Here is a 144,179-nt window from a genome sequence, read left to right as displayed (position 1 = left end):
TCACTGTGCTGGATTGGCCAGCAAACTTGCCTGAGCTAAACCCCTAAGAGAATCTATTAACAGGAAGATGAGAGACACTTGACTCAACAATGCAGATGAGGCTGAAGGCCACTATACAAGCAACCTGGGCTTCCATAACACCTTAACAGTGCCACAGGCTGATCGCTTCCATGTGACGCCACATTGAGGCAGTAATTCATGCAAAAGGACCCCGACCAAGTATTGAGTGCATACTGTGAGTGAAACATTTCTGTATTAACCACTTTACGACCGCCCGCCGCAGTTATACTGCGGCAGGAAACCGCTCCTGGGCAAACCGACGTAGGTATACGTCAGTCACATGCAGGCAGCTAGGGGGCGAGCGTGCGCTGCCAGCGGCACGCTCCCACCCCCACTTGTCAGCAGGGGAGACAATTCACAGGGAAGGTGGCTCCGGTTGCCACCTGACACCCACGATCGTTCCCCGCTTAGAGAGAAGGACAGGCAGCTGTTGTAAACACAGCTGACCGTTCTTCTCCCTGGAATGATCACAGAGCCCCTGTGATCCTTCTATATAAGAACACAGGTCTCTGTGATCATTTCACAAGCCACGCCCCCCACACAGTTAGAAACATGCCCCTAGGTACACATTTAACCCCTTGATCACCCACAGTGTTAACACCTTCCCTGCCAGTGTCATTAGTACAGTAAAAGTGCATATTTTTAGCACTGATTACTGTAGTAATGTCACTGGTCCCCCCAAAAGTGTCAAACATGTCAGTCAGGGGTCCAATCTGTCCGCCGCAATGTTGCAGTCCCGCAAAAAATCGCAGATCACCGCCATTACTAGTAAAAAAGAAAAAAACAACAATAAAAATGGCATAAATCTTTCACGTAGTTAGAAGACACAATAACTTTCACGCAAACCAATCAAAATATGCTTATTGCGATTTTTTTTACCAAAAATATGAAGCAGAATACAAATTGACCTAAAATGTTAAAAAATTTTGATTTTTAAATTTTTTTTCAACAATACATTTTTATTGATTTAGCATACACAAACAAAATCAAAAACGATTCCATTACAGTGCAACGGGCACTAATTAAACAGAAATATACAGGATAGAATTATCAAATACAATACAGTATCTCCATACAGCCCGTATATATGTCAGAGTCAAGTGTAAGTATGGGAAACTTATTAATATCACCTTATAGATAGAAAATAGACCATTAAAAGGGCAGGCGGTACCCTGGTCGATCCTCCGCCGTCCCATCCCCCCCCCGCACCCCCAGTGGGTACTAACTGTACAAGAGGGGAGGGAGCAGCGGTCTCCCATCCAAGTCTCACCATAATAAGATACGCTCTAAAGGATAGTGAACTGAGCAATCAGTTATTTTACTCTCTAAAATTTATCCACATCTTCCACCTGTCATCAAAGGCTGTGCATGAGCCCTGAATAATTGCTAGCAATCGTTCAAACAGGTGATTGCGGTTAACCGCTAATTTGACATCAGATAAATTAAGTGAGTTTTGAGTACCCCAATTGACTAGTATATTGTGGCGTGCCGCTAGCAAGATGTGACATACAACTTGTCGCATAGATAATGGAAACTTATCAATCCCAAGATTGAGTAGAGCCAGACCCATGGAGGGTTTTTGTATAATCCCTGTTAAAGAGGAAATCATTTGAAAGATTAGCATCCAGTATCCCGTTAAACATGGGCAATCCCACATAATATGAGTTAGATTGCCCACCTGTCCGCACTGTCTCCAAACTGGTCAGAATGGTGGGGAGAGAATTTGGAGAGTTTGTATGGCGTGTAGTGCCATCTGTGATGCAATTTAAGCATTGTCTCCCAGTGCCCCACACATTTAGAAAAATGATAGTTAGATTGAATAGCCCGCTGTCAGTCTGTCAGTGAGTGTGACGCATCCAGGTCTCTATTCCACTTCTGAATAGCTACAGATAGTTGGAATTCTGATTTATATTGGAGAGCACTATAAATGAGTGAAATTCCACCTTTCCTGTGTGTTGGAGCTGTGAGGAAAGCCCAGACAGAAGGAAAGACATAAAGAAGGTAAGGGGTGTTTTGAGAGATATTGAGAAACGTGAAAGCAAAGAAAGTATAATTTGGGAGGAAGGGAAAAGTGGCGTTGCATGTCCGACCACTTTCGGGGAAAACCGTCAAAATAAAAATCTTGAACATATTTAATCTCGTGACTGAGTAAAGGTTTGGTGTATAGAAAAGGTATTCTGGATTCCAAGGTTTGTATTGGTATGGGTGGAATATCGATAGGGGGTTCCCCATTGGCATTGGTCATGAGATGGTGCCATGCCAATATAGATGCTTCCATGGGTGGAGAGAGATGAAGTATTTCTAGGGATCAGGCGATCCATATATAGGACGGATACCAGATCTGGAGCATCGCACAATGATACCTCCATATCCACCCATCGAGATCTATCGAATATTTGAAACCAATAACCCAATTTATCTAAGATAGCTGCTAACCTATAGTCATTAAGATCTGGAAGTCCCATGCCTCCTACCTTTTTGTGGGCAATAAGGTTTTTCCTCACACACCTTGGTTTTTTGTGTAGTCAAATGAATTGGGTCAGTGATTTTGTAAGAGTTGTAATATATTTTTTTGGAATAGGAAGAGGAAGAACTCTAAAGAAGTACAGAATCTGTGGAAGGATAGACATCTTGCATGCCGCTATTCTACCTACCCATGAGATGGTAGAACGTGCCATGTTGTTCAATTGTGAATGAATATTGTTTATCAGGGGTTCATAGTTTGCACGGGCCATTAGGCGTAAATTTGGGGGTCAAGGTGATCCCTACATAGGGTATACCGTCCTTTGCCCACGTGAATGGGTAAGAAGACTGAAACTTTAATTTTACTCGAGGAGCTATTCCCAAGTCAAGAATGAGAGAGTTATAATAATTATAAAAATAATCACTCCACTGCCAAAAAACACCAAATGTCTCTGTATCCAAAGTCCTGTGGGATGAGTATATGTTTGTCTAATATTGATTGAAAAAAGGCTTGAAATTGTTTGAAAGAAGGCAATAATGCCAATAAAACGAACAATGTAATTGAAAATTGAATACACATTAAGTGCATCAGAATTCAAACAACTTATATGGCAATTGGCAAAAAGATACAGAGGCAAACAGCAAGGAAGCCAATTGGATGACAGTGACATTCCACAGGAATTTGGAGAGATTATGTGTTGAATTGAGAAAAAGAAAAGGGGGATTTGATGCCAATCTAATATCCCATAAAGATAGATAAAGAGGCAAAAAGAGATTGTTGTATTACCTTCGAACTTGTAGGGGATCAGAGATCTGCATGGACAACCTTCTCCCAGCGGTGGATCGCACAAATGACCCACGCTGGGAGCCGGTTAAAATAGTGTCCATGCAGCTGATCCCCGTTTAGTAATCAGCTGCAGAGCCCCGCCGCCAGCTGAGGGCTCCCTGGGCGGTGTCTGCCTGGTCATGACCACTGCGCCCGGCGCATCCGGATGTGCGTCGTGGCGCCGGATGTGGGCGTGATCGGCAGGACACCGCCCACCGACACGGAAGTGATGTCAGCGCGTCGCACAGGATGTGCGATCGCTGACATACCAGGGATATAGCTGATACTGAGATAGTGTCAGCAGAGTGTGAACATATATACCCGGATAGGGGGGCATGTCAAAAGTGACAACCCTGCTTTCCGTGCCGGGTTGCTCTGGACAGGAGAAAAAGGGGCCACTATGTAGGTTTGAAAAATCATTAAGCCCTCATGATATGGTATACAGGCTCAAACAAGGAGCAAACCACTCAAAATAATGTGGGCATGTTCGAAGAGTAGAATTAGTAATATAAAAAGATAATTAGATGAAACTAATAAGTAATAAACACACGGCTGTGGGGGACGCAGCTATCAACCTGTTTTTTTACATAGGGCATTGCCCAGCTGCATGGACACTATTTTAACCGGCTCCCAGCGTGGGTCATTTGTGCGATCCACCGCTGGGAGAAGGTTGTCCATGCAGATCTCTGATCCCCTACAAGTTCGAAGGTAATACAACAATCTCTTTTTGCCTCTTTATCTATCTTTATGGGATATTAGATTGGGATCAAATCCCCCTTTTCTTTTTCTCAATTCAATTAATCTCTCCAAATTCCTGTGGAATGTCACTGTCATCCAATTGGCTTCCTTGCTGTTTGCCTCTGTATCTTTTTGCCAATTGCCATATAAGTTGTTGAATTCTGATGCACTTAATGTGTATTCAATTTTCAATTACATTGTTCGTTTTATTGGCATTATTGCCTTCTTTCAAACAATTTCAAGCCTTTTTTCAATCAATATTAGACAAACATATACTCATCCCACAGGACTTTGGATACAGAGACATTTGGTGTTTTTTGGCAGTGGAGTGATTATTTTTATTTTTATTTTTATTTTTTCATTGCCATAAACATATATTTCTCAAATATATTTCCCATGTATCCTATGGAATCTATATCTCTCTTTTTTGGTCTTCTGCAGTGTGGACAGGCTTCATGCTTGATCCATCCCGCCAAGCTAAGCTATAACTGGACTCCAGCTGCCCTGAACTAGGAGATATTTTGGTCACCAGTCTTTTTTCTCCATCTCATGGATGCTTTACATAGCTAAAGAAAAACCCTACCATTAAATACACGGCAGTGTCTGGATCGTAGCTCTCTTCCTGTTTTTAATCTGCAAGCTCTATGTTCATGTGTAAACCAACCATGTAAGTGTAAAATTATCAGCAAATATTTAATATATGATACTGTATAAACAAATGTCTTTTGTCAGAATGTTATACATTATGTCTTCTTTAACACTTACAGATAGGACACCAGTATCACCCCTGACGAAGGGGTCATAAGAACCTCGAAACACGTCGGATCATCTGGTCCTTTGGTTGAGGTTTCTGGTTCATACCGCACACACACCTGCGCTTGCACTTGCTTGTTTTTAACGCATACATTAATACCGTTGTATTTTTTCCTTTTTGTATTTTTTCTTTTTTGATGTATTTATTAATTAAAATTTATGCAATTATTCATGATTTGTAATTCTCTATAAATTGGTGCCTAAAAAGTCCCCCCCCCCCCCCCAGGGGAATTCTCTATTTTTCTTAGGATATGGAGCTGAAGCTATTCAATAAACTGGTCACTGCAGGTAGGGACTTTTCTGGTTCGGTCAGGAGGAGGATCACATCATCAGCAAAAAGGCTGATCACATGATTCTCATCCCCGACCTGGAATCCAGATATCAAATGATGTTGGCGAATGGACTCGGCAAGTGGCTCAATCATGAAATTGAAAATACTAGGCAAAAGAGGACATCCTTGGCAGGTACCATTGGAAATTTGAAAGGATTTAGAGAGAAGACCAGATGTGTACACTCTGGCAGATGGGCAAGAGTACAAGGCCATTATAGCGGATTTAATCCCTCCACAAAACCCAAAGCGGGATAGCACCATGTTCATGTATTGCCATTCCACTCTATCGAACGCCTTCTCTGCGTCAAGGGATAACAACAGAGAAGTCGTTCAGCAGGTTTCTGCACAATGTATCACATTCAGGATTCTTCTTGTTGCATCCGAGGGCTGCCTCCCCTTTACAAAAACCTGTTGGTCATTTTTAATCAGAAGTGGGATAATGTCTGATAATCTGAGGGTGAGAATTTTTGCATAGATTTTAACGTCTGAGTTTAAAAAGGATATGGGTCTGAAATTAGCTGGTGTGGTTGGTTCTTTCCCTGGTTTGGGAATAGTTATCACATAGGCTTGTAACATTTCTTTGGGTAAAGCAGAAGAGGCAGCCGCCCGGGCGAACACCTAAGACATATAGGGGGCAAGGAGCTTAGAAAAAGATTTATAGTACTCATTGGGTAGTCCATCAGAACCCGGGGATTTACCCTGTAGGAGAGACGCTATAACTCTACAAATTTCCTGCTCACAAATAGGGTCATTCAATACTTGTAAATGATGCGGAGTCAAGGAAGGAAGATTAAGATTAGCCAGAAAATCAGAAATTTGAAATTGAATAGGATGAGACATGCTAATATTGTCTCTTAAGTTATATAGGGCACTATAATAGTCAGCAAAATGGTCTGCGATGTCTTGGGGATTATGAATTTTTTGTTTGGATAAGGGGTGTGTGAGGTATGCGATTTTGTTTTTTATCCTGGAGGATTTCAAGTGATTAGCCAAATACTTGCCAGCTCTATTGGCATTAGCATATGTTGTGAGTTTCTTTTTTTTCAAATTCTTTATTGAAATATTCAAAAATAGCAATAACAAGTGTCATACATGGTAACAGTAGAAAGTGCAGTATAACAGAAACATAACTGACTGCAGGTCAGTGAGAAAAGCATTATCGAACAAAGGACGTAGACAATCAGCATTTCAGAAGGAGAAACAGTAAAAGGAAAACTTGTGTAATAACATAAGCGTGTATTCCATCATAGTGCGGTTACAATTCACATCATCACAGAAACAGAGTTGTGGGTCAGAAGATCCACATAATGATGAGCATCGAGATAAGTATGCCTCGGTATCCAGTGCGTGAGGTAAATACACAGAGAAATCTTTTCTCACCGGTAAAACAAAAGGATGAGTAAAAGTCACACAGGGGTAGTGTGAAGTTATGTAATGTATGTTAAAGAGAGAGAGGGGGGACAAAGGTGGGGGAAGGAAAGGAAGGATGGGGATGGGGGGGGAGTAGAAGGGCGGGAGATAAAGGTAATAGAACAGTTTGACAGGGGTAGACACCAGGTGCGCGTCCAGACCAATATGGTGGAGCGTCGGCAGTTATAGTAGTCAAGTAGGTAGGGGGTGGACAAATAAAGGAGGGGAACAGGGGGATTCCGGACGGATCCCGTGCGGTCTTCCAAGTTCGCAGTGCTCATGGTTCAGGTGGCATCCTGTAGGGCCCTGCCCTCATCCGAAAGGATGAACATATTCCAGCATCCCCAAGTCGCCGTGTATTGTTCCCTCCTGCCCTGCGAGGTCATCGCTAGATCTTCAAAGTCATTCATTTGTTTAACTCTGGACAGCCAAAGCGGTATCTAAGGAGGGGTCGTAGATTTCCAGCACAGGCCAATGCACCCCTTAGCTGCGTTGAGTAGGTGGCACAGGACCGATTTCTTATAACGCTGGGGGGGAATAGTCGTACAGTGCTAGCAAAAAGAAAGCAGGGTCGTCCTGAAGGACAACGTCAGTCACATTTTGGGATATTTTCCGTACGTCAGACCAGAAACTCTGCAGTTGGGGGCAGCTCCAAAACATATGGAGCATGGCACCCCAGTCGCCCAGGCACCTCCAGCATCTGTTCGATGCCTCAGGGAAGAATCCGGGTATCCGCGCCGGAGTGTAATACCAATGCGTCAACAATTTGTAGTTGGTCTCCTGGAGACGCGTGCAGATCGAGGAACACAGAGAGAATCGATTAATATTTTTGCGTTGGGTCGCTGTAAAGGTCCTCTGTAGTTCCCCTTCCCACTTCAAGAGTCTGGGGCTCCGAAAGTATGGAATAGAGCTGGGATAGGGCATGAGGCAGGGGGGTGTCCCCCGAAATAAGGATCTCGAGGGGCGTCAATGGTCTCTCGAAGAGTGAGCGTGGCCCCAGCTCTCGGAGAAAATGCAGCAACTGAAGCACCTGCCATCTGGTAAGTAAAAACGGGCCACCCTCAGCCGTCAACTGCAAAAGGGAAGGCCAAATCGCATCGGTCCCAAAGTGTTGCACTCAGAAATGCCCCAGTGCCAAGAGAGCTCGAAACCTCCCTCCATCACAACCCATCGGGAAGGCCATGTTGCCCAGAATCGGAAACATGGGTGAGTGCGTGGTGCAGTCAGCCCCAGGGGCCAGGACCAGGGAGCAGATCCGTAGGGTCGGGCCAATGAGAGGGTGCCACTTGACCTGATCGGGCCCCGAGCCCATGCACCACGGCGCACCCGGGAGATGGACCGGGGAAACGGACATCTCTAACATTGTCCACATCTTCAGGTTAGCGTGCCTGCACCAGTCCACGAGTATGTTCAAGTGGGCCGCTTGGTAGTACCTCTTGACATCCGGGACTGCCACTCCGCCATGGGACTTGGGGAGCATGAGTATGCGTCTAGCTAGCCTGGATCGCCGACCCGCCCAAATAAATTTGGTGAAGGCGGCTTCCACCTGCTTAAAAAAGACGGCTGGGATAGTCACCGGCAACGTCTGGAACAGGTAAAGATATTTCGGCAGGATAGACAACTTGAGGATGTTGCAGCGACCAAACCATGAGTGTAGTCCAGTCGACCACTTTGTCAACAGAGCGCGGGTGGAGGTCAAAAGAGGGGGAAAGTTCCCAGGTATTTGAGTGCAGCATCAGCCCATTTAAAAGGGAAGCTGTGGCAGAGAGAGTCCCGGTTTCGCTCAGGCAGGGACACACCCATGGCCTCCGACTTGTGATAGTTGATCCCAAGATGGGAAACCGCCCCATAGAGGTCGTACTCACGGAGGAGATTAGGCAGTGAGATCAAGGGGTTGGTCAGGGAGAAGATTGTCGGCATAAGCAGAGATCTTATAGGACGCATCGCATCGAGACCCCAGAGATATCTGAATTGAGGCGAACCTTGGTTAAGAAGGGTTCCAAGGAGAGGACGAAAAGAAGCGGGGAGAGGGGACAGCCCTGTCGAGTCCCATTAAAAATCTGGAAAGGTTCGGAGAAAACTCCATTCACCTTGACCATCGCGCGGGGGCAGGAGTAGATACCCGAGATCCAGTGGAGCATGCGGGGACCAACCCCGAAACGTCAAAGAGCCTCAAACATGTATCTCCAGCTCACCCGATCGAAGACCTTCTCAGCGTCTGTGCTTAAAAAGACGGGCTGCGCGAGACTTTAGTCAAGTGTATGAGATTCAGGGCCTTGATGGTATTGTCCCTGGCCTCCCTGGACGAGATAAAGCCCACTTGGTAAGGGTGGATCATGGTCCGGCAGGAGGGGTTGGAGCCTGGACGCGAGCATTTTAGTGAAGAGTTTCAGATCGGCATTCAATAAGGAAATTGGCCGGTAACTCCCACAGGAAGATGGGTCTTTCCCCTCCTTAGGTATTACCGATATGTGGGCTAAGAGAGAATCTGCATGGAAGGTAGTAGATTGGCCGATTTCATTAAACATTTTCAGCATGTGAGGAAGGAGCAGGGGTTGCAGCTGTTGATAATACAGGACTGTAAAGCCGTCGGGGCCCGGGGCCTTGCCTCTTTTCGCCAGTTTAATGGCAATAGACAACTCATTCTGGGTGAACGTCTCCTCCAAAGCATCCCTCGCCGACAAAGGAAACCGTGGAAGGGGGATCGAGTCCAGATATGAGGCAATAGCCACATCATTGGACGGGCCTGTGGGTAGATGGTAGAGCTTGGAGATGAATTCTCCAAACCTCCAGGAGATTTCCCTGGGGAGATGTACTTTACTGCCGTTAGTGTTCTTAACAAATAGAACATAAGAGGAGGCCTGTTGATCTCTCAGAGCCTTGGCCAACACTCATCCACATTTGTCGCCCGACTCATAGTGAGTGCGTCTGCAGCGCTGGATGGCTGCCTTCGCCCGGTACCTCAACAGGTCACCGACTTGACTCCGCAGCTTAGTCAGTTCAATTCCAACACAACCCATCGGGAAGGCCATGTTGCCCAGAATCGGAAACATGGGTGAGTGCATGGTGCAGTCAGCCCCAGGGGCCAGGACCAGGGAGCAGATCCGTAGGGTCGGGCCAATGAGAGGGTGCAACTTGACCTGATCGGGCCCCGAGCCCATGCACCACGGCGCACCCGGGAGATGGACCGGGGAAACGGACATCTCTAACATTGTCCACATCTTCAGGTTAGCGTGCCTGCACCAGTCCACGAGTATGTTCAAGTGGGCCGCTTGGTAGTACCTCTTGACATCCGGGACTGCCACTCCGCCATGGGACTTGGGGAGCATGAGTATGCGTCTAGCTAGCCTGGATCGCCGACCCGCCCAAATAAATTTGGTGAAGGCGGCTTCCACCTGCTTAAAAAAGACGGCTGGGATAGTCACCGGCAACGTCTGGAACAGGTAAAGATATTTCGGCAGGATAGACAACTTGAGGATGTTGCAGCGACCAAACCATGAGTGTAGTCCAGTCGACCACTTTGTCAACAGAGCGCGGGTGGAGGTCAAAAGAGGGGGAAAGTTCCCAGGTATTTGAGTGCAGCATCAGCCCATTTAAAAGGGAAGCTGTGGCAGAGAGAGTCCCGGTTTCGCTCAGGCAGGGACACACCCATGGCCTCCGACTTGTGATAGTTGATCCCAAGATGGGAAACCGCCCCATAGAGGTCGTACTCACGGAGGAGATTAGGCAGTGAGATCAAGGGGTTGGTCAGGGAGAAGATTGTCGGCATAAGCAGAGATCTTATAGGACGCATCGCATCGAGACCCCAGAGATATCTGAATTGAGGCGAACCTTGGTTAAGAAGGGTTCCAAGGAGAGGACGAAAAGAAGCGGGGAGAGGGGACAGCCCTGTCGAGTCCCATTAAAAATCTGGAAAGGTTCGGAGAAAACTCCATTCACCTTGACCATCGCGCGGGGGCAGGAGTAGATACCCGAGATCCAGTGGAGCATGCGGGGACCAACCCCGAAACGTCAAAGAGCCTCAAACATGTATCTCCAGCTCACCCGATCGAAGACCTTCTCAGCGCCTGTGCTTAAAAAGACGGGCTGCGCGAGACTTTAGTCAAGTGTATGAGATTCAGGGCCTTGATGGTATTGTCCCTGGCCTCCCTGGACGAGATAAAGCCCACTTGGTAAGGGTGGATCATGGTCCGGCAGGAGGGGTTGGAGCCTGGACGCGAGCATTTTAGTGAAGAGTTTCAGATCGGCATTCAATAAGGAAATTGGCCGGTAACTCCCACAGGAAGATGGGTCTTTCCCCTCCTTAGGTATTACCGATATGTGGGCTAAGAGAGAATCTGCATGGAAGGTAGTAGATTGGCCGATTTCATTAAACATTTTCAGCATGTGAGGAAGGAGCAGGGGTTGCAGCTGTTGATAATACAGGACTGTAAAGCCGTCGGGGCCCGGGGCCTTGCCTCTTTTCGCCAGTTTAATGGCCATAGACAACTCATTCTGGGTGAACGTCTCCTCCAAAGCATCCCTCGCCGACAAAGGAAACCGTGGAAGGGGGATCGAGTCCAGATATGAGGCAATAGCCACATCATTGGACGGGCCTGTGGGTAGATGGTAGAGCTTGGAGATGAATTCTCCAAACCTCCAGGAGATTTCCCTGGGGAGATGTACTTTACTGCCGTTAGTGTTCTTAACAAATAGAACATAAGAGGAGGCCTGTTGATCTCTCAGAGCCTTGGCCAACACTCATCCACATTTGTCGCCCGACTCATAGTGAGTGCGTCTGCAGCGCTGGATGGCTGCCTTCGCCCGGTACCTCAACAGGTCACCGACTTGACTCCGCAGCTTAGTCAGTTCAATTCCAACAGAGGCATCCGCGCGCCTCTTGTGTGGGCCTTCCAAGTGAGCTATGTCTGCCAGAAGCTTGGTCAGCTGCCGCTCCCTCTCTTTCTTTAGTCTTGCACCATGAGCAATCAGGAAACCCCTAATGACGGCCTTATGGGCCTCCCAGACCACTCCCGGGTCACTGTCCGGAGTATCATTCAGTTGGAAGTACGTTTGGAGTTGTTGGGAGACATCTGCCAGAACCTCCGGGTTCTGGAGCAGGCTCTCATTCAGTCGCCACTGCCAGTCTGATTCACGGGCTGCTCCCCCCAACCTAACCTCCATCGTAACTTGGGCATGATCAGACCACGTGATGGAGCCAATCTCAACATCCACCATGGAGGAAAGAAGACGGTGAGGGACCATAAAAAGGTCAATACGCGAGTACACATTATGCGGGTGGGAGAAATATGTGTAGTCTCTCTCGCCCCCATGTAGTATGCACCAGACATCTACCAACTGAAATTCCTTGAACAGTTTAAGAATTTGGCCTCTGACACCCCGGGGCACCGGCTGCAATCCTCCGTTTCCTCCATTTTAAGCTGCAGCGAGGTGACATGCTGCACCTGTGATTTCTGTCCCTGCTCCAGCTGAGCCACACGTACCTCAAGGGAAGCGATAGACGTCTCTCCAACCGTGACCCGGTCTGACAGTTGGTGTATATCCGACCGTACCGCCTGAAAGTCTCCTCCACTCGGAGCACCATGGCCTCCATGTCATGTTTTGTAGGCAAGGCCTAGATCAAGGCCCGCAGGTCGGCCTCCATCCCGGCTCCCAAAGGAGCGGGTGCAGGTGATGAGGGGAGAGGACGAGGAGTGCCCGGGAGAGTCCACGGTTCCGATCGAACCGAAGCAGCAGGGGAGGAAGGCGCACTCGACATCGTGGTAGCGGCCGCGGGAACAGTACGCGGGCTGGCGGTCTGAGTGCGGGCGGAGGCCGAACGGGTCCGGGGAAGAAGCGGTGGATGTCCGAGCCTGGAGAAGGACGTAGGGGCTTCCGCGACCTCTGCCGATGGCCGGTGCTCATTCCTGTGGCTCTGGAATGGTATTAGATCAGGTAATTACAAGGGAGATGACCAGAGCTCGCTCAGCACACGTCCTCACTCCGCCATGTCCAGGACACGCCCCATGTTGTGAGTTTCAACCGCCTAAGATGCATGTCATACTTCTGCATAAGATGGAGATGGAGCTCCTCCCTTAGTCGCAGAAGGGTTTGTGAATGCGCCATAGACGGTGTCAGTTTGTTCTGTTGATCTAGAGTGTGAATATCACCTAAAAGCGAGTCAAGATGAAAGTTATAGCATCTCCTTAGTCTGGCCCCCTGTTGCAACAACATTCCTCTAATATACGCCTTATGGGCATTCCACAAAGTAAAAACATCAGAAGTGGAGGGGGCATTAAAACGGAAATACTCAGTAAGATTAGCAGATAACTTCTTAATACATTCAGGATTTTGTAACAATTTAGTGTTGCATTGCCACACTAGGTTGGGGTTGCCGCCCTCTGGACCATCAGAAATAGAAATCAAGATGGGTGCATGGTCAGACCATGAGATATCAAGTATTTGTGACTTTGATATCTTCTGGAGCAACCATTTGTCCGTTAGGAACAGGTCTATTCGAGAGTACGAATTGTGTCTGGGAGAAAAAAAAAGCGTAGTCCCTCTCGTTGGAATGGTGACATCTCCAGACATCGAATAAGTATTCTCTGTGGAGCAGACCACCAAGTTCTTGACGTCCCTTAGAAGGACCTTTGGAAGCATCGTGGGTCAGGTACTGCGTTAAAATCTCCACAAACGAGGATTCTACTGTATTTAATATGTTGTGTTTTTTTTTGAAGAGCTTATTTAGGAATCGGATCTGGTGTACGTTAGGAGCATATAAGGATACAACCGTATACGACTTGGAGTTAATGTCACATGTCAGTATGATGAATCTTCCATTTTCATCAATAGTAGAGCTATGGAGTTGAAAACTGACTGTATCTCGCACTGCAATCAGAACTCCTTTTGTTCTATTACTTGCACAAGAGAGAAATATATGAGGGAAATTGTGATTGGAACACGTAGGACTTTTAGAGCCTTCAAAGTGCATTTCTTGAACACATAGGATGTCCACTTTATGTGTGAGGGCTTCCTGCCACATAAAGCGGCGTTTGGCGGGATGATTCATTCCTTTGGTGTTGAGTGATAAACATGTGATCGTCATGGGAAAGGTGATGTAAAGGATTGTGCGAGAGATATTGCGGACTTGCTTGGATCAATGGTTTGCGGTATGAGACTTCTCCATCGTGGCTGTCTGGTAAGTACATGGTTGAGCGTCAAGGCGTGAATTGCATGAGATAAACTTTGACTGTAAGGTATCCCAGATCTTCTTTGTAAGGTATCCTGTGTTAAAGAGGTAAACCAAAACAAAATGGACAAAAAAAGAACAAAGGTAAAAAGAGGAACCGGAAACAGATTCGGGGATATACTAACAGATATCCTTAAATACACGGGGTATGGTGGATAAACCACTAAGAACCGCTGAGACTATGTTGGATGTCGAGAGGCAGGAGAGGGGCCAGCTTCATGTCTCATCCTGTGTGGAGGGCGTCTACGGGTTACAACTTGCCAGTCATATTGTGATGTGCTCCTAGGTTGGAGGGGAAGGAAGTTTGGAAAGCAAGACAACTCAGGTATTATGTCCCATTGTCGTAAGAAGGAGAGACCTTCATCCATTGTGGAAATAGGGACAATGGTACCATTATGTGTTATGAGCAATGTTGCAGGATATTTCCATTTATGAGAAATTTTTGATGATTCCTCAAGGCTTTAGTAATATTGGCCAAATTTATCCTATGTTGGAGAGTGTGGCAGGACAAATCTGGCAAAATTTGGACAGATGCATAAGCTGAGGGTCTCTGGTCTATTTTGCGAAACTGCTCCATAATTGCTTTTGTTTTAAAGTAGTGGATCTGCAACTGGATATCCCTAGGAATTTCATCAGTCAGAAAAGAAGGTTTGGGAATTTTGTGCACCCTATCTACAATGAGGTCTTTTTCAGAAAGTGGAGGAACAATTGTACGGAACATTTCATGGACAAATTGAGGAAGTTGGAACTGCAGGACTGTCTCAGGGACTCATCTGAGTTTTAGATTGTTCCTACGGGAACGATCCTCGAGGTCCGCCAGCTTATCTTTAATCCATAGAATGTCTTCCGTTTGGGCACTATGGGCATCAACTAATGTATTAAAAGAGGTGGAATATTCGCCTATGGCCTGTTCTATTTGGTCCACCCTGTCACCTAATTCATATACTTCTTTGCGACATCTTGCGACTGAGGCTGTAAGGTCATTGTGAATTGAGTCCCTGAGGGACATTAACATGTCTTTCAGAACTATGTCTGAGACTGGCTGGCCTGTTGTAGGGAATCCAGCAATAGGGTCAGTGATGATGGTCGCCTGTTGTTACTGAGGTAAAACACCGCCAACCTCCATGTCAGGGTCCCAGGTGTCACCTGCGGTGGAATCTAGTCCCTGGCAGGACCTTGCGGGGCTTCTAGTAGATGGGGTATTAGTCCCTGAGTGAGAACCTTCTTCACTGTGTGGAGTGGGAGATATGTTAGCCCCCAAAGTAGGTGTAGGTGCTCGAGTTACCTCAGGACCCTGTTTGCGCGGGTCGCCGCCATTTTGGGGCCTGTTGTGCGGTATTGCGCCCGTGAATGTCGGCAACTTATGGGGTTGAATTTGCCCCCCTTTCTTTCTTTGCGGCATTCTAGGGGGTGTTAGGAGACTCACTGTCCTTTTTTGCCGGTGTGCGAGCGGTCTGGAGCCCTCTGTGCGGCGAATGTCCCAGCTGTCCGGCAGAGCTCTGTGACTACGCGTCTATCACAGATCTCGGAGCCATGCCTCACAATTTTTACATTTTTTTGGGGGAATATTATATAGCAGAATGTGAAAAATATTGTTTTTTTTTTTCTTTTTTTTCAGAATTGTCACTCTTTTTTTGTTTATAGCACAAAAAATAAAAATTGCACATGTGATCAAATACCACCAAAAGAAAGCTCTATTTGTGGGGGGAAAAAAGACATAAATTTTATGTAGGTACAGCGTCGCACGACCGTGCAATTATCCATTAAAGTAACGCAGTGCCAAATCACAAAATATGGCCTGGTCATTAAGGGGCAAATCCTTCCAGTCCAGAAGTGGTTAAAAATACTTTTTTTATTGGTCTTATGTAATATTCTTATTTTCTGAGATGCTGAATTTTGGGTTTTCACTAGCTGTAAGCTGGAAAGAAAATGAATACATTTAACATCAAAAGCAGCCAAACAAGAAATCACATTCTTTCTTTTTACACACAAATGAGATCTTGGCTAAATCCTGCAGTCCTACACTCTTTAGGGACCATGTTTAGAATTTTCTATAATGGAAAAGTGACTATCCTGACTTAATAGGTGTTCACTTATTTGATGTTGCTTTTTCTCCGCGTCAAAGTCTTAGTTGTTCAATTAGGGTGCAACTAGGAGTCTATCATCTGTTGCTTCTCCTTATTCTTAGTAAATGAACCCATTGGGGCTATACAATGATACATAAGTGTCATGTATCCCCTCAAAGGCACACACAACGAGAATATCAAGTAGCAATAAAAAAATAAAGTTTTCAATTTAGGTTGTCCCTACAAAATGACATGAAAATAATGTAGGAGTTAAATAAGCAGATAGAAGAAAGGGGGTGTGAATCTCTAAATAGAGTTCAAAGGCTATGCAGTGTATTATGGATTTTAAAAAAGTCTTCTGTATTATCTGCTAAAATATTTCACCATGATTTTGAATCTCAAACCCATAGGGTTGCATTGTAGTGAAGATCCCAAACCCTATTCCTATCCAACACTTCTGTTTAGTGTCAGAGCCCTCCCACTCTCTTCTCCCTACCACATATCCCTGTTGGCTGATCATTATTATAGGTTGCCTCACTGGGTCGGAGTGTAGGAGTTGGAATGGGGCAGGGCAAGCTACCTCACTGCCAGATAATGTAAAGCTTTGCCAAATCAGAACATCTCATCTCAGTTGGACAAAGAGAGTTCTGCTTTATTTATATATATGTTTTTAATATACATATACAATCTACTGTATAGTTAATACTGGAATGTTATTATCACAAAATTCTCCTATTCCCTATTTAGATCAGCTATGGAGCACCATATGCTGCACTGACCAACAGTCAACTCAATCCATCCTTCTTCCATACTCTGCCCAATGATCACACTCAATTTCTGGCAGTTGTTAAGCTACTCAAACACTTTGGCTGGACATGGATTGGTGTCATTGCGTCTGATGATGATTATGGAGATATTCAGACTCAGGAGTTGAAGTTGAGTGCTGCCAGTCATGATATCTGCATTGAGTTTATTATTAAAATACCAAATCTAGATAATCATATTATAAATCCATTTGGTGATAAAACAGAGATTCTAAACAATTCAACCTCCCAAGTTGTTGTACTTTGTGGGATATCTTCATATTTCATTCTGTACTTCCTAGAAATGGAATGCACAGCTCAAAAGAAGACATTTATTATGCCAGTAACATGGACTATTCACACGTTTCTTCAACTACATAAAACACCATTCCACGGAAGCCTTTTATTTACACCACCTAAAAAAAGTATACCACATTTAAAAGAATCATTGCAAAATGTTACCTCTGCCAATTATACTAAAGACTTTCTACTAGAATATATTGTAGCAGACTACTATGGTTGTTTAACATCAGATTCATATTTCAATAGGATATATGAAGATATAACGAAATTTGAACTTCATAAATGTAATGCTACTCCTAACCTCTGGAAAAACATTTTAGATTTTGGAACTACATATAATGTGTATAAAGCTGTCTATGCCTTGGCACATTCTTTGCACAATATAGATTTCTATTTGTCCAAAAATTCCAGAGGCCCCTTCAAGAAAAATCTAAAGCTTATGCAAGAGGTAATGCGTTTATTACAGTCTTGTACACACAATTACTGCTATGTATCTTTCCTTTTTTTTCAAATTCTTACCACAAAAAATTGGTTTATTTACTTAGAAGATATCTAAATCCCCCAAAAAATACAATGTACAATCTTATAATATATATTGCAACTTGCTTTTCCTTAGATCTGGTGGCTGCAGAAAAAAAATAATTGATCCCAAACAATAATAACAGATTTATTTCTTAGCTCTGATGTTTACTGACTCCATCCCACCTCTAATAAATATTTGAGAAAAGATTTCTGAACATCTAATCATCACAATTATATGACATGTTGGACATCTCATTCCAAAACCCTGGCAATAAAATCAGGCACATGAGCATGCAATCTCCAGTGGAAAGCATTACCATTCAAAGACATTTTAAACAATTGTACTTGTATGTTTCCAACCCTACAGAAACAGTTTAATTTTTTTTGTCAGTATATTTGTGCCAAACCCAGCTCCATAAAATGCCATAAAGACAGGGTTTCGTGAGTTTGGTGTAGAGGAACTCAAGTTGCCTGTACAGAGCCCTGACTTCAGGCCTAATGAATGCCTTTGAGATAGATCAAATACACTTTTGGATGGATGGATACAAAATTTTATGGAAAGCTTACCCAGATGAAAGGAGGTTGTCGTTGTTGAAACGGGGTGGAAAATTCTATATTTAGGCCCATGGTTTTCAAATAGGATGTCCAACAAGGTGCCTTAATAAAGGTAGGCTGCACTCCATCAATATTTCAGAAGCACGTGGGGCGTGGCGACCGGAGCTCTGAATGGCCGCACGTTAGAGCAGCTCTGAGCCACCTCACGGAACCAGACCGATTATACCCACCGCAGCGACACCCGAGCCATCCGAATCACCTCTTCACACCCCGCTGAACATCACGGACATGACCCGCCGACGCAGAGAGGCGCCAATGCTGGCTAAAATAGAGAACATCCACGGCCCTCAGACTGCCAGGCTACAACAAAATGGCAGCGGCGGCCAGCATCACTCTGCAACACTGATACCAGGCAGAGCTGGAGAAGGGAATCCACGATCATCTCCTCAGGTAGGAAACCCTGACAGCGAGCATTCCTCAGGATCTTCTTCCCCAGACTCCCCCTAATCAAGAAGCCCTGCCAAGAATAAACCTTGCATCACCTCTCCAGCTAAAACAAGCCAGATCCTGAATAGGGAGATGGAACTGTCACATTCACAAAATATAGGCCATATTCCTCCCCAACATGATCAATTTACTGCCTTCCCCACAGAAGGGTGCCCTGTCTCTGACATAATGTTAAAAGACATGCTGCACTCATTCAGATCCACATTACAGGCTGACATAATGGGATGGATGCAGCAATACAGACAGGAAGAACATCACTTAGGGGACAGAGTGAATACAGTGGAATCTTCACTCAGCAAGCACACTTTGTCTTTCAACACAATGGTTGATGCTAACAATCAATACTCTGAAGAAATATTGTGGCTTAAAGACAAGGTAGCTGATCTGGAGGATAGATCGAGGAGGAACAATTTAAAACTGAGAGGGGTTCCAGAATCTGTGCAACCACAGCACTTAGAGCAATATGCTAATCAGCTCTTTTCTACATTAGCGCCTTCATTGTCTGAGACCGATCGAATAATCAACAGAATCCACAGACTGCCCAAACCTGCCTTCTTATCACCAGAAGTCCCGAGAGATGTGCTCTTACGAGTACACTTCTTCCACTCCAAAGAAAAAATTATGTCATCCTTTCGCCAATCCTCTGAACTACCCACAGAGTTCTCAAACATTCAAATATTGCCGGATCTGTCTAGACACACTCTCCAGAGAAGGAGAAACTTAGCAACAATTACGAAAGCACTAAGAAACCACAAGATACTGCACAAGTGGAAGCACCCGGCAACCCTTTTAATTACTCACAACGGCTCCACCACCTCGATCTCAACTCTGGAGGAAGTCATCTCACTACTGCAGAGATGGGGTATCATCCCTCCAGCTGAGAGCCCCCACCTCAACGCCCCTACCTCTCTGCCCACTGATGAGGATTGGCAAGTAGCCTCTAGAAAGAGATCCAACAAAAAGAAAAACAAGCTGCAAGGTGGATCTCCCAGCACGTCTCACCAGCATCACACCGGTTCCAGGCCTATGGAGTAAAAAACGTCCTTATAGCCCCACACCCACAAGGGATATCGACCAATTTCGTAGAACTCAGACCCCTTTTGTGGTCCTCTTTTTACAAAGTTATATTTTTCTACGTTTTTCTTTTCCTTTTTCCAGTTATATTTGAGCTTCTTCTTCAAATGACCAGTAATCTTCACCACTTCAAAACCATTCAACTCGAGCACAGGTGCTCAAGAGAAACACGACCCCGAAATGTAATACCCTCAGAACAGAGGTATCCCAGCACGTCTTTTTCCTCATACAATAATGCCGTTTAAAATGATCTCTATAAACGCAAATGGATTAAATCACCCAGTCAAGAGATATGCTCTTTGGAAAGAAGCCATCTCGTCGAATGCAGACATTGTATCAGTGCAAGAGACTCATTTCCAGACGTCCAACCACCCCAAGTGTTATAACAGGTACTTTCCCTATATATACCTGGCTACATCCCTGGTGAAAAAAAGAGGAATTCTCCTAGCCATTAAAAACACGATCAAATGGCAACTCAAAGATCTAGTGACTGATCCTGACGGCCGCTACATCATTATCACAGGAATTTTTAAAGATCTGCCAATGACACTTGCATCGATTTATGCTCCCAACACACATCAACTGCGATTCCTTAGAAGAACTCTCAAAGTCATCTCCAAAGTCAAATACGGAAACCTAATGCTCTGTGGAGACTTTAATTTAACATCCAACCCAAAGATAGACACCTCCTCTCCTCCAAGCAAAAGAAAAGTCTCACTACAGAGTTTTTTCCACAAAGAAAGTCTATACGATGTCTGGAGATGTCTACATGCATCAGAAAGAGATTACACTTTCTTCTCTTCCAGACATCATACTTACTCGAGGTTAGATATGTTTGTGTCTGATTGGCACCTACGGGGGAGGATCTCATCCGCGGCCATCAAAGATATTACGTGGTCTGACCATGCTGTGGTTGAGGTGACCGTGGATGAGGGAATCCCCAGGGGAGCCAATCCAATCTGGCGTTGTAACATCAAAAATTTACAATCAGACGAGTGTAAAACCCATATCTCCCAGCATCTTAACAAATTTTTCCAATTAAATGAAAACTCAGTTCAGACCCTTGGTGCCTATGGGAAGCACATAAAGCCTTTATGAGAGGAGTCTGTATACAACAGAACTCAAGAATCAAAAAGAAATATAACCAAAAGCTTTCCGGCGTCTTAGCCCAGATCCATGACCTTGAATCTAAGAATAAAAAAAACAAAAAACAAAAAAGAGCGCCCAGTGGGACTTTGAATGAGGTGGATGCAACAAATAAATAACATAAGTATACAATGTCGGATTTATTGAATACAAATCATGTAATACATAGAAAAACATGCATATGAACAACAGACATCAATATATAGCATAAAAGCATAGTAACGTAATGACATAAGTATAAAAATGAATGACACGCATAAACTCATATCTGGAGTGTAAACTCGATGCGTTTCGTGGGTCCTAGATGCCCACTCATCAGGAGTGTGAAAGAGTATGCCTGTACAAGAAAAAGTAGAATAAATTACAGAACGGAATGAGTCTAGTGTTGGTATGCATGAAAGTAGCCAGCAGGTGTGAGACTTCAACATGAGTATGTATACCCCTAATGGGGGAATCACACTTACATGCGGCTAAAAAATGATGGACGAATGCTCGTCCCAAGGTAGTAATCAAGTCTGGTCCGGGAGCTGACGGGACATGGATGCACGGCAAATAAAACGGAGGGCCAGGTGAGAAAGCGTGGGTGATGGATACCCCATCCTGCTTGATGATATGACACTGACTGCAAAAATATATATGAATATGTATATCAAGATATCGCATAGTGATATCAAGAAAAGTATATAGAAATCTATATGGAGTAGCAGGGTGAACGGTTCTGTGCCAATAGGGCAAAAGATGGGAGCAGGGAAGAGAGGGCTGGGGATCCCGCTGCCTGCTGCTCAGTGACATTGTTCCCTGGTGACAGTGACATTGTTCTGGGCCTGGTGCGGTGGACGCCACTCCGACTCTCTCTTCATCTGATTAAAATATGTGTAATCTTTATGCCTCTGATCCACATGTATTCTTGTATGAAGATTTTTATATAATATTTGAACAAACTGTATCTCACTTCTGGAAGAAGCTGTACTTAGTTGTTATTGTTATCTCTCCCACTTTTGTTTATCACATCATGTTAAAGTGATTCCTATTTTCATCTGTGTTTTTTTGGAAATTCAATAAAAATATATTGATTGAAAAAAAATATTTCAGAAGCACAATGATTTGCTTAGCTAAGAACTTTCCTTTTTTAAAAACCTGTATGCCTCAGCTACAGCAACATTGTCTATATATTTTACCTATGCAAAAAGCACTCAGGCCCCTAATAATGGTAGGCACTTTATCTATATATGTGTGTTATATCCTAAAGGATAGGGTTTCCTTCAGCATTAAAGGTTGAGCCTACAGGTTCTAGTAATTCAAATTTATATTCATATATGGACTGCCTGTGCAAGCTCCATAGGGTTCAGGTATCGCCTCATGCTACCAGTAGTGACACTGACCCTAGCCAAATGCAAAACTAGTAAAAAAACAGTCAGGAAATATTAGTAGGGAAAACAATGTCAGTGGCCTCCATCTGTAAAACCATTCTTGTTTTGGAGGCCAACTCATTGTTACTAGTGTTGAGCGAACACGGACTGTATTATTCGTGTTCGTACCGAATAATTGGATTTTTGTTACCCGAACACGGACCCGAAAACTTTACTGTATGTTCGGGTTTAAAATCCGTGTTCGGTCATTTTACTTCCTGTTTTGTATGTAATGGCGCGCTTTTAATGGAGGACTTTCAACAGCCAATCAACAAGCGTTTAACTGGTGTGCCTTAAGCCATCCCAGCCATGCCTTCTAACGTATTAGTAGCTGTGATTGGCCATCTGAAGCATGTGACCATGTCTTTATAAGTTCAAGACCCAGCTCGCTGCATCATTCTGCTGTAGTATTAGGGAGAGAGCACACATCATACGTGCTGGCTGCTGATTAGGGACAGACAGTGAAAAATTGTATTGTGTCCGAAAAGAATGCAGGGTCAGGTCGGAGTGCAGGCAGGGCGAGTTGTTAGGGCATTTTAGGGCGAGGCTGGAGCATAGGCAGGGTCAGTGTTCTACATCGATTTTGCTTTGTGGGGGGTTGGTTGTGCAGTGCCAGTGAACGATCTTATCGAGAATATTAGGGCGAGGCTGGAGAATAGGCAGGGTCAGTGTTCTACATCGATTTTACTGTGTGGGGGTGGTGCAGTGAACACAATCTTTTTGCCCTCAGTTAAGCCCGCTGAGGAGGAGGAGGAGGAGGAGGGAGAAAAAAATCTATTTTTATCAGTCAGTTGTGTGCAGCATTTTTGCTTCAGTGCTAAGACACTGCTGTGTTCACATGTGCTATTGAGTGAAACTTAAATTTTATACACTTTTTTCTAATCCACTATTCAATATACACCCTTTTGGGTTAAAAAAATTAAATTGTGGCATAGTCTGTACTAATCTATTTAAAAATTACAAACTCAAAGGGGAATTTTCTTTTTTTTTTCCCTTCATAGCCTGCAGCAGAGCTGACTGACATACGACACTGCTGTGTTCACATGTGCTATTGAGTGATTTTCAATTTTATACACTTTTTTCTATTCCACTATTCAATATACACCCTTTGGGGTTAAAAAAATTAAATTGCAGCATAGTCTGTACTAATCTATTTAAAAATTACAATACTTAAAGGGGAATTTTCTTTTTTTTTCCCTTCATAGCCTGCAGCAGAGCTGACTGACATAAGACACTGCTGGGTTCACATGTGCTATTGAGTGATTTTGAATTTTATACACTTTTTTCTATTCCACTATTCAATATACACCCTTTTGGGTTAAAAAAATAAATAAATTGTGGCATAGTCTGTACTAATCTATTTAAAAATTACAAACTTAAAGGGGAATTTTCTTTTTTTTCCCTTCATAGCCTGCAGCAGAGCTGACTGAAATAAGACACTGCTGTGTTCACATGTGCTATTGAAAAATACCCAATTTTATATCATATTTTCTATTCCGCTATTCAATCTACACTCTTTGGGGTAAAAATAATTAAATTGCGGCATAGTCAGTATCGGTACGTGTGAGATACACCTTTCCAATTTTAGGGGCTCATCTTACACCGCCGAGGATTGCAGGGTGTTTCAGTTTGCCTCCTGCCTGTTCCGAACTCCTCCTACTCCTCATCCTGCCTTTGGGGTACAAAAAATAGTAATCGTGGGCCTAGTCTGGGTCTGTACGTGTGAGATAGATACACCTTTTGATATCATATTTTCTAGTCCGCTATTCAAGCTACACCCTTGGGGTAAAAATAATTAAATTGCAGCATAGTCAGTATCGGTACAAGGGGAGATACACCTTTCCAATTTTTGGGGCTCATCTTACACCGCCGAGGATTGCAGGGTGTTTCAGTTTGCCTCCTGCCTGTTCCGAACTCCTCCTACTCCTCATCCTGCCTTTGGGGTACAAAAAATAGTAATCGGGGCCTAGTCTGGGTCTGTACTTGTGAGATAGATACACCTTTTGATATCATATTTTCTATTCCGCTATTCAATCTACACCCTTGGGGTAAAAAGGATTAAATTGCGGCATAGTCAGTATCGGTACGTGTGAGATACACCTTTCCAATTTTTGGGGCTCATCTTACACCGCCGAGGATTGCAGGGTGTTTCAGTTTGCCTCCTGCCTGTTCCGAACTCCTCCTACTCCTCATCCTGCATTTGGGGTACAAAAAATAGTAATCGGGGCCTAGTCTGGGTCTGTACGTGTGAGATAGATACACCTTTTGATATCATATTTTCTATTCCGCTATTCAATCTACAACCTTGGGGTAAAAATAATTAAATTGCGGCATAGTCAGTATCGGTACGTGTGAGATACACCTTTCCAATTTTTGGGGCTCATCTTACACCGCCGAAGATTGCAGGGTGTTTCAGTTTGCCTCCTGCCTGTTCCGAACTCCTCCTACTCCTCATCCTGCCTTTGGGGTACAAAAAATAGTAATCGGGGCCTAGTCTGGGTCTGTACTTGTGAGATAGATACACCTTTTGATATCATATTTTCTATTCCGCTATTCAATCTACACCCTTGGGGTAAAAAGAATTAAATTGCGGCATAGTCTGTATCGGTACGTGTGAGATACACCTTCCAATATTTTGGGGCGCATCTTCCACCGCCTCATCCTCATCCTGCCTTTAGGGTACAAAAAATTGTAATCGGGGCCTAGTCTGTGTTTGTACGTGTGAGATACACCGTTTTATAAAAATTTTTCTATTCCGCTATTCAATATACACCCTGTTTGAGTGTAAAAAAATAAATTACGGCATAGTCTGTATCGGTACATGTGAGATACACCTTTTTCTTCTTTCTTCTTCTTTCAGGTTCTTATATAGCGCTTTCAATTTTACACAGCGCTTTACATATACATTGTACATTCACATCAGTCCCTGCCCTCTAGGAGCTTACAATCTAAGGTACCTAACTCACATTCATACATCCATAGTAGGGCCAATTTTTTTTATACAGGATCCAATTAACCTACCAGCATGTCTTTGGAGTGTGGGAGGAAACCGGAGTACCCGGAGGAAACCCACGCAGGCACAGGGAGAACATGCAAACTCCAGGCAGGTAGTGTCGTGGTTGGGATTCGAACCAGTGACCCTCTTGCTGCTAGGTGAAAGTGCTAACCACTACACCACTGTGTATTTGTTTGGCGCATCTCCTTCCACCGCCGAGGATTTCAGGGCGCTTCAGTTTGCCTCCTGTTCCGAACTCCTCCTACTCCTCTTCCTCATCCTTAATCCTGCCTTTAGGGTACAAAAAATTGTAATTGGGGCCTAGTCTGTGTTTGTACGTGTGAGATACACCGTTTTATACAATTTTTCCTATTCCGCTATTCAATATACTCCCTTTTGGAGTGTAAAAAATTAAATTACGGCATAGTCTGTATCGGTACGTGTGAGATACACCTTTTAAATTTGTTTGGCGCATCTCCTTCCACCGCCAAAGATTGCAGGGCGCTTCAGTTTGCCTCCTGTTCCGAACTCCTCCTACTCCTCTTCCTCATCCTCCCTTTAGGGTACAAAAAATTGTAATCGGGGCCTAGTCTGTGTTTGTACGTGTGAGATACACAGTTTTCTATCCTTTTTTCTATTCCGCTATTCAATATACACCCTTTTGGGGTGAAAAAAATTAAATTTGCGTCATACTTTGCATATTTGACTGTGAGATACACCCGTTGTATTTGTATACTGTTTTTCTATTCCGCTATTTAATAAACACCCTTTTGGGGTAAAAAAAATTTAATTGCGGCATAGTTTGCATATTTGACTGTGAGATACACCCGTGCGATACTGTTGTTGTTTTGTTCCGCTATTCAATAAACACCTTTCTAGGGCAGGATCATAAATTACAGAAATATGAGAAGACCGTCAAATAGGTGCCATGGCCTGGGTCGTGGTGCTGCTGGTAGCGCTCCTGTTGCAAGGAGAGGACGTGGTCGATCTGTGCCAGCTACACGCACAAGTGAAACACCTTCCTCAAGTGTGAGTAGGCGACAGAACCTGCAGCAGTATTTGGTAGGGCATCATGCGCCTCTAGAAGTGATGAGGCCAGAAGAAGTACAGGCGATAGTAGATTGGGTTGCTGACAGTGCCTCCAGTTCCTTCACATTGTCTCCCACCCAGTCTACTGCAGAAAGGTCAGAGTTGGCACCTGCAGCCAATGTCCAACCGTCTTTGACCTCACCCCCTTGCAAATCAGGCAAGCAGTCTGAGCCCCAAGTCATGCAGCAGTCTCTTCTTCTTTTTGATGACTCTGTCAGCAGGGTTTCCCAGGGCCATCCACCTAGCCCTGCCCCAAAAGTGGAAGAGATTGAGTGCAGCGATGCCCAACCACTTATTTCTCAAGATGAGTACATGGAAGGACCATCGCAGCACGTCTCCGATGATGATGAAACGCAGGTGCCAACTGCTGCGGCACTCAGAATTGTGGAGACCGACAAGGAGGGCAGGGGTGAAGACTGGGTGGAAGATGATGTGGAGGACAATGAGGTCCTCGACCCCACATGGAATGAAGGTCATGCAGGTGACCTGAGTAGTTTGGAGGAAGAGGCGGTGGTCGCACAGAGCCACCAGCACAGCAGAAGAGGGAGCAGGGTGCAGAAGCGGAGCGGCCGTGCCCTAGACACTATGCCTGATACTGCCCAACGCAGCAAGGGACCGAGCGCACCAGCCAGCTCAAAGGAGTTCTCTAGCATGGAAGTTCTTCAGAAAATGTGCTGATGACAGGACACGAGTGGTTTGCATCCTGTGCAATCAGAGCCTGAAGCGAGGCATAAACCTTCTCAACCTGAGCATAACCTGCATAATCAGGCATCTAAGTGCAAAGCACGAGCTGCAGTGGAGTAGACACCTTCAAAACCAAGAAAGGTCTCTGGCTCCTCCTGCTTCCTCTTCTGCTGCAGTCTCGGCCTCTCCATCCACTTCTGTAGTTATACTGGCACCTGCCACCCCACAAACAGGCGATCTGTCAGCAACACCACCACCTGGGTCACCAACCATCTCCACAATGTCCCGTGGAAGCGTTCAGCTTTCCATCTCCCAAACACTTCAGAGGAAGAGGAAGTACCCCCCTACCCACCCGCGATCCCTGGCCCTGAATGCCAGCATTTCAAAATTCTTGGCCTTTGAAATGCTGTCATTCCGTCTGGTGGAGACGCACAGTTTTAAAAGCCTTATGTCGGTGGCTGTCCCACATCACCTCGTGCCCAGCCGCCACTACTTTTTCAGGCAAGCCATCCCTTCCCTGCACAACCAAGTGGGGGAAAAAATCAGGTGTGCACTGCGCAACGCCATCTGTGCAAAGGTCCACCTAACTACCGATATGTGGACCAGTAAGCACGGTCAGGGGCGTTATATCTCCCTAACGGCACACTGGGTAAATGCAGTGGCGTATGGGCCTGAGGCGGATAGCAATTTGGCGCATGTCCTTCCACCACCGAGGATTGCAGGGCGCTTCAGTTTGCCTCCTGTTCCTAACTCCTCCTACTCCGCTTCCTCATCCTCTACCGCCTCCTCCTCCGGACAGCGTAACACCTTCACCACCAACTTCAGCACAGCCAGGGGTAAACGACAGCATTCAGTTTTAAAACTTGCCTGTTTGGGGGAAAAACCACACACCGCGCAGGAGTTGTGGAGGAGCATGGAACAGCAGACAAATGAGTGGTTGCTGCCAGCGAGCCTCAAGCCCGGCCTGGTGGTGTGCGATAACGGGCGAAATCTCATAGCAGCTCTGGGCCTAGCCAGTTTGACGCACATCCCTTGCCTGGCGCATGTGCTGAATTTGGTGGTGCAGAGGTTCCTTAAAAATTACCCCGATATGTCAGAGCTGCTGCAGAAAGTGCGTGCCGTCTGTGCGCACTTTCGGCGTTCTCACCCTGCTGCTGCTCGCCTGTCAGCGCTGCAGCGTAACTTCGGCCTTCCCGCTCACCGCCTCATATGTGACGTGCCCACAAGGTGGAACTCCACCTTGCACATGCTGCAAAGACTGTGCGAGCAGCAGCAGGCCATAGTGGAGTTTCAGCTGCAGCACGCACGCGTGAGTCGCTCTGCGGAACAGTACCACTTCACCACCAATAACTGGGCCTCCATGCGAGACCTGTGTGCCTTGTTGTGCTGTTTTGAGTACTCCACCAACATGGCCAGTGCCGATGACGCAGTTGTCAGCTTAACTATCCCACTTCTATGCCTCCTTCAAAAAACGATTTGGGCAATGATGGAAGAGGATGTGGCACAGGAGGAGGAGGAGGATGAAGAGGTAACATTTCCAAGGCTTTCAGGGCAGTCATTCGCAAGTGGCTCAGAGGGTGGGTTCCTGCACCCACAAACGCCAGGGACACAATTGTCCAGCAGGGGCACAGTTCTGGAGGATGAGGAGGATGAGGAGATGGAGGAGGAGATGGAACCATGTTCACAGCAGGGTGGCACCAAGGCCAGCTCATGGCCATCACTGGTGCGTGGCTGGGGGGATACAGAGGACACAGACGATACACCTCCCACAGAGGACAGCCTTTCGTTGCCTCTAGGCAGCCTGGCACACATGAGCGATTACATGCTGCAGTGTCTCCACAACGACCGCCGAGTTGCCCACATTCTAACATGCTGATTACTGGGTGGCCACGCTGCTGGATCCCCGTTACAAGCACAACGTACCGTCCTTAATTCACTCACTGGATCGCGATCGCAAGATGCGCGAGTACAAGCGCACGCTGGTAGACGCGATGCTGCTGGCATTCCCACCTGACAGCGGAGCCACAGTGGAAGCACAAGGCCAAGGCAGAGGAGGAAGAGGTCGCCAACACAACCAGGGCACCGCCAGCACCTCAGAAGGCAGGGTTAGCATGGCCGAAATGTGGAAAAGCTTTGTCAGCACGCCACCACAAACAGCAGCACCAGCAGCTCATATGGAACGTCTTAGCAGGAGGCAGCATTTCACCAACATGGTGGAGCAGTATGTGTGCACACGCCTACATGTAGTGAATGACGGGTCTGCCCCCTTCAACTTCTGGGTCTCCAAATTGGGCACATGGCCTGAGCTTGCCCTTTACGCCTTGGAGGTGCTGGCGTGCCCTGCAGCCAGTGTATTATCTGAACGTGTATTTAGCACGGCTGGGGGCGTTATCACAGACAAGCGCAGTCGCCTGTCCAGAGACAATGTGGACTAGCTCACATTCATTAAAATGAACCAGGCATGGATCCCACAGGACTTTTCCGTACCTTGTGCAGAATAGAGATGGATACCGACCTTACCCAGCCATTGTTCTATTTTTGATCTTTCTCACTCTTTTGGGGTGTACCCTCATTTAAAATGACTGAAAAAAGCAGTGTTGGCTACCTCGTCCTCCTCCACCGCCGCTTCCACCTACAAGGCCACATCCACCACCACCTCAACCTCCCTCCTACTCCATATGGGCCTCGTCCTTCACAGATGAAGAAAAAAAAATTTATTTGTCTGTTTTTTTTTTTGTTGTTTTAGGTTATTTCCCTATCCACATTTCTTTGCAGAGCACTTGCCATGCTCTTAACTACATTTTGCTGCCATTAGCAGCACTCTAGCCCTTTCCATTGGTGTTTTAGAGCCATTTTAGTGCCTGAAAGTTCGGATCCCCATTGACTTCAATGGGGTTCGGTGTCCGGGTAAAGTTCGGAAAAAGTCCGGAACAAAGACCCGGACTTTTTTTTCCAAGTTCGGCCGAACCCGCCGAACACGGACATCCAGGTGTCCGCTCAACTCTAATTGTTACCCAATTAGTGCTCCTGTTGTTAATTTCATTAACACGAAACAAGCTGAAACTGATTAACAACCCCCTCTGCTACTTAACTGACCAGATCAATATCCTAGGAGTTTACTTGACTTGATGCTATAGACTCTGAATAAAAAGTGTTCCTTTACCAAACAGACCATAGCAAAAGCCTGGAAATCCTTTACCCTGTGTACACTTGCAACAAAGCACAGAATCACCCAAGCTATGATCCATGCTAAGATAGAGGCAGCTCTATTGGATAGAGTATAAAAATACAAAAAGCTCTGGAACCCCTGGGTGACCCATTTCCTACCCTTTACCTTTGACGAAACCCTATTGTGTTCATAACCTTATTAGTGAACTTCCTTTCCCTTACCTTTGAGGCTACTAACACACCCGCACTCCCCCCCCCCACCTCTAGGTGAGCCCCCTCTTTTTATCTTCCCCACCCACCCCTCTGACCTCCCTGTCCTTCTCCCTCCTTCCCCTCTGATCTCTCCCTCTCCCCTCTCTATCTTAACTCCCTTCTCCCCTACTTCTCCCTTACCCCTTTAGTCTTTCTCTCCCCCCAATCTTCCCATACAGCTTCCTTGCCCCTGACCAAATTCCCAACCAGGCTTACCGCCACCATTCCTGCATTATTTATCTTAATCTACAGCCTCCCAGATATCATGTGCTCTTTGACACTCTCCCCATTCAGAGTGCCAAATTGCTGCCTTCATTATTAACAAATGAGCATGCTGCAGAAGGTCTATGCTCATAACATTTCAACGCATCCCCCATTCCTATACTCCACTTAGTGCTATATTATACTTGTTTTTTACTAGACAATGCTCCGAACCCATCTTCTAGCAACCTAATTTGCTTGCTTTATTCATAAATGTTTGTTGATACCAATTTTGTCCATGACACCCTCCCATGTGTTGTTAGAGAGAGATAGAGAGAGAGGGAGAGAGAGAAAATTGAAGGGATTGCTGCACAATTTTTTTTTTATGAAAATATTAAAAAAAAATTACATAATGCAACATTGAATCCATGTAATTTTTTAATATATTTTAATAAAAAAAAATGTGTGCAGCAATGCCTTTGTTTTTCCCTATATATGACTTTTGGGAGGCCTGATTGCTTTGCACTTATCCTAGTCACTGCAGTGCACCTCACCCCTTGGACTCTAGTGTATATATATATATATATATATATATATATATATATTACAAAAAAGTGCATTATCCCAATTGGCCACACAAGCTGAGGATTTGTTGTTATTTTTAATTGCGATGAGCCATTGGGGGAATTTTCGTTGTAGCTCAGTTTCCCATTTTATCATAACTAGTAGTTTATGATGTATAGGCTGATAGGTACAAAATTTATAGCATAGTGATATGCCTTTAATTTTAGTTGTGGTCTTGTTTATTAGGAAGTCCCATAATTTAAGGGGCACTTCTATGGGAAGAGCGAGGTTTTTCACATTATAGTGATTAATTTGTTGTATTCTAAACTTGTCAAGAGCACTCAGAATAATCAAGTCATTTAAAAATAAGTGAAATGGTGCATTTAAGCAAAAAAAAATGTACATCTGAAAATGTTTGTCTGACTAATGAGGACCAAACAGTAACCGTGGCTTGTATGTTCGGGAAGGGGGTGTAATAGGGTTGTGATGTATACCAGATGCTATTAGTAGGGCAGTAATGTTATGTCCTGGTGTTACTACTTTGTACTTGTTCAATATTCAACCAGGTTGTCCTCTTGGCATAAGAACCAATAACACAGTTGTTCAAACAGTGATGTTTGGGCATTTGGGAGTCCACTTCCTCCCAGATGACAATGTTTGTACAGACTTGCTAGGGCTATCCTGGGTTTTTTTCCCTACCCATATAATATTTCTTAAATTTGCTGCTAATTTTGAAAATAATTTTCGAGTAATGGTTATAGGAAGTGGTTTAAAGAAGTAAAGCAGTTTAGGAAATACTTGCATCTGGTAAGCTGCAAAATGTCCTACCCATGTGAGATGAATTTTTGTAATTTGTGAGAGTTCTTCTTCTATCCGGGACAATAGTGGTGGGAAATTGGTTCTATATAGGTTGGAAGATGGGTAAGTTAGTTGTATGCCCAAGTATATAATGGAGGGTGAGTCCCAATTGCATGGGAATATGTTTTTAGTCCTACAGATGCTGTCCGTAGACATATTTAAAGGGAGAGCATAGCATTTAGAAGTGTTAACTTTGTAGAAGGAAACCCTCCAAAATTCTGTTAGAAGTGATTGCACTGTTTGTATTGAGGATTATGGACTAGATAGTGTTAAAATAATATAATCAGCGAAAAGCCCTAATTTGTGGTCTTTGGGTCCTACTGTGATTCTCTGGATATGTTTGTTGGATCGAATGCACTCTACTAATGGCTCTATAGTGAGGGAAAAAAATATTGGTGATAAGGGACATCCTTGAGCTGTTCCGTCAGACGAAATGGGTCAGATAGGATTCCCGAGGTGTATACCCTGGCAGTAGCATAGGAATAGAGTGACATTATCGCTGAGTGGATTTAATTCAAATTTAGAAAGGGTTTTGGACAAATAACACCAGTGCACCCAATCAAAGGCCTTTTCTGTGTCTAAAGCTTAGAAAACACTAGGTTTATGAGTAAGTTCTGCAAATTTTAGTAGGTTTATCATTCTTCTAATTTTATCCAGGGCCTGCTTTCCCTTTACAAATCCCACTTGATCCAGACCTACAATAAATGGTGTGATTTCCATCAGTCTGTTGGCCAAAACTTTGGCATATATGTTGAGGTCTGAGTTCAGTAAGGAGATGGGTTTGAATTCAGCTACCAATATTAAAAACCGACCATGTTTATCAGTATACTTGTCCAGAAGTATAAAGGTAATAGAGTCCTTAATAGCTATCAAAACACCATTACTGGAGTTGTTTGCCGTTAAAATATGTGAGAATTTACGATGTGAGTAATAATGAGCCGAACACCCCCCGGTTCGCACCAGAACACTGCGAGCAGGGGAAAAGTTTGTTAGAACATGCAAACTCCATTGAAGTCTATGGGACTCGAACATGAAAAATCAAAAGTCCTCATTTTAAAGCCTTAAATGCAAGTTATTGCCCAAAAAAGTGAATGGGAGTCTGGGTACTGCACTGGAGGACATGTACCAATGCAACTTTTTTTAAAAAAAAACACTCGTTTTTACAGGATCAGTGATTTTAATGATGCTTAAAGTGAAACAATAAAAATGAAAAATTCCTTTAAATATCGTGCCTGGGGGATCCCCTTAATGTGCCTGTAAAGTGGCGCATTTGTGCAATGTATGTTGCTTGCTGCAGCAATACTGATATTTTTAAAGGAAAAAATGTAATTTAAACTTGCTTGCGGCTGTAATGTATTGTCGGCTCCCAGCAATACAGATAATAAACATTAAAAAAATGGGGCCCCCTCCCTCTTTTTAAAAACTGACTTTTGTCTTTATTTCTTTTGCACACTTTTTTGGTGAATGGGTGGGGGTACGATGTGCCCGATATCCATTCATATGGGGGGGGGGGGGCTGGGATCTGGTGGCCCCCTTGTTAAAGGAGGCTTCCAGATTCCGATAAGCCCCCCAGCCATAGACCCCGACAACCACAGCCCAGGGTTGTCCGGAAGAGGCTCTTGTCCCCATCAACATGAGGACAAGGTTCTTTGGGGGGCACCCCAAAGCACCCTCCCCATGTTGAGGGCATGCGGCCTGGTATGGTTCAGGAGGGGGGCGCTTGCTTGTCTTACCCCATGCTGGCCAGCCAGGCTGCTTGCTCAGGGTCTGGTATAGATTTTGGGGGGACCCCACGCCATTTTTGTTTTCCAATTTTGGTGTGGATTTCCCCTTAAAATCTGTACCAGACCCAAAGGGCCTGGTATGGATTTTGGGGGGACCCCACACCGTTTTTTTCATAGGGTTCCCACTTAACCACTTGCTGACCGCTCACATTGAGCGTACTGCGGCAAAGTGGCTCGTTATCGTCCAGCAACGTAGACCTACGTCGCTGGACTACTCCCCTTGTAGGCGCCGAGCATGTATTCAGTCACAACGGGAGTCGGGCCAGGGGAGGAGCGGCGGTGACCACCGCCGCTCTTCCCTGATTGTCGGGGATCGAGTGCGGAGATCCGCCCGCTTGTGTAAACAAAGCAGGCGGATCTCCTAAGTGACAGGCAGGGACAGATTACAGGATTCAGCATAGCTGAACCTTCGATCTGTGCCTGTGTCACACAGTCCCCTCCCCCCATACACGTCAGTAAGCACCAGGCATACATTAACCCCTTGATCACCAATAAAAGTTAACCCCTTCCCTGCCAGTGTCATTTTTACAGTAACAGTGCATATTTATAGCACTGATTACTGTAATAATGTCACTGGTACCCCCAAAGTGTCAAAAAAGTCTGTTAAGGGTCAGATCTGTCCACCGCAATGTCGCAGTCCCGCAAAAAAATTGCAGATCGCCGCCAGATCGCCGCCATTACTAGTTAAAAAAAAAACAATAAAAATGAAATAAATTTCCCGTAGTTAGTAGCTGCGATAACTTTTGCGCAAACCAATCAAAATACGTTTATTACAATTTTTTTACAAAAAATATGTTTTTACAAAAAAATTTAGATTTTTACATTTTTTGGGGGGGGGGGATTTCATATAAAAAAAAGTGAAAAATATTGTTATTTTTTCAAAATTGTCGCTCTATTTTTGTTTATAGCGCAAAAAGTAAAAATCGCAAAGGTGATCAAATACCACCAAAAGAAATACATTTTGGCCTAAATATATGACAAAAATTGAATATATTGGATATTTTTTAACTGTCAAAGTAGAAAAATATTATTTTTTCAAAAAATGAAAAGCGCAGAGGTGAGATCAAATATCACCAAAAGAAAGCTCTGTTTGTGGGGAAAAAAAGACGTAAATTTTGTTTGGGTACGGCGTTGCATGACCGCGCAATTGTCAGTTAAAGTCGCACAGTGCCGAATCGCAAAAAGTGGCCTGGACGTAAAGCAGGAAAATCCTCAGGTGGTAAAGTGGCTAAATACAGGGAACTTTCACCTCCTTCTTGCCTAGACCAATTTTCAGTAGGGATGAGCCAAACATCCAATTCCCCCTCTGATTCGGTTTGCACCAGAACACTGCACTGTAATGTATTGTCGGCTCCCAGCAATAAAGATAAAAAGCATGAAAAAAAATGGCATAGGGTCCCCCCCCTAGTCCCTTCGGGTCTGGTATGGATTTGGATCTGGTACGCCAATTTTAGAAAAAAACGTGCAGGCGCAAGGCTCAGGAACGAGCCCTGCTATTAAAAATTCCATACAAAATTTAATTTGCATGTACTTGTCATACAGGTGCAGAAAAATTGGGCCTTGGGTGTTGGTGGTGTCTGAACACCGCAACCCCTCACAGTTACTCTTGCTGAGCACAGGAAAAGGCCCTGCTGTTAAAAATTTGATTTGAAATTGCATGTACTTGTCATATAGGTGCAGAAAAATTGGGCCTTGGTTGTTGGTGGTGCCTAAACACCGTAACCCCTTGCAGTTACTCTTGCTGGGCGCAGGAATGGGCCCTGCTGTTAAAAATTAGATTTTAAATTGCATGTACTTGTCATACAGGTGCAGAAAAATTGGGCTTGGGTGTTGGGGGTCCTTGAACACCGCAACCCCTCACAATTACTCTTGTTGGGTGCAGGAACGGGCCCTGCTATAAGAACTTAGATACAAAATTGAAATTGCATGTCATACAAGTGCAGAAAAATTAGACCTTGGGTGCTGGTGGTGCCCTAAACCAAACACATTGTTGGAAGCTAACATAATCAAGATTGAGGTATAGGAATAGACAGCATATGTAGTCTTTAGGAAATGGCAGACCCCTAGCAAATGCAATCAGTTACATCAGCATCAGGGGCTTGATAGCTGCTGTTGATCCAGGACTGATTCATTTTGATAAAAGTCAGCTGGTCAATGGAGTCTGTGGACAGATGCACTCTTTTGTCCATCACAAAACCTCCAGCAGCACTGAATGTCCATTCGGAAAGTACACTGGAAGCAGTACAGGCCAGTAGCTCGATTGCATATTGAGCAAGTTATGGCCAGTGGTCCATCCTCAAGAACCAGTAACCCAGTGGATGCTCAGTTGGACAGGTCTCTAAGTCTTGCCCCTAGATAATCCTGCACCATAAGATGGAGACGCTGCCAATGCCTAAACCTAACAGCCCTGGGCGCTGAGGTCTAAAGAATTGTTAAAAGGCATCGGTCAGCTGGCAGCCCTTCTCCACCATTCCTCCTTTGGCTGAACGAAGCCTCAGAAACGTGCAGAAAATGGTAACCTCCCAGTGTATGGAAAGGTGTTACAAAAAATGTTCTTCAAGGCGTCCTCAAGATGTTTCATCCTCTGCTCCCTCTGCAAAGGCAGAATGAGCTCTGCAACTTTACCCTTGTAACATGGATCAAGTAGGGTTGCCAACCAGTAATAATCCCTCTCCTTGATACCACAAATCCTCAAGTCCTTTTGCGGGCTTTGCAGAATCAGAGAGCCCATGCAGCGCAAGTTTGAGGAGGCATGCGCTTCTGAGTACTCTGTGTCACTAAGAATTACATTGTCAGGAGCAACCTCTCCCCAGCCACGTGCAACTCTTGGGGTTTCTGAGGAATGACAACCATCCCTTGAAGACTGCTGTATGTTATCCTCTACATCCATGCTGCCACAATCCTCCTCCTCCTCTTGCTCCTGTGTGTTTTGTGGCCCAGCAGGAATGATATCTGCATAAAGGGGGCCTTGTGAGGAAAGAAAGTCCTCCTCTTCCTTCCGCTGTTCTTCCTCAAGTGCCCTGCTCATGATTCCATGAAGCTTGTGCTCCAGCAGGAAGAATAGAGGGATAGTGTCACTGATGCATGCATCGTTCCAGCTCACTATCCTTGTGGCCTCCTTAAATGGTGACAGGACAGTGCATGCATCCTTTATCAGTAGCCACTGGTGTGGCAAAAAAAAAGCCAGGCTACACTGAGCCTGTCCTTGTGCCATACTCACACGGGTACTCATTGATGGCCCTCCGCTGTGTGTGCAGCTGCTGCAGCATTACCAATGTTGAGTTCCACCTGGTGGGCATGTCACAAATGAGACGGTGGGTGGACAGATTGAATTCCCATTGAATGTCAGATAGCCGAGCACTGGCATTGTATGACCACTGGAAATTGACACAGACTTTTCTGGCCTGCCTCAGATGATCTTGTAAGCCCGGGTACCTGTTCAAGAAACACTGCACCACCAGATTCAGAACATGTGCCAAGCATGGAATATGTGTAAAGGTGTCCCTGTCAGAGGACAGAGAGAAGGTTGGTGCCATTCTCGCATACAACCATTCCTGGCTCAAGCTGTGGTGGCGTCAACCACCTCTCAGCTTGCCCCTGCAGAGCTGACAGAATCTCTGGCCCAGTGTGGCTCCTGTCCCCTAAACAAACCACCTAAAGCACTGCATGTCATCTTTTAGCCTGACTGCTTGCGTAGCCCCTTAACCGCTTAGGGAGCGCTGCTGTTTCAGAGGACAATTAAGCAGAAGAGGACATAAAGGAAGAAGAAGAGGAGGGGGTGGGGTAGACAGATGAGGTAGAAAACAGCTTTTTGGAGGCATGGTGGCAGAACAAGCTCCAGCTCTGAACCCTGCCCTGTATCCTTCCCAGCTGCCAGCAGAGTTACCCAGTGCGCCGTGAAAGAAATATAACATCCCTGCCCATGCCTGCTGGACTAACAGTCATTGTTGGAGTTGTGCCACCTCCTCCTCCTCCTCACTTTCCTCCTCTATTCTCTCAGGCATCCAAGTACAGTTAGTGACCTCATCATCCCTTCCCTCTTCGTCACTAGAGCAAACTTGGCAGTATGCTGCAGCTGTGGGAACTTGACTGCTAGTTTCTTGTCTGTCATTGTCACCCCCTCTCTCTAGGCTCACATTATTCCCTTCCTCAACCTGGGAACCAACATTGGAGCATTCAAATTGCTGTGCGTCCTCCAGCATCATGTAACTGACACTATGATCAAATAATTTAGGTGATTCCTGAGCACTTCAGGGGTTTTAGGCTGGAAAAGTGCATCTCTTGTATTATACATCACATTTCTGGTCTAAGGCTGATTTCCACAGTGTCCTGCAGTTAAATGGGCCATGTAGGCCACTAAAATTAAGAGACATCAGTTTAACCTCCTTAGCGGTATTTCCGATTGTGGCTCGGGGGTTAATTTTCAGCACCAAAAGCGGTAATCCCGAGCCACACTCGTGATTATTCCAGAATCACACTCACCTTCCCTGCGATCCCCCACCGTCCTCCCCCACCTTCCTGCAGCCATCCTTACAGTCTCTCCCCGCTCTGTGCTCTGCAGATGCCGACACTTGCCTTCTGGTTCCCTTCCCTGTGAGCTTTGTGATGCAGGGGGGTGGAACCGGTGGCAAATTCAAAAATTTAAACACACTAAATTACATGATACTAAGCTGTGATCCTAACGGATTACACTGTATCATGGCATTTCACCACAGGATTGCACCCAGTGCCCTGCCTGTTCTTTTCCAGCTCTTTGTGCCTTTTTGCACCAAAGCGCTTATTTGACAAACTGGAAAACAGCGACAGCGAAACTGAGTTACTTAAAGAACTGAGCGATAGCGATTTGTGGGAAAATTCGTCATCAGGTACGGAAAGTGACAACAGCAATGATTCTGATGTCTCTTTCTGGCTCATAGCTTGTGGAATTTGGGAAGTATATCAAATGATTCTTCAGAATTTCCAACGGAGCTTTGTGCCAGAAAGAGACATCAGAATCGTCGCTGTTGTCACTTTCCGTACCTGATGACAAATTTTCCCACTAATCGCTACCTCACAGTTCTTCAAGTATCTCAGTTTCGCTGTCGGGGGGCGTGAACGGAAGCCGAGCAAGCTGGACGCTTTGGAGGGGAGCTCCGTCTCACCATCTTTCTAATCCCTCCCCATCCACCGCTCAAACCCCTTCTATAGCCTCCACACCATCGGGGAATACCCCCTGAGATCCACTGCACAGGTCGGGACAAGTCTTGGGAGTCTTGCTAGCGATAATCCGGGGATCCAGATTCGGGGCCTATACCACCTCCGAAGTCGCGGCCTTTCCTAGTGGATGCCACGAACCGACGTCCGGTACAGCGGCGGCTCTCCGAGCTCCTACGGACTCCCTACTTACAATCCGAGGGCACCCTCCACCTGCCTGGGCACCCCGGGACCGCCATCCATCTCCTGGGACACAAAATTCGGCTGTAGAGGGACGCCTGAGGTTGCGGCCTAGATGTGCTAGAGGCCTCGGCCTCTCCTACCGCTGTGCTCATCACGCCGGGCACTGGGTAAGCATTATACCCCAACTAACCATCTACCTCAGCAGCTACATCCGGACTTTTTTTTGCCCACACTATATCCTACCTGCTGCAGTAGCATCTATCCAACTACCCGTCCTGTACTTTGCAACAACCTGACTATATACAGACTCAGTCAGGGGGACGTGACTTCTGCATGGCGGTGAGCAGCCGTGCTTAGAGTGAGCTCCGGCGGCACCTCAGTGAACTAGCCCCTGGCAATCTAAAACACCCAACTTGTGCTCCATGACAGGCAAAAGATCCGGGAAGGGATCATCATCCAAACTGCCCAGTTTCAGGACTATAAAGCACTTTTTATCTACAGGAGGCTCAAGCATTCACACACGAGGGAGCAGGGCTGACGCCTCGGTGTCGGGTAAAGTGTAATCCGCCCGCTCCGCATCACCGCGTGAGCGTTCTCCGGCATCCTCCTATTTCTCAGATCAAATTGAAGAGATGCACTCTCCGGCAGCCTCTGATATGTTCTCTCTTTTGCATGGTTTGAAGCAAGAAATCGGGGGCATGTTTCGCAATTTGGAGCGGTCACTTAAGAAGGAGATTACCGCGGTCCATGCCGATATGTCTCACATACTTGCCAGAGTGGAGGACACGGAGCGGCGGCAGGACTCACAAGAGGACTCCATTAGAGAATTGCAGGACAAGGTCACGCAGCTGGCGGTTGCCCACCGTGCCGCACTATATAAAATGGAGGATATAGAGAACCGCAACCGGCAGAATAATTTAAGTATTCATGGACTCCCCGAGGCTACCAGGAATGAGGACCTTGAAGCATTGGTAAGGGGCATATTTAACTCTATCCTGAGGAGGGCTCCCACTGATCCTCTATGTTTTGATCACACGCATAGAGCACTTAGGCCTCGTAACCTGTCCTCTGACCTTCCCCCGGGACGTTATCTGTCGCCTACACTATATTGAAGACAAAAATGCCATCATGACTAAGCTAAGAGGCACTCAAGTTGTAGACTTTGACGGAGTATCTCTCAATATCTTCCCTGACCTTTCCAAGGAGACCTTGGAACGACGCTGTGCACTAAAACCTCTCTTGGAGCAACTTAGGGCCAATGGCTTCACTTACCGCTGGGGTTTCCCGGCTTGTCTAATAGCCACCAAGAATGGACATTCCGCTACCCTTCGCTTCCCAGAAGATCTCCCGGCCTTCCTTCAAGATGTCGGCCTTCCCCCCCTGGATCTCCTGGGGTGGCATGATTGCATTCCTATTTTAACCTTCAAACCAGAGGCCTCCTGGAGTAAAAACGCCTTCCAAGAGAATGCGCACCTCTGCGCCATCTTCTGCCCGAAAATATGGGATAACCCCTCTGTAAGGTATTCATGCCTGTCTGCCTGCTGGTATGGTTCTTGATCCTATGCCTTGGTACCTTGACTCCTTACAGCTGCATTGGTTTGCTATGTTTTAATGCCTGTTTGTTGTTTTGCAAACTCGTGTTGGGTTCATTACTGTCTCCTCTGCAAGGGGGAGGTTATTTCGTAGTTATTTGCTGTCATGTTTTATGCATTGTCTCTTTACCTTGGTTTGCCGGGGTGCCGCCACTGGCTCCCTTCTGAGCGGCTTTACAGGATGATGTTACATCCGTTCGCTGCGCTCCCCTTCCTCCTTCTGAGGATGGAGGTTCCCGGTGCTGGGGCTCTGTCGCGCAGGAGATCTTATCCTGTGCGGCGCCCTGTCTTTGGGATCACCCATCCCTCCAGGGACCACTGCAGTTCGCTGCGTGATGTCACATGGTGTCCCATTGGACGTTGCTTTTATGTCACTTCTGTGTTTCTTCTCTCATTGCTTTCTTTTTCTTTCCTCTCTTTTCCCTCTCTCTCCTTTCCCACCCCCTCCCTTTCTTGTCTTCTTCCCTGTAGGCCCGAGTTTCTCATTTTTTGGGGAGGGATGTTTTTTGATGCCCAATGGCGACCATAAAAGTTTTGTCTTATAATGTTAGAGGCTTGAACACGGTGTATAAGCGCCACCAGGTGTACCGGGAACTGCAACGTGAATCTTGCTCTACTGCGTTTCTGCAGGAAACCTATCTCGCCCATTTCACACATGTCAAATTATTTTCTCCATACTACCCGACCTGGTTCTACAGCCTCTCCCCCTCTAACAAGGCGAAAGGTGTCGCTATTGGGCTTCACAAGGACACTCCTTTCCAGCTTTATAACATGCTTGTTGATCATAATTGCCGTTATCTTTTTTCGAAGGGTTCAATTGGCAACACCGGCTGCACTCTAGCTAACATTTACGCACCGAATCAGGCTCAGTCCACTTTTCTACACACAACGCTTTTGGAGATGGCGAGGTTTGCTGAAGGTCTCTTGGATTGTTGCTGGTGACATCAAAATGGTTCTAGAACCTGTTCTTGACACCTCAAAGGGCCACTCTAATATTTAAACAGATAGCGCGGATTAAAAACTGTTACATACCCTTCAATTCGTTGATGTCTGGCGCATTTTACATCCTAAAGCTGCTGACTTCTCCCACTTTTCCAAAACCCATAGTTGTTATTCCAGGATTGATAACATTTTTTGAGCCACTTTCATTTACCACTTTTGTGATCCGCATCCATTGGCTGTGCATCCATCTCAGATCATGCACCTATAATGGCCACCCTGCTCCTTCCTTCTCTCCCATTCCGCTCCACCAATTGGAAGCTGAATGACTCCCTTCTCACGAACCCCGCTGATGTAGCTCTCTTATCCTCTGCTCTTACCCAATATTTTCTTGACAATACCACTGAGAGTGCATCTCCATCCCTGGTGTGGGAAACCCACAAAGCCACCATGAGGGGTAAGCTAATGGAGTTGGGGGCTCGGAAGAAGCAGGAGCAGGGCCAATTGATTGCTGAACAGCTTACCCTGGTTGCGGATCTGGAAAAGTCACACAAATTGTCCCTACATATTTCCCACTTGCAGGCCTTAACGGAAGCTAGAGAGTCCCTGCACTCCTTACTTGACAAAGCTACTAAGCGCAAATTTCACTTTATCGCTCATAAACGCTATGAGTGGGGTGATAAGCCCGGTAGAATGCTTGCCAGATCTCTTAGAGCCCAGAAATCGGCAGCTTTTGTCCAGAAGGTGAAACTCTCTTCTGGTCTCATGGTCCATTCCTCTCCTGATATTGCCAAGGCCTTTAGAGATTTTTATAGCAAACTATACCATGTAGAGGGCGACCTTTGTCATATTCCTTTGCCAAATGCATTTGGGCTTACCTTAAACGGGTTAATCTCCCCTCCCTTTCCAAACGCTCCCTGCGGAAATTGAAAGAAGACTTCTCTATTGAGGAATTCCAATTGGCACTGAAAACCAAAAAGTTGGTAAAGCCCCTGGCCCTGATGGGTATGCAGTTGCTTATTATAAAAAGTTTGCAGATGCGCTACTCCCACACCTAATCTCATATGCCAACTCCATCTCTAAATCCACCGGTTTCCGTCCAGAATCGTTAGCTGCTCACATATCCGTCCTATCTGGCAAGGACCCCACAGAATGCGGCAGTTACCGCCCTATATCCCTTCTGAACGTGGATCTTAAATTGTACTCTAAAGTTTTAGCCAACAGACTTCTGCCCCTGATCCCCTCCTGGATTTCTGCGGATCAAACCAGTTTTATTCCTGGAAGAGAGGGGAGGGATAACTCCATTCAAGCTCTCTCCTTGATTCATTTTGTCCGCACTAATTCCCAGCCCACCCTGTTCCTTTCTACTGACGCGGAAAAGGCGTTTGACAGGGTGGACTGGGACTACTTGTTGACTACCCTGCGTTTCTTTGGCCTGGGACCTAGGACTATGCAACGAATTGCAGCCTTGTATGCCCAGCCGACGGCACAGGTACGCGTTAAGGGCCTCCTAAGTACTCCCTTCCCCCTTCATAATGGCACACGGCAGGGGTGCCCTTTGTCGCCCCTGCTGTTTGCCATTTCCCTTGAACCCTTTTTATCTGCTATTAGACATTCCAATGATATCCATGGTGTCACAGTGAACCGTCAGATGCATAAATATGCAGCATATGCGGATGACATCCTTTTTTTCATCCAACAACCCCGTATTTCTTTACCTGTGCTCCTGCGAGCCTTTGCAGACTTTCGCCAGCTCTCGAACTTCAAAATCAACATGTCTAAGTCCGAAATACTAAATGTTAACCTTCCCCGTACTGTGGTTCCCTCACTAGCCCCACATTTTCCATTTCAGTGGTGTCCAGTTAAATTAAAATACCTGGGTATTTACTTGTGGAATAAGGGAATAATAACCGCGCTAAAGGAACAAATAAATTGGGACAGCAGCAACTTCAAGTGTGACCACACCCTAATAAATATTATACATATAAGTCGCGCTAAATATATTAGATGGAGATGTGAAGTCCATAAAAGTCCAAAATTATATTATTGATAGATTCCAGGATTTACTTGACCCCTCATTTAGACTCACTGTTCCGTCATAATTACCTCCCCTTGTTGAACGCTATCAATCCTGATCTTAGGAAGTGGTCCTCCCTGCACCATTCATGGCTGGGTAGGACCAACATAGTTAAGATGAACATTCTGCCTTGTATTTTATTTTTCTTCCAAATGTTGCCGCTGGGTGTGCCTATTGGTCTTTTTACTATTTTGCAGTCTTTGATCTCAAGTTACATTTGGCAGGGCAGGCGCCCCAGGATTGCCAGGACGACGGTTTTTCATCCAAAGCGTTCTGGGGGACTTGCACTCCCTAGTATCAGGGACTATTTCCGAGCGGTCTCACTTACCCGTGTGGCTGACTTATGGGTACAATTGGAATATGACTTATGTGGAGGGGACCTGTCTGCTGTGCCATGGATCCCGGTGTCCGCCAGGGCCCTCTCTCCAACCCCTTCTCCCCTGACCTTTTCTACTTTGTCTGTCTGGGATTCCCTTCATAAAAAGTTTTCCTGAAACTACAATTCTCCCCTCTGCCTCTGTTGAACCCTAACCACTTTATGCCTGGATCTTTGGATGCTGGATTTAAAAGTTGGTCTCCTAAGACTCCTCTCTTGTTACACCACTTAGTCCACTCCAATACTCTGAAACCCTTATGCCACATCTTGGGCTCACGATCTGCAACGGTCATGAACCACTGGAGATACAGGCAGTTGAGCACATTCCTTGCTTCTCTTCCCCGTCCATTGCGTGACTCCAAGGATTTGAATCCCGTTGAAGCTATATTCTACCCTCGGGATCCCCCTCTTCACTCCATGTCACAGTTCTACAAAGCCCTTATCTCCTTGCAGGGTCAGCCCTACACGGACTTTATACATAAGTGGGAACTGGATATTGGCTCTCAGATCTCGGATGCTCGGAAAGGACAAAGTACTTGCCTTAGCCAATATTTCTTCTATTTCCACCAAGGTGGCGGAATCTAATTACAAGCTATTGTCCAGATGGTATTACACCCCGAGGAAATGACACAATATTTCTCCGGCCATCTCCCCGTTATGTTGGAGGGGATGTGGAGATACCGCTTCACACGCACACATCTGGTGGTTCTGTTCCAAGATCCAGCCATTCTGGCTAGAAATTATCCGACTCATTCAAGTCATCACGGAAGACGCCATTCCATTCGACCCTTGGGTTGTCCTTCTACACGGAACTACCGCACCACTATCCAAGTATAAACGCTCAATGATTCCCCATATGCTCAATGCCGCTAAAGCCCTGATCCCTACCTACTGGGGCACATCCACCATTCCCACAATGCACCAATGGCTACTGAAGGTAGACATGACATACCAATTGGAAGAACTTACCTTCATAGCCCAAGACAAATTGGACCGTTTTCATTCCACCTGGTATCCCTGGTCCTCCTTCAAATCCACTTCATCCTATGTTGCTTTGCTCACTTAAGACATTTCTTCTGGTTCACCGCATTCTGATGCTAGCATTATTGATTGAGGTTTTTCTTATATGGACTTGATGTATCCCGAGGCCTACCCCCCCCCCCTCTTCCCCTCGCCTTTTGCCCCTTCTTTCTTTGCTGTTCTTTTCTTCTTCTCTCCCTTATGTTCTTCTTTATTCTCTCGTATTTCTCTAGGCTCTTTCCGATATGGGTATGGTTATGTATAGTATTGTGCTCTAGATATGCCCTCCCAGATTTATTTGTACCGTGCTTATCTGGCCGTAAGTCTTCTGTTTTTTTGTTTTTTTTTTCTTCTCCTTTTTTGATTCTGTGTATATGGCATATGCTGGAAACTTTCATGCACTTCATGCTTTAGTTCCATGTTTTTTTCCTATATCTCATGTCGGATTGTATTGTAATTGTTTTGTCTTTGTTTCTTTAAATTTTCAATAAAAAGAAATTAAACAAAAAAAAAAAAAAACTCAGTTTCACTGTCACTGTTTTCCGGTTCGTCTAAAAGGGCTTTTGCGCAAAAAGACAGCTTTTTGGATCCCATGGTCATTTTCTGTGGACCTAACTCTAATTTCTATGAGTCTCCAACAATGGAAGCACATGCATTTAAATGGACAGGTGTAGGTTGTAGACAGGTGTATCTTATGCATGTATTTGCAAATTTGAGCAACTAAACCCCTGTTTGTAACGCATACTGTTGGACAGGTCAATTCGGTTGGTCACAGGCTGGTTTGGTAAGTTGAGCTTTAAAATGTCTTTATATATTTATATTTGTTTGTGCTAACTGTAGAACTATATTTTTGCATACGAGTGTTACGTGTGTTTACTAGACCATATATTACTATTGTATATATCACATAATCTGATTTTTTCAACCACTTTGCATTTAGTGTTTTCAAGCTAATTTAAACCCTGGAAGTGTCCACAATAACACCCAATTTGGATGATTGTTGCATTTATTAGAGAAGGGAATAATATTAAATATGTGTGTTATTTAAGCTAAAAGATTGAACAGTGGTAGAGACTTGGTATAGTCTTGTGCAATATATTTTTTTTTTAGTTTTTAGGAAGAGTCCATTTTCAAGATCCCACCGGAGAAGAAGTATATTTTAATGAGAGAGGAGATATGTGCACGTTGTATCATATTTACAGTTTTGGAATAAATGTTGATTTTAGATATGTAGATGTACATATAGGAAGTTACAATACATCTTCTCCTGATGGAAAGGAACTTGTGTTTGATGAATTACCACCAATATGGAAATATGGTGAGGTTTGTATTTTCACTTGACTACTAATTCCTACATACAGTAGATGTGTTAAGTAGCGTAGGAGGTTACTGCTAATTCCCTCTAACATACCTATTGACCTATTACCAAGACGGCCTGCAATATTGGGTAAAAGGGCAGGAGGTAGGAAGGAATGGGCAAGCTTTAGTTATTTTAGAAAGTATTAGAGTTTTCATGTCAGCTGCAATGAAAAACACAATTAGAAAAAAGTATTATAACTGGTGTGGTATACCAGAAGCCCCCCAAAAGTGACAGATTGAAGCAGGGTGTTATATAACAATATACTTTCATAATAGTGAATTTGGGTACCGCAGAATTTTTTTTTTCTGTTTTTGCTGCATCCCTCTGCTACACACAGTGACAAAAGTTACAGGAAAAAAAGTATTATAACTGGTGTGATATTCCAGTGGCCCCCCACAACAACAGATTGAAGCGGAGTGTTAAATCTATAATAATAAAATCCAAGTGTCTCTGCATCCTGTCCCTATGGGATTGCGCTACTGCACAAGTGCCCCACAGACAGCCATTGGAAGTGCAGAAACTTCGCCCTACCCTACTTCAGTCAGCCAGGGCAGGACTAATACTAATACTAATAAATACATTCAATCACATACATTCATTCTGCGGTATGATGCCTGATGTGTTGTGCGGAGTAAGGGTACCCCGAGCCATCACATCATGCATGACGCCGCAATACCCCTGAAGCATGAAACTAAATAACATTGTCTATACGTTATGTTACTCAAACTGAATCAATACTGTAACATTTCAAAAAAACAACAGGTGTGATGGGGGGGGGTGGGAGAGAGGGGTAAGGGGAGGGGAATGAAATCACAGGCCCGAAGCTTTATTGAATGGACAAAGACACACAAGGGAGAGTGGGGGAAGGGGAAATCTTCAGACCTCCTCTTCCTCCATGAGATCCATCAGGTTATAGTCTCTGAGCAGACTGTGAACCAGTCTGCGACAGTCCTCAATGGACATCCTCTCCCTCTGGTGGATAAGGTGCTTTCTGGCGCACCATAAAGCGTCCTTAAAGCAACACAACACCCGCCAGGCGTTGTCAATGTCCTCCTGTGTAAAAGTACCATGAAAAAGTCCATTCAGCACAGCAAAATGTGTGATGGCAGTCTGTGAAACAAAGTCTTTAAGTTCAGGTTCCAAGGCCCTCTACCTTTTACTGCCCACTGGGTGAATTTTCTGATGGCCGTCAAGCATGTAACCAGTGGCACCCGTGTAGATTTGGTTTTACCGCCACGGATTGCATGTGGGCCTGCCTCTTCTTTTCCTCTTCCTACTCCATCCTCCCTCTCCTCCTCAGCTGACTGCTCATTCTCCACTGCTACCATCTCTTCTGCTGCGCCGTCCAAGATCCCCAAAACCTATTTGACATGCCAGGTTAGACGTTGCCATGATGTGCTGCATCTGTTGTGCCTGGAAACCAAGAGCCACACTGGTCCTGCACACCTTTCAGATTTGAGTTCACAGGCAGATCAGTGGCTAATACCACTCAATTTGACAGTTGGTAAAGTGGTGTGCGACAATGGTGCCAATCTGCTGGTATCAGGGCAAAATTACACATGTGCCATGCATGGCACACATCCTGAACTTGGTTGTGCAGTGATTCGTTGTCAAGTACCCTGGGGTCCAGGATGTCTTGCGGCAGGCCAGAAAAATCTCTGGCCATTTCAGAAGATTTTACACAGTCATGGCTTGCCTTGCTGACATTCAGCGGCTACACAACCTGCCCGTCAGACGTCTTATTTGTGACTGCCCGACGAGATGGAACTCAACCTTGTATATGCTTGATAGGCTGCTCCAGCAGAAAGTTGCACTTAACGACTACCTGTACGAACTCTGCGGCAGGACAAGTTCTGGGGAGCTTGTTTTTTTTCACCGTGCCAGTGGCTGCTTATGCACGATGCATGTAGACTTCTGAGGCCATTTGATGAGATCACCAAACTTGTAAGTCGCAGCCAGGGCGCCATCAGTGACATCGTACCTTACGCCTTCTTTTTGGAGCATGCATTGCGTCGTGTCACTTATTTTTCCTGTGAATGCCTAATGTAACTCCAGCCACAGAATACAAAGTTCTTTGCTGTCAGGTGAACACCTGTCAGCTAATTTTTGAGGCCTGTAATGGCCGACACTTATTTATCCTGTGAATGCCTAATGTACCTCCAGCCAAAGAATACAAAGTTCTTTGCTGTCAGGTGAACGCCTGTCCTCTAATTTTTGGGGCCTGTAATGGCCGACACCTATTTATCCTGTGAATGCCTAATGTACCTCCAGCCACAGAATACAAAGTTCTTTATTGTCAGGTGTCGCCTGTCGGCTAATTTTTGGGGCCTGTAATGGCCGACACTTATTTATCCTGTAAATGCCTAATGTACCTCCAGCCACAGAATACAAAGTTCTTTGCTGTCATGTGAACACATGTCAGCTAATTTTTGGGGCCTGTAATGGCCGACACTTATTTATCCTGTGAATGCCTAATGTACCTCCAGCCACAGAATACAAAACTCTTTGCTGTCAGGTGAATGCCTGTGGACTAATTTTTGGGGCCTGTAATGGCCGACACCTATTTATCCTGTGAATGCCTAATGTACCTCCAGCCACAGAATACAAAGATCTTTGCTGCCAGGTGAACGTCTGTCCGCTAATTTTTGTGGCCTGTAATGGCCGACACTTATTTATCCTGTGAATGCCTAATGTACCTCCAGCCACAGAATACAAAGTTTTTTGCTGTCAGGTTAACGCCTGTCGGCTAATTTTTGGGGCCTGTACTGGTCGACACTTACTTCTTTATCCTGTGAATGCCTATTTTTTCAGACTGAAATTGAAAATCAATGGGTCTCTTAACATTCCGCTAAATTGTGGAACGGATGCGGACCCGTTTTACAGACGTGTGAATGGACCCTATATGTATTTGACATGTATTTACTGGCTGCTGTCAGTTCTGGCTGATTGAGGCGAGCTATTACACTAAAACCCAGCAATATTACAAAAAACAAAATACACGTTATAACTAGGGATGGCCTTGCGGCTCGCCCAGTGGTCGCGGCAAACTTTGCTCGTTCGTAACCTGCCGATTTTGCGAACATATGGCGTTGTTCGTGGCAGCCATATTAGTTTACATTGGGTTGAACTTTGACCCTTGACACAGCCATCAGGTGGAACGGGACAGCCAATTGAAACATTTCAGCACATGGACATACACCCTACCTTAAAAATAGACCTGACCTTGTGGCCAATTCACATTCTGCTTTTTGTCAGTGTAGGGAGAGGTTGGCTGTGTGCACCAGGGACAGATTGTCAGTGACACAAATCGCTCTGTTAAGGTCCACAAAAATCCTTTTAAGGGCTGGTATTTGGTATAGGTGTACTGTCTCTTTTGTCAGTGTAGCGAGAGGCTTGCTGTGTGCACCAGGGACATATTCTCAGTGACACAAATCGTTCTGTTAAGGTCCACAAAAGTCCTTTTAAGGACTGGTATTTGGTATAGGTGTACTATTCTTTTGTGTGCAGTGCAAAAAGGGGTGTAATACACGTATAATATACTTTCTATTATAGAAAGCATATTATAGTGGATTGGTATTGTGCACTGTGCAGCATTGTGACTGGTGTGTTGAGCGTTTCTGCAGCAATACTACAAACAGTGAAAAAAGCACTTTTAAAAAAGTATTATAACTGGTGTGATAGACCAGTGGCCCCCAATACCACATATTGAAGTGGGGTGTTATCTGAGTATACTTTTATAAGTGTATTTGTGTCCTGCAAAAATATTGCCTCTTTTGTTGCGTTAACTCTGCTAAACACAGTGCCAAACTTACTGGCCAATTTTTTGTACAACTTGTGTGATAGACCAGTAGCCCCCCAATACCACATATTTAAGTGGGTGTTATTTAACAGTATACTTTTATAACAGTGTATTTTAGTCCTACAAAAATTTGGCCTATTTTGCTGCGTTAACTGTGCTACACACAGTGACAACAGTTACTGGCCAATTTTTTGTAGAACTGGTGTGATAGACAAGTGGCCCCCCAATACCACATATTGAAGTGGGGTGTTATCTGAGTATACTTTTATAAGTGTATTTGTGTCCTGCAAAAATATTGCTTCTTTTGCTGTGTTAACTCTGCTACACACAGTGCCAAACTCACTGGCCAATTTTTTGTACAACTGGTATGATAGACCAGTGGCCCCCCAATACCACATATTGAAGTGGGGTGTTATCTGAGTATACTTTCATAAGTGTATTTGTGTCCTGCAAGCAATATTGCCTCTTTTGCTGCGTTAACTCTGCTACACACAGTGCCAAACTCACTGGCCAATTTTTTTTTTGTACAACTGGTGTGATAAACCAGTGGCCCCCAAATACCACATATTGAAGAGGGGTGTTATCTAAGTATACTTTTATAAGTGTATTTGTGTCCTGCAACTGTATTGCCTCTTTTGCTGCGTTAACTCTGCTACACACAGTGCCAAACTTACTGACCAATTTTTTGTACAACTGGTGTGATAGACCAGTGGCCCCCCAATACCACATATTGAAGTGGGGTGTTATTTAACAGTATACTTTTATAACAGTGTATTTTAGTCCTGCAAAAATGTGGCCTCTTTTGCTGAGTTAACTGTGCTACACACAGTGACAACAGTTACTGGCCAATTTTTTGTAGAACTGGTGTGATAAACCAGTGGCCCCCCAATACCACAGATTGAAGCGGGGTGTTTTATACCTTATTCCACATATACCATGCTTCTCTAGAGACTTTTGTCACAGGGTAATTTAAAAATTGACAGAGGAAGAGGCAGGCCCTTACGCAGGGGTGGTAGGGGTAGGGCAGGAGTAGTAGGCCGGAGCCAAAGTGTGAAGTTTCAGAAGTTGCTTTCGATTACGTCAAAGGATGCACAAGACTTGGTTGAGTAGCTCACTCAGCCTTCCTCTTCTGCACCCTCCTCATCCTCTCTATCTGCACCCTCTTCACTCTCTGCTGTGTGCACCCCCAAAGACACCACCACCAACACCACCAACACCACCACCATATACCCTCCGCTTGAGTCACTGGAAATATTTTCTGATCCATCACAAGACATTTTGTGATGCGCAGCCATTGTTGGCATCGGATCAGGAAGAGGAGGTAGCAACAGCCGCCACTCAGCAGTCTGACGACAGTACCCAGGTCAGCCCAAGGAGGTTGGTCCCCGCTGTTTCTGCCTACTCCGAGAACTCGAATGTTAGTGGTGGTAAAGGTGACGTGGATGATGACGTGTCTATGGACGTCACATGGGTGGCCACAAGAGAGGAAGAGGAGGGGAGTTCAGAGGGAGAGACAGACCAGCAGATAGGGAGGAGAAGCAGGCGGAACTTGAATTGCACAGGAGGGACAAAGCAGACTGCAAATGTATCAGGAGCGAGCCATCAACCATGTACAGTCACATCTGGCGCTCCCGGACGCCGACACATGGCTCCGCAGTGTGGGCTTTTTTTAATGTGTCCGCTGCTGACAATAGTGTTACCATCTGCAGCCTTTGCAGTCAACGCATAAGTTGCGGTAAGCCCAACACTCACCTATAAACGACCGCCTTAAGAAGGCACCTGAACTCCCATCACTGAGCCCAGTGGGGGCAACGCCGTTAGAGCCCAAAAAGCCACACTCCAGGCTCTCACCGTCCAGCCTCTTCTCCTTCTCCTATCTCCTCACAATTGTCCTCCACTCATGCCCATGTCCTCTGTCATGCCGTCCTCACGTTGTTCTGGAAAAAGGCAGGCTTCCGTGGCCTAAATGTTGGAGCGTAAAAAAATAATGACGCCGGATAACCCTCTTGCCCAACGTTTGACTGCTTTCTTGTTGGAACTGATAGCCCGCCAACTACTGCCATATAAACTGGTAGACTCAGAGGCCTTTCGGAAATTTGTGTCCATTGTAACACCACAATGGAAGGTCCCAGGCAGGAAATATGTTTTGCAGGAGGGCATTCCAGAGCTGTATGGCCATGTTCAGCGGCAAGTGAATGTATCTCTGGCACACAGTGTCGGTGCCAAGATACATCTAATCACAGACACATGGTCTAGCAAACACGGGCAGGGAAGGTATATAACTTTTACTGCCCACTGGGTGAACCTTCTGATGGCTGTCAAGTATGTAACCCGTGGCATCTGTGTAGATTTGATTTTACCGCCACGGATTGCATGCAGGCCTGCCTCTTCTTCTCCTCCTCCTACTCCATCCTCCCTTTCCTCCTCAGCTGACTCCTCCTTTTCTCCTGCTACCGTCTCTTCCGCTGCACCACTCAAGATCCCCAGAACCTATTCCACATGCCAGCTGAGACGTTGCCATGCTGCGCTGCGTCTGTTGTGCCTGGAAGCCAAGAGCCACACTGGTCCTGCACTCCTTTCAGCTTTGCTTTCACAGGGAGATCAGTGGCTGACACCGCTCAATTATTACAGTTGGTAAAGTGGTGTGCGACAACGGTGCCAATCTGCTGAGCGCGCTGAAAAAGGGCAAAATTACACACATGCCATGCATAAGACAAGTCCTGTTGCCAAATACCCTGGGGTCCAGGACATCTTGCGGCAGGCCAGGAAAATGTCGGGCCATTTCAGAAGATCTTACACAGCCATGGCTCACCTTGCTGACATTCAGTGGTGACACAACCTGCCCACCAGGCATCTTATTTGTGACTGCCCCACGTGATGGAACTCAACGTTGCATATACTTGATAGGCTGCTCCAGCAGAAATGTGCAGTTAACGACTTCCTGTACGAACCCTGCGGCAGGACAGGTTCTGGGGAGCTTGGGATTTTTTCCCTATCGCCAGTGGCTGATCATGCACGATACATGCAGACTTCTGCGGCCATTTGATGAGATCACCAAACTGGTCAGTCATGGCCAGGGCGCCATCAGTGACATCGTACCTTACGCTTTCTTTCTGGAGCGTACATTGCGTCATGTCATTGATCAAGCCGTCGAGGAGCAGGAGCAGGAAGATGAGGAAGTCGCAATGTTTGTAGGAAATTCCCAGGGGGTGCTACTCTATCTGAGACAAGTCAACAACAGGAGTCTGAAGAGGGGGCAGATGAGGAGGAGCAAGAAGAGCATGCTTTAAACCCCTTCTGGGATCCCTGGTGTTGTCCATGGATGGGGGGAGGAGAACGAGGACGACACTATCCTGGATGATGAGCTGGAGCCAGGTCACTACACCATGTCCAGTTTAGTGCGATGGGGTCCTTCATGCTCCAGTGTTTTAAGGAGGACCCCCATACAAAAGTATAAAGGGCAAGGACCAGTACTGGGTGGCAACAAACATAAAATACAAACAATACAAATACTGGGTGGTACAAACAAAAAATGGTGGAAATGTTACCACCATCACAGAGGGCGGTCAGAATGCAGCACTTCCAGGCCTTGCTGCAAGAAATGCTGCATTCTGCTTTTGCGTGCGCTGGCAGAGGAATTTCCAGTCACAGAGAGACAGTTGCGGGTAGCAATCCAACAGCTCCTGCAAGAAGAGGGCGGTTTGAAGATGTGTTGGTCACTTCAGATATGAGATCCTTCTTTCAGCCAACCCATCGACAGCTGTACTCCAGATCCAGCATCAGGGAACGCCTAGACCGATAGGTGTCCAACAACATTGGGTTAATGGTTGATGTGAACTCTCTGAGGAGTGAAGAACCACTGGACTACTGGGTGGGCAGGCTTGACCTCTGGCCAGAGCTTGCACAATTTGCAATGGAACTGTTGGCTTGCCCCCCCGCCCAGTGTTCTGTCCGAAAGGACGTTCAGTGCAGCAGGGGGGATCGGGACCGATTAGCGCACTCGCCTAGCTCATGACAGTGTTGACTACCTTGCATTTCTAAAAAATTAATGAGGCATGGATCTCTGAGGAATTCAACACATGTGACAAGTAGACCATGTTGTTACGCTCAGCGCTCCGGGCCCCCTGCTGGCCTCGAAGCGCTCACAGCGCACCGGGACTCTTAGATCTAAAGGACCAGTGCACAGGTGATTGGTACCTGGCCCAGACTGGTTATTAAGGGTTAAGGTTTGTGAAAGGCAGTGCTGACTTAATTAGGCTTCACCTGTGCACTGCTCATTAATACCTTCTCCTCACACAGCTTCCTGCCGGATCTTTGTGCCTTGTGCCTCTGTGAAAGCGTTCCCTTCTGTGTTTGTTTGCTTTGCCTGTTGCCGAATCCTTGCTACCGACATCTCGCCTTTGAACCTCTGCCGCCTGCCCTGACCTCTGCTACGTCCGACTACGCTCTTGCCTACTCCTTGTGTACCACGCCATATCAGCTGCCAGAGAGATCGAGTTGTTACTAGGGGACACGACCTGGTAGTTACCGCCGCAGCAAATCCATCCCGCCTTGCGGCGGGCTCTGGTGAAGACCAGTAACTGCTTAGAACCGGTCCTCTAGTACAACCCGCGCCATCGTCTCTCTGGTCCAGAGGATCCACTACCAGTCCTGCCGGTTCGTGACAGTAAGATCCGGCCATGGATCCCGCTGATGTTCCGTTGCCAAGCCTAGCGGACCTCACCACCGTTGTGGCCCAGCAAGGTCAACAGTTGGCTCAGCTGACCGCTATGTTTCAGCAGTTCCTGCCAACTCAGCAACAGCCAGCTCCTCCGTCAGCATCTGCTGCACCTCCCACACAAGCAGTTGCCACCAGGTCCAGAATCCGCTTGTCTCTGCCAGACAAGTACGACGGAGATCCTAAATTATGCCGAGGGTTCCTGTCTCAGTGCTCTCTTCACCTCGAGCTACTGTCTGACCAGTTTCCGTCTGAGGGAGCCAAGGTAGCCTTCATCCTCAGTCTGCTTTCCGGGAGGGCCCTGGCCTGGGCTACACCATTTTGGGACCGCGCTGATCCAGTCACCGCATCTGTCCAGAATTTTTGTCAGGAGTTTCGTAACGTATTCGAGGAACCTGCCCGAGTTACCTCCGCAGAGACTGCCTTGCTAAACTCGTCCCAAGGAACTTCTACCGTGGGTGATTATGCCATCCAGTTCCGTACCCTTGCCTCCGAGCTGAACTGGAACAATGAAGCTCTTTGTGCCACTTTTAAGAAGGGACTCAATAGTGACATTAAGGACATCCTTGCTGCACGTGACCTGCCTACTACACTGAGTAACCTCATCTTGCTGGCCACCAGGATCGATAAACGTTTCTCCGAGAGACAAGAGGAACTCCATCTTGAAAAGGAAAGAGCTCGTCCTAAACGCTACCCTCGTCTGGCCCCTGTGTTCCAGCGTCCACCTCAACCTGTCTCTGGGTCTTCCATTGTGGAGGCCATGCAGGTGGACCGGTCTCGCCTGACCCCGCAAGAACGAAGCCGTCGTAGAGACGAGAACCTGTGTTTATACTGCGCTAGTACCGAGCACTTCCTTAAGGATTGTCCTCTTCGTCCCCAACGTTCGGGAAACGCTCGCACCTAGTGAATGTGGGAGATGCATTACTAGGTGTGGATTCTTCCTCTCCATGTCTCATCATACCCGTGCAGTTGTTCCTGTCGTCCAAGTCTTTTTTTTCTGCTGCAGCCTTCTTGGACTCCGGCTCAGCCGGCAACTTCATTCACGCCTCCTTGGTCGACAAGTACCGAATTCCTATAATTCGTCTTCCCAAGCCGATCCTCATTTCTACGGTCAACGGGGAGAGACTCTCTGCTACGGTACAATACCGCACCCAGCCTCTGCGGATGGACATTGGGGTGTTTCACACAGAGACTCTGGAATTTTTTGTTCTTCCCTTTTGCTCTTCCGAACTCCTGCTGGGTCTACCGTGGTTGCAACGCCATTGTCCTGTCCTGAATTGGTCCACCGGTGAGATTTTGCGATGGGGTTCCTCCTGCTCTGACCGGTGTCTCAAGCCTGCTCCTATCAAACGGGACCCACTAATTCCTCCGCCACCAGGTCTCCCCAAGACTTACCACCGTTTTGCGGATGTCTTCTGTAAAAAGCAAGCTGAGACTCTTCCTCCTCACAGGCCTTATGATTGTCCTATTGACCTATTACCTGGCTCTACTCCACCTCGAGGCAGAATTTATCCTCTCTCACCTCCAGAGACTCAGGCCATGTCAAACTATGTACGTGAGAACTTACAGAGAGGGTTTATTAGGAAGTCTTCTTCCCCTGCTGGAGCCGTTTTTTTCTTTGTGTCTAAAAAGGATGGTTCGCTCCGCCCCTGCATTGACTATAGAGGACTCAATAAAATTACCATTAAAAACCGTTACCCACTGCCTCTGATCTCTGAGTTGTTTGACCGTCTCCGAGGAGCCAAGATTTTCACCAAGCTGGATCTCCGCGGGGCCTACAACCTGATCCGCATTCGAAAGGGAGACGAGTGGAAGACTGCTTTTAACACCAGGGACGGTCATTTTGAATACTTAGTGATGCCCTTTGGGCTCTGTAACGCCCCTGCAGTCTTCCAGGAGTTCGTGAACGACATCTTCCGGGACCTTCTTTACACTTGTGTAATAGTATACCTGGATGACATCCTTATTTTTTCCTCTAATTTGGAGCAACACCGAGTCCATGTCCAACAAGTTCTCACCCGTCTCAGGAGTAATCGCCTCTATGCCAAGATTGAGAAGTGTCTGTTTGAGCGTTCCTCCTTGCCCTTCCTGGGATATATCATCTCTGCCCAAGGACTTCAAATGGATCCTGCCAAGCTCTCAGCGGTTCTGGACTGGCCACGCCCCTCTGGCCTCCGAGCCATACAGAGGTTCCTGGGTTTCGCCAACTACTACAGACAATTTATTCCTCATTATTCCACCCTGGTGGCCCCCATCGTGGCCTTGACTAGAAAAGGTGCAAATCCCAAAACCTGGCCTCCTCACGCTGAAGAGGCCTTCCAGTCCCTGAAAGCCGCCTTTGCTTCTGCACCTGTTCTGTCCCGGCCAGATTCTTCCAAGCCATTCTATCTGGAAGTGGATGCATCCTCAGTGGGAGCCGGAGCTGTGCTAACTCAGAAGTCATCCAGAGGCAAGACCATAACTTGTGGCTTCTTCTCTAAAACCTTTTCCTCCGCCGAGAAGAATTACTCTATTGGGGACAGAGAACTGCTGGCAATTAAATTAGCCTTGGAGGAATGGAGACATCTTCTCGAGGGTGCTCCTCACCCTGTGATCATCTTTACGGACCACAAGAACCTAGCCTACCTCCAGTCAGCTCAAAGACTAAATCCCCGCCAAGCCCGTTGGTCCATCTTCTTCGCCCGCTTCAATTTCCAGATTCATTTCTGCCCAGCTGCTAAGAACATCAGGGCGGATGCCCTTTCTCGCTCTTCAGATGTGGTGGGTGACATACCCACTCCTCAACACATTATCCCTCCAGAATGTCTCATCTCGGTTGCTCCTGTGGACCTGCGTCTTCTTCCTCCCGGCAAGACCTACGTTCCTTCTCGTCAGCGGTTACAGATTCTCAAGTGGGGCCACGCTTCCCTTTTTGCCGGTCATCCTGGAATTAAAAAATCTCTTCAATTAATTTCCCAAAGATATTGGTGGCCCACTCTGGAGAGAGACGTCACAGAATTCGTCCAATCCTGTGTGATCTGCGCTCGTGACAAAACTCCTCGTCAGAAACCTGCGGGTCTTCTTCTGCCTCTTCCTGTTCCTGAGACCCCTTGGTCGCACATCGCCATGGACTTTATCACTGATCTTCCCTCCTCCCATGGTAAGATGGTCATCTGGGTCGTGGTGGACCGATTTTCTAAGATGGCTCACTTTGTGTCCCTGCCTGGTCTCCCGTCCGCGCCTCAGTTGGCCAAACAGTTTTTTCTACACATCTTCCGCCTCCACGGCCTTCCCAGACACATCGTCTCGGACCGTGGGGTGCAGTTTGTTTCCAGATTTTGGAGGGCTCTCTGTGGTCAGCTCGGAGTCAAGTTGGACTTTTCTTCCTCGTATCACCCTCAGTCCAATGGCCAAGTGGAACGGGTGAACCAGATTCTGGGAGATTATCTACGCCATTTTGTGTCCTCCCGTCAAGATGATTGGTCGGATTTACTCCCTTGGGCAGAGTTTTCTTACAATTTCAAGCAATCTTCTGCCTCCAATAAATCCCCATTTTTTGTGGTCCATGGTCGTCATCCTCTGCCACCTCTGCCTCGGACCTCTGCTCCCTCTTCTGTACCAGCTGTAGAGGACCTCCTTCAGGACTTCTCTTCTATTTGGCGAGAGACCCACGCAGCCCTCCTCAAGGCCTCGGCCGTATGAAGTTCCAGGCCGATAAAAGTCGCAGAGCTCCTCCGGAATTCAGTCCCGGTGACAAAGTGTGGCTCTCCTCGAAATTCATCAGATTTAAGGTCCCAAGTTACAAGTTGGGCCCTCGTTACTTGGGTCCCTTTAAAATCAAGAGCCGCATTAACCAGGTGTCCTACCAGCTCCATCTTCCACCCTCTCTCCGAATCCATAACTCTTTCCATGTCTCCCTTCTCAAACCTGCTATCTTTAACCGCTTCTCTCCTAAACTTCTTTCTCCCACCCCTGTAGCTGGCACCTCTGATATTTTTTCGGTCAAAGAAGTCCTAGCGACCAAAGTCATCCGGGGGAAAAGATTTTTTTTGGTCGATTGGGAGGGCTGCAGCCCTGAGGAGAGATCTTGGGAGCCGGAGGAGAACATCCTGGACCGCAGCCTCATCCGCAAGTTCTTGGGTTCCAAAAAGAGGGGGAGACCAAAGGGGGGGGGTACTGTTACGCTCAGCGCTCCGGGCCCCCTGCTGGCCTCGAAGCGCTCACAGCGCACCGGGACTCTTAGATCTAAAGGACCAGTGCACAGGTGATTGGTACCTGGCCCAGACTGGTTATTAAGGGTTAAGGTTTGTGAAAGGCAGTGCTGACTTAATTAGGCTTCACCTGTGCACTGCTCATTAATACCTTCTCCTCACACAGCTTCCTGCCGGATCTTTGTGCCTTGTGCCTCTGTGAAAGCGTTCCCTTCTGTGTTTGTTTGCTTTGCCTGTTGCCGAATCCTTGCTACCGACATCTCGCCTTTGAACCTCTGCCGCCTGCCCTGACCTCTGCTACGTCCGACTACGCTCTTGCCTACTCCCTGTGTACCACGCCATATCAGCTGCCAGAGAGATCGAGTTGTTACTAGGGGACACGACCTGGTAGTTACCGCCGCAGCAAATCCATCCCGCCTTGCGGCGGGCTCTGGTGAAGACCAGTAACTGCTTAGAACCGGTCCTCTAGTACAACCCGCGCCATCGTCTCTCTGGTCCAGAGGATCCACTACCAGTCCTGCTGGTTCGTGACACATGTGTGATTACAATTCCTCATGACAGGCCACAAATATCCGCCAGACCGCCATCCACCCACAACAATTCATGGTCCTTGTTTTCGGTAAATACAGCGGCATAAAAGGCATTTCATGTCCATTGAATGCCTAATTTTTGGGGCATATACTGGCCGAATCTTACTTCTGTATCCTGTGAATGCCTAATGTACCTTCAGTCACAGAATACAACATTCTTAGCTGTCAGGTAAACCCATGTGGGCTAATTCTTGGGGCCTATACTGGCCGACACTTACTTCTGTATCCTGTGAATGCCTAATGTACCTTCAGCCACAGAATACAACGTTCTTAGCTGTCAGGTAAACACACGTGGGCTAATTTTTGGGGCCTTTTATGGCTGGCACTTACTCCTTTATCCTGTGAATGCCTAATGTACATTCAGCCACAGAATAAAACGTTCTTAGCTGTCAGGTAAACCCATGTGGGCTAATTTTTGGGGCCTATACTGGCTGACACTTATTTCTGTACCCAGTGAATGCCTAATGTACCTTCAGCCACAGAATACTACGTTCTTAGCTGTCAGGTAAACGCATGTGGGCTAATTTTTGGGGCCTGGAATGGCCGACACTTACTTCTTTATCCTGTGAATGCCTAATTTTTCAGACTGGAATTGAAAATCAATGGGTCTGTAAACGTTCTGCCAAATTGTGGAATGGATGCGGACCCATTTTACAGATGTGTGAATGGACCCTATATGTATTTGACATGTATTTACCGGCTGTCAGTTCTGGCTGATTTATGAAAAAAAAATTTTTTTTTTGCTGTAAAAAAAAAAAAAAAATTTTAGGGCAACTTTTTTAATTGCAATACTTCTGTTATGACATTGTCCATGTGGTGGGACTATTTGTGCACATCTAGTAAGTCTTTTGTGGCTGCAAATATGACCTAACGGTTTTTAAAGCTCACCTCCCATTAAAGTCAATGGGACCCGCCGCGAACTTGCGGTTCGCGGACATTTGAGAATATTTTCGGCTGACGTTCGCGAACCGCCCCGGCCTATGTTCGTCCATCACTAGTTATAACTGTATAAACGATTTATATAACTTATAAAAAAAAATTATAAAAAATTATAATAATTTTTATGGCAACTTTTCCAATAGCAGGATCATCTCCTGCACTCCCTTCATAGCCTGGCGTTGCTTCTCCTCCATGGCCTTCATGCACTCCTGAATTGACGGAATTTTGCAGATAAAAAAAGAATGCTTGTCGATCGCAGATTCGCTTAATACTTCTGGTATGTCAGTGTCCATGCTGTGGGACTATGTGTGCACAGCTAGTAAGTATTTTGTGGCTGCAAATATGACCTGGAGGTTTTTCATGTTCGCCTGCCATTAAAATGAATGGGTCCCGCCGCAGGTTCGCGAACATTTGAGCGAGTTTGCGCGTTCGCGAACTGTGCCATCAGATGTTCATCCATCACTAGTGTTTTGGATTACAAGCATGTTTCCAGAACGAATTATGCTCACAATCCAAGGTTTTACTGTAAAATGTTTATATATATATATATATATATATATATATATTTTTTTTTTTTTTAGACAGATAGAGCTTTCATTTTATTTAAACACAACTAGTGTTTTTTCTCTTACGTCCTGTGGTAGATGCAGCCCTTCCAAGTTTCATCACAATTGGATAATGTTGCCCTCTGCAGGAGCAGACTAGGTAGTGAAACTTCATTAAAAAACTTTCACTAGACACACCTTTAGGGGCTGTCCCTTCAGACATTACCTCCAGACACATAGAGCTTACTAATCAGTTTCTTGCTGCCTAGCTTAGGAGTAGGACCTAGGTTTCCTCGCTGGGACTCCGGTCTCAGTTTTTTAATTTTCTTTGAGAAATGTTTATTTTATTTTTCTTCGCTAGCTAGTGTCAGGGGGATCCTTCTGGTGAACTACAAGCAACACCCGGGCTGGGCTTCACACTGGATAATCTAAATCTTTATCGTACCCCAGCCTGGCCAATGAGCATGTGCAGGTTTTGGTCCACCCAGGCCTCGCCACGATGGTGCCACAACGGTGCCCTGACGGATAGGGATGAGCCTGCGGAGAGTATCTTCGCCGGGACATGTCAACCTGGATCGCCCTGAGTTGCAGCCTCCTCTCTTGGCTGACAGCACCCCCACTCACTGGGAGGCGAGCTGTATCAGAGCGGAGCCCGCGGTCTGTGGTATGGTGAGTGATGCTACCCCCCCGTGTCCCTGGGACAGTCCTCTGAGGGGGGTGATGTGCTCCCACTCCTAGGGAGTGTCAGAGCTGCGGTTTCTGTGAGATCCCCCTGTCCGATCAGAATGGATCCTGCCTCCCTGCGCCTTATGAGGGTGCTCTAGTGGCGTCCACTGCTTGGGGGGTGTATGGCTCCTACCTTGTCCTGGGGTGTTTCCTGTGGTGGATTCCCACGGTGGCCATGGTCCCTAGGCTCCTGATTACTGGTGCCAATTTCAGCCACCATTTTGGGTGTGGGCCGCCTGGCTGCATCAGTTTAAGGGCAGCAGCCATTTTTTGCCTTGCTGTGTGCTTTTGGCGCCATTTTACGATGTGGGCAAGCCGCTTTGTGAGGGCGGCAGCCATTTTCCCTGTGCTTCCCCTATACTTTCTATTGGCACCATGCTTGTGTGGCTCAGGGCACTTCGGACTGTAGTGATGTTTGGTCACTTCCTCCTGCCATTTTCACTTGCTGCAGAGTATCGTGGAGAGCGGTTTTGTCTTTCGCTCTCAAGCACAGTAAGGGGTTTGTTTTTGGACTTTTGAGGCTTTTTTTCAGACACATTTGATTTAATCAGTTTATTTGCTTAGTAAAGGGGGACTCCAGCGGCAGCGCGGGATAGCAGTGCGGACCGCCATCGCGGATTTAAAGGGCCAGCGTTCCTTTTTTATATCAATGCCAAAATGGAGTCCCAGAATGACAATTTTCCCACTGATCTGGTGTGTGCATCTGGGACATCCGGATCACCTCCCTTTGGCATCCAAAGTTGATCTTGTCATGTCACAAGTTACTATTAAAAATTGGCCGATGCCCCTCAGTCTTCTGATTCAGAGCCTGATGGGGTTGCCACGGACACTGTCCTCCCGGAGGGATCCCTGTCCCCCAACTCGGATGGCGAGGAGGATGAGTCCTCCTCTGCTGCAGTGCAGGAATGTGCTTTGGTTGAAGCACTTGTTCGCTCAGTCAGTTAGACTTTGAATGTTAATGATGAGCCAACCCAGTCAGGAAAGCGGTTGTCTTCAGCTCCCACAAAGCCCAGAAGTCGGGTCAGGTTTTCCCCTGTCCTGAGGAGTTTCATGATATCGTGAACGAACAGTGGGGATGCATTAGGCACGTGCTGGCAGTGCCTAAGCGTTTTCAACACCGCTACCCCTTTGTGGACCCAGTTTCCAATGGCTGGACAGTGTCCCCTATGGTGGACCACACTGTTTTCAGGTTGAATAAATCCACGGTGGTGTCCGTGGAGGACTCCCCGATGTTTAAAGACCCGATGGACAGGCGCATGGAGTCACTTTCCCGCCACCTGTACTTGATGGCGGGCCCGCTCCTCAAGCCTGTGTTCGCTTCCATGCTGGTTTCTCAGATGTTACAGAATGGATCAAGGTGCTTAAGAGCAACTTGCTGACTGACTCGGTTCCCCCGACTCTCATTGAGCTCACGGACCAAATGGCCCAGGCCATGGTGTATCTGTGTGACGCGGCCCTGGACGGAGCTCCCTGGTCCCAAGGGGTTCTGCGGTGGGGATTGCAATGCGCCGCATGGTGTGGCTTAAGAGATGATCGGCAGACCATGCCTCTAAAAAGACCGTGTCTGATCTCCCCTATTTGGGTAACATCTTTTTGGAGACTCCTTGGATGAGATGGTCATGGGTCACACAGGTGGTAAGAGTACCCTTCTACCACAATCTGTGAAGGGTAAAGCACCCCGCGCATGGCGGGGGGCCCTTCCTTCAAGGCTCACCGGGGGCTTTTTCGTGCCTTAGGGGCGCAGGAAAAAGGAAAATCTTTCAAAGCCTCCGGTGGTAGTAAGAAGTCTTGGTCTGGTAAGCCCAAGGCCGGTCAGTCCGGTACAGTCTTCTTCCACATGAAGGGATGCCCTCGCCCATCTGCATTACTTTCGGGAACCCTGGACATCCCTAATTCAGGACAAATGGGTTCACAAACTGATTCATTCAGGGTACAAGATCAAATTTCTATCTCGCCCAGGAGACAGGTTCTTTCCATCAAATCTCCATCTGTCTCCGGATAGTTTAACGGATCTGCAAGGTCTTTTTGCTCACTGCGTTATTGTCCTGGTTTCACAGCGGGACAGATTTCGTGGGTTTTATTCATACCTATCCACGGTGCCCAGGAAAGAGGGCAAGGTATGTCAGATTCTGGACCTCAAATCTCTGAACTGCTTTGTGCGGGTGCAGAAGTTCCGGATGGAATCCATCCAGTCGGTGGTGGCATCTTTAAGTCAAGGAGATTTTCGGGCCTCCATCAAATTAAAGGTTGCACATCTGCACATCCCTATCTACCAAGGTCATTAGTGGTATCTCCGCTTCGCAGTGGCAGAGGAGCATTTTCAATTTGTGGCATTACCCTTTAGTCTAGCTTCTGCTTCCAGGGTCTTCACCAAGGTTTTGGCCCCTGTGATGGCTCTGCTACGCAAGAAGGGGATTGAGGTCCTCGGTTATTTGGACGATCTCTTGTTGAGGGCGAGCTTGTGTGCCACTCTGTCGGACGATCTGACAGCCACGGTTCAGACGCTCCAGGAGTTCGGGTGGACCATCAACTTCCAGAAATCGGCACTGAGACCGTCAGACCGTCTCAGTTACTGGACTCCGCCCAAGCAAAGGTTTTTCTCCAAGAGGAAAAACTTCAGACCTTGCAGAGCGAAATCAAGTCCCTCAGGGACAATGAGCTCTCCTCCCTGCAGACCTGCAAGAGGTTCCTGGGGCTGATGGTTTCAGGTTTTGAGGCAATCCCATTTGCCCAGTTTCACACAAGGACTCTGCAAGCAGAGATTCTTGCCAAATGGAACAGGGATCCACAGTCCTTGGACAGGATGGTATTTTGAGCCATCTCACAAGGTCAGAGCTTTTGTGGTGGCTTCTGTCACCCGCTCTGAGCCAGGGAAAGTCTTTTCTGCCCCTGTTGTGGACGGTGATCACCACGGAGGCATGAGGGTGGAGTTAAACTTCCAGGAGTTTAGCAATCCCACACTGCTAAGGTAGAGGTAGTCAAAGGTTCGGTGTAGGGGGAGAGAGCCCTAGTATTACGGGGGATCCACTGAACCACAGCAAGATCAACATTACTCAGTTCATATTCAAGCTGTACCCATAGTTTAGAGTTAATGGAATATTTCCAGTCGAGACAATAAAATCACATGAAAATACTCTCTCACATTAGGGAATGCAAGCCCCCTAGAATGCTTTGAGCGATAAAGAGTTGCCCTGGCTATCCTGGGGCGCCTGCCCTGCCACACATAAGCCAAAATCAGTGATTGCAAAAGAGAGAAGAATCCCACAGGCACACCCAGTGGTATCTTTTGACAAACAATCACTATATTAATTCTGCCTAGCCAGGAGTCAGAGAGGGAGGCCCACTTAAACAGATCGGATTTAACCATATTCAGTAGATGGAAATAGTTAAGATGAAAAAGGGAGCTTAGTCGGGGAGTGAGAAAGATACCTAGGTACTTCAGTTTTTTAGTGCACCAACAAAAAGGGATATGTGGGAGTAGCGAATCTACTAATGGACGGGGGATATTAATGTTGAAAATTTCAGACTTTGACAAATTCATTTTGAAATTTGAGAGTTGGAGAAAGTCGCTGAAGGCCATCATGAAATTGGGAAGAGAAATACCTGGCTGCTGAATTAAAAACAAGATGTCATATGCGTAAGCAGCATATTTATGCGTCCTGTGGCTGACTGTAATGCCATGAATGTCCCGGGCTTGTCTGATTGTTGCGAGAAATGGTTCAAGAGACATGGCAAACACTCATATGTCTATTTCCCAAAGACAACCTCTGGATATGACGCTGAGCATGTGCACTCAACTTCTTAGGTCGACCATGGCGAGGCCTGTTCTGAGTGGAACTTGTCCTGTTAAACTGCTGTATGGTCTTGGCCACCCCGCTGCAGCTCAGTTTCAGGGTCTTGGCAATCTTCTTATAGCCTAGGCCATCTTTATGTAGAGCAACAATTCTGTTTTTCAGATCCTCAGAGAGTTCTTTGCCATGAGGGGCCATGTTGAAATTCCAGTGACCAGTATGAGAGTGAGGGAGATAACACCTGAGACCTTGTAACACTAACGAGTCACATGACACCGGGGAGGGAAAATGGCCCAATTTGGACATTTTAACTTAGGGGTGTACTCACTTTTGTTGCCAGTGGTTTAAACATTAATGACTGTGTGTTGAGTTATTTTGAGGGGATAGCACTTTTACACTGTTATACAAGCTGTACACTCACTACTTTACATTGTAGCAAAGTGTCATTTCTTCAGTGTTGTCACATGAAAAGGTATAATAAAATACTTACAAAAATGTGAGGGGTGTACTCACTTTTGTGAGATACTGTATGTAGCGTAGCTTGTAAACTCTATAACTTTTACACAGACTTGGCTATTTTCACCAAGTATATGCAGCAGTATACATTTTGGCCCAAACGTATGAAAAAAAATTACTTATTTGCAAAACTCTATAATATAAACTAAAGAAAAGTGTTTTTTTTTTTTTTTTTTTTTCAAAATGTTTACTCATTTTTAGCTTATATCTCAAAAAATGATTAAATACCACCAAAAGAAAGCTCTATTTTTGTAAAAAAAAAAAAAGACGATAAAACTTTTGTTTGGGTACAGTGTAGCATGACCCATTTGTCATGAGTAGAGTTAAGCGGACACCTGCATGTCCGTGTTCGGTGGGTTAGGCCGAACTTGAAAAAAAAATTCTGGTCCGTGTCCCGGACTTTTTCCGAACTTTACCCGGACACCGAACCCCATTGAAGTCAATGGGGACCCGAACTTTCAGGCACTAAAATGGCTCTAAAACACCAATGGAAAGGGCTAGAGTGCTGCAAATGGCAGCAAAATGTAGTTAAGAGCATGGCAAGTGCTCTGCAAACAAATGTGGATAGGGAAATAACTTAAAACAACAAAAAAAAACAGAAAAAAAAAATTCTTCATCTGTGAAGGACGAGGCCCATATGGAGTAGGAGGGAGGTTGAGGTGGTGGTGGATGTGGCGGTGTAGGTGGAAGCGGCGGTGGAGGAGGATGAGGTAGCCAATACTGCTTTTTTTCAGTCATTTTAAATGAGGGTACACCCCAAAAGAGTGAGAAAGATCAAAAGTAGAACAATGGCTGGGTAAGGTCGGTATCCATCTCTATTCTGCACAAGGTACGGAAAAGTCCTGTGGGATCCATGCCTGGTTCATTTTAATGAACGTGAGCTTGTCCACATTGTCTCAGGACAGGCGGCTGCGCTTGTCTGTGATAACGCCCCCAGCCGTGCTAAATACACGTTCAGATAATACACTGGCTGCAGGGCACGCCAGCACCTCCAAGGCGTAAAGGGCAAGCTCAGGCCATGTGCCCAATTTGGAGACCCAGAAGTTGAAGGGGGCAGACCCGTCATTCACTACATGTAGGCGTGTGCACACATACTGCTCCACCATGTTGGTGAAATGCTGCCTCCTGCTAAGACGTTCCATATGAGCTGCTGGTTCTGCTGTTTGTTGTGGCGTGCTGACAAAGCTTTTCCACATTTCGGCCATGCTAACCCTGCCTTCTGAGGTGCTGGCGGTGCCCTGGTTGCGTTGGCGACCTCTTCCTCCTCCTCCTCTGCCTTGGCCTTGTGCTTCCACTGTGGCCCCGCTGTCAGGTGGGAATGCCAGCAGCATCGCGTCTACCAGCGTGCGCTTGTACTCGCGCATCTTGTGATCGTGCTCCAGTGAGTGAATTAAGGACGGTACGTTGTCCTTGTAACAGGGATCCAGCAGCGTGGCCACCAAGTAATCAGCACAAGTTAGAATGTAGGCAACTCGGTGGTCATTGTGGAGACACTGCAGCATGTAATCGCTCATGTGTGCCAGGCTGCCCAGAGGCAACAAAAGGCTGTCCTCTGTGGGAGGTGTATCGTCTGTGTCCTCTGTATCCCCCCAGCCATGCACCAGTGATGGCCATGAGCTGGCCTGGGTGCCACCCTGCTGTGAACATGGTTCCATCTCCTCCTCCATCTCCTCCTCCTCATCCTCCTCATCCTCCAGAACTGTGCCCCTGCTGGACAATTGTGTCCCTGGCATTTGTGGGTGCAGGAACCCACCCTCTGAGCCACTTGCGAATGACTGCCCTGAAAGCCTTGGAAATGTTACCTCTTCATCCTCCTCCTCCTCCTCCTCCTCCACATACTCCTCCATCATCGCCCGAATCGTTTTTTGAAGGAAGCATAGAAGTGGGATAGTTAAGCTGACAACGGCGTCATCGGCACTGGCCATGTTGGTGGAGTACTCAAAACAGCGCAACAAGGCACACAGGTCTCGCATGGAGGCCCAGTTATTGGTGGTGAAGTGATGCTGTTCCACAGAGCGACTCACGCGTGCGTGCTGCAGCTGAAACTCCACTATGGCCTGCTGCTGCTCGCACAGTCTTTCCAGCATGTGCAAGGTGGAGTTCCACCTTGTGGGCACGTCACATATGAGGCGGTGAACGGGAAGGCCGAAGTTACTCTGCAGCGCTGACAGGCGAGCAGCAGCAGGGTGAGAACGCGCCGAAAGTGCGCACAGACGGCCCGCACTTTCTGCAGCAGTTCTGACATATCGGGGTAATTTTTAAGGAACCTCTGCACCACCAAATTCAGCACATGCGCCAGGCAAGGGATGTGCGTCAAACCGGCTAGGCCCAGAGCTGCTATGAGATTTCGCCCGTTATCGCACACCACCAGGCCGGGCTTGAGGCTCGCTGGCAGCAACCACTCATTTGTCTGCTGTTCCATGCTCCTCCACAACTCCTGCGTGGTGTGTGGTTTTTTCCCCCAAACAGGCAAGTTTTAAAACTGCCTGCTGTCGTTTACCCCTGGCTGTGCTGAAGTTGGTGGTGAAGGTGTTACGCTGACCGGATGAGGAGGCGGTAGAGGATGAGGAAGCGGAGTAGTAGGAGTTAGGAACAGGAGGCAAACTGAAGCGCACTGCAATCCTCGGTGGTGGAAGGACATGCGCCAAATTGCTATCCGCCTCAGGCCCATCCGCCACTGCATTTACCCAGTGTGCCGTTAGGGAGATATAACGCCCCTGACCGTGCTTACTGGTCCACGTATCGGTAGTTAGGTGGACCTTGGCACAGATGGCGTTGCGCAGTGCACACCTGATTTTTTCCCCCACTTGGTTGTGCAGGGAAGGGATGGCTTGCCTGGAAAAGTAGTGGCGGCTGGGCACGACGTACTGTGGGACAGCCACCGACATAAGGCTTTTAAAACTGTGCGTCTCCACCAGACGGAATGACAGCATTTCAAAGGCCAAGAATTTTGAAATGCTGGCATTCAGGGCCAGGGATCGCGGGTGGATAGGGGGGTACTTCCTCTTCCTCTGAAGTGTTTGGGAGATGGAAAGCTGAACGCTTCCACGGGACATTGTGGAGATGGTTGGTGACCCAGGTGGTGGTGTTGCTGACAGATCGTCTGTTTGCGGGGTGGCAGGTGCCGGTATCACTACAGAGGTTGATGGAGAGACCAAGACTGCAGCAGGAGAGGAAGCAGGAGGAGCCAGAGACCTTTCTTGGTTTTGAAGGTGTCTACTCCACTGCAGCTCATGCTTTGCACTTAGATGCCTGATCATGCAGGTTGTGCTCAGGTTGAGAAGGTTTTATGCCTCACTTCAGGCTCTGATTGCACAGGGTGCAAACCACTCGTGTCCTGTCATCAGCACATTTTCTGAAGAACTTCCAAGCTAGAGAACTCCTTTGAGCTGGCTTTGGTGCGCTCGGTCCCTTGCTGCGTTGGGCAGTAGCAGGCGTAGTGTCTAGGGCACGGCCGCTCCGCTTCTGCACCCTGCTCCCTCTTCTGCTGTGCTGGTGGCTCTGTGCGGCCACCGCCTCTTCCTCCAAACTACTCAGGTCACCTGCATGACGTTCATTCCATGTGGGGTCGAGGACCTCATCGTCCTCCACATCATCTTCCACCCAGTCTTCACCCCTCCTTGTTGGTCTCCACAATTCTGAGTGCCGCAGCAGTTGGCACCTGCGTTTCATCATCATCGGAGACGTGCTGCGATGGTCCTTCCATGTACTCATCTTGAGAAATAAGTGGTTGGGCATCGCTGCACTCAATCTCTTCCACTTCTGGGGCAGGGCTAGGTGGATGGCCCTGGGAAACCCTGCAGTCATCAAAAAGAAGAAGAGACTGATGCATGACTTGGGGCTCAGACTGCTTGCCAGATTTGCAAGGGGGTGAAGTGAAAGACGGTTGGACATTGGCTGCAGGTGCCAACTCTGACCTTTCTGCAGTAGACTGGGTGGGAGACAATGTGAAGGAACTGGAGGCACTGTCAGCAACCCAATCTACTATCGCCTGTACTTCTTTTGACCTCATCACTTCTAGAGGCGCATGATGCCCTACCAAATACTGCTGCAGGTTCTGTGGCCTACTCACACTTGAGGAAGGTGTTTCACTTGTGCGTGTAGCTGGCACAGATTGACCACGTCCTCTCCTTGCAACAGGAGCTCTACCAGCAGCACCACGACCCAGGCCACTGCCCCTATTTGAAAAGGATAGGAAGTATTCTCATGCTCGGTGCCCAGTGACAGCGGCCATCATCCCTGATCAGTATGTACAAAAAGAGTTCCCCTTAATGGTATGGGACTGTAAATGCCGCTGGACACTGTATGCTATGTAAAAAATAACTTTATTGATACAAAGGGACATATAATGAAAACACAATGTTGTGAGAAACACAAATACACATACAGGGCATTAAAATTGCATGCATTTGACAGACCGAATACCGAACCAAGATGTGGACACTCAGGTACATAGGGCAATCATGGAACCGGAACCGACCCAGCAGAATGACGCAGCGCGCTGGGTCTCGAACTTATAAAGACATGGTCACATGCTTCAGATGGCCAATCACAGCTACTAATACATTAGTAGGCATGGCTGGGATGGCTTAAGGCACACTAGTTAAACGCTTGTTGATTGGCTGTTGAAAGCACGCCATTAAAAGCGCGCCATTACATACAAAACAGGAAGTAAAATGACCGAACACGGATTTTAAACCCGAACATACAGTAAAGTTTTCGGGTCCATGCTCGGGTAACAAAAATCCAATTATTCGGTACGAACACGAATAATACAGTCCGTGTTCGCTCAACACTAGTCATGAGTAGTGTTGAGCGAACACGGACTGTATTATTCGTGTTCGTACCGAATAATTGGATTTTTGTTACCCGAACACGGACCCGAAAACTTTACTGTATGTTCGGGTAAAAATCCGTGCTCAGTCATTTTATTTCCGGGTTTGTATGTATTGGCGCGCTTTTAATGGCGGGCTTTCAACAGCCAATCAACAAGCGTTTAACTGGTGTGCCTTAAGCCATCCCAGCCATGCCTACAAATGTATTAGTAGCTGTGATTGGCCATCTGAAGCACGTGACCAAGTCTTTATAAGTTCGAGACGGAGCGCCGCTGCGTCATTATGCCGTAGTTCAGGGACAGAGCTGGCTGCTGATTAGGGACAGACAGGCAAAAATCATATTGTGTCCGAAAAGTATTGAGGGACAGGTCGGAGTTCTTTAGGCAGGGCGAGTTGTTAGGGCATTTTAGGGAGAGGCTGCTGATATTTAGGGTCAGTGTTCTCCAATCGATTTTGCTGTGTGGGGGGGTTTGCAGTGCCGGCAGTGACCGATCTTATCAATCCTTTTAGGGAGAGTCTGGAGATAGGCAGGGTCAGTGGTCCACATCGATTTTGCTGTGTGTGGGGTGGTGTGAACACAATCTTTTTGCCTGCTAAGGAGGAGGGAGAAAAAAGTCTTTTTTATCAGTCATTTGTGTGCAGCATTTTTCCTTCAGTGCTGCTGTGCTGACTGTGATAATACACTGCTGTGTTCAAATGTGCTATTATTAAGTGATTTCAAAAGTTATACACTTTTTTCTATTCCACTATTCAATATACACCCTTGGGTTAAAAAAATTAAATTGTGGCATAGTCAGTACTAATCTAGTTAAAAATTACAAACTTAAAAGGGGAATTTTCTTTTTTTTTTCCCTCCATAGCCTGCAGCAGAGCTGACTGATATAAGACACTGTTGTTCACATGTGCTATTGATAAATCACCAATTTTATATCATATTTTCTATTCCGCTATTCAATCTACACCTTTGGGTAAAAACAATTAAATTTGGGGAATAGTCTGTATCGGTACGTGTGAGATACACCTTTCCAATTTTTTGGGCGCATCTCATACTGCCGAGGATTTGAGGGTGCTTCAGGGTGCCTCCTGCCTGTTCCGAACTCCTCCTACTTCTCATCCTGCCTTTGGGGGTACGAAAAATAGTAATTTGGGCCTAGTCTGGTTCTGTACGTGTGAGATACATACATCTTTTGATATCATATTTTCTATTCCGCTATTCAATCTACACTTTTGGGTAAAAACAATTAAATTGCGGGATAGTCTGTATCGGTACGTGTGAGATACACCTTTCCAATTTTTGGGGTGCATCTCATACTGCCGAGGATTTGAGGGTGCTTCAGTGTGCCTCCTGCCTGTTCCGAACTCCTCCTACTCCTCATCCTGCCTTTGGGGGTACAAAAAATAGTAATTTGGGCCTAGTCTGGTTCTGTACGTGTGAGATACACCACCGCTTTGTAAAATTTTTCCTATTCCGCTATTCAATATACACCCTGTTTGAGTCTAAAAAATTAAATTACGGCATAGTCTGTATCGGTACATGTGAGATACACCTTTTTAAATTTGTTTGGCGCATCTCCTTCCACCGCCGAGGATTGCAGGGCGCTTCAGTTTGCCTCCTGTTCCCAACTCCTCCTACTTCTCTTCCTCATCCTGCCTTTAGGGTACAAAAAATAGTAATCGGGGCCTAGTCTGGGTTTGTACGTGTGAGATACACCACCGTTTTGTAAATTTTTTCCTATTCCGCTATACAATATACACCCTGTTTGAGTGTAAAAAATTAAATTACGGCATAGTCTGTATCGGTACATGTGAGATACACCTTTTTAAATTTGTTTGGCGCACCTCCTTCCACCGCCGAGGATTGCAGGGCGCTTCAGTTTGCCTCCTGTTCCCAAGTCCTCCTACTCCTCTTCCTCATCCTGCCTTTAGGGAACAAAAAATAGTAATCGGGGCCTAGTCTGTGTTTTTACATGTGAGATACACCGTATTATAAAATTTTTCCTATTCCGCTATTCAATATACACCCTTTTGGAGTGTAAAAAATTAAATTACGGCATAGTCTGTATCGGTACGTGTGAGATAAACCTTTTAGATTTGTTTGGCGCATCTCCTTCCACCGCCAAGGATTGCAGGGTGATTCAGTTTGCCTCCTGTTCCGAACTCCTCCTACTCCTCTTCCTCATCCTCCCTTTAGGGTACAAAAAATTTTAATCAGGGCCTAGTCTGTGTTTGTACGTGTGAGATACACCGTTTTTTATCATTTTTTCTATTCCGCTATTCAATATACACCCTTTTTGGGTATAAAAAAATTAAATTGCGGCATAGTTTGCATATTTGACTGTGAGATACACCCGTGTGATACTGTTGTTGTTTTGTTCCGCTATTCAATAAACACTTTTCTAGGGCAAGATCATAAATTACAGAAATATGAGGAGACCGTCAAATAGGGGCCGTGGCCTGGGTCGTGGTGCTGCTGGTAGAGCTCCTGTTGCAAGGAGAGGACGTGGTCGATCTGTGCCAGCTACACACAAAAGTGAAACACCTTCCTCAAGTGTGAGTAGGCGACAGAACCTGCAGCAGTATTTGGTAGGGCATCATGCGCCTCTAGAAGTGATGAGGCCAGAACAAGTAGAGGCGATAGTAGATTGGTTTGCTGCTGACAGTGCCTCCAGTTCCTTCACATTGTCTCCCACCCAGTCTACTGCAGAAAGGTCAGAGTTGGCACCTGCAGCCAATGTCTAACCGTCTTTCACCTCACCCCCTTGCAAATCAGGCAAGCAGTCTGAGCCCCAAGTCATGCAGCAGTCTCTTCTTCTTTTTGATGACTCTGTCAGCAGGGTTTCCCAGGGCCATCCACCTAGCCCTGCCACAGAAGTGGAAGAGATTGAGTGCAGCGATGCCCAACCACTTATTTCTCAAGATGAGTACATGGAAGGACCATCGCAGCACGTCTCCGATGATGACGAAACGCAGGTGCCAACTGCTGCGGCACTCAGAATTGTGGAGACCGACAAGGAGGGCAGGGGTGAAGACTGGGTGGAAGATGATGTGGAGGACGATGAGGTCCTCGACCCCACATGGAATGAAGGTCATGCAGGTGACCTGAGTAGTTTGGAGGAAGAGGCGGTGGTCGCACAGAGCCACCAGCACAGCAGAAGAGGGAGCAGGGTGCAGAAGCGGAGCGGCCGTGCCCTAGACACTACGCCTGCTACTGCCCAATGCAGCAAGGGAACGAGCGCACCAAAGCCAGCTCAAAGGAGTTCTCTAGCGTGGAAGTTCTTCAGAAAATGTGCTGATGACAGGACACGAGTGGTTTGCACCCTGTGCAATCAGAGCCTGAAGCGAGGCATAAACCTTCTCAACCTGAGCACAACCTGCATGATCAGGCATCTAAGTGCAAAGCATGAGCTGCAGTGGAGTAGACACCTTCAAAACCAAGAAAGGTCTCTGGCTCCTCCTGCTTCCTTTTCTGCTGCAGTCTTGGCCTATCCATCCACATCTGTAGTGATACCGGCACCTGCCACCCCGCAAACAGAGAATCTGTCAGCAACATCACCACCTGGGTCACCAACCATCTCCACAATGTCCCGTGGAAGCGTTCAGCTTTCCATCTCCCAAACACTTGAAAGGAAGAGGAAGTACCCCCCCTACCCACCCGCGATCCCTGGCCCTGAATGCCAGCATTTCAAAATTCTTGGCCTTTGAAATGCTGTCATTCCGTCTGGTGGAGACAGACATAAAAGCCTTATGTCGGTGGCTGTCTCACAGTACGTCGTGCCCAGCCGCCACTACTTTTCCAGGCAAGCCATCCCTTCCCTGCACAACCAAGTGGGGGAAAAAAATTAGGTGTGCACTGTGCAACGCCATCTGTGCCAAGGTCCACCTAACTACCGATACGTGGACCAGTAAGCACGGTCAGGGGCGTTATATCTCCTTAACGGCACGCTGGGTAAATGCAGTGGCGGATGGGCCTGAGGTGGATAGCAATTTGGCGCATGTCCTTCCACCACCGAGGATTGCAGGGCGCTTCAGTTTGCCTCCTGTTCCTAACTCCTCCTACTCCGCTTCCTCATCCTCTACCGCCTCCTCATCCGGTCAGCGTAACACCTTCACCACCAACTTCAGCACAGCCAGGGGTATACGACAGCAGGCAGTTTTAAAATTTGCCTGTTTGGGGGAAAAAACACACACCGCGCAGGAGTTGTGGAGGAGCATGGAACAGCAGACAAATGAGTGGTTGCTGCCAGGGAGCCTCAAGCCCGGCCTGGTGGTGTGCGATAACGGGCGAAATCTCATAGCAGCTCTGGGCCTAGCTGGTTTGACGCACATCCCTTGCCTGGTGCATGTGCTGAATTTGGTGGTGCAGAGGTTCCTTAAAAATGACCCTGATATGTCAGAGCTGCTGCAGAAAGTGCAGGCCGTCTGTGCGCACTTTCGGCGTTCTCACCCTGCTGCTGCTCGCCTGTCAGCGCTGCAGCGTAACTTCGGCCTTCCCACTCACCGCCTCATATGTGACTTGCCCACAAGGTGGAACTCCACCTTGCACATGCTGGAAAGACTGAGCGAGCAGCAGCAGGCCATAGTGGAGTTTCAGCTGCAGCACGCACGCGTGAGTCGCTCTGTGGAACAGCACTACTTCACCACCAATACCTGGGCCTCCATGCGAGACCTGTGTGCCTTGCTGTGCTGTTTTAAGTACTCCACCAACATGGCCAGTGCCGATGATGCCGTTGTCAGCTTAACTATCCCACTTCAACAAACTTCAAAAAACAATTCGGGCGATGATGGAAGACGATGTGGCACAGGATGAGGAGGAGGTGGAGGAGGATGAAGAGGTAACATTTCCAAGGCTTTCAGGGCAGTCATTCGCAAGGGGCTCCAAGGGTGGGTTCCTGCACACACAAACGCCAGGGACACAATTGTCCAGCAGGGGCACAGTTCTGGAGGATGAGGAGGAGGAGGAGATGGAGGAGGAGATGGAACCATGTTCACAGCAGGGTGGCACCCAGGCCAGCTCATGGCCATCACTGGTGCGTGGATGGGGGGATACAGAGGACGCAGACGATACACCTCCCACAGAGGACAGCCTTTCGTTGCCTCTGGGCAGCCTGGCACACATGAGCGATTACATGCTGCAGTGTCTCCACAACGACCGCCGAGTTGCCCACATTCTAACTTGTGCTGATTACTGGGTGGCCACGCTGCTGGATCCCCGTTACAAGGACAACGTACCGTCCTTAATTCACTCACTGGAGCGCGATCGCAAGATGCGCGAGTACAAGCGCACGCTGGTAGACGCAATGCTGCTGGCATTCCCACCTGACAGCAGGGCCACAGTGGAAGCACAAGGCCAAGGCAGAGGAGGAGGAGGTCGCCAACGCAACCAGGGCACCGCCAGCACCTCAGAAGGCAGGGTTAGCATGGCCGAAATGTGGAAAAGCTTTGTCAGCATGCCACAACAAACAGCAGCACCAGCAGCTCATATGGAACGTCTTAGCAGGAGGCAGCATTTCACCAACATGGTGGAGCAGTATGTGTGCACACGCCTAGACGTACTGAATGACAGGTCTTCCCCCTTCAACTTCTGGGTCTCCAAGTTGGGCACATGGCCTGAGCTTGCCCTTTACACCTTGGAGGTGCTGGCGTGCCCTGCAGCCAGTGTATTATCTGAACGTGTATTTAGCACGGCTGGGGGCGTTATCACAGACAAGCGCAGCCGCCTGTCCAGAGACAATGTGGACAAGCTCACGTTCATTAAAATGAACCAGGCATGGATCCCACAGGACTTTTCCGTACCTTGTGCAGAATAGAGATGGATACCGACCTTACCCAGCCATTGTTCTATTTTTGCTCTTTCTCACTCTTTTGGGGTGTACCCTCATTTAAAATGACTGAAAAAAAGCAGTGTTGGCTACCTCGTCCTCCTCCACCGCCGCTTCCACCTACACCGCCCATAGGTGTGCCCAGCCTATTGCATTGGGGTGTGCACCCCAAAGTTTAAATACACATGCATGTGTTTGCCTACATATACATGGCCCCGATAAATTTCTCTCCCTGCTGGCAAATTGAAATAGAAGTGTGTGGCCCTTCTCTTATGGCAGAGCAGGTCCGAGGGAGATCTTTCCCATCTCCTCACTGGCAAACAGAGCAATAATGCTAATGTGCCCTAGGTGATTAGTGTGTGCCCAGGCACACCCGGCACACCCTGTGCGCACACCTATGACACCGCCACATCCACCACCACCTCAACCTCCCTCCTACTCCATATGGGCCTCGTCCTTCAGAGATGAAGAACATTGTTTTATTTTTCAGTTTTTTTTGTTGTTTTAAGTTATTTCCCTATCCACATTTGTTTGCAGAGCACTCGCCATGCTCTTAACTACGTTTTGCTGCCATTTGCAGCACTCTAGCACTTTCCATTGGTGTTTTAGAGCCATTTTAGTGCCTGTATGTTCGGGTCCCCATTGACTTCAATGGGGTTCGGTGTCCGGGTAAAGTTCAGAAAAAGTCCGGGACACGGACGCGGACTTTTTTTTAAAGTTCGGCCGAACCCGCCGAACACGGACATCCAGGTGTCCGCTCAACTCTAGTCATGAGTAGTTTGTCATTCAAAGTGTGAGAGCACTGAAAGCTAAAAAATGGTTTGGACAGGAAGGGGGTAAAATTGCCATGCATTGAAGTGGTTAAGCTTAATCAGCCAGTGCCACCCCTTGTCAGGGCTGGGTTCCTGCTTTTTACTAGCAGCTCTTTCTTTCAGTGCACAGAGGCTGCTTAGCTGTCGGGTAATTACCAGCCACTCATTGTTTCCACAATGACTCACCTGGTTACCATTATCTGCCTCATTAGTCTAGCCTACAGCCAGTCCCTTTTGGCTATTTAATAGGGATGGGTGAAGGGTTCGGTCTGAGCATGAGTTCGGACCGAGCATTTGCCTGTTCGGACGTTCGCCAAACACCCACATTTTCAGGGTGTTTGTCTGGTGTTCGTCCTGATGAACACCCTGCAATGCACTGAGCACTGCACATCAGGGCACAGTGTAATCTGGTTGTTAAGGAGCAGGGTCGGCAAGCCAGCTGCGGCATTCTTTTTTTTTTAACAGAAACGTTTTATTGATATAAATCAAATATAAAAATAAAAAAACAATTTCAACAGTGCCAACAAGGTACATATACAAAAGGTGTAAAAGCAAGGAATACAGCATTCAAAGAGAGTATGTACATAGCGGTTACAAGTATTGCAATGAAACCACAAAGATAAACTCCATTATCAAGAAATACAATGATATCAAGCAGGGCCACAGCACCCCTGAGACCCCAGGTCCCCATGGGGGGGGGGGAGTGGCGGGGGAGTCCCAGAAGGCCGAGTCGGGGGGGGGTCAAGAGACAATAGCGCCCCCCAGCACCCCACGACCAGCAGCCACACAGCATTAATCCCACCACCAGGGCCCCCCAGAAACTGCAACCATCAAATAATGATTAAACCTGCAGGGGTCCAGCGGTAATCCAACCATCCCATATTTTCCTAAATTTTTGAGGGCATTGGCGCCCCATATAGGTCAACTTGTAAAGGGGCAGAGCCGCGTCCACCAATGCTTTCCACTGTGCAACCATGGGGGGGATCAGCACCCCGCCACTTCTGCAGCAGTGCCTTCCGGGCATAAAAGCAAAGAAAAAATAAAAGAAGCTTAGAATATTTCGCCTGCGTCACCAGTTCTCCCATACCCAAAAGGAGTATCCTAGGATCCAAGGGTACCGGCAATTGCAGCACCGCACTTAGCTCCCGAACGACACCCTTTCAATAATCCTGAAGGAACTGGCAATCCCATGTGACATGGAAAAAGGTACCCACCGCCTGCCGACACTTAGTGCACAAGTCAGAGTGGGTGCTGTACATCCGAGCCAAGCGTTGCAGGGTATAGTAAGCCCTGTGTAAAAACTTCAGTTGAATAAACCTATCCCTAGCCGAGATTACCGTGGTTATATAATGGGGTATACACTGATCCCAGTCATCCTCCGACAGCTCAGGGATGTCCTGCCACCACTGTCGGAGCAGGAGGGGGTCCGTTCCAGCCGACCACACGTAAGACGGAGTTAAAGAGAGGACAGTAATTTATCAGCATTACGCATGGTCAAGAACCTCTCAACCGTATGGGGAGTAAGTACAAGAGGTGCCGGAAACTGTGCCTGTGCAGCATGTCTAAGCTGTAGGAACCTAAATAACATGCGGAACGGGAGATGAAATTTATCACGTAAGGCCTGGAAGGTTATCAGAGAACCCGAGGGCATTATGTGTTGTAACAAAGTCAAAGAGGATGGGGGCTATAGAACAGCTCCCTAGAACGGCTGCATTGAGGGATGCTCACACCAACTGTATTAGTTTGAAAAAATCTTTATTGAAGAGCAAAAAGACACATTGTCTAAAATGCCCCCTATGGGGGAAACAGTATACAGAGTATAAAGGTATCAATGGTGAAAATAAACAACAAACACGACAATCAACATGAAACAATGACTCACACACACAAGGCCGGCCACACATTCACACCGGAGGTTCTGACCAACAGAATAGCATACAGGCTGCATACGTTCCTAAACGGAATCTATGGATGCTGCTCTGTTATGGGTCTGTTGGTCGGCATGCCACAATTGTAAAAATTGCACCACAAAGTTGTGACTTAGTCACTTCAACTAAAGGTGTCATCACAGTGCAGTTCACATATTGCATATAATATATGCCTAATAAGTCAGCAGGCTGCTTATAAACCAAGTCCCTGAATATAATTGGAGTTCTGGAAGTCAAAATTCAAAAAAGGATGAAAAAATAGGATGAACCAATAAATTTTCAATCAAAGGCAATGCATGTCATTCCTGAACTCATATAGATAGTAATAATTGGAACTCTGCAACTTCAATTGAAGTCCTCAAAGACTGGAATGCAGTTGGAGGAATATCTGTGTGTCACTGCTGACGGGCTGGATGTGATGTCAGTTCATTTGACTGGACAGTGATTAATGACTCCTAGTAGGTGACAAAGAGAGTCCACTTTGATTTTGGAGACAACGATGTCAGGCCAACATGATCACCCTGCCACAATAAAAGTCTCTCCTTGTTTAGAACCAAATACGGGAGCTGGGGAGAGACGCAGTATTACTTACTAACTGCGCAGGCTCACACCACTTCAGGGCTATGTCTGGTATAAAAACATGGTGATTAACACTTAGTCGGCCTCAAAGATATGAGTATCAACTGGATATTTGGCCCAGACCTGCCGGTGTTCACTGCCCTTTCTCTATCCCCTGTTTCCAAATAAACTGTAGCTCACCGTAAGTTCTCCAGGCTGAAAGAGCTGCTCAAAGACGGGAGACCGCTGTGACCCCTCCGTGGATGAGGTGAGCATGAAGGCCCAATGTTTGCGTTCCGCTATCGGCGTGCCACGAGGAGGCAGCATGTACCATACGTCGCGGACTTGTTACGCCATAGACAGGAGCTGGAACGCATCGGTGGCTCTTCCGGGTGTTGTGCGGCCGGCGTGTGACGTCAACGCGTTTCGCGTGCGTGACGCATGCTTCTTCATTCATTATGTGTTGTAACATATTCACCCGAAAATTGCGCCCAAACAGCTGGGTAGGGAATGGAACGAAAATGAGGCAACCTGGGATTACCCCACAAGGGTGTATAGGGCGATATCGTCCCGCCTCGCCCGTGGCTCCCAACATTTGCTCCCACACCCGCACCACCGTCGGCATAGGAAGCGTCACCTGAGGGGTGGCACGCACCCCCCTATACACCAGGTTAGTCAGCATAAGAGCCCAAAATCGCAGCCTCAAGGTTGACCGCTGGATTGGACCTATTTTTGAGCAAACCACCAGCGAACAGAGACCAGCACTGCAGCCCAGTAGTACTTCTTAAAGCACGGTAGGGCCAGTCCCCCTGAAGACAAAGGCAACTGTAATTTCCACCGAGATATACGTGGAACCGCCCTCGCCCATGCGAAGGAAGAGATAACACTGTCCAGACGGCGAAAAAAAAAAAAAAAACGCTGGTATGGGCACAGGGGTATTTCTAAAGACATATAGAAATTTGGGAAGAAAGGTAATTTTTAACAAATTGATGCATCCCACAGGCATCAGGGGGAGCGTCCTCCACACCTGACACTTTGCGGTCAACTGCCGAAATACCGGCTCTAGATTATCTGCTAGGTAACAGGAGAGTTCCAGTCGCACGATGACCCCCAGGTATCGAAAATGAGAAACCCACTCTAGCGGGGGGCCACAGGAGGAGAGGGAGGGGCGCTGCAGCGTCAATAGGGAGCAAGCTAGATTTGGACCAGTTAATACGCACCCCGGAGTACCCGCCATGGATATCTATTATATGCAAAGCCGCCACAAGGGAGTCAAATTGGGAAAGCACCTGCCACAGGTACTCCCATTCCACTGAGTCAAACGCCTTCTCGGCATCAAGAGAGGCCACTGCCCCCCGGGAACCGCTAGCCACCCTGTGTGCCAAGTTAATATGTAGGCGGCGAATGTTTATGTCCGTGCCCTTACCCGGCATAAAGCCCGTTTGGTCGCCATGCACCAAAGATAGAATTACTGAATTCAGTCGGTTGGCCAATATTTTTGTAAGGATTTTTGCATCCACATTCAAAAGTGAAATAGGCCGGTAGGAAGCGCATAATTCGGGATCCCTCCCGGGCTTGGGCAGGACAACCACAACAGCCTCCGACATGGAGGGCGGCAGGGCACCCGCCTCCAAGGCATTACTAAGCATTTCGTGAAAAAGGGAGTCAACAATATCCAAATTCGTCTTATAAAATTCTGTAGGGAGCCCATCAGGCCCAGGGGTCTTTCCAATCTGTAGAGACTTAATAGCCTTTCGAACCTCCGTCAAAGAGATGGGGGCATCAAGAAGCTGAACCTTGGCGGGGGGGGGGGAGTGAGGGGAATTCTATGCCATCTAAATACGCCAAAAATTCAGGGGGGGAGTAAGTGACCCTAGATTCATACAGCTGGGAATAATACTCCGCAAACCTAGCATTAATCAGACGCGGATCAGACAGGAGAGACCCATCCCCAGCCCTTATATTAGCAATGCCCACAGTCCCAGAGTGCTCCGTCGCCAGCCACGCCCACAGCTTGCCGGACCTCTCCCCCTGTTCAAACACACGTTGGGACTGGGAGAGGAGGAACCGACGACAGGACTCGGCGCGGATCAATGCCACCTCCCTGTAGGCCGCAGCCGCGGCATTCTTAACAACAAATCATCAGCTGTCAATGGGCTGACAGCTGAATAATAAAAAAAAAAGCGGGTTTAAAAATAAAGAAAAAAACGACCTGGGATCCCCTCCCCAGTCCACACCAGGCCCTTTGGGCCTGGCAGGCAGGTCAGGAAAGGCAGAACGAGTGATCGGGCGGTGTGATTGACAAAGGATTTACATCAAGGGACACTATACTTTTATTTTTCTAAAGGATTTGTCAAAAATGTACTATGTACCCAAAACTCATTCACATAGGTGGGCTAGGATCTGGGGACCCCCTTGTGGAAGAGGGCTTCCAGATTCCCAAAAGCCCCCTGCCTTCAGACCCCCACAACCACCAGCCACGGGGGGCACTCATGAGGGGGGCACTCGCTTGTCTGCATCCTTTCCTGACTTGGTGGGCTGCATGCCCGGATAAGGGTCTTATATGAATTTTGGGGGTGACCCTACATTTTAAATGGGATTTGAAATGCTTTTTTTTTTTTCTTTTTCTTTGAAATGTAATTTTTGCTGCAACAGGTTTTATGCATGCTAAAGATGCACCACTTTACAGGCACATTAAGGGGACCCCCCAGGCACTATATTTAAAGGAATTTTTCATTTTTATTGTTGCACTTTAAGCATAGATAAAATCACTGTTCCTGAAAAAACAATTGTTTAAAAAAAAAAAATGTTTTTGCATTGATACATGTCCCCCAGGGTAGTACCCAGGTCCCCATACCCCCTTGAGGGCCAATTACTTGCATATAAGCCTTCAAAATGGGCACTTTTGATTTTTCCTGTTCGGCACCCCTATACTTTAATGGGGCTCGTCGTTCAGGTTAGAACATTTCCCCTGTTCGGGATTTCTGCTGCAAACCAAACAGGGAGGTGTTTGGCCCATGTCTACTATTTAAACAGCTTTGCTTTGCTGCTCTGGTCTCTGTTCAGGCAGCTGCCTCTAATACTACCTCTGTAAGAGGTATGACTGGTTCTGTTCTGCTTCCTCAGCACTTTGGGGGTGATCCAGCTCACTGCAGAGGGTTTCTCAAGCAGGTTGGAAAATATTTTGGGAGGCTGCCCCAGGTGTTGCCCAGGACAGATGCAAAGTAGGTTTCATTATTTCTTTGCTTATTGATAGCCCTGGCATGGGCAAAACCTCTATAGGAGACAGAAAAACCCATCATCTGTAATTACCCTGAGTTTAAGGGTATTTAATATTCCTGCTCACTCCACCTTTGCTGACAAAAGCCTCATGTCCATTAAACGGAGTAAGAGAACTGTTGCCGACTATGGTATTTAATTCCATACTTTGGCAGCAGAGATTGATCGGAACAATGAGGCTCTAATGGCTGCTTTTTCCCATGGTCACTTTGATGACATTAAAGATGAGATTTAAGCACAAGATATACCTAGGAATCTTGAGGAGTTGGTGTTGTTTGCCATTCTCATTGATGTTAGGCTCGGAGAGAGACCTTCCTTTAAGGAGCGCTTGTGGAAGCCTCCTGTACATTTGGCTCCGAACTTTGCATACCCACCCATGCATCACTCACCTCCAATGCCTCCAGGGCTGAGTCCTCCAGTTAGGTAGAACCCATACAGCTGGTCTTCTCACGTCTCTCTGCTGAAATTAGGGCTTTTAGGAGGATGGAAATGCCCCCACCTCAGGTCCTGTAGGGGACAGACCTTAGGTGGAGTCTTTGCGTTCCCAGCTACCTGGAAGGATAAGTCTCTCGTTCATGTTACCCTTTCCTTGTCCTTTCCTGGTATGAGTTTTCCATCGATACCCAGGCACTAATCGATTCAGGGGCTGCAGGCTTGTTCATAGATAGTGCCTTCGTATCGTGCCATTTAGGCATCCCTTATATTTAGCATGACCCAGCCTCTCGATAGCTCTGCTCTCTGGGGGGGGGGGGGGAGGGGGATTAATTATGCCAGGTCATCTCCTGGGCAAACTGTCCATCCCTGAACAGACAGGCACCTTCATTGCATATCTAAAAAGAGCATCTTTGAAATGGGGGCAGAGATAACGAAGGACGTGACATTGCCTATTATCAATTATTACCTCAATCCCATAAGGTCTGGGAAAAGGAACTTAATCACGGTGTTGTACTACCTCGCATATCAGTTTATGTATTAAGCGTAAATAGCAAACACCTCCCTGTTAGCCCAAGCTTGCACTTCAAACAAACTTGCTAAATCAATTACTAACGCCTGCAGACTGGTTTCACAGAACGTAACTTCCTATAATTTTATATCAACTATTAGTTGAAATCAAAACTCAATATCTTATACATATTGACACACCTATTTACAGTTGCTAATTGAGATTACACATAAACTTCTCATAAGGCAACATGACTCATGAAACCGCTCCCATGACCATAGGTGTAGGGGCTCTTCACTATGAGATATTCCAATTTTAAGTAATTTTCTCACCTCATTACCTCAGTTGTCATTGGTTATTCTTGGTTATAGAGACACAATCCCTTTTTTGATTTGTGTAGTGCCAAGGTTCTGTCATGGTCACCACAATGCACTAATACATGTTTTCAGAAATTGATTAGGTCAGGTTCCCGTCTACACTCTCTTTATTGCTAGAAGACTACCAGTGATGTCTTTGACAAAAGTCAGGCCAGTGTTTTGCCACCACATCTGCCTTATGACTGCACAATGTACCTTCAACCACATGCTATTCCTCCTTGTGGCTTTCCCTTTGTCTGTCTCAAAAGATAAGGCTATGGAGGAGTATGTTGTAGATTAACATTACCGGGGGTTCATCCGCAAATCCTCCTCTTCTGTCATTGCTGGCTTTTTCTTTGTGAAAAAGATTTTTCACAGAGAGTGGTGAACTGAGACCTTGTTTTGATTATAGGGGGTATAAATAGCACTACAGTAAGGAATGCTTATCCGGTCTCATTGACTACAAATTTATTTGACCGCCTCAAGGGAGCAACAGTCTTCACTAAGCTCGATTTGAGGATTGAGGAGGGCGATGAATGGAAAACTGCATTTAATACTGGAACTAGACACTACAAATACCTCGTAATAGCCTTTGGTCTCTGCAATGCTCCTGCAGTTTTCCAGGAATTTATTAACAATGTCCTCCGAGATGCTGCAACAATGTGTGGTGGTTTACCTTGATGATATTCTCACATATTTGAAATCCCTAAAGAACCACCATGCAGACGTCTCCCGTGTGCTACAGAGGTTGACAGAGAACAACCCGTACTGCAAGTTGGGGAAGTGTGAGTTCCATCCTGAATAGGTTACATTTTCGGGTTATGTAATATCTACTGCCGGGTTTTTGATGAACCCAAAGAAACCATCTGCAGTCTAACAGCGGCCTCGATCCATAGGTCTACGTTATCTACAATGTTTTCTTGGCTTTGCCAAATCATTTTGGAAATGTATTCATAATTTCTCTTCTCTGGCCAAACCCCTGACTGATATGACCAAGAAGGACGGCAACCCACAGAATTGATCCCAAAACTCCATTAAAGCCTTTGAATCCCACAAGGCCACTTTTGCTACAGCTTCTGTGCTAGCACATCCTGATCCTATATTACCCTATATTCTTGACGTTGATGCGTCTGAGACTGGAGTAGACAATCCCTGTATTAGCGTCCTACTTCTTAGAGCTCTATGCATCCCTGTGGCTACTTTTGTAAAAAAATGTCTCCTGCAGAATGCAGTTACGAGATTGGAGACAGAGCATTATTAGCCATGGTCACCACAATGCACTAATACATGTTTTCAGAAATTGATTAGGTCAAGTTCCCGTCTACACTCTCTTTATTGCCAGAAGACTACCAGTGATGTCTTTGACAAAAGTCAGGCCAGTGTTTTGCCACCACATCTGCCTTATGACTGCACAATGTACCTTCAACCACATGCTATTCCTCCTTGTGGCTTTCCCTTTGTCTGTCTCAAAAGATAAGGCTATGGAGGAGTATGTTGTAGATTAACATTACCGGGGGTTCATCCGCAAATCCTCCTCTTCTGTCATTGCTGGCTTTTTCTTTGTGAAAAAGATTTTTCACAGAGAGTGGTGAACTGAGACCTTGTTTTGATTATAGGGGGTATAAATAGCACTACAGTAAGGAATGCTTATCCGGTCTCATTGACTACAAATTTATTTGACCTCCTCAAGGGAGCAACAGTCTTCACTAAGCTCGATTTGAGGATTGAGGAGGGCGATGAATGGAAAACTGCATTTAATACTGGAACTAGACACTACAAATACCTCGTAATAGCCTTTGGTCTCTGCAATGCTCCTGCAGTTTTCCAGGAATTTATTAACAATGTCCTCCGAGATGCTGCAACAATGTGTGGTGGTTTACCTTGATGATATTCTCACATATTTGAAATCCCTAAAGAACCACCATGCAGACGTCTCCCGTGTGCTACAGAGGTTGACAGAGAACAACCCGTACTGCAAGTTGGGGAAGTGTGAGTTCCATCATGAATAGGTTACATTTTCGGGTTATGTAATATCTACTGCCGGGTTTTTGATGAACCCAAAGAAACCATCTGCAGTCTAACAGCGGCCTCGATCCATAGGTCTACGTTATCTACAATGTTTTCTTGGCTTTGCCAAATCATTTTGGAAATGTATTCATAATTTCTCTTCTCTGGCCAAACCCCTGACTGATATGACCAAGAAGGACGGCAACCCACAGAATTGATCCCAAAACTCCATTAAAGCCTTTGAATCCCACAAGGCCACTTTTGCTACAGCTTCTGTGCTAGCACATCCTGATCCTATATTACCCTATATTCTTGACGTTGATGCGTCTGAGACTGGAGTAGACAATCCCTGTATTAGCGTCCTACTTCTTAGAGCTCTATGCATCCCTGTGGCTACTTTTGTAAAAAAATGTCTCCTGCAGAATGCAGTTACGAGATTGGAGACAGAGCATTATTAGCCATCGTTTAAGCTTGTAAAGAATGGAGGCACCCCCTCGAAGGTACTTCAGTGCCATTCCTCATTTTGACTGACCATAAGAATCTCAGATTTTTGTCTGAGGCAATACGCTTATCTCCCAGAAGGGCATAGTGAGCCCTTTTTCTATCAAGCTTTATTTTAAACTTACCCGGTACAAAGAATATAAGGGCTGATGCATTGTTGCAGGAGTTTTCCTCCTTTTCCAAGATGGAGTCTGTTCCTACTCCTGTGATACCTCCAGACCGCATTTTGGCCACTATTCAACTTAATCTCACTTCACCTTTTGGTGGGAGAACACAGTTATTCTTATGGTGGTTGACCAGTTTTTGAAATTATAAAGAAAGTGCTCACAAAGCCTGCCCCAATAAAAGTGAACAACCCAAAGCGCTTCAGGACAACCCAACTGCCAATCCCTAATGCTGCTACTTAAAAATATAAAATGTAAAAAAAAGGCAACAAAGTAATATGTAAAAACATATATGTGTGACCAGTAGCGCAAAAAAAATGGTGATAAGGTCACACCAGCACAGAAGTGAATAGTCCTTCTATTCCATAGTTACACATGTACACCATCATGGAGGATATACTGCACCGTTCTGGGACATTTCCCAGGCTCCACGCCGTGGTCCGTGCTCCTTCGGGGTCTGCTATCACTCCTAACAGTAGTGCGTTGACTGGTTGACGCCGTCAGGTCACGCCCCTCTAGTTTCGTCCTTCCGACTTCATGACACTGACAGCGCAGCGTCCAACTAAATACACCGACCGCCCCACCCTTTAGGGAGGAGTCAGCGCGTCATCAAGCTTACAATGCTCATCACTTCCTGCTAGAGCTGCTGTAAGCAAAGAACAGAATGTACCTACAAATACAAATCTCTCTATTACATAGCACTCAGCAGCGCAACAAACTCACAGGTGTCACCCTTATCCATCCGAGATGTTTAATTGTATTTAACACCCCATAGGTCCCCCACCCACCTTAAGGACGGGGATTAACACCTTAGCTGCCGTGCGTGACACCATAACATAATTTGCCAGTGTCACTAGCAGGGAGTGATCTCAATAGTCGATAGTGCATTTGTAAAATTGTTTACAAATTACATCTCTTTACACTAAAATAATATTAAATGTTGTGCAAACAGTGCTGACAGGATATATAAATGTATATAATATACATATATCTCCATATACCACAGCAAAAGATATACCATAACTAAAATACTTTGGGAGGTTAAAATACATATTAAAAGACATATTATAAAACCTCTACAATCACTGCCAGTATATGATCATAAAATCAATAAAAGCAATAAAAATCAATAAAATCGATAAAAGTCATAAATCAGTATAGAATGGAGAATAAATAAGAAAAAGGCCAACTAAGAGTTGCTAATAAAACAGTTAAGATAAATTTCAATATTCGTTCCAATTGGGCAGAGAGATTGAGTCAGGTATATCCATTTTGTCTCACATTTCGACAACTCTCTTACCCAATTGGCACCCCTCCAGGATGGGGATAACCGTTCAACACCCCAAAATTGTAAACCACTTGGGTCACGATTGTGGTGTTCCCTGAAGTGCGCCTCACTTTCCTTTGATGATATTCGTGATGTGTTCACCAACTCTCACACGTAAATTGCGTTTTGTGCATCCAATGTAAAGTAATTTACATGGGCACATTAGCGCGTACACCACATGTGTTGTTTCGCAGGTTATCAGATGTTTGATATTGAATGGCATGAACATTGAAAGAAGTGCGTTTTCTCAAGTTGGATTTTGTAAACGCACATGCCCTACACCTACCACAGGTATGGAATCCCTTGCGTCCCGGAAAAAATGATAATGTAGTGGGTGGGACCAAAATCTTTTTAACGACTCTATCCCCGAAGTTAGGAGCCTTTCTATAGATAAAAGATGGAGTGGTGTCCGTGATCACTGGTCCCAGAGCTACATCCAATTTCAGAACGTGCCAGTGTTGTTTAAAAATGGCCTCCACTCTTTTAAAATCTTCTGAAAATTCTGATAAGAAAAACTCCACTCCTTGGTATCTACAACCTGTCGTTGATTAGTACTTTCCAGACAAACCGTTCTCGGGACCTCCAAGATCTTATTGATTTCTGAATCCAGATCCTGTGCCCTGTATCCCTTCCCTAAAAACCTATCTTTCAATATATCAGCTTGAGATTTAAAATCATCATCGAAAGTGCAGTTGCACCTGACTCTCATAAATTGGCCCCGGGGAATGTTCCGGAGCCAATTGGGATAATGACCACTTTGGATAGACAAATAGCTGTTGCAGTCCGTTGGTTTAAAATAAACCGTTGTTGTAAGTTTGCCTATTCCCTTTTTGATGACAACATCCAGAAAATGGATTTCATTCTGGCTCCAATGAAAGTCTAGCTTAATATTACTAGTATTAGTATTAAGATGACTCATAAATTCTACTAGTGACATTTTGGAGCCATTCCGATGAATATAATGTCATCTATAAATCTTCGATAGTATAACAAAGCTGGTCTCTTCTCGCTAAACACAAACTTATCCTCCCACTTCGTCACGAAGATATTGGCTAGGCTGGGAGCAAACTTTGCTCCCATAGCCACGCCTGTCTTCTGACTGTAGTAATGGCTCTGGTACCAAAAGTAATTGTGACCTAGGCAGAAATCCAGAGCATTACGAATAAATACCTTTTGATTGTGGGGTAACTCGTCACTTCTGCTGAGAGCCCAATTTAAAGCCAGCAATGCATCATCGTGCTGGATGATGGTGTAAAGGGACGTCACGTCCGCCGTTACTAGAAAGGCGGACGAGTCGTCCCCCAAGACCAGTTCATCCAATGACACGAGTAGGTCCTTAGTGTCCTTCAAAAATGCCCTAGTGCTAGTCACACTAGGTTGAAGGAATGCATCTAGATACTGTCCCAATCTTGCACAGACAGATCCGATTCCATTCACTATTGGATGTGGAGGGGGACATACAGGGTCCTTGTGAACCTTTGGTAAGGTATAGATTATGGGGATACGACATGCACTGGGTACCAAGTAACTCCTCTCCTTTTTGGTTAACACATGATTCTTATACCCCTGATCTATTAAGACTTCCAAATCCCTTTCAAACTGTCCTGTTGGGTCACCCGGCAGTTTCCTATAGGTGATGCTATCTGCCAACATATCCTGCAGCTGTTTGTGGTAAAAGTCTTTGTTCATTATAACCACACCACCACCGTTATCAGTCGGTCGGACTATAATGTCCTTCCACTGTTCCAAAGATTCTAGACCTTCCAAAATGTGTTTACCTTTTCTTTGGACAGAGTGATCGACAGGGAGTGCATGGAAGTCCTTCAACACCAGATTTGTGAAAACCTCAATAGACTGGTTATTTCTAACAGGAGGTTTCCAAACTGATTTATTCCGCAGTCCACTATTAATCACCCCACTTGAGTTTGTGTTACTAGTGGAGGTGATGGGATTATTAATAAAATATTTTTTTAAGTTCAACTTGCGTATGAACTTGTGCGTGTCTATGTACGCATTGAACTTGTTTAAAGTGCGTTTAGGAGCGCACTTCAAACCTTGGTTCAGGATATGTAGTTCATCCTTCGATAACTCAGTTGAACTTATATTGTAAATCCCATGATTCAGTGTTCCCTCCTTAGTTTTTTTGAGTTGGACTCTGCGTCCCGCTCTGACTCCACGTAATAATTTTGGTTTTCCCTGTGTTGATTGAGATCTCCTTGATATCCTTGGGGGTGAGGTCGATGTCGTCCCCTCCCCCTGTCCCTGCCTCTCCCTAAAAAAGGTTGATTCCGGGGACTTTCCCTGTACTCATCAGTTACACCACTAAGAGGTTGATAATAATTGTGAGTGGTCACTGGGTGGGATCTCCCTCTCGATATCCCCCTATTATTACCAGATTGAGAGTTTCCCCTCATTCCTCCCCTATTATTACCCTGAGCTCTCCATCGTTCTTTGTTTTGTCCCCTTCTTGGGGGGCCAGTCCATTGTTGCACCGGAATATAGGGGCGAGCGTACACTTGATTATTTGCAATCGGAGTACTGGGTTCCTCTATTTCTAGTTCATCAATCAATATTATAGGATATAATATAGGAGGAGTCCCTTGTAGTGCATTAGCACATCTCTCCCAGCAAGGAGTGTTGTCTCCAAGGGTTAGAGAGGCTGGATTCATCCTTTTTTATGGATAGTGTAGGACCTACTAACAATGGGGTACTTTGACGTAGTGGTGGGCTTGAGCACGATATGGCCATATGGTGGGACCAAATACCCATTTTTATTTATGGATTGTCTTCATATTTGATAGTCATTTCTTTTGCATGTGTGCGCTATTCTTTTTTAACATCAATCAATATTGCTTCTGATGTATCGGTAGTAGGGTTCGTAGAGATCACAGGCATACTTCCTGAATTCGGAATATCAACCTGCCAACAGAATACTTGATTTGATCTGAAATCCTTCAGATCCCTGTAAAATGTCTTCACTTTTTTGTGTTGTGTATCCTTATCTATTTTGTCCAGCTTTATTTTAGTTTTCTCATTAAATTCTTTTACCTCTGCTGTTTCCTGTACTTTTTCAATCTTTTTCTGTAACTCTTTAATTTAATATTAATATTCTCCATTTACCGCTTTTTCCTCTTAAGGATTAAAGTTTGCAGGTTCATACCTGCTTGATGAAAGAACGTGTACCATTCTTTAATAGATTCATCATCTGTGAGACCATCCTGGGGGGACACATCCCATCTGAGGCCTCTGCTGATGATACCCTCAGACAAGTAAGCCTCAATCGTATTAATGTCCCACCAGGTTCTCACCTGTTTCTCAAGTGTAAAAGACAAAGTCTTTAAAATCTGAGACACATCCTCATCAACTGGATTGGCCGGGTTCAAGCTAAAAATGTTTTTAGGTCAAGTTGCCTTGATCCTAGAAACTTGATAGCTTCCATAGCTGCTGGGTAATAAAGTAACAATAAAGAAAGTGCTCACAAAGCCTGCCCCAATAAAAGTGAACAACCCCAAGCGCTTCTGGACAACCCAACTGCCAATCCCTAATGCTGCTACTTAAAAATATAAAATGTAAAAAAAAAGGCAACAAAGTAATATGTAAAAACATATATGTGTGACCAGTAGCGCAAAAAAATGGTGATAAGATCACACCACCACAGAAGTGAATAGTCCCCTGATGGCATCAACCAGTCAATGCACTACTGTTAGGAGTGATAGCAGACCCGGAAGGAGCACGGACCACGGCTTGGAGCCTGGGAAATGTCCCCGAACGGTGCAGCATATCCTCCATGATGGTGTACATGCTTTTGTTAATATATTTAAATGCGAGTGGCTATTTTTAATAATAAATAAAAGTGTTTATACAGTATTGCACTAGTGGGGCTCTGTGCTTTGTTTCTCCCACATGCTACGGAGTACACTGATCCTCCTTCATCTGGACAAGCATTTGGGTTTATCCATGGTGGAATTGCTAACATTTGGCGTGTTTGCTTATCCACAAGAGTGGCTGAGCCATTAATGTCAATGAGTGTGATCGTCTCCCCCTTGCTTGCACGGTGGTGGTGTTAAGAGCTGACCCGCTATATCCACTTACTTAATCTACATCCCATCAAGTTCACATGTTTGGATGCACTTATTTATGGATGGACATTCTGATGTTATGATGGACTTTTCTCTGAAGATTGTCTTTCATGTGGTCTCATGTGTAACTATTGAATAAAAGGACTATTCACTTCTGTGGTGGTGTGATCTTATCACTAGGGATGATCGAACGGTTCGGGTCGACCATCAGTTCGACCCGAACATTGGCTGTTCGAGGTTCAGCCGAATTTAGAACTTTTTGCCCAAAAAGTTCGGAATTCGGTAACCAGAACCGACCAAAATGCAATGGGACAGGAAATGGGCTTTAAAAGCCCATGATTGGACCAGAACCATTAGCAAAAGCCAATTGAGGGGGCAGGAGAATGCTAGGAATGTGATTGGAATGACTAGGGGGTCCATAGGCCAATTATTAGTGAATACGCCCCCCAGTATATAAGATAGCCCCTGCCAAATTCCTAGCATTGTTATACAGGGACATGGAAGAGAGTGGAAGCAGTTCGTGGACTTCTGCTACAAAGTGTCATTTAGCATTTATTAGTGTGAGGAAAGGGATATCTAGTGTAGTTTGGGTGCTCTTTTACACTTTAGTTAGCTTTAATAATTTAGTTTCTGTAGGGAAAGTGTTAAGTGCCAGGGTGACCGTAGTGTAGTGTAGGGTGAACTGACAGTGACTGCTATGGCAGGGTAACCAAACCCTTCCATATCAGGGTGACCGCTATAGAGAAAAGCTAGTTTCTCTGAAGTCACTTTCGCTGCAGTAATATGGTTTCGCCCCTGTCAGCTTGCTTTTTGGCTGCAGGCGTCTATAGGGATTTTTTGAGCACATGTTTGGAGTCAGGCATGACATCTGAACATGTGTATAGGGGGTATATATACACACCCATGTATGTATATATACACCTGCACATATATAGGTGTGAAAGGAGCAGAAAACACTACTTGCGCTAATGAAATAATTAACACCAATATAGTTACGCTCCTATCACACCTATATATGTCTAAGTGTAAAATACATATAAGTATGTGTGTATATATACCACTATACACAAGTTCAGATGTTTTGCCTGCCTCCAAAGAACCCAAAAAAATGCCCAAAAAAACGCTAGCGCCAAAAAAAAACGCCCAGGTGTGTTGTTGCAGGCATTTTTTTGGGGTTTTTGGAGGCAGGCAAAACATCTGAACTTGTGTATACGGGTATATATACACACATACTTATATGTATATATATATATACCTAGACATATATAGGTGTGATAGTAGCAGAAATATATGCTTGTGCTAATGAAATCATTTACACCAATATAGTTACGCTCCTATCACACCTATATATGTCTAAGTGTAAAATACATATAAATATGTGTGTATATATACCACTATACACAAGTTCAGATGTTTTTGTCTGTCTCCAAAAACCCCCAAAAAATGCCTGCAACAACACACCTGGGCATTTTTTTTTTGGCGCTAGCGTTTTTTTGGGCATTTTTTTGGGTTCTTTGGAGGCAGGCAAAACATCTGAACTTGTGTATAGTGGTATATATACACACATACTTATATGTATTTTACAAATCATCTCGGACTGTGGTAGCCAGTTTGTGTCTAGGTTTTGGCAAGCCTTTTTGTGCATAGTTGGGAATTCAGCTTTCCTTCTTCTCTGCATATCACCTAAAGTCCAATGGGGCCACAGAACGGGCCAACCAAGCCTTGGAGCAGTTCCTACATTGCTATATTTCTGTCTCATTAATAAAAACTGGTTGGACCTGTTGCCTTGGGTGGAGTTTGCTCACAATAGTACCATCAATGCTGCTTCCCAATTATCTTCAACAAGGAATGCCTGCATTAGGGGAACATCTTCAGGAAGTCTTTTCCACTTGGGTGCAAGTCCAAGAATCCTTGAAAAGCGGCAGAGAGAGGTACAGACTCAATGCTGACTACACACGCCTACCTGTGTCCTCCTACAAAATTGGGGAGAGGGTCTGACTGTCTACTTGTAACCCCTGACTCTGTGTTCTCTTACTAAACTGGCCCCTCAGTATATTGGGCCTTTCCACATACTCTGTAAGATTACCTCAGTAGCCTACGCATTAGATCTTCTTTCCAACACACGTATTTCTAACGTATTCCATGTTTCCTTATTAAAATCTTTGGTGTGCAACTGCTATACCACCTTGACACCATGCCCTCACCCTGTTAAGGATGACAACCATGAGCAATGTGAGATACAATCTATCATTGAATCTATCATTGACGCCTGTAGGTTTCATGGACGCATACTATACCTTGTTCATTGGAGGGGTTATGGTCCAGAGGAATGCTGTTGGTTCTCATCCTCAGACATACATGCTCCTGAACTCCTCTCTGCTTTCCATTGACATTTTCCCCTCAAGTCTGGTGACTTCCATAAGGGGAAAAGTTATTTGAAAAGGGAGGGTACGGTCAGGGCTGGGTTCCTGCTATTTACTACTAGCTCTTTCTTTCAGTGCACAGAGGTTGCTCAACTTTTGGTTAATTACCAACTGATTGTTTTCCACCATGACTCACCTGGTTACCATTACCTGCCTCATTAGTCCAGCCTTCAGCAAGCCCCTTTTAGCTATTTAAACAGCTTTGCTTGTTCCCTCTGAGCCCTTGTGTGGTCAACAACTCCAGTGTTTTCCTGCTGTGATCCTGTGTATGACTTGGCCTGGCTGACTTCTCTTCTGATTCCTGCTCCTGTTTTTTGACTCCTCACAATGCCGACTTCTGGTTCCCTGATCCTGGCTCATCTGATTACCAGCTCTTGCTTCCAATTTCTGGCTTCTGTTTTTGACTACGTTGCTGAACTGTGTTATTTTGCTATCACATTAATGGTGTGATTTGTCACTGCATTTTCTGTCTCTGCCTGGTTATGGTTCCTGACACACCTCAGTCACAGAGAGATTGTTACAATGGTTTCTTTTCTTTCTTTTTTTTTAATTTTAATATGATTGCCTTCTAGGTTCCAGTGTCTAGGTGCTCTGAAGACTGTCCTCTGGGTTTCAGAAGAGTGATGAACAGGGGGAATCATCGTTGTTGCTTTGAGTGTATTCAATGTCCAGAGGGGGAAATATCCAATATGACAGGTAAAAAAATGACTTTTTTCATAGTTATGAAGTGCTCACCCCCTAAAAGGCATGGTTACATAGTTACATAGTTACATAGTAGGTGAGGTTGAATAAAGACAATAGTCCATCCAGTTCAACCTGTGTAGGTGTGTGTGGCTGTAATCATCTCACATGGTAATTTGGTTCCAAGGTTCTTTTCCTAATAGGTACAGTAGCAGCCAGGCACGCAGTTTCAATCACTCTTCTGGCTCAATGATTTGTCGAGGATATCCTTTTTGATGCTTTATTGAAATTTTTTACTTGGATAGGTGCAACAATAAAAAACTTGAGTAGTAACGTTAAGTAGTAACTTGAGGACAGCTGTCTTCCAAGCACCGTCCCTTGCACCAGAAATTATTGGGCTGAGCTACACAGGGACACCATAAGCAATATTCACTTTTAAAAGCAGGTTGACTCTGATGTAAGAGGAATAGCAGAAGCACACAGGCACTGGGATCTCACAAACTGGTCCTTATTTACCAATGTCCCTAAATAGTTGGATGCCTCCTTCCAATTAAAGTCTAACATTTCCACAGATCAGATCCTATAAGAAAATCTCTCAATCAGCTCCAGCAAAGTTCGGTAGAATAGGCCCCCTAGCTAGCACAGCTGGGAACTCCATAAGCAAATGATAAAAATCACAGCTAGTTTGCCCAAAAGGGCAGCAGACCTTCAGGCTGCAATCTTCTCCTCCTGGATAAGAATTCCCCTGCTTCAGGCCTCAAGCTATTTATGCTCCCATCCAGCCTCCTACTGGGCACAGTACCCCAGGAATGGGCAGAAACTGCATACATATTTTTTTTTAATTTATGCATTTATGAAAGATTTTCAAAAGGAGAACATGATAACAATATCACAGAAAAAGTTTTTAACTTCATAACTTTTTTCATAACTGTGCGGTAACATCATCAAGAACCAAATGCAACAAAAGTTCAGTATCAGCATTAAATATTGACAAATTAAGTCAAGCCAAAACATATAGTAGTATAAAGACTTAATATTGAATCATACTCTGTGAAATGAGAGAGCAGGGACATCAATGAGTCAGAAGGGAAGGGGGGGGGGGGTTCGGAAATTATACTGCCGATAGTGCAACAGGACAAATCTAGAGGGGAGGGGAATCACTAGTAGTGATGGACGAACATCGGCCGGGGCGGTTCGCGAACGCCAGCCGCAAATTTTCTCAAAAGTCTGCGAACCGCGAGTTCGCGGCGGGCCCCTTTGACTTTAATCGGAGGCGAACTTTAAAAACCTTTAGGTCATATTTGCATCCACAAAAGACGTACTAGCTGTGCACAAATAGTCCCAGCACATGGACAATGTCATAACAGAAGTATTGCAATTGACAAAGTTGCCCTAAATGTTTTTTTTACAGCAAAAAAATATATATTTTTTTTTCATAAATCAGCCAGAACTGACAGCAGCTGGTAAATACATGTCTAATACATATAGGGTCCATTCACACATCTGTAAAATGGGTCCACATCCATTCCACAATTTGGAACCTTTACAGACCCATTGTTTTTCATTTCCAGTCTGACAAATTAGGCATTCACAGGATAAAGAAGTAAGTGTCGGCCATTCCAGGCAGGGCCATCTTTTCCATTGGGCATACCCGGCGGTTGCCCGGGGGCCCCACTTGCCAAGGGGCCCCACATCGATCGATGGATTGGTGGCATGTGATGATCATGTCCCACACTCCCTGGTGGTCTAGGGCCCCCCCCCTTTCCGTTGTCCGCCGGGCCCCCCCCCTTGGTGCCTCCGGTCCGGAGTCCGGCGGCGGCCGTGGGTGCCTCGAGTCTGCCCTGCACACACTGGTTGCTAAGGCCAGCCCGCTTGGCATCTAGCAACCAGTGACGTGAGCAGCAGAGCAGACCCAGGATGCACAGCGCCGCCGCCGCACGCAGCGGAGGACTCGGAGGAGGATCCTCCTCCTCGTCGGCTCTCCTCCAGTCCTCACTCTCCTCTCCTCCGCCTCCGTCCGTCGAGTCGACCGACCCTAGGAGAAGACTGGCTCCGCCTCCTCCCACCTCCTCCCATGCCATGTGCAGCCGTGTAAGGGTAAGTCTGCCTGCCAATTTTTTTTATCTCCTTCTCAATGGCATGATCATGATGTGAAGTCACAAGAGACAGTCAGACAACTACTACTACCTGTCCTGGCTGGAGGAGGATATACTACCTACTATATATTGGTCCCTGTTATATGTATATAGTAAGGTATATATTATCCTCCAGGTAGTAGTTGTATTCTCTTGTAGTATAGTGTTCCCTGTAATGTGTATATAGTCTATATACATATTACAGGGAACACCAGGGCCGTCTTTTCCATTGGGCATACCCGGCGGTTGCCCGGGGGCCCCACTTGCCAAGGGGCCCCACATCGATCGATGGATTGGTGGCATGTGATGATCATGTCCCACACTCCCTGGTGGTCTAGGGCCCCCCCCCTTTCCGTTGTCCGCCGGGCCCCCCCCCTTGGTGCCTCCGGTCCGGAGTCCGGCGGCGGCCGTGGGTGCCTCGAGTCTGCCCTGCACACACTGGTTGCTAAGGCCAGCCCGCTTGGCATCTAGCAACCAGTGACGTGAGCAGCAGAGCAGACCCAGGATGCACAGCGCCGCCGCCGCACGCAGCGGAGGACTCGGAGGAGGATCCTCCTCCTCGTCGGCTCTCCTCCAGTCCTCACTCTCCTCTCCTCCGCCTCCGTTCGTCGAGTCGACCGACCCTAGGAGAAGACTGGCTCCGCCTCCTCCCACCTCCTCCCATGCCATGTGCAGCCGTGTAAGGGTAAGTCTGCCTGCCAATTTTTTTTATCTCCTTCTCAATGGCATGATCATGATGTGAAGTCACAAGAGACAGTCAGACAACTACTACTACCTGTCCTGGCTGGAGGAGGATATACTACCTACTATATATTGGTGCCTGTAATATGTATATAGTAAGGTATATATTATCCTCCAGGTAGTAGTTGTATTCTCTTGTAGTATAGTGTTCCCTGTAATGTGTATATAGTCTATATACATATTACAGGGAACACTATATACTACAAGACAAGAGACAACTACCTGGAGTATATTATATACCTTACTAACTATATACATATTACATGGAACACTATATACTACAAGAGTCTCTTGTAGTATATAGGATTCCCTGTAATATGTATATAGTAAGGTATATACTCCAGGTAGTTGTACTCTCTTGTAGTATATTCTCGTGGGTGATTGTGTAGGCAGGGGGCCCCGGTGCACTGCATTGCCCAGGGGCCTATAAGGCTCTTAAGATGGCACTGGGGAACACTATATACTACAAGACAAGAGACAACTACCTGGAGTATATTATATACCTTACTAACTATATACATATTACATGGAACACTATATACTACAAGAGTCTCTTGTAGTATATAGGATTCCCTGTAATATGTATATAGTAAGGTATATACTCCAGGTAGTTGTACTCTCTTGTAGTATATTCTCGTGGGTGATTGTGTAGGCAGGGGGCCCCGGTGCACTGCATTGCCCAGGGGCCTATAAGGCTCTTAAGATGGCACTGATTCCAGGACCCAAAAATTAGCCCACATGCGTTTACCTGACAGCTAAGAACGTAGTATTCTGTGGCTGAAGGTACATTAGGCATTCACAGGTAACAGAAGTAAGTGTCGGCCATAAAAGGCACCAAAAAATAGCCCACATGGGTTTACCTGACAGCTAAGAATGTAGTATTCTGTGGCTGAAGGTACATTAGGCATTCACAGGATACAGAAGTAAGTGTCGCCCATTCCAGGCCCCAAACATTAGCCCACATGGTTTTACCTGACAGCTAAGTACGTAGTATTCTGTGGCTGAAGGTACATTAGACACAGTATACAGAAGTAAGTGTCGGCCTGTATAGGCTGCAAAAATTAGCTCACATGGTTTGAACTGACAGCAAAAAACTTTGTTTTTGATGGCTAGAGGTACGGTAGGCATTCACAGTACACAGAACCATAAGTGTTGGCCTGTATAGGCTCCAAAAATTAGCTCACATGGTTTGAACTAACAGCAAAGAACTTAGCATTTGCTGGCTGGAGGTACATTAGGCATTCACAAAAAAAATTATTGTCGGCCCTGAAAGGCCGCAAAAATGTGCCATTCAATGGACATGAAATGCCTTTTATGCCGCTGTATGTAACAAAGCCAAGGGCCAGGAATTGTTGTGGGTGGAGGAATTTCGATGAAACCTGGTCTACTGGTCACATGTGTTGAATTCCTCAGAGATCCATGCCTAATTCATTTTTATAAATGTGAGGTAGTCTACACTGTCATGAGCAAATTGTGCAAGCTCTGGCCAGAGGTCAAGCCTGTCCACCCAGTAGTCCAGGGGTTCATCACTCCTCAGAGCGTCCACATCGGCAGTTAACCTTATGTAGTCGGACACCTGTCAGTCTAGGCGTTCCCTCATGCTGGATCGGGAGTACAACTGTTGATGGTTCGGCTAAAAGAAGGATCTCATATCTGAAGTGACCAAGACATCTTCCAACCACCCTCTTCTTGCAGGCACTGTTGGATTGCTACCCACAACTGTCTCTCTGTGACTGGAAATTCCTCTGCCAGTGCACGGAAAAGCAAAATGCAGCATTTCCTGCAGCAAGGCCTGGAAGTGCTGCATTCTGACTGCTCTCTGTGATTGTGGTAACATTTCCGCCATTTTGTGTTTGTACTGGGGGTCTAACTATGTTGCCACCCAGTACTGGTCCTTGGCCTTTATGCGTTTTATATGGGGGTCCCCCTTAAAACACTTCAGCATGTAGGCCCCCATTCCCACTAAACTGGAAGCGGTATCGTGGCCTGCTTCCAGCTCATCATCCAGGATAATGTCGTCCTCGTTCTCCTCCCCCCATCCATGGATAACATCAGGGATCCCAGAAAGATTTAAAGCATGCTCTTCTTGCTCCTCCTCATCCCCCCCAGCACCATCCTCCTCCTCTGACTCCTCTTCAGACTCCTGCTGTTGATTTGTCTCAGATGGAGTAGCACCCCTGGGAATTCATTCAACATTGCGACTTCCTGATCTTCCTGCTCCTGCTCCTCGATGGCTTGATCATCAATGACACGACGCAATGCACGCTCCAGAAAGAAGGCGTGAGGTATGATGTCACTTATTGCGCCCTGGCCGTGACTCACCAGTTTGGTGATCTCAATGAGAGCAGAAGTCTGCATGCATCCCGCGCATGAGCAGCCACTGGCGAGGTGAAAAAAACCCAAGCTCCCCAGAACCTGTCCTGCCGCCGAGTTCGAACAGGTAGTCATTAACTGCACGTTTCTGCTGGAGCAGCCTATCAACGTTGAGTTCCATTGCGTCGGGCAGTCACAAATACGACGCCTGAGGGGCAGGTTGTGTCACCGCTGAATCTCAGCAAGGCGAGCCATTGGCTATGTAAGGTCTTCGGAGATGGCCTGAAATTTTCCTGGCCTGCAGCAAGACGTCCTGGACCCCAGGGTATTTGCCAACGAATCACTGCACCACCAAGTTCAGGACGTGTCCCATGCATGGCACGTGTGCTATTTTGCCCTTTTTCAGCGTGCTCAGCAGATTGGCACCGTTAACGCACACCACTTTACCACCTGACAAATTCAGCGGTGTCAGCCACTGATCTGCCTGTGAACGCAAAGCTGAAAGGAGTGCAGGACCAGTGTGGTTCTTGGCTTCCAGGCACAACACACGCAGCACAGCATGACAACGTCTCACCTGGCATGTGGAATAGGTTCTGGGGATCTTGGGCGGCGCAGGAGAAGAGACGGTAGCAGCGGAAGAGGAGGAGTCAGCCGAGGAGGAGAGGGAGGATGGAGGAGGAGGAGAAGAAGAGGCAGGCCTGCTTGCAATTTGTGGCAGTACAGCTAAATCTACATGGGTGCCACGGGTTGCATGCTTAACGGCCGTCAGAAGGTTCACCCAGTGGGCAGTAAAAGTGATATACCTTCCCTGCCCGTGTTTGCTAAACCATGTGTCTGTGTAGATAACACCCCGCTTCAATCTGTGGTATTGGGGGTCCACAGGTTTATCACACCAGTTCTACAAATAATTGGCCAGTATCTGTTGTCAATGTGTGTAGCACAGTTAACACAGCAAAAGAGGCCACATTTTTGCAGGACTAAAATACAATCCTAGAAAAGTATACTGTTAAATAACACCCTGCTTCAATATGTGCTATTGGGGGCCACTGGTCTATCACACCAGTTGTTCAAAAAATTGGCCAGTGAGTTTGGCACTGTTTGTATCAGAGTTAACACAGCAAACTCGGCAATATTGTTGCATGACACAAATACACTTGAAAAAGTTTACTCAGATAACACCCCACATCAATATGTGGCATGGGGGGGGGGGGGCAATTGGTCTATCACACCAGTTATAATACATTATAAGTGCTTTTGTCACTGTGTGTAGTGTTGCTGCAGAAACACTCAGTCTCACCACCACACCTGTCACAATGCTGCACAGTGCACAATAATAGTACTAATCCACTATAATATGCTTTCTACAAAGTATATTATACTGTGGATTACCCCTCTCCCCCGCCCCCTTTTTAGTGCTCAGCACAGCAATACCAAAAAATTTGCGGCCCTTTACATGACTTTTGCGGACATTAACAGAGCAATTTCTGGGTGACTGCAGCCGATCTCTAACTGCCCCTATAGTAAAGAGACTGTAATAGACCCTAAAACGACATTGGAGCACTGTAACCACTTTAGCCCCGCTCACATTGCTGCTACTGCAGCAATGTGGCTCGCTATCGTCCAGTGACGTAGACCTACGTCGCTGGACTCCTCCCCTTGTGGGCGGTGCGCGCGCCGGAGGCTCGCGCCCGCTGTTTTCAGTCACAGCGGGAGTCGGGCCAGGGGAGGAGTGGCGGTGATCACCGCCGCTCTTCCCCAATCGTCGGGTAATCGAGTCTGGAGATCCGCCCACTTGTGTGAACAAAGCGGGCGGATCTCCTAAGTGACAGGCAGGGTCAGATTGCAGGGTTCAGCATAGATGAACCTACGATCTGTCCCTATGTCACTCAGTCACCTCCCCTCACACATGTCAGTAAGCACCAGGCATACATTAACCCCTCCCTCTCCAATAAAATTAACCCCTTCCCTGCCAGTGTAATTTTTACAGTAACTGTGCATATTTATAGCACTGATTACTGTAGTAATGTCACTGGTACCCCCAAAAGTGTCAAAAATGTCAGTCAAGGGTCCGATCTGTCCGCCGCAATGTTGCAGTCCCGCAAAAAAAAAAAATCGCAGATCGCCGCCATTACTCGTTAAAAAAAACCCACCAAAAATGACAGAAATCTTTCCCTTAGTTAGTAAACGCAATAACTTTTGCGCAAACCAATCAAAATACGCTTAATGCGATTTTTTTTTTACCAAAAATATGTAGCAGAAAACAAATTGGCCAAAAATGATAAAAAATGTAGATTTTTTACATTTTTTGGGGGGGGGGGGTTTTATATAAAAAAAATTGAAAAATATTGTTATTTTTTCAAAATTTTCGCTCTTTTTTTGTTTATAGCGCAAAAAGTAAAAATCGCACAGGCGATCAAATACCACCAAAAGAAAGTTCTGTTTGTGGGAAAAAAAGGACATAAATTTCGTTTGGGTATGGCGTTGCATGACTGCACAATTGTCAGTTAAATTCGCACAGTGCCGAATCGCAAAAAGTGGCCTGGACGTAAGACAGCAAAATCCTCCGGTGGTAAAGTGGTGTGGGAGATTAGCTCGGTGGCGGGTATGGATGAATCCTTTGGGGGGTGCGTTTACACAGGGAGATAGCCGAGAAGTGGTTGCAAACAACAGTTTGGTTTATTCTTGCAATTTACTTCACACAAGTGCAAGCGTCAAAAACCGCAAAATAAAAATAAAACACAAAATAAATCCTTGCCACTGTGGGCGGCTACCTTCTCACACACAGGAACCTATCTAATGAAGTCTGTCCCCAACCTACTGTTGGGCAGACTTGCTGATCCTACAGCAGACTCTCAATAGTCCATGTTTTATCTCTTCACACAACAAAATGTCCCTTTTCCTCTTCACATTGAACATGTCCCTTTGCTTGTCTCTTCACATAGCACACAGTTCATTTATTTCTTCCACATAGAAATAGTTAATTTTCTTTACCTTGATAAGTCTTCACACTTTATACCCTCCTCAGCGCACATCGCTCCAGGAGGTCTTCTCCCATGCTCACACAGCTTATCGGGAGGCACACATCTGTCTGACAAATTATAGAGGCCTTCATTTCCTCATTCTGAACAGCTGAATGGTTTTCAACTTCCTGCTGGCTATCTCTGCAGCCGACACCCTATAGTAATTGGTGAACTTTCCAAACCAGGTGGAAATGTATCTCCTGTCTGTGACTACATCCACAGATTTACCTGACTTCCTGTCACAGTGGTTAAATGACTTTTGTGGACATTGACAAAGCGATTTCTGTGTGACTGCAGCTGATCTCTAACTGCCCCTACAGCAACCAAAGGATACCTGCTCCTATAGTAAAGAGACTGTAATAGACCCTAAAACGACATTGGAGCATTTTAAATGACTTTTGTGGACATTGACAAAGCGATTTGTGTGAATGCAGCCAATCTCTAACTGCCCCTAAAGCAACCACAGGATACCTGCGCCTATAGTAAAGAGACTGTAACAGACCCTAAAACAACATTGGAGCATTTTAAATGACTTTTGTGGACATTGACAAAGCGATATCTGTGTGACTGCAGCCGATCTCTTACTGCCCCTACAGCACCCACAGGATACTTGCCCCTATAGTAAAGAGACTATAATAGACCCTAAAATGACATTGGAGCATTTTAAATGACTTTGGTGGACATTGACAGAGCGATTTCTGTGTGACTGCAGCCGATCTCTAACTGCCCCTACAGCAACCACAGGATACCGCTCCCTAAGCACAAAAGATACTAGACCTATACCGAAATACCAGCCCTGGAAAGGACTTTTGTACACATTGACAGAGCAATTTGTGACTGCAGCCGATATCTAACTGCCCCTAAAGCAACCACTGGATACCTGTCCCTAACCTCAAAAGAGACTGTAGAAGGCCTATACCAAAATACCAGCCCTGAAAATGACTTTTGTGGATCTTCACAGCACTATATGTGTCTAGCAAACTCTCCCTAATGAGCACAGCAGACCTCTCCCTACACTGGCAGAAAGCGGAATGTGAAATGGCCGCCATATCGGATCTATTTATTGGGTAGGGGGACTGTCCATGTGCTGTAATATTTCAATTGGCTGTCCCGTTCCACCTGACGGCTGTGTCACGGGTCAAAGTTCTCCCCAATGTAAACAAATATGGCCACCACGAACAACGCCATGTGTCCGAAAATTTACCGGGTAGCGAAAAAGCAAAATTTGCCGCAAACCGACCGCCGGGTGAACCGCAAAGCCATCTCTAATCACTAGTTTAAGGAGTCCCATATTCAGATTGGTCCTACAATTCCCAGCTTTTGTTAAACTGAGGCAAAGTGTAATTGGCAGAGGGAGTGAGGTACTCCATTCTGCGTATTTCAGCTACAGTATTCAGGAATAAAGAAAGGGGTGGTGGGTCCAAGGACAAGAAAAAAACACTGATCCGGCAATATGATGGGCTTTGTTATGCCATATAAAGGCAAGAAACCAATGTTGAAGTGTTTTGAGCTGAGACAGGGGTATAGGGACAGGCAAGGTCTCGAAAAGATAAAGTCATTTTGGTAGAATAGACATTTTAAGACATTTATCCTTCCCAATAATGAAATATGGCATGTGTCCCATTGTTTCAACATATACAGGATGTCTTTAACCACTTGCCGCCCCCCCGCCGTCAATTGACGGCGGGACGGTGCGACCATTGTTCTGGGAAGACGTCATATGACGTGATCCCAGAACAGCAGGGCAGGCGCGCGATCGTGTGCGGGGACACCCCGGCAGGGGGGAAACAGCCAATGGGCGTGGCTGTTTCCCACATGATCGGCTGTGTTCCAATGACACAGCCAATCACAATAGCGGAGCCCGAAGATGACCGCGCATGCGCGATCGGGAGCGCGCAGCGCGGTCATGTCGGTAGCACTGTGTTCCGTAGGAACACAGCTGTCACCGGCGGTAGTAAACAGTCACTTATAGTGACTGTTTACTAAGTGATCGGCTGTGAATCCATTCACAGCCGATCACAAAATGTAAACAAAGAGCAGTAACTCACTGTTACTAGCTCTTCTCCCCTCATACAGCTTCCAGTGTGAGGGGAGCAGAGCTAGAAACAGTGAGTTACTGCTCTGTGTACCTGTAAAAAGTAAAATCACACTAATAAAGGTCCCCACACAGTCCTCAGCCCCCCCCAATTGCACCTGTCACCCAACAGTCACCTCATCAGTGCCCAGAAATTGACACCCATAAGGCTACGTTCACATGTGAGCGTAGCGATCGCGGGCAGAATCACCGCGATTCTGCCCGCGATCCGGAAATCATTGCAAATTGCGGGATGCCTGTGCGTTGCCCGTGATTTGCAATAGCACCCCAAATGCTGTGCGATGCCGCGATTTCCACCTGCCGAATCTCGGTAACATCGCGCAAACAACGCATGACGCCCAAAAAAGGTACAAGAGCTTCTTTGGGGTGTCATGTGTTGTTTGTGTGATGTTACCGCGATTCGGCAGCGGAAATCGCGGCAACATCGCACAGCGTTTGGGGTGCTATTGCAAATCACGGGCAACGCACTGGCGTCCCGCGATTTGCAATGATTTCTGGATCACGGGCAGAATTGCAGTGATTCTGCCCATGATTGCTACGCTCACATGTGGAGCCTAAAGTTCACCGGTCACCAGAGACTGCCATCAGTACCGCCGTGCACCATCGCCCATCACCTGACACCCATCAGTGACCATCGCCCATCACCTGTCACCCCATCAATCACCGTCACCTGTCATCCCATCAGTCATCGTCATCTGTCACCCTATCAATCACCGTCACTTGTCACCCCATCAGTGATCGTCACTTGTCACCCCATCAATCATCGTCACTTGTCACCCCGTCAGTGATTGTCATCTGTCACCCCATCAATCATTGTCACTTGTCACCTCATCAATCATTATCACCTGTCACCTCATCAATCGTCACCTGTCACCCCATCAGTCATCGTCACCTGTCACCCCATCAGTCATCGTCACCTGTCACCCCATTCAGTCATCGTCCCCTGTCACCCCATCAGTTATCGTCACCTGTCACCCCATCAGTCATCGTCATCTGTTTGCCATATACATGCAACCACTTACCGACCGCCTAACGACTATATGCGTCGGCCATTAAAAGCTAAATACTGGGGTTATGGCAGCAGATAGCTGCCATAACCCCGGTATTTTTTGAAACGGCGGGCGGTCGGCTTTCAGATAAGGGTGGTCCCAGTGGCAGATTCGCCGTGGAATTACCCTTACGGTGCAGGGGAAGAGGTGCCCCCCCCTTCTTCCGCGTCCCAGGCGGTTTCCCAGCTTACCGGACCCGCCGGAAGCGGGGAAAACTATCCGGTCCCGGATCCTCAGAGACAGGAAGTCGAGTGAGGGCAAGATGGCCCTTACTCGACTCTATGGTCTTGGAGGACCGGAGCTATGTCAAAAGACGTTGCCTAGCAACCGGTTCAAAGGGCCGCTTTTTTTTTTTTTCTTTCCTTTTTCAACAATTTTTTTTTCTTTTTTAGTGTAGTTGCGAGGTCTTTTTGACCCCAGATCTCACAATAAAGAGGACCTGTCATGCCTATTTCTATTACAATAGGAATAAAAATGATCAAAACATTTTTTTTAAAAAACTGTGTAAAAATAAAAAAATAATAAATAAAATAAATAGGAAAAAAAAAAATTAAAGCGCCCTGTCCCCGTTAGCTCGCACGCAGAAGCAAACGCATATGCAAGTCCCGCCCACATATGTAAACGATGCTCAAACCACACATGTGAGGTATCACCGCGATCGTTAGAGCAATAATTTGAGCCCTAGACCTCCTCTGTAACTCTAAGCTGGTAACCTGCAGAAATTTTTAAAATGTTGCCTATGGGGATTTTTAAGTACCAATGTTTGGCGCCATTCTGTGAGCATGCGCAATTTTGAAGTATGACATGTTGGGTATCTAATTACTCGGCGTAACATTATCTTTCACATTATGGAAAAAAATTGGGCTAAATTTACTATTTTCTAATTTTTTAGTTCAAAAAAGTGAATTTTTTTCAAAAAAATTGCATTTGGAAGACTGCAGCGCAAATATGGTGTGATAAAAAATATTGCAACAATCTCCATTTTATTCTCTAGGGTCTCTGCTAAAAAAATATATAATGTTTGGGGGTTCTAAGTAGTTTTCTAGCAAAAAAAAATTATTTTAGCTTGTAAACACCAAGTTTCAAAAATAGGCCCAGTCTTAAAGTGGATAAATGGACAACTTTATGAAAAGTGCTACTTGGATTTTAGGCCTATGTATGTGGCCATGCTGTGAAAAAGTGTTAAACATGTGGTATCGCCATACTCAGGAGGAATAGCAGAATGTATTTTGGGGTGCAATTTTTGCTATGTACATGCTATGTGTTAGAAATATTGCATAAATGGACAGCTTTGTGTAAAAAAAACATGTGTTTTCATTTTCTTTCCACATTTTCCAAAAACTTGTGGAAAAAAATGACATATTTAAAAGACTCATTATGCCTCAAAAATTATACGTTGGGCTGTTTGCTTTCCAAAATGGGGTCATATTATGGGGGTTTCCATTGTCCTGGTGCTCCAGGGCCTTCAAAAGTACGATAGGTTGTCAGGAAATTATATGTGTAATTTGTGCTCCTAGAATGCCGGACGGTGCTACTTGGATGTTAGGCCTCTGTATGTGGCCAGGCTGTGAAAAAGTCTCACACATGTGGTATCGCCATACTCAGGAGGAGTAGTAGAATGTGTTTTGGGGTGTAGTTCCAAGTATACATATGCTGTGTGAGAGAAATAACCTGTTAATACGTCAATTTGTAAAAAAAAATAAAAAACAATCTTCATTTTGCAAAGAGTTGTGGGAAAAAATGACAACTTCAAAAAACTCACCATGCCCCTTATTAAATACCTTGGAATGTCTACTTTCCAAAAAGGGGTCATTTGGGGGGTGTTTGTACTTTCCTGACTTTTTAGTGTCTCAAGAAATGAGATAGGCCTTCAGTACATCAGGTGTGGTCAAGTGTGATCAATTTTCAATGATTAGCACCATAACTTGTGGACTCTATAACTTTCACAAAGACCAAATAATACACACTTATTTGGGTTATTTTTACCAAAGATACGTAGCAGTATAAATTTTGGCCAAAATTTGTGAAGAAAAATTACTCATTTGCTAAATTTTATGACAGAAACAAAGAAAAATGCGTTTTTTCACAATATTTTCAGTCTTTTTTTATTTATAGCACAAAAATTAAAAATCCAGTAGTGATTAAATACCATCAAAAGAAAGCTCTATTTGTGTGAAAAAAGGACACAAATTTTTTATGGGTACAGTGTTGTATGACTGAGTAATTGTCATTCAAAGTGTGAGAGCGCTGAAAGCTGAGAATCAGTCTGGGCAGGAAGGGGGTGAAAGTGCACTGTAGGCAAGTGGTTAAAAAGAGGGGGGTAGTTGTCAGTGAATAGAGAAGAGTAAGTTGATGTCAAGTTGAAGTTCACACCTAAATATTTAAGAGATTGGGAACACCATCTATAGGGATATGTTTGCTTCAGGGTAGAAAGAAGGTCTGGGGGAAGAAGGTTCGGAGAAGTATGGGAAGGGTATCAGTGTTGGATATATTGACTTTATATCCTGATAGGGAACCAAAAAAGGGACACTACTTTATGGAGTGAAGGGAGGAGTATGAGAGGATTAGTTATGGTCAGGAGGATATCATCCACAAATAGTGAGTGTTTGTATTCCATCTGTCACATCCAAACACCCCCGATGTCTGGATGGAAACAGGTGGCTGCAGGCAGGGGTTCCAAGCACAAAATAAAAAGAAGAGACGATAGAGAGCATTTCTGCTTAGTGTCGTTAAATATTGGGAAGAGGTAAAATGTTTAGCTAAAAATCGCAGATGCCAGCAGCACGATATTCCTTTCCGTGCTCATCAATGAGAAAGTGTGCTGTATGTTCGCATATACTAAATATACTCAATATGAAGTGATCAATCAATATAAAGTAAATAATTAATAATTAATAGCTAATAAATTGCATGCAAATATATAAATGTGTAAACAATTAAAATAATTAAAATAAAGTGTATCAGTGCTCTGTGCAAACAAAGAAACTGTCCATAAATAATAGTCCAATAATCTGTGCTTCAACAATCAAAATCATCCATGTGATGTATCCAGATCATGCAGGAAATTAGTGATGGTAGGAACCTCCAAACACCTACAGAGTGTGGAAGAAGTAAAGGATTACCAGAAGTTGTAGATCCCTGTTACCTTATGGCAACAAGGGATCATATAACATTTAAGGTATATCTAGACTCAGGATCCACTGTGTCAGGTTTCCTTTGCATCAGGGTCTCCTATGAGTCTCAGAGCAAATAAAAGGGACTCCTTGGCATCAGGGTCTCCTATGAATCTCGGAGCAAATAAAAGGGACTCCTCATAGTGCAGTATGTCGGTAAGGTAATTTTATTTAAAATATAACAGATTAAAGGCAGCCCTTAGGGCAGTGATGGAGAACCTTGGCACCCCAGATGTTTTTGAACTACATTTCCCATGATACTCATGCACTCTGCAGTGTAGTTGAGCATCATGGGAAATGTAGTTCCAAAACATCTGGGATGCCAAGGTTCGCCATCACTGCCCTAGGGCATCATACAGCTGATGTGCTGCTGCATGTACAGTGCATATAATTTAGTCTTCCAGCTGTGCACACTAATTACCATAATGGTCACCCATTCCCAGTCCTGCAGTTCAAACTAGCTCAGGAAGTGGGTGAGCCGGAGTGCGTTCCACAGCGAGGTACTGAATCGAGGCAGTGGAACGCATTCTATTTTTTAGCTAAACATTTTTCCCTTGTGGACGTGAAGCAGCTGTAATTTCCTTATATATATATAAGTAGCACTAATATTTAGTTTGGCGCAAGTGTTTATATTTCCTTTTATTGGGAAGGGGTGAAACGGGAAAGTGGGTAATTGTACTTGGGAGGTAGAGCGGGAATACAAAGCCTTCAGAGCTTCTAGAGAAGGCTCCTAAATCCATAATGGGATAGGGTGGCAAACACATAAGGCCAGGAAAACCTGTAAAAAGCTTTCTGAGCATCAAGGCTTAATATGAGTGCTGAGCGATGGAAGTTATTCATCAAGTCAATAAGGTCTATGGCGTGTCTGGTGTTGTCTCCAGCATGTCTGGCAGAAACAAAACCAACCTGATCCATATCGATCAGCTTAGGAAATAGAGGGGTTAGCCGGTTGGATAGAATTTTAGTAAAGATTTTATAGTCAAAGTTTAAAAGTGCAAAAGGTCTGTAGTTGTCAGGGACGGAGGGATCCTTATATGGTTTGGGTATAACTGTGATAAAGGAGTGCATAAATTGGGAGTTAGGGGTTTGACCCTCAAGAATAGAGGTATATAAGGCTACCATATGCGGGGTTAGGATATGGAAGAAGTGTTTATAATAGGAAAAGGGTAGTTCATCCGGGCCTGGGGATTTGTGAAATGGTAAATGCCTACGAACTTGTGCTAGTTCTTCTGGGGAGACAGCCGTGTTCAGAAGCTGTATATTGGAGGGAGACAGTTTAGGAAGTTTGAGTGTGGTAAAAAAAAAGGTTTCCTGATTGAAGGTAACATTGTTTGCAGGAGTTAGACAGTGGTAAAGCTTAAAATAGAAGTCTCCTAAGACTTTTGCCATATTTCAGGGGCAGTAAGCAGGGGTACCATCTGATTGGGTGAGAAAGTCAGCGAAAGAGTTTGAAGGGACAACGTTTAGGTTTACTCACTAATAGTGTTGAGCGAACACGGACTGTATTATTCGTGTTCGTACCGAATAATTGGATTTTTTTTTACCCGAACACGGACACGGACACTTTACTGTATGTTCGGGTAAAAATCCGTGTTCGGTCGTTTTATTTCCGGGTTTTGCATGCTTTGGCGCTCTTTTCATGGCGGGCTTTCAACAGCCAATCAACAATCGTTTAACTGGTGTGCCTTAAGCCATCCCAGCCATGCCTGCAAATGTCTTAGTAGCTGTGATTGGCCGTCTGAAGCATGTGACCAAGTCTTTATAAGTTCGAGGCAGCCGCCGCAGCAGCGTCATTCTGCTGCTTAGCTAAGGGACAGAGCACACATCAATGTGCTGGCTGCTGATTAGGGAAAGATAGGCAGGAAAAAACCATTTGTGTCCGGATAGAATTGAGGGACAGGTCGGAGTGTTTAGGCAGGGCGAGTTGTAGGCATTTTAGGGATAGAGTCTGCTGAATTATAGGGTCAGTGTCTTCTACAAACTACAATCGATATTGCTGTGTGGGGGGTGGGGTGAATCTGCACTCAATCCTGATCTACGATCTCTTCTCAATCCTGTTAGGGACAGAGTCTGCTGAATTTTAGGGAAACTGTGTTCTACAAACTACAATCGATATTGCTGTGGGGTGTGGGATTGGAGATAGGCAGGTGTCAGTGATCCACATCCATTTTTCTGTGTGTGAGCTGCAGTGAACACAATCTTTTTGGGCTGCAGTGAACACAATCTTTTTGGGCTGCAGTGAACACAATCTTTTTGGGCTGCAGTGAACACAATCTTTTTGGGGTGCAGTGAACAAAATCTTTTTGGGGTGCAGTGAACACAATCCTTTTTGGTGTGCAGTGAACACAATCTTTGTGGGGTGCAGTGAACAAAATCCTTTGTGGGGTGCAGTGAACACAATCTTTTTGGGGTGCAGTGAACAAAATCCTTTTTGGGGTGCAGTGAACAACATCCTTTTTGGGGTGCAGTGAACACAATCTTTTTGGGGTGCAGTGAACAAAATCCTTTGTGGGGTGCAGTGAACACAATCTTTTTGGGGTGCAGTGAACACAATCTTTTTGGGGTGGAGTGAACAACATCCTTTTTGGGGTGCAGTGAACAAAATCCTTTTTGGGGTGCAGTGAACAAAATCATTTTTGGGGTGCAGTGAACACAATCTTTTTGGGGTGCAGTGAACACAATCTTTGTGGGGTGCAGTGAACACAATCTTTTTGGGGTGGAGTGAACAACATCCTTTTTGGGGTGCAGTGAACACAATCTTTTTGGGGTGCAGTGAACACAATCTTTGTGGGGTACAGTAAACAGAATCTTTGTGGGGTGCAGTGAACACAATCTTTGGGGGGTACAGTGAACACAATCTTTTTGGGGTGCAGTGAACACAATCTTTGTGGGGTGCAGTGAACACAATCTTTTTGGGGTGGAGTGAACAAAATCATTTTTGGGGTGCAGTGAACAACATCCTTTTTGGGGTGCAGTGATCAAAATCCTTTTTGGGGTGCAGTGAACACAATCTTTTTGGGGTGCAGTGAACAAAATCCTTTGTGGGGTGCAGTGAACAGAATCTTTGTGGGGTGCAGTGAACACAATCTTTGGGGGGGTACAGTGAACACAATCTTTTTGGGGTGCAGTGAACACAATCTTTGGGGGGGTACAGTGAACACAATCTTTTTGGGGTGCAGTGAACAACATCCTTTTAGGGTGCAGTGAACACAATCTTTGTGGGGTGCAGTGAACAACATCCTTTTAGGGTGCAGTGAACACAATCTTTGTGGGGTACAGTGAACAGAATCTTTGTGGGGTGCAGTGAACACAATCTTTAGGGGGTACAGTGAACACAATCTTTGTGAGGTGCAGTGAACACAATCTTTGTGGGGTGCAGTGAACACAATCATTGTGGGGTGCAGTGAACTCAATCTTTGTGGGGTACAGTGAACACAATCTCATACTTCTGAAGATTTGAGGGTGCTGCCTGTTCCATACTCCCCCTACTCCTCATCTAGCCTTTTAGGGGTACAAACAATAGTAATTGGGGCCTAGTGTGGTTGTGTACGTGTGATATACATACACTTTTTTTGGATCATATTTTCTATTCCGCTATTTAATCAAAAACCTTTGGGGATCAGTTAAATTGGGGGATAGTCTGTGTTGGTACGTGTGAGAGAGATCCACCTTTCCAAGTTGTTGGGGTTCATCTCATACTTCTGAAGGTTTGAGGGTGCTGCCTGTTCCATACTCCCCCTACTCCTAGCCTTTTAGGGGTACAAACAATAGTAATTGGGGCCTAGTGTGGTTGTGTACGTGTGATATACATACACTTTTTTTGGATCATATTTTCTATTCCGCTATTTAATCAAAAACCTTTGGGGATCAGTTAAATTGGGGGATAGTCTGTGTTGGTACGTGTGAGAGAGATCCACCTTTCCAAGTTGTTGGGGTTCATCTCATACTTCTGAAGGTTTGAGGGTGCTGCCTGTTCCATACCCCCCCTACTCCTCATCTAGCCTTTTAGGGGTACAAACAATAGTAATTGGGGCCTAGTGTGGTTGTGTACGTGTGATATACATACACTTTTTTTGGATCATATTTTCTATTCCGCTATTTAATCAAAAACCTTTGGGGATCAGTTAAATTGGGGGATAGTCTGTGTTGGTACGTGTGAGAGAGATCCACCTTTCCAAGTTGTTGGGGTTCATCTCATACTTCTGAAGGTTTGAGGGTGCTGCCTGTTCCATACCCCCCCCTACTCCTCATCTAGCCTTTTAGGGGTACAAACAATAGTAATTGGGGCCTAGTGTGGTTGTGTACGTGTGATATACATACACTTTTTTTGGATCATATTTTCTATTCCGCTATTTAATCAAAAACCTTTGGGGATCAGTTAAATTGGGGGATAGTCTGTGTTGGTACGTGTGAGAGAGATCCACCTTTCCAAGTTTTTGGGGTTCATCTCATACTTCTGAAGGTTTGAGGGTGCTGCCTGTTCCATACCCCCCCTACTCCTCATCTAGCCTTTTAGGGGTACAAACAATAGTAATTGGGGCCTAGTGTGGTTGTGTACGTGTGATATACATACACTTTTTTTGGATCATATTTTCTATTCCGCTATTTAATCAAAAACCTTTGGGGATCAGTTAAATTGGGGGATAGTCTGTGTTGGTACGTGTGAGAGAGATCCACCTTTCCAAGTTGTTGGGGTTCATCTCATACTTCTGAAGGTTTGAGGGTGCTGCCTGTTCCATACTCCCCCTACTCCTAGCCTTTTAGGGGTACAAACAATAGTAATTGGGGCCTAGTGTGGTTGTGTACGTGTGATATACATACACTTTTTTTGGATCATATTTTCTATTCCGCTATTTAATCAAAAACCTTTGGGGATCAGTTAAATTGGGGGATAGTCTGTGTTGGTACGTGTGAGAGAGATCCACCTTTCCAAGTTGTTGGGGTTCATCTCATACTTCTGAAGGTTTGAGGGTGCTGCCTGTTCCATACCCCCCCTACTCCTCATCTAGCCTTTTAGGGGTACAAACAATAGTAATTGGGGCCTAGTGTGGTTGTGTACGTGTGATATACATACACTTTTTTTGGATCATATTTTCTATTCCGCTATTTAATCAAAAACCTTTGGGGATCAGTTAAATTGGGGGATAGTCTGTGTTGGTACGTGTGAGAGAGATCCACCTTTCCAAGTTGTTGGGGTTCATCTCATACTTCTGAAGGTTTGAGGGTGCTGCCTGTTCCATACTCCCCCTACTCCTCATCTAGCCTTTTAGGGGTACAAACAATAGTAATTGGGGCCCAGTGTGGTTGTGTACGTGTGATATACATACACTTTTTTTGGATCATATTTTCTATTCCGCTATTTAATCAAAAACCTTTGGGGATCAGTTAAATTGGGGGATAGTCTATGTTGGTACGTGTGAGAGAGATCCACCTTTCCAAGTTGTTGGGGTTCATCTCATACTTCTGAAGGTTTGAGGGTGCTGCCTGTTCCATACCCCCCCTACTCCTCATCTAGCCTTTTAGGGGTACAAACAATAGTAATTGGGGCCTAGTGTGGTTGTGTACGTGTGATATACATACACTTTTTTTGGATCATATTTTCTATTCCGCTATTTAATCAAAAACCTTTGGGGATCAGTTAAATTGGGGGATAGTCTGTGTTGGTACGTGTGAGAGAGATCCACCTTTCCAAGTTGTTGGGGTTCATCTCATACTTCTGAAGGTTTGAGGGTGCTGCCTGTTCCATACTCCCCCTACTCCTAGCCTTTTAGGGGTACAAACAATAGTAATTGGGGCCTAGTGTGGTTGTGTACGTGTGATATACATACACTTTTTTTGGATCATATTTTCTATTCCGCTATTTAATCAAAAACCTTTGGGGATCAGTTAAATTGGGGGATAGTCTGTGTTGGTACGTGTGAGAGAGATCCACCTTTCCAAGTTGTTGGGGTTCATCTCATACTTCTGAAGGTTTGAGGGTGCTGCCTGTTCCATACCCCCCCTACTCCTCATCTAGCCTTTTAGGGGTACAAACAATAGTAATTGGGGCCTAGTGTGGTTGTGTACGTGTGATATACATACACTTTTTTTGGATCATATTTTCTATTCCGCTATTTAATCAAAAACCTTTGGGGATCAGTTAAATTGGGGGATAGTCTGTGTTGGTACGTGTGAGAGAGATCCACCTTTCCAAGTTTTTGGGGTTCATCTCATACTTCTGAAGGTTTGAGGGTGCTGCCTGTTCCATACCCCCCCTACTCCTCATCTAGCCTTTTAGGGGTACAAACAATAGTAATTGGGGCCTAGTGTGGTTGTGTACGTGTGATATACATACACTTTTTTTGGATCATATTTTCTATTCCGCTATTTAATCAAAAACCTTTGGGGATCAGTTAAATTGGGGGATAGTCTGTGTTGGTACGTGTGAGAGAGATCCACCTTTCCAAGTTGTTGGGGTTCATCTCATACTTCTGAAGGTTTGAGGGTGCTGCCTGTTCCATACCCCCCCCTACTCCTCATCTAGCCTTTTAGGGGTACAAACAATAGTAATTGGGGCCTAGTGTGGTTGTGTACGTGTGATATACATACACTTTTTTTGGATCATATTTTCTATTCCGCTATTTAATCAAAAACCTTTGGGGATCAGTTAAATTGGGGGATAGTCTGTGTTGGTACGTGTGAGAGAGATCCACCTTTCCAAGTTTTTGGGGTTCATCTCATACTTCTGAAGGTTTGAGGGTGCTGCCTGTTCCATACCCCCCCTACTCCTCATCTAGCCTTTTAGGGGTACAAACAATAGTAATTGGGGCCTAGTGTGGTTGTGTACGTGTGATATACATACACTTTTTTTGGATCATATTTTCTATTCCGCTATTTAATCAAAAACCTTTGGGGATCAGTTAAATTGGGGGATAGTCTGTGTTGGTACGTGTGAGAGAGATCCACCTTTCCAAGTTGTTGGGGTTCATCTCATACTTCTGAAGGTTTGAGGGTGCTGCCTGTTCCATACTCCCCCTACTCCTAGCCTTTTAGGGGTACAAACAATAGTAATTGGGGCCTAGTGTGGTTGTGTACGTGTGATATACATACACTTTTTTTGGATCATATTTTCTATTCCGCTATTTAATCAAAAACCTTTGGGGATCAGTTAAATTGGGGGATAGTCTGTGTTGGTACGTGTGAGAGAGATCCACCTTTCCAAGTTGTTGGGGTTCATCTCATACTTCTGAAGGTTTGAGGGTGCTGCCTGTTCCATACCCCCCCTACTCCTCATCTAGCCTTTTAGGGGTACAAACAATAGTAATTGGGGCCTAGTGTGGTTGTGTACGTGTGATATACATACACTTTTTTTGGATCATATTTTCTATTCCGCTATTTAATCAAAAACCTTTGGGGATCAGTTAAATTGGGGGATAGTCTGTGTTGGTACGTGTGAGAGAGATCCACCTTTCCAAGTTGTTGGGGTTCATCTCATACTTCTGAAGGTTTGAGGGTGCTGCCTGTTCCATACTCCCCCTACTCCTCATCTAGCCTTTTAGGGGTACAAACAATAGTAATTGGGGCCCAGTGTGGTTGTGTACGTGTGATATACATACACTTTTTTTGGATCATATTTTCTATTCCGCTATTTAATCAAAAACCTTTGGGGATCAGTTAAATTGGGGGATAGTCTATGTTGGTACGTGTGAGAGAGATCCACCTTTCCAAGTTGTTGGGGTTCATCTCATACTTCTGAAGGTTTGAGGGTGCTGCCTGTTCTATACCCCCCCTACTCCTCATCTAGCCTTTTAGGGGTACAAACAATAGTAATTGGGGCCTAGTGTGGTTGTGTACGTGTGATATACATACACTTTTTTTGGATCATATTTTCTATTCCGCTATTTAATCAAAAACCTTTGGGGATCAGTTAAATTGGGGGATAGTCTGTGTTGGTACGTGTGAGAGAGATCCACCTTTCCAAGTTGTTGGGGTTCATCTCATACTTCTGAAGGTTTGAGGGTGCTGCCTGTTCCATACCCCCCCTACTCCTCATCTAGCCTTTTAGGGGTACAAACAATAGTAATTGGGGCCTAGTGTGGTTGTGTACGTGTGATATACATACACTTTTTTTGGATCATATTTTCTATTCCGCTATTTAATCAAAAACCTTTGGGGATCAGTTAAATTGGGGGATAGTCTGTGTTGGTACGTGTGAGAGAGATCCACCTTTCCAAGTTTTTGGGGTTCATCTCATACTTCTGAAGATTTGAGGGTGCTGCATGTTCCATACTCCTCTTCCTCATCCTCCCTTTAGGGTAGGAAAAAATTTAATCGGGCCTAGTCTGTGTTTGTACGTGTGAGATACACAGTTTTTTATCCTATTCCGCTATTCAATACACACCCTTTTGGTGTAAAAAACATTAAATTGCGGCATAGTTTGCATATTTGACATTTGCATATATTGTGCCTTGTTGCGCTGTTTTGGGTACTCCACCAACATGGCCAGTGGCAATGACGCCATTCTCAGCTTAACTATCCCACTTCTTTGCCTCCTTGAAAAAACAATTTGGGCGATGATGGAAGAGGATGTGGCACAGGATGAGGAGGAGGAGGAGGAGGATGAAGAGGTAACATTTCAAAGGCTTTCAGGGCAGTCATTCGCAAGGGGCTCCGAGGGTGGGTTCCTGCACACACAAACGCCAGGGACACAATTGTCCAGCAGGGGCACAGTTCTGGAGGATGAGGAGGATGAGGAGGAGGAGGAGCTGGAGGAGGAGATGGAACCATGTTCACAGCAGGGTGGCACCCAGGCCAGCTCATGGCCATCACTGGTGCGTGGCTGGGGGGATACAGAGGACACGGACGATACACCTCCCACAGAGGACAGCCTTTCGTCGCCTCTGGGCAGCCTGGCACACATGAGCGATTACATGCTGCAGTGTCTCCACAACGACCGCCGAGTTGCCCACATTCTAACTTGTGCTGATTACTGGGTGGCCACGCTGCTGGATCCCCGTTACAAGGACAACGTACCGTCCTTAATTCACTCACTGGAGCGCGATCGCAAGATGCGCGAGTACAAGCGCACGCTGGTAGACGCCATGCTGCTGGCATTCCCATCTGACAGCGGGGCCACAGTGGAAGCACAAGGCAGAGGAGGAGGAGGAGGAGGTCGCCAACGCAACCAGGGCACCGCCAGCACCTCAGAAGGCAGGGTTAGCATGGCCGAAATGTGGAAAAGCTTTGTCAGCACGCCACAACAAACAGCAGCACCAGCAGCTCAGATGGAACATCTTAGCAGGAGGCAGCATTTTACCAACATGGTGGAGCAGTATGTGTGCACACGCCTACATGTAGTGAATGAGGGGTCTGCCCCCTTCAACTTCTGGGTCTCCAAATTGGGCACATGGCCTGAGCTTGCCCTTTACGCCTTGGAGGTGCTGGCGTGCCCTGCAGCCAGTGTATTATCTGAACGGGTATTTAGCACGGCTGGGGGCGTTATAACAGACAAGCGCAGCCGCCTGTCCAGAGACAATGTGGACAAGCTCACGTTCATTAAAATGAACCAGGCATGGATCCCACGGGACTTTTCCGTACCTTATGCAGAATAGCAATGGATACCGACCTTACCCACCCATTGTTCCATTTTTGCTCTCTCACTCTTTTGGGGTGTACCCTCATTTAAAATTTTTGAAAAGAAGCAGTGTTGGCTACCTCGTCCTCCTCCTCAGGGCCAGATTAATGTAGGGGCTATTGGAGCTGCAGCTCCAGGCCCCTACCTTTTATATAGGCCCCGGGTTGGCCATATTCACTGTTACCGCTCTTCTGTCACTTGTAAACACAGAAGTCTGGCTTCTATGCTCGCTTCCCCAGGCAGCACCCTCAGAACCTCCCCACACAGCGTGAAGGCCGGACAAGGAGGGACAGTTGGCGATGCATGGATGTGTTTATGGGCTTCAGAGACAGCATCCCATGTTGAATTAGGCATGCATGGCTGCACCCTTCCTCCTCTGGGTGCATGGCAAGGCACGGCCCTTAAGGCCCTTCAAAATCCTCAGCACCAAGCCCATGATGCTGTTAATCCAGCCCTGGTCCTCCTCCACCGCCGCTTCCACCTACACCGCCCATAGGTGTGCGCAGCCTATTGCATTAAGGTGTGCACCCCAAAGTTGAAATACACATGCATGTGTTTGCCAGCAGGGAGAGTAATGTATCGGGGCCATGTACCTGTAGGCAAGGAGAAATAGAGCAGAGCAGGTCCCAGGGAGATCTTTCCCATCTCCTCACTGGCAATGCTATGTGCCCTAGGTGATTAGGGTGTGCCCAGGCACACCCAGCACACCCTGTGCGCACGCCTATGTCACCGCCACATCCACCACCACCTCAACCTCCCTCCTACTCCATATGGGCCTCGTCCTTCAGAGATGAAGAAGAACATTGTTTTATTTTTCTGTTTTTTTTTGTTGTTTTAAGTTATTTCCCTATCCACATTTGTTTGCAGAGCACTTGCCATGCTCTTAATTACGTTTTGCTGCCATTTGCAGCACTCTAGCCCTTTCCTTTGGTGTTTTAGAGCCATTTTAGTGCCTTAAAGTTCGGGTCCCCATTGACTTCAATGGGGTTCGGTGTCCGGGAAAAGTTCGGTAAAAGTCCGGGACACGGACCCGGACTTTTTTTTAAAGTTCGGCCGAACCCGTCGAACACGGACATCTAGGTGTCCGCTCAACCCTACTCACTAACATTCTGTGGGGCTTACTAGAATACTCGTAAAATTTTAGTTTGGACCATAAAAGGGATTTAGCTAGGTGGTGCATACTTAAGGCTTTAAGCTGGTTACGGAGAGAGGTTACCTCTCAGAAGTGAGCCTCCGTGGGAAATTGCACAAGTTGCCTTTCCGAAAGACATCATTTGCCCAACAAGGTGACTTTCAAAGCATATCTTTTTTTAGTTGAGAACCTATAGATATACATTGTCCCCTAAAAAAAGGCCTTATGAGCCTCCCACAAAGTGGTCTCCTCTGAAACGGAACCTTGGTTAAGTTGGAAAAATTATGTTAGAGCTTGGGAAAGCTGTTCTCTGGTACTATCTGAGTTAAAAGGAGGGAGTTATTTAAATGCCAGTGACATTTTTTGAAAGGCGCAGCTGACAGGCCCAAATCCAAAAAAAGTAGGAGAGTGATCAGACCATGTGAGCGGGCCAATGTCTGAGAATACAACATTGGTTAGTAGTGGGGCAGAGATAAAGAAGTAATCCAACCTTAACCACTTCAATAGGGATGGTCTTGCGGTTCGCACGTCGGTCGGTTCGTAGAAAACTTTGCTCGTTCGCAGCCCGCTGATTTTGTGAACATATGGCGTTGTTCGCGGTGGCCATATTAGTTTACATTGGGGAGAACTTTGACCCATGACACAGCCATCAAGTGGAACGCGACAGCCAATTGAGACATTTCAGCACATGGACATACCCCCTACCTTATAAATAAACTTGACCTGGTGGCAATTTCCCATTCTGCTTTTTGTCAGTGTAGGGAGAGGTTAGCTATGTGCACCAGGGACAGATTGTCAGTGACACAAATCGCTCTGTTAAGGTCCACAAAAGTCCTTTTAAGGGCTGGTATTTGGTATAGGTGTACTTTCTATTTTGTTAGTGTAGGGAGAGGTTTGCTGTGTGCACCAGGGACAGATTGTCAGTGACACAAATCGTTCTGTTAAGGTCCACAAAAGTCCTTTTAAGGACTGGTATTTGGTATGGGTGTACTATTCTTTGGTGTGTAGTGCACTATATAGGGGTGTAATACACTTATAATATACTTTCTAATATGTAAAGCATATTATAGTAGATGTGTATTGTGCACTGGGCAACATTGTGACTGGTGTGGTGAGCGTTTTTGCAGCAATACTACAAACAGTGACAAAAGCACGTTTAAAAAAGTATTCTAACTGGTGTGATAGACAAGTGGCCCCCCAATACCACATATTGAAGTGGGGTGTTATCTGAGTATACTTTTATAAGTGCATTTGTGTTCTGCAAAAATATTGCCTCTTTTGCTACGTTATCTCTGCTACACACAGTGCCAAACTTACTGGCCAATTTTTGTACAACTGGTGTGATAAACCAGTGGCTCCCCAATACCACATATTGAAGTGGGGTGTTATCTGAGTATACATTTATGAGTGTATTTGTGTCCTGCAAAAATGTGGCCTCTTTTGCTGCGTTAACTGTGCTACACACAGTGACAACAGTTACTGGCCAATTTTTTGTAGAACTGGTGTGATAAACCAGTGGCCCCTCAATACCACAGTTTGAAGTGGGGTGTTATATACCTTGTTCCACATATACTGTGCTTCTCTAGAGACTTTTGTCACAAGGTAATTTAAAAAATGACAGGCAGAGGAAGAGGCAGGCCCTTACGCAGGGGTGGTAGGGCTAGGGCAGGAGCATCATGCCGGGGCAAAAGTGGGAAGTTTCAGAAGTTGCGTTCCATTACATCAAAGGATGCACCAGACTTGGTTGAGTGGCTCACTCAGCCTTCCTCTTCTGCACCCTCCTCATCCTCTCTATCTGCACCCTCTTCACTCTCTGCTGTGTGCACCCCCAAAGACACCACCACCAACACCACCACCATATACCCTCCGCTTGAGTCACTGGTATTATTTTCCGATCCATCACAAGACATTTGCAATGTGCAGCCATTCTTGGCATCGGATCAGGAAGAGGAGGTAGCAACAGCCGCCACTCAGCAGTCTGACGACAGTACCCAGATAAGCCCAAGGAGGTTGGTCCCCACTGTTGCTGCCTACTCCGAGATCTCTAATGTTAGTGGTGGGGAAGTTGACGTCGATGATGACGTGTCTATGGACGTCACGCGGATTCCCACAAGAGAGGAACAGGAGGGGACTTCAGAGGGAGAGACAAACCGGCAGATAGGGAGGAGAAGAAGGTGGAAGTTACATTGCACAGGAGGGACAAAACAGACTGCTAATGTATCAGGAGCGAGCCATTAACCATGTACGTTCACATCTGGTGCTCCCAGAATGCCGACACGTGGCTCCGCAGTGTGGGATTTTTTTAACGTGTCCGCTGCTGACAATAGTGTTGCCTTCTGCAGCCTTTGCAGTCAACGCATAAGTCGGGGTAAGCCCAACACTCACCTAGGGATGACCACGTTAGGAAGGCACCTGGACTCCCATCACCGAGCCCAGTGGGAGCAACGCCGTCAGAACCCATAAAACCACACTCGAGGCTCTCAACGTCCAGCCTCTTCTCCTTCTCCTCTCTCCTCACAATCATGCCGTCCTCATGTTGTTCTGGAAAAAGGCAGGCTTCCGTGGCCCAAATGTTGGAGCGTAAAAAAAATTATGACGCCGGATAACCCTCTTGCCCAACGGCTGACTGCTGGCTTGTCGGAACTGATAGCCCGCCAACTACTGCCATATCAACTGGTGTACTCGGAGGCCTTTCGGAAATTTGTGGCCAATGGAACACCACAATGGAAGGTCCCAGGCAGGAAATATTTCTCGAAGAAGGGCATTCCAGAGCTGTATGGCCATGTACAGCGGCAAGTGAATGTATCTCTGGCACACAGTGTCGGTGCCAAGATACATCTGACCACAGACACATGGTCTAGCAAACACGGTATAACTTTTACTGCCCACTGGGTGGACCTTCTGATGGCCATCAAGCATGTAACCCATGGCACCCGTGTAGAATTGGTTTTTACCGCCACGGATTACATGCAGGCCTGCCTCTTCTTCTCCTCCTCCTACTCCATCCTCCCTCTCCTCCTTGGCTGACTCCTCCTTTTCCGCTGCTACCGTCTCTTCTACTGTGCCACTCCAGGATCCCCAGAACCCATTTCACATGCCAGGTGAGACGTTGCCATGCTGTGCTGCGTCTGTTGTGCCTGGAAGCCAAGAGCCACACTGGTCCTGCACTCCTTTCAGCTTTGCGTTCACAGGCAGATCAGTGGCTGACAACGCTCAATTTGAAAGTTGGTAAAGTGGTGTGCGACAACGGTGCCTATCTGCTGAGCGCGCTGAAACAGGGCAAAATTACACACGTTCCATGCATGCCACACGTTCTAAAATTGGTCGTGCAGCGATTCGTTGCCAAATACCCTGGGGTCCAGGACGTCTTGCGGCAGGCCAGGTAAATCTCGGGCCATTTCAGAAGATCTTACACAGCCATGGCTCACCTTGCTGACATTCAACCTGCCCGTCAGGCGTCTTATTTGTGACTGCCCGATGCAATGGAACTCAATGTTGTATATGCTTGATAGGCTGCTCAGGCAGAAACGTGCAGTTAACGAATACCTGTGTGAACTCTGCGGCAGGACTGGTTCTGGGGAGCTTGGGTTTTTTTCACCTCGCCAGTGGCTGCTCATGCGCGACGCATGCAGGCTTCTGTGGCCATTTGATGAGATCACCAAACTGGTCAGTCACGGTCTGGAGCGTGCATTGCATTGTTTCATTGATCAAGCCGTCGAGGAGCAGGAGCAGGGAGGAAGTCACAATGTTGGATGAATTCTCAGGGGGTGCTACTCCATCTGAGACAAATCAACAACAGAAGTCTCAAGAGGAGTCAGAGGAGGATGGTGCCAGGGCGGATGAGGAGGAGCAAGAAGAGCATGCTTTAAACCTTTCTGGGATCCCTGGTGTTGTCCGTGGATGGGGGGAGGAGAACAAGGACTACATTATCCTGGATGATGAGCTGGAGCAAGGCCGCTACACCGCGTCCAGTTTAGTGCGAATGGGGGCATTCATGCTCCAGTGTTTTAAGGGGGACCCCCATATAGAAAGCATAAAGGCCAAGGACCAGTACTGGGTGGCAACGTACTTAGACCCCCGGTACAAACAAAAAAGGGCGGAAATGTTACCACCATCACAGAGGGCGGTCAGAATGCAGCACTTCCAGGCCTTGCTGCGAGAAATGCTGCATTCTGCTTTTGTGTGCGCTGGCAGAGGAATTTCCACTCACAGAGAAACTGTTGCGGGTAGCAATCCAACAGCGCCTGCAAGAATAGGGCGGTTTGAAGATGTGTTGGTCACTTCAGATATGAGATCCTTCTTTCAGCTGACCCATCGACAGCTGTATTCCGGATCCAGCATCAGGGAATGCCTAGACCGACAGGTGTCCGACTACATCGGCTTAACTGCCTATGTGGACGCTCTGAGGAGTGATGAACCCCTGGACTACTGGGTGGGCAGGCTTGACCTCTAGTCAGAGCTTGCACAATTTGCAATGGAACTGTTGGCTTGCCCCCCATTCCAGTGTCCTGTCCGAAAGGACGTTCAGCGCAGCAGGGGGGGTCGTGACCGATAAGCGCACTCGTCTAGCTCATGACAGTGTTGAATACCTCACATTTCTAAAAATGAATGAGGCATGGATCTCTGAGGAATTCAACACATGTGACCAGTAGACCATGTTTGATTACAATTCCTCATGACAGGCCACAAATATCCGCCAGACCACCATCCACCCACAAAAATTCATGGTCCTTGTAAATACAGCGGCATAAAAGGCATTTCATGTCCATTGAATGCCTAATTTTTGGGGCCTTTCATGTCCGACAATTATTTTTTCTGTCAATGCCTAATGTAACTCCAGCCATAGAATACAACAGCTGTCAGGTAAACCCATGTGGGCTAATTTTTGGGGCCTATACTGGTCGACTCTTACTTATTTATCCTGTGAATGCCTAATGTACCTTCAGCCAAAGAATACAACGTTCTTAGCTGTCAGGTAAACCCATGTGGGCTAATTTTTGGGGCCTATACTGGCTGACACTTACTTATTTATCCTACAAATGGCTAATGTAACTTCAGCCACAGAATATAAACTTCTTAGCTGTCAGGTAAACACATGTCGGCTAATTTTTGGGGCCTGTATTGACCGATACTTACTTCTTTATCCTGTGAATACCTAATTTTTCAGACTGGAATTGAAAATCAATGGGTCTGTAAACGTTCCGCCAAGTTGTGGAATGGATGCGGACCTATTTTACAGACTTTTGAATGGACCCTATATGTATTTGATATGTATTTACCGGCTGCTGTCAGTTCTGGCTAATTTAGGGAAAAAATAACAATTTTTGCTGTAGAAAAAAAAAAATGTTAGGTCATCTTTTCTAATTGCAATACTTCTGTTATGGCAGTGTCCATGTTGTGGGACTATTTGTGCACAGCTAGTAAGTATTTTGTGGCTGCAAATATGACCTAAAGTTTTTTAAAGTTCGCCTCCCATTAAAGTCAATGGGGCCCGCCACAAACTTGCAGTTCGCAGACATTTGAGAAAATTTGCGGCTAACGTTCGCGAACCGCCCCGGCCGATGTTCGTCCATCACTACACTTCAATACTGGGCACTTTTCCCCCTTCCCGCCCAGGCCACTTTATAGCTTTTAGCGCTTTTTCATTTTGAATGACAATTGCGCGGTCATGCAACACTATACCTAAACCAAATTTATGTTATTTTTTTCCCACAAATAGAGCTTTCTTTTGGTGGTATTTGATCACCGCAAGGTTTTTTATTTTTTGCTAAAGAAATAAAAGACCGAAAAGTTTGAAAAAAAAAAGTTTTTTTGTTTGTTATAAAATTTTGTAAATAGATCATTTTTTTCCTGCACTGATGAGCACTGATGAGGCCACACTGACAGGCACTGATGAGGAGGCACTGATGGGGTGGCACTGATGGGTTGGCACTGATGGGGTGGCACTAATATGCGGCACTGATAGGCAACACTGATATGCAGCACTGATGGGCACTGATATGCAGCATTGGTGGGCACTGATAGGCGGCATTGGTAGGCACTGATAGGCGGCATTGATGGGCACTGATAGGCGGCATTGATGGGCACTGATAGGGGGAGCTGATGGGCAAACTCTTACAAAGCCAATCAGCATTTTTTAATATAGGCATAAATATTCAAACTGTAGATTTCACTCTATATGATCACTACTTTCAAAAACCATCTAGAAGGCAGGGGAACCCATGAAACCCACAGCCAGCAAAAATCAGAGCAGACCAGAGTATACATAAGCATGTCCATTGTAATCAGTGGAATAAATTTTCTAAGAGCTAAATTTACCAAACCTAGCACCTATCTATGAGGGTGCTACATCTATAATATATTTTATTTAATTACTTAAAGCTAATCTCCAGGTTTCATTTAACTTTTAATAGTTTGATTGGACTAAGATGGTCCAAATGAACTCTTTACTTTTCTAACAATTGCAGAGGTTTTGAGTACTTTATAAATTGTATGGAGCCTCAGCTACATACAGTATACAGCACTGTGCTCTGGCATTGAGATGGAACAAAATTGAGACAGACTGAGCTCGGCTCAGCCATTCACATGAAGCTTCTTTAATCTAAGAATAAATACAAAGCTTTCTGCAATGGCTGAGCAGCTATCAGCCAGACTCTATTTAGTCCATGGAGCAGGATGGGAAGTGCTCATCCCATTGTGTAATGGTACAAGTATATTAAAAAGAAACTTGACTCTGGAAGCCGTACCCAAAAAAGCCAGGAAGAGGGTAAATACTGTAACCAGTACCAGTGTTACCTGTTGTCTCCCTGCAGTTAATATTTACCTGTTGCAGAGTTATAGAGGATTATTTACTAAAGGCAAATAGAACCTAATAAGGAGCAGCTCTGCTGACTTCTGTCATTCATTCTGAACCACTTGCCGATTGCCAACAGTAATATTACTGCGGCAGTGTGGCTCCCCTGGGTCCAGCGACGTAGACCTACGTCACTGGACTCCTAGTGATTCCGGTTGTTTAGACACAGCAGGAGTTGGGCCAGAGGAGGAGAGGCAGTGATTGCCGATCGTCGGGGAAACTGTGAAAAGACCCGCCTGCTTATGTAAACAAAGCAGGCAGGTCTTCTCAGTGACAGAACCTGCGATCTCTGTGTCTGTCACAGAACCCCCCCCCCCCCCCCACATACGTCAGTAAGCATGAGGCATACATTTAACCAATTAATCACCCATAGGATTAACCCCTTCCCTGCCAGTGTCATTATTACAGTAACAGTGCATATTTTTAGCACTGATTACTGTAGTAATGTCACCGGTCCCCCCAAAGTGTTAAAAATGTCAGTTAGGGGTCCGATCTGTCTGCCGCAATGTCGCAGTCCCGCAAAAAATCGCAGATCGTCGCCATTACTAGTAAAAAAAAAAAAAATAAATAAAAATGACAAATCTTTCCGTAGTTAGTAAACGCAATAACTTTTGCGCAAACCAGTAAAAATACGCTTATTGCAATTTTTTTTTTTACCAAAAATATGTAGCAGAAAACAAATTGGCCTAAAATGTTAAAACATTTTGATTTTTAAATTTTTTTTTTTTTTTGGAATGTCATATAGCAGAATGCGAAAAATATGTTTTTTTTTTTTTTTTTCAAAATTGTAGCTTTTTATTTTTTTGTTTATAGCGCAAAAATTAAAAATCGCACAGGTGAGAAAATACCACTAAAAGAAAGCTCTATTTGTGGGAAAAAAAGGACGTAAATTGTCCATTAAAGTAATGTAGTGCATGCATCAGTAAAAGCATGTGTATTTTACATATAACCACAGCAGCCATAATAAGCCATTGCCTACAGCGATGTATACGCAGTATTATACCAATAAACTCCTGTGCATCAATGTGTTTCTCTGTGGACTGTGTCTGTAGCCATCTTGGTATAGCCAGAGCTTTTGCTTCCTCATGTCAGAGCCAGGGATGAGTTGATAGTTGAGTCTAAACCTAGGTTCACTTGGCACTTGAATGAATGCCTGAATGTTTTCCATCTGGCAATATTTCTACCATCTCTATATATAACAACTTTGTGCTATCACTGGTTCTTAAGGAAGCAGTGGGTGCTATTTTGGAGATGTTGAACGGATTTTCTCTTACTTCTTGCTTTGCTAGCAATTATCACCCAGGACAGGAGTACAGGAGAGATCTCTCCAACCTAGAAAAAAAATAAGTGATAAAATAATTTTTGGTTCCAAAATATAGAATCCTTCAGCTTCCTTTTTCAGAGTTAATTATAACTGGGAAAGAAAAAAAAAATGGGAAACTCATGTCAAAAAATTTACAATTAGCAATTGCCATCAACAACAGAGGTTCAAAAATGTTCTATTGTATCCAAAATAAAATATAAAAATCCTGGAGACAAATACATTAATAGAGCCTGATACCATAAAAAAGCTTGTTATTTCAAATGTTTCCCAGAAAAAGCATATGAACTTCTGCTAAAGTATCATTTCTAAATATAGTGTGCCTCTATATATATTTTTATTTTCAAAATGCAGGTGACTAGATAAACATCAGGTCTTATTAGAACTATTAACTTTATGAAAAACAACATTCCGTAGATTAAAAAAAACATGTTGTTGCATTCTGTTTACATCATGAGTATTCACATTTTTATTTCACTAAACCAAACTGTCATTCCCAGGTGAAAGGTGTATGGCTACAATTAAGCCCATGTGGGTGGAATGTGCAAGTGGGAAGTCCTTAGATGAGTGAATACTCATGATGTCTTGTAATATTTCATGTGGTCCATTAGAATCAAGGACAGCTCCCTTATTTTTAGCTAGCATCTGATCCTAGGGAAATGGTGGAAGCAAAAGTTTTGGAGCGAGGGATGGTAATATGTTCTAAATGTTAGTAAAGATATTGTTTAAAATAAAGATATTGTAATAGTTTTTCACACTGTAGACATTTTCTTTTGGATAAAGGTTCTTGTCAGAAGTGTTCAGAAGATGAGTGGCCAAATGATAACAATCAGTGTGTACCAAAACCTGTTGAATTTCTATCTTACGGGAATGACCCAGCTCCTCTCACAGTCTCAGTTATTTCTATTTTACTATTTGTTAAAACATCCACTATTTTTTGGGTCTTTATTGTATTTCGAGACACTCCAGTGGTCAGAGCTAATAACAAAAACTTGAGCTTCGTTCTCCTAGTCTCCATCATGCTGAGCTTCCTCTGTGTGTTTTTGTTTTTGGGTCGGCCTGGACCTATCAGCTGCATGTTTCGGCAGACATCCTTTGGAATAATCTTTTCAGTGGCTGTATCTTCCATTCTAGCCAAAACTATTATGGTCTACATGGCCTTTAAGGCCACCAAGCCTGGAAGTTTCTGGAGAAAATATATTGGAGTAAAAATACCCAACTGTTTGGTTTTTCTTTGTTCATTTATCCAGGTTTTAATTAGCATCATTTGGTTATTGACTGCCTGTCCATTTCCAGAAAGTAACACTGACCTATATCCTGATAGAATTATCCTTCAATGTAATGAAGGATCTACTCTGGCATTCTCCATACTTCTGGGTTACATGGGACTTCTAGCAGCTGTGAGTTTTTTTGTGGCTTTCCTCGCCAAAAATTTACCAGACAGTTACAACGAGGCCAAATACATCACCTTCAGCATGGTGGTATTCTGCAGTGTCTGGATCTCTTTTATCCCAGCATATATGAATGTTACAGGGACGAACACTGTGCTTGTAGAGATATTTGCTATAATAACTTCTAACTTGGGAATTTTGGGTTGCATATTTACTCCTAAATGTTATATTATAATGTTGAGACCAGATTTAAATTCAAAAGGTAAATTGGTAAAACGAACCAAGATATGTGAGCTAATTAGGTAGCAATTGTTCTACAAAAAGTAGTTGTCACAAAGATTAATTGTTGTTTTTTCATGCAATAAAATTATTTAAACCGTTACTTTGCTTTCTTCATTTCACAGATGATAGAGAAATATGCAATACTAAAAGTTAAATTAAACAAACAAATCTATAATAATAAAATCCAAGTGTCTCTGTGTCCTGTCCCTTTGGGATTGTGCTACTGCGCATGTGCCCCACAGACAGCCATTAGGAGTGCAGAGGCTTCGCCCCGCCCTACTGTGGGTAGCAAGCCACATCTAAGTGAATAGCTGGCAGTCACTGCTGCCAGCCCATAACAACTACCTTTTCACATTACGGTGATGAATTCGGTCATGAATAATAAAAGCCATTTAAATGTTGTATTCAATGTACTTCATAATGGACATATATATTAAAGACTTGACATTTCATTCTGCACAATAAATATATATTAGAAAAGAATAAATACAGCATTGCACTTCAGCATGTGATCAGCTCTGCAGTTCTGTGGGTAATTTGCTTAAACCACTCCCACCTACCAATCAGACAGTAGAAGTTATCTGCTCAGCAGCACACATAGGCTCTGTGTACACTATCGGGGTTACATAGCAGATAAGCAGAGAGAGAGAGAGTAGGAGGCGTCTCATTACTTTGTGAAGCTGACATTTTGTACTGTGTATATATAGATATATATATATATATAGATATATATATATATATATATATATATATATATATGAGAATATTGTCTGATTAGAGAACACAAACACAGCTCTTATCGGGGCACATTAAAGGGGACTCCGACGGCATTATTAAAGGGGACTCCAACGGCATTATTAAAGGGGGACTCTGACGGCATTATTAAAGGGGGACTCCGACGGCATTATTAAAGGGGGACTCCGACCGCATTATTAAAGGGGGACTCCGACGGCATTATTAAAGGGGGACTCCGACGGCATTATTAAAGGGGGACTCCGACCGCATTATTAAAGGGGGACTCCGACGGCATTATTAAAGGGGGACTCCGACCGCATTATTAAAGGGGGACTCCGACCACATTATTAAAAGGGGACTCCGACCACATTATTAAGGGGGACTCCGATCGCATTATTAAGGGGGACACCGATGGCATTATTAGGGGGGACACCGACGGCATTATTAAGGGGGACTCCGACGGCATTATTAAGGGGGACTCCAATGGCATTATTAAGGGGGACTCCGACCGATGGGGACACTGATGTAAGGGAGCACTCTCCAGTGGGGACACTGATGTAAGGGAGCACTACGATGGGGACACTGATGTAAGGAGGCACTCCAATGGGGACACTGATGTAAGGAGGCACTTCGATGGGGACACTGATGTAAGGGAGCACTCTCCAGTGGGGACACTGATGTAAGGGAGCACTATGATGGGGACACTGATGTAAGGAGGCATTCCGATGGGGACACTAATGTAAGGGAGCACTCCGATGGGGACACTAATGTAAGGAGGCACTCCGATGGGGACACTGATGTAAGGAGGCACTCCGATGGGGACACTGATGTAAGGAGGCACTCTGATGGGGACACTAATGTAAGGGAGCACTCCGATGGGGACACTAATGTAAGGAGGCACTCCGATGGGGACACTGATGTAAGGAGGCACTCCGATGGGGACACTAGATTGGATTGCTAGATTGCTAGAGCAACAGGGACGCAGTGCACAGTGCGTGACAGGTCGGACAAGGAGGCTGATGAGGGAGAGACTTAAAGATATTAAAAGGACATTGTATGAGGAAACTTATACTTTGCAAACCCTTTGACTGTAATTATTGTCGTGAAAAAAGCGAATAGAGCCATGATTAATTTTTAAAGGAAAAAAGCTGTTGCTGTCAGGAAAAGGATCATTTAAACAGAGGAAAAAAACTGTCACACTCAGCAAAGCAAATCTGCGACTGTAGAAACACTGTTAAAGGGACATTGCCTGATTGAAATCTACCACTGTAGGTGCATTACTGTAAAAAAAAAAAAAAAATCGCAGAACATAGACACGCTATTAAAGGGACATTTATAAGCAAACTGACTTTAGTAGCAAAGTACGCCTTACTGGAACAAGTCTGTTTTTACAAATGTTTGACCACATATGTTCTAGCGCCCATTAATTTAACGGGCTTAATGTCTAGTAAGATATAAAAAGCAAATGAAAACAAAAAAAGAGTTTACATTCATTATGGACTATGTTTTTATAGCACCATTTATGTTTCCTAATAAAGATCTATCTTCTAGTTCTTTTACACTGAGGTGTTCTAGCAATTTTTATTAAATCACATCATTCTTCTATACATATAACTCTTTATTTATTGGATAAAATCATAAAGGAATCCAGTTAAAATAGTTACCTTTTCTGGATCACACTATATGCTTCCATTTGCTGAGACACTTTGTACTTGTCTCTCACTGTAAATTATCCTTTTATTGGGTTCTTAATCCAGCTGTTGCAATATATATATACATATATATATATATATATATATATATATATATATATATATATATATATGTATATATGATATCCAATGGCTGCCACCGCCACAAATAAGGGATATAAAATGGGCCCGGGTGCACAGCAGAGACTGCAGCACATATAAACCAAAAGAAAGAGCGGCACTCATGGGTCTTAAAAGGTGAACGCCCAATAACGGCTTTAATCAATGTTTCCAGGAGGCAAAAGCTTGTCTTCCTCATCTTCTTTGCCTTCCTGATTTTTCCCATACACAATACATGTTCACCATGCTCCCTTAGTCCAGCTCTGCCTTAGCATGGACGGCCATAGATAACATGATAATATGTCATGCAATTTTCTTTTCTTTGTTGTTGTCTTCACTGCCTGAGTTTTGTTCTCTTTTTTTTTTTTATATATCTGTTCTGCAGGTCAGTTTGTTGTTGTTTTTTGTTCTCCCAAATCTGGACATTTCCCCATGATTGTTTTTAGCTGAAACTTTGTACTTGTTGATGTCATCACATGTGGGTGATAATGTTGGGAGGAGTTTTAGAGTATATATGTTGTGTTGCTTCACTTGTTTGTTACTCTGATGAAGATGAGCTTGTGCCTCATCGAAACTTTGATTAAAACCGTTATTGTGCGTTCAGCTTTCAAGACCCATGAGTGCCACTCTCTTTTTTGGTTTATATATACTGTAATTAAAAGAAAAAAATTCTGTCCAGAAAAATAGTGAACCTGAGAGAGAGAGAGAGAGAGAGAGAGATACAATGTATCTCTCTCCTCCATTCACAGAGAAAGAAAACACAGGGGCAGACTTCACAGTGACTGACCACTGTGACAGCCAATCAGAGGTTATTACAGCAATCAGGTGACCTGGAATCTCGAGTGCACCTTTGCTCAGAACAAAGGGAGATACTCAAATATGCGGCCCCGTGGAAAAAAAGCCCAGTCTATTGGGACCACATATTTGTGTTCATTTCGGCGTGAATGGGGTTAATTAATGCAGACTCATCCATCCAAGGTCTAAAGGTGGGTGACAAAACAGCAGCATACGCTGATGACATTCTGTTTTTCTTGAAATGTCCCCACACTACAATACCCAATCTAAAGAGAGCTTTTGAGATCTACGCCTATGTCTCAAACCTAAAAATCAATTATTCCAAATTGGAAGCCTTAAACCTTACCCTTTCACAAGAAACAATAACTTTATTAAAAACAAACTGCCCTTTCAAATGGGAACCCCTGGTCTTAAAATATTGAGGCATCTGGTTAACTTCCTCACTTAGCACTCTCTATGACAGAAACTTCACGCCTTTCTTAAAAACAATTGACAAGGATCTGAACTTGTGCAACAAGAAGTATTTCTCGTGGTTTGGTTGTGCTGTCATATTGAAGATGTCAGTTCTTCCCAAGCTACTATATCTATTACACACCTTACTGTATGAATATATATTCTAAACAGCTTCTTCCAAAAGTTGAGATCCTTACAAACCCAATTCTTTTGGTTGAAGAAACCGCTTAGAATTAGACACCAATTAATCACAAGACCTCTGGCATCTGGAGGGATAAGGTTACCAGATTTTCAAAAATATTACTTTTGCTCATCTAACCAGAATTATAGACTGGCACTGTCATAGATCTAGCAAGGACTGGGTCCAGCTTGATTTCAATAATGGTACAATTTTCCCCTGGATTCTTTGGTTTTTGTGTCTAGCCCAGTTAAAGAGTCACCCTCGGGGGCGTGGCTTGGCGCATGGAGCTGTAGGATGTGCTTTCCCTCAGCTCCCGGACCTCTTAGCTCTACAGGACTTTCACACGCCAAGAAACCCTACCATCACCACCTGAATGGGAAGGAATCAACCCGGGGACAAGAAGGGAATGGATAGAAGTTGCCCAGGAGGCAATTTGGGGCACTTCTTTACCGTGGCCCAGCGCCAGTCGGAATCCAAGATGGCACCGGCGCCTCCTTCCCTGGCCCGCTCCGAGTCTGTCCTGGATATCCATATGAGCTCCCGTGCAGGCCACACATCACCTGATGGTCCAGACCAATCCTCCAGTTGCTCCAGGAGCCATTCACATACTTCTCTGGGCTTAGGGGATGGATGGGACATGGAATCTTAGCTTAAAACCCTACACAGCTATATCCGATCTCTGCCCACTAAAGCAGACTTTGAACATTGTATTAAGAGGATTGAAAATACCTATAGGCAGGAGATCTCTGAGCTTAAAAGGGACATTGGGATCCTTATTGAGGATATAGAAAACACCACAGATGGTTATTGCAGTGCTGTGCAACTGCATGAGGAAATACTCAATACTTATACTGCTATGCTGCAGCAACTCTCCTTCCAGCAGGATGATATAGAAAATAGAAATCATTGCAATAACTTTAGAATCCGTGGGTTACCTGAATCTGTGGAACCAAAGGATTTATCCATGGCCGTGACTGCAATCTTTAACCAACTGCTACAAAAACCTAAGAGGAATCCCATTGAACTGGACCGTGTCCATAGGACCTCCAGCCCGTGAAATCGAGATTCTTTCTTTGTATGTGACACACTTTGTAGGGTCTATTTATACAAGGTCTAACAGGCCATTATACATGCTGCCAACAATCAAGATACTATACTCTTTAATGACACTCTGGTCATGCTTATCCTGGATCTCTCTCGCCAAACCCTGGCTTTGCGAAAGGCCCTGAAACCACTCACGCAGCTCCTGCATGAACGCAAGATTAAATACCAATGGCATTTCCCCTTTCACCTCCAGGTACATCATTAGGGCAAAACAGGTTTGTTTTGCACCCCAGGAGATCTACCAACCTTCCTCGGCACTTTGTAACTACCCCAAGTCTCCCTGCCCAACTGGCCATTTACTCCAACTATCCCTGGGTTGCCCTTTGCTCCACAATGTCAGAAACAAGGCCGAAAATGCAGATCCAGATCTTTTAAAAAGCTCCAAACTACTAACCTATCCCTCGGGAACCTCTCAGTTGTTTCCCCTGCTCAGGAGTTACTTCTGCACATCTTCAAGATCCAGGCCTTCTTGTCTCTGGAGCTTTTTTGCTCTACCTGTTGAACTCTTGTTTTACTGCTTCCATTTATATTTCAATAATTTTTGGAAGCTGTCCCGTGTCTACATTGTTTCTACTTTCTTATTTTTTTCTGTTAGCAATGCTTCCCATGACCCTATTATTATACCTGATTTACTTCTTTAGAGTTTTTTTGGCTTACCGATATTTGATCATATTTCTTCAAATTATTTACCCTGTGGGCTGGGGGGTTCGGGAGTTACCCTGTGCCTCTTCCACTTTCCCCCATTAGGCCTCTCAGTGCCAGATTATGCACTGTATTTTGCCTAGATATATTTTCATCTATATAGCTTTGCATTCTTTGATTATTGGTGTTATGGAGCCACCTAGTGGCCTTTTTTATTTATTTTTCTATATTTTTTCTGCCTGTTTCTGTCTTCGCCTGTTCCTTGTCATTGTTATCTCACTTCTGCTTACTTTTTTTGGAACCCGGAACATTGGTACCCATTTCCCTTTTATCCTTGGTTCCACTCTATTTTCTCCATGTCCTTTATTCTCATACCCCTCTTTTTTTAACCTTTTTCCTTTCCCTTGTCTTGCTGGGATGTTTGGGTTCAGGAGAGGTTCATATTCATTGGTTTCCCTTTCCCCCCTCTCCCTAACCTATGTTTTATACCAAGGCAGCTAATTGTCCCGTGAATTTGTCAACCTTCGATTATAAAGGGTTTAATACACCAGAGAAGCTGAGCCAAATCTTATATCACTTTCACAAAATGCGCTCTAACATACTCCTAAAGGTAACGATTTTCTGTATGGGCTTTGTACCAGTCCTGTGTGATCGTCATTATATGTGTTCACAGTTCTAACCCACAATCTAAAAATTTTGTCCGTTTTTGGTATATGCAGTCTGATTTGACCTCAGTGTTTTCATATACAGGGATGGAGACCAATAGCATGACCTGCTTGACTCAAATATTTTATGAAATTAGGGATTGAGGCACTGTGCTTTACAGGCCAATGCCTCATATAAAGTCCCAATCTGTGTTTTATACTGCATCCGCCAAGGGGATGGAGGTGTATGCTTCTCAACTGGTCCTTTTCAGTTTGTACCATCGCTACAACATCGCTATTAGAGTTTTGATATATTAGACCAGTCATGGTTGAGGGAGGTTTGGGCTGCCTCCCTCCTACCTGTCTCCCATCCATCCATTAGCAGCCATGTGCTTCCATTGTGGAGACACTCAAATTAGAAAGTGTTAGGACTGCAGGTAACACAGGGTGCCGTGTTGTGGCCCTGCAGCTTACACATGCGTTTGCAAATGCGTGTCAACTAAACCCCTGTTCTTTATTTATATCATGAGACAGGTCTACTTGGTTGGTGGCAGACTGGAGGGTGAGTACATCAGACTGGGGGCTGGCTGGCTTCCATGCACCTCTTTTAATCCTTTCAACTTTTGTTTTTTCTGATATAGGGATGGAGACGCTGGGCATTACTTGCTGATGTCTCACTTAAAGTTCCACATAGCCTACATTGTTCAAGTAACCAGGGATGGAGGTGCCTTGCCTACAGGCTGGTGCCTCATTTAAAGTCCCACTGTGCGATTTTTGTGCGTTTTTGGTGGATGCAGTCTGATTTGACCTCAGTTTTTTCATATACAGGGATGGAGACCAATAGCATGACCTGTTTGTCTCATGTAAAGTCCCAAATATTTTATGAAATTAGGGATGGAGGCACTGTGCTTTACAGGCCAATGCCTCATATAAAGTCCCAATCTGTGTTTTATACTACATCCGCCAAGGGGATGGAGGTGTATGCTTCTCAGTTGGTCCTTTTCAGTTTGTACCATTGCTACAACATCGCTATTAGAGTTTTGATATATTAGACCAGTCAAGAATGTGGGTGGGTTGGGGGAGGTTTGGGCTGCCTCCCTCCCTCCTCTCTCCCATCTATCCATTAGCAGCCATGTGCTTCCATTATGGAGACACTCAAATTAGAAAGTGTTAGGACTGTAGGTAACACAGGGTACCGTGTAGTGGCCCTGCAGCTTACACATGCGTTTGCAAATGCTTGTTAACTAAACACCTGTTCTTTATTTATATCATGAGACAGGTCTACTTGGTTGGTGGCAAACTGGAGGGTGAGTACATCAGACTGGGGGCTGGCTGGCTTCCATGCACCTCTTTTAATCCTTTCAACTTTTGTTTTTTCTGATACAGGGATGGAGACGCTGGGCATTACCTGCTGGTGTCTCACTTAAAGTCCCACATATTAAAAAAGCAATGGGATTTCCAGTCACTACTTACCAACCAACCAGCAACCAACCAAATTAACCTGTTTAACAGTAAGCATTAAAAGCAGGGGTTTAGTTGCACATATTTGCAAATACATGCGTAAGCTGCAGGCCACGGCAAGGCACCCTGATATCTGCAAACCCTAACTCTACCTTTAAAGAGTCTCCACAGTGAGAGCGCATGCATTCTGATGAGATAGATGGAGGACAGGTGACTGGAGGGAGCCCACCCCTCCTTAACCACTTAAGCCCAAGGAAGATTTTACCCCCTTCCTGACCAGGGCCTATTTTGCGATTCGGCACTGCGTGACTTTAACGGACAATTGCGCAGTTGTGCGACGCTGTACCTAAACTAATTTGACGTCCTTTTTTTCCCACAAACAGAGCTTTCTTTTGGTGGTATTTGATCACCTGTGCAATTTTTTGATCATGCGCTATAAACAAAAAAAGAGCATCAATTTTGCAAAAATAACAATATTTTTCACATTTTTTTATATGAAATTCCCCCCCAAAAAAATGTAAAAATCAAAATGTTTTAATATTTTAGACCAATTTGTTTTATGCTACATATGTTTGGTAAAAAAAAAAATCGCAAAAAGCGTATTTTGATTGGTTTGCGCAAAAGTTATTGCGTTTACTAACTAAGGGAAAGATTTTTGTCATTTTTGTTGTTTTTTTTTTAACGAGTGATGGCAGCGATCTGCGATTTTTTTTGCAGAACTGCGACATTGTGGCGGACAGATCGAACCCTTGACTGACATTTTTTACACTTTTGGGGTTACCAGTGACATTACTGCAGTAATCAGTGCTATACATATGCACTGTTACTGTAAAAATGACACTGCCAGGGAAGGAGTTAACTTTATTTGAGATGGAGGGGTTAAGTTTGTCCCTAGGGGTGTGCTTCTAACTGTGATTGGATGTGGCTTGAGGTGTAAGAACAGAGATCAACGGTCCTACATAGCAGAACCATATGATCTCCATTCTTACACAGGGAAGAATGACAGGCGGCTTTGTTTACATTAGCCGCCTGCCTTTCTCCTGCTGTAATGGACATTCGCGAGTGCCCGGCGGACATCGGATCTGCCGGGCACACACGCGGGGGGGGTCTGTGAGCGAGCGGGAGCTCGCCTCCAGAGAGCTCCCTAGAGCCTCACAGGCTAGCGATGTAGACCTACGTCGCTTTGCCTGTGAGGGGCTGACTACCGTTGTAAATCGTCGTTAGACAGTCGGCAAGTGGTTAAAGGCGCAGGGTCACACTGAACACCCAGCACATTGCACAATGGCGGCAAAGGTATCAGTGCATTGCCTGACCAATATAAACGATATTGCAAAAAGTGGTCACCTCCCCCACCTATAACCAGGGCCGGATTAAGGTAGGGGCTATTGGAGCTGCAGCTCCAGGCCCCCACCACTATTTAGGCCAAATGCAAAGTCACTCAGCAGGGAGGCTACATTTTACATCAGCGGCCGCCCGGCTACCTAATAAGTCCACTCCAGACACAACACTTCCTGTCAGCATCATCCCCGAGCCCCCCCCCCCGAAAGGACACTGCCTCCGTGACTGTTTGTCTGTGACCGAGACTCCAATGCTTATGTGCACTAGTCTATGGAGCGCGGTGTGCCGAGGCTGCGCGCTCCTCCTCCACTTGGGCGGAGCTTCATCCCGGGAGCGATGTGACGTCATCCAGAGACCGGCCCGAGCGTTGGTAAAGTGACTGCAGTGACTGTGGCCGCCCACAGCATGAGGTGAGGAGGAACGAGGAAAAAAGGTCTGGGTCCTGGAAGCAAGCAGAGACACTGGCACTGTCTGTCTGGGCTCTGCCGCTCTGGTGCTTAATTGTAAAACTTCAAGGTAAGCTGAAATTAATATGTTTACTGCAGAATTGACTATTCTGAAATGTAACTGGTTTAGGAGGGGAGAGGTGGTGGAAAATGGTGGGTGGGGGGGGGGGGGGGGTTGGTGTTCTAGTGGGGGGGTTGGTGGTCTAGTTGGGGGGGGGTGGTCTAGTGGGGGGAGTGGTGGTGGTCTAGTGATGACTGATGAGGCCTACCCACTAGACACCTAGCAGTGCCCACCATGCAGCTCATCAATGCCACTCTTCAGTCCTGCCTATCAGTGCCCCTCACCAGTGCTGCCTATCAGTGCCCCTCATCAGTGCCGCCTATCAATGCCTGGATTTTTGTTTAAAGAAAAACTACTTTTGGTACAAGAAAATATATTATTATCAGAAAGTCGGAGTTGCAATGGGTTCAAAATTCGCACCTAGTGTTGCGAATATTTTTATGGCGCAATGGGAAGAGGACAATATTTTTAACGATATACCAGAAGAAATGATTTTATACAAAAGGTTTATAGATGACGGAATTATTTTATGGCAAGGAGAAAAGGAGATTTTAATTGAATTTTTAAATAAATTAAATGAAAATGAAAAAAATATCAGATTATCGTGGGAGATCAGCAATGTTGAAGTAAAGTACCTAGATCTAGCGATTAGACAAGAAAATGGTAAAATTATTACAAGAACCCACTTTAAAGAAGTAGATAAGAACAGTTACTTGCCAACCAATAGCTGTCATCACAAAAATTGGATCTTCAACATCCCAAAAGGCCAACTCTTGAGAATAAAGAGAAACTGTACCAAAGCAGAAGAGTTTGAACAACAGGCAGACATTATAGGTAAGAGGTTTATAGAAAAAGGCTACGAAACAACGTTTATAAAAGGAAAAATTGATGAAGTTAAAAAGGTAGAGAGGAAGAGCCTACTGGAAGATAAAAACAAAATTCAGAACAAATTTATGGAGAAAGTACCTATAGTCATGGAATACAGTATGCAACATAAGAAGGTGGAAAAAATTGTAAAAAAACACTGGCACATACTGAAGAAGGATAAACATCTAAGAAACATACTACCAGAAAATCCAGCGTTTATATATAAACGTGCACCAACTATAAGAAATATGTTGGTAAAAACAGTAATGGATCCTCCCAAAGCACTAGGCACTTTTTTCACAGGAAAAGGGTTCTACCCATGCAAAAGATGCTATGCATGCCTCAGGACAAAATCAAAAGGAAAAATAAACGAGTTTAAATCTACAAGAAACAATAAGGTATATAAAATAAAAGATTTCATTGGATGCAACACAGAAGGAGTGGTTTATGGATTGGAATGTAGTTGCGGCCTACAGTATGTGGGCCGCACAAAGAGATTATTAAGAATAAGAATAAAAGAACATGTGAAAAATATTGAAAATGGTTTTGAGAGACACAGTGTATCTAGACATTTCGACCAATACCACAAGAGAGATCCCACACATTTAAGATTTTGGGCGATTGAACCGTACAAAAAACATTGGCAAGGTAGCCATAAAGTCCGCACTTTAAGTCAAAGAGAATCTTACTGGATTCATACATTAGATTGTCTGACACCAAATGGGTTGAATATTGAATTTGACCTGAATTGTTTTATTAGTGATTTTTAAAAATATAATAGATTTTAGGACATTTTAAATGATTTTATACAGGAACAGATATATTGGAATAAATAAGCACACCCCTAAGTCCAGAAAAAGTAGATTATTTAAAGAAATATATTATAGATTAATTAATATTAAATTATATTAATATTTAAAATATTGAATGAATTAATAAGTAATACTATAAATGGGTTAGATAAATTGGAAAAATAGATTGAAAGAGGTTCCAGAGGAATATAGATATAAGAATATAAATAAAAACAATAAGTATAAAAATATTGAGGGTCGTTAGAAAATGATTAATAAAACATAGGGGTATATATATAGAAATATAGTAAGGTGAAGGTATAATTATTTATGTCTATATTGTGGTTTTATTAAATATACTGTTGTATGTATATAGGTAATACTATGTTCATTGCTGCTACATCACTTCCGGGTATTAAAAGGTTTTTAGTTAGGTTTTAACATTATAAATAAATATATGGTTTTAATTAATATGAAGTAAGTAATTGGGGATGGATATTTAAATTGTATTTTATATTGAATTATTAAGAAATAAAAGGCACGAGAAACGTATATGACTCCAACAAAATGGCCGTTTGTTTACATCCGGTCTAAGAATATTAGCTGTAAATACGGCAAATGGCGGAACATCCGTTTCCGGCTCTAGTGCTTTAAAAAGGACGTCACAACGGAAGGCAGGTATCCCTGGAAGAAGCTGCGTGATGACGCAGCGTAACGCGTAGGATAGCTAAACCGGAAGTGACGTATCGGCAAAGGATCGTATGTTATGCTAGAAACAAGACGCAAAACAATGTGAGTGTTACTCTTACTTTTCTTAATAAAATTTATGGGACGTACTTCACTATGTTGGGCCCAATTTGATTTTTTCGGAGATACAAAGAACCGCATATATCCCCTGGAAGATAGCTGCATTTACAAGGGAGATATAACCAAGGATTCATAATGGTACATATATGTCAATAAGGAGGAAGGAACAGCATACTGGGGCACACAACCTAAGGCTCTTTTAAAGGAGCAGTGAGGTGAGCGCTTAGGACACCTAGTGGGCACCGCACGAAGCACCTGCATGTCAAAATTGGATTAAGAAGATTGTGTTCATCACACTATATATTTATAAAAATAATTTTAAAAGGACACTTCAGCACTTTATTGGATATCACCTATTTAGAGCACTTTTTATATTTAAATAAGTCACCGATTTTAATTTTATATAAATGTTTCACTGTATAATGGATTGATATAGTTGGTTTCAACAAGATCTATTTTTGTTTAGTGAATATTTCATCACCTATTATATTTATTGTATGATTTGCATTGGATTGTATTTATTGTATACATTAAGACACATTAATTTTAATATTATTTAAGAAGCACTTTGGCACTTTTTCACATATTTACATATTTATATATTTTTTCTATGTTATTTAAGCACTTTTAAAGCGCGGTACTCCCCCCAACTTTATTTATGAGGTGAGGAGGAACGAGGAAAAAAGGTCTGGGTCCTGGAAGCAAGCAGAGACACTGGCACTGTCTGTCTGGGCTCTGCCGCTCTGGTGCTTAATTGTAAAACTTCAAGGTAAGCTGAAATTAATATGTTTACTGCAGAATTGACTATTCT

General features: G+C 45.4%; 1 protein-coding gene across 1 annotated transcript; it reads left to right on the top strand.

Moving 5' to 3' along the window:
• Positions 1-44,500: 44,500 nt before the first annotated feature.
• Positions 44,501-136,264, top strand: LOC309565239 (vomeronasal type-2 receptor 26-like; the record flags this gene model as incomplete). Its single annotated transcript, XM_082270101.1, has 3 exons — positions 44,501-44,741; positions 130,343-131,212; positions 135,900-136,264. 3 exons carry the CDS (start codon positions 44,501-44,503, stop codon positions 136,262-136,264), a joined length of 1,476 nt encoding a protein of 491 aa, XP_082126227.1.
• Between the last annotated feature and the right edge of the window lie 7,915 nt (positions 136,265-144,179).

This window comes from Pelophylax lessonae, assembly GCF_965119305.1.
Source record: "Pelophylax lessonae genome assembly, chromosome: 1".
In the NCBI taxonomy this organism is placed as follows: domain Eukaryota; kingdom Metazoa; phylum Chordata; class Amphibia; order Anura; family Ranidae; genus Pelophylax; species Pelophylax lessonae.
The sequence above is the reverse complement of the archived record's forward strand: the minus strand, read 5'-3'. Positions and strand labels throughout refer to the sequence as shown.